Source organism: Pieris rapae, chromosome 8 (assembly GCF_905147795.1).
Source record: "Pieris rapae chromosome 8, ilPieRapa1.1, whole genome shotgun sequence".
Lineage (NCBI taxonomy): Eukaryota > Metazoa > Arthropoda > Insecta > Lepidoptera > Pieridae > Pieris > Pieris rapae.
This window is the reverse complement of record NC_059516.1, coordinates 3,830,597-3,974,775: the sequence shown is the minus strand read 5'-3', so window position 1 is coordinate 3,974,775 and position 144,179 is coordinate 3,830,597. Positions and strand designations below refer to the sequence as shown.

Here is a 144,179-nt window from a genome sequence, read left to right as displayed (position 1 = left end):
CATTAGGTAACGCTCAGTTAATTCCATCCATTCAATCCGTTAGCAAGCTTCAATTATTACCTCGCTGGGGTACATTTTACCAATCTCTATGGGAAAAATCTAATATGGGATAATCTTCCGGCTTAAGGTAATTTTTATATTGCAGACGTCTATTTGCTTAGCCATATATTATTGAAAATGAATTTTTGTACGCCTAACAATTTATTTATTTATTTTATTCACTCATTATAAGCAAAGAAAATATCGACATTCTTCTTTGTTTTTGTATTATATCTGAACTAATCACGCACATATTTAGAAAAGAAATATATATAAAAATAAGAGAAAGTGTTGCCGGTTGATTTGGAGACCATCAGCGTTACTGGTACCCAATCCTCCAGTAATTTACGCAATACACAGATCCAATTAAACTTAAAGTCAAAATCAAATTCAATATTGGTAACGCGATATACACTTATAGACCAGGGTCGATAATTTTGAAACCAAAAAAAATTATGGTACAATCAAAACAATTGGAAAAGCAGGAGAGTATTATAAAAAAATTAAAAAAAATCTAAATTTAAATTTACTTACTGCCAGTTCTCAAATCAAGGGTGAAGTGTGTAGAACGGAAGAGAAGGCAATAAACTCTCCGCCAGTTTAATAGTCAAGTTTTCTACATTTATCCGCTTATTCACCCGTCATAATTCGCGAGTGGCAAATTGTGGGGCTAGGCAATATGTGCCGTGCATCCAAGGTAGCTGATGTTCAGCGATCAGAAAATCGGGAGACTGAAGCTGCACTGTATTGATTAATCCTAGCAATAAAAATAGACAAAAATGTAACCGATAAAATATTATGGGTTTATTTATTATGTGGTAATATAATAAAAAATAACAATAGGAATTACTTCCGGCATATGCGAGCAATGGTCCTTGTTCCCGCGATTTATTTTACGATTATCGTCGTACGGGCGAATCATCTGCGCCTCGGCGAATGGGCGCATTTGCGCCCACTTTCCCGAATTACCGCCCTATAACAGTTTTGAGACTGGGCTGCGAAATTTTTCGCTTCTCGTATGTACTAAGGTATAAGTGATTTGTAAATTAGGATCTAAGTAGAAAGTCCATCAATTAAGATTTAAAAAAAATTATATATTTATATCTTCAATAAATTTAGAGCCAACTCCAACCAAGTAAATATGATTAAATCGTCATAACTCCTCAATAGAGCATTACAACAGTGTCAATTACGATTTCGTGGTGGAGTTATAAATATTAAATGCCGTTATTTCGAAATCGGTTCGTCAAGCTCTAGGTTTTATTCCGCACGATCCAAAAGTTGCAACATTTTCACACTGCTGTACACACTGGTGTAGCTGTACACACTGGTGTAGCTGTACACACTGGTGTAGCTGTAGACACTGGTGCAGCTGTATACACTGGTGTAGCTGTACACACTGGTGTAGCTGTATACACTGGTGTAGCTGTACACACTGGTGTAGCTGTACACTCTGTGGTACCTTTACAATCTGAGGTACCGTATACACAGGTTTACTATCAACTCATGACCGCTGAAGCCGATTCGATTTCTATTTGAATCCGCTTCAGATCATACCCTACACTTAACTCACGTTGCCTCGTTAGTGCGATAATGGGATTTTAACTTTCACCCGCGAATGATAAGAGCAATTCTCCCTATTACATGAGTTTGCAGACTAATTGTGCCACTTAGTGTAGTGTTGTGAAGTGTAGCCGAGTATTTGCTTGTTATCTGCTTGTTAAGTTTACTCTTTCATTTATTAAACAGTAGTTTTTTTTTCAATAAATAGGTAGCTAGGATTATTCAGCTTTTTCGCCGTGTTATTTATACTTTTTTTCAAGACCAATCGATAAGAATAGAGCCTTCTTACCCACGTTTTTTTACTCTTAAAAATAACTTAAAATAATAACTTATTGTATAATGCCTTAAAAATATTGTAATCGTCTTCTTATGCTGTATTCAAGTTATTTTTTTTATGGAATGTTCTGGCCTTAATATGAAATTCGGATTACTACGAATTAACTGATTCGTAAACATTACCTAACAAAACATCATTTGTTTTTTCCTCGCGTAACAAAGTGAATGTTTTCTAAACGAATATTTTACTGTTTCTTTAAAAGTCTGTTTATCATCATACACGAGATATCCATTTTTATCAATAAAGAAAATAACCTTTTCACGCCATATCATATCCTAGTCATACAAAATAGTTTAATATCTATGAAGCGACAATACTGGTTCAAGTAAAAAACAAAACAAGCCATAAACAATTTATATTTCACGTTATTTTTAAATAAAGAACTGAACGTTCTTCCCTTTCTTGTCGTTTGTAATTTAGATATTTACCAATCTATTACCGGCTCAAAAAGCACTTACCTGCATCCATTATCTTTGAAGGAAATTTCATAGAATTTCCAGGTAAGACAAAGAGCTTAATAGAGTAACATAAAACGTTTATCAAGTAGAGCAGTATAGTTCTGTTTCATAAATTCTTAGTAAAATTTCCACACATAAGACGATAAGTGTGAAGTGTGGTGGAAGAATGTTGTGCGTTTCATTCAACTTACAGGGAGGATCCAGATCAACCAGTCTAAGCAGTGACTGGCCCGAAGGTCCCAGTGGTTTTCTTAATGGCATCACGCTGTTGTCGAGGATGTTGTTGAAGGATTTTGGCAGCTCAGCTCGGACTGTTTCAACCAGTACATCTCTGCCGGGCTATAGTGCCCGTTAAAAGTTTATTTAGTCTAGACTAAATAAACTTTTCCGCGCCGGTGACGGTTAGCAATCGTGATGGGATTATCATGGTTGACATGTTGTATTAGTCCATTTCGTAGTATGACGTCATGACATTGAAGTGATCGTAGAATCCATGTAAGTAGAATCAATGTACTAAGCGTCGCTAGATAAATGTATTCTTTTAAAAGGTACACTAATGAATCACACATAAACACTTACAGAGAACACAATGTATGCAACATTTATTGGAAACATTACAATGATAAAAGTGAAATGAAATTATACAATTACAAGTGAAATACATGTATGCAATTTAAAAATTAAATATATTTCTACTATGCAATTGTTATTATTGGTGACGAATCAAAGTTAGTTCAATTAGTTAGTTTATTTAAGTAATTTAACGACTACACACCTTGATATTCTACCAAGGAGCGCAACGTTGCGGGAGCGTAAAGTCACTCTTAGTTAGTCTTACTCTTGTCTTCAACAACTCCCGCAACAAAAGCGGTATGCGGAATAATATGTTCGACTATGACGTCACTATAGTTCGCACGTTAAGTTTATGTCATAATCATTATTCAATTAGGGTACTCCACTTCTTTACTATTCCCATGAGTATTAAATTTAAGTATTATTAAATAGATATTATATTAGACTGGCGGATCTGACAGAAGTTTAGGAGTTTAATTGCGAACACAGAAGAACAATGCACAGAAGATTTATATATAAATATACCTGCTTTTTATTTGCTGTATAGATAAATAAATTACATAACGAATGCAACGCCGTTTGTCGGGGTGATTTGTGAATCTAAGCCATCGGTCAAGCCGTTTAAGAGGAGTTCATATACCCACGTACAGTAGAATTATACTTAAATGTTAAAATTACTTACTATTTAACGACATAGACTCCAATACAAGCCGTATTCGTAGCCGAATCACATAATTAGCAATTTCTCGTATAATATATATATATATATATATATATATATGTATATAAGAATAGGAATGAGAATATAAACAAAATATGTAAATTATTAATACGAGACATTGCTAATTATGTGAATTTTATGAATAATACATAAGGAATTGCACAAAAACGTTTTAAAATCATGAATATATAATAATCATATATCGGTTAGTTAAAAATACCACTACAGGTACTTGATAATATTATTAACTACGCAACAAACATAAATATATAAATTCACTATCTTGATCAACTATGTTCAAGGATAAAATATAGTTTTGTATTTTGATACATAGTTTAATTTCGAAACTCAATCATAATCCTCGGTAGTATAGTGGTCAGTATCCCCGCCTGTCACGCGGGAGACCGGGGTTCGATTCCCCGCCGTGGAGTTATCTTTTTTTATTTTTAAACATAGTTCTGATATTTTGTTTTATTTCCATATATGGGCTACAACAATTAATAAAGGTTTTGGTTGGGTTAACGTATTGCGTTATTCACAAATTAAAAAAAATCACCACGGCAAACATTTATAATACAGAATGTAATTAACAGTTAATTACAAAACATAATTCCCCATTCACAATGGTTGGTTTAAAACCCTTTAGTAATATTATTATTGTAAATCCGATTACAGAATTAGGTACATCGTTACCGGCTCTCAAAGGTTGCCATGGCAACGTGAAACTACTAGCGGTCAGACAAACTCCTCGAATTCTCTTCAGCTTGTAAGCTTGCCCATCTATACTAATATTATAAACAGGAAACAATTGTGTTTTTGTATGTATGTTTGTAATGTTTTTACTTGACCGATTTCACCATTAGAATACTGCATACTGACTAACATAGGTTATGTAACATTTAAAAAAAAATAGGAATCTCTAACAAAAATAGTGATAACATAAGCCTAGGTATAAAAACCTCCATAAAAAAATCTTTCATAACGTGCACTGTGGAAACTATTCATGATAAAACAATAAATGTTGAACAGTACTATAGAACGTATCAATATCTACAAAACGAATGTTTTACCCATGGGCAATTGTATGACCGCCTATCCCGAGTTGGAACTCCAGAACATCAAATTATTTGGCTGCCTCAAAACAAAAGTACGTCAAATGTTGTATAGGAAAGTGCTAAGACACTGCAGTTCTACAAATAAATATCTTCTCTAATATTACAGAAGAAAGTTTCGCATGTTGAGATTTTGTTTTTATTTTACAATTGATAAGTGAAAATTTCCTGAACTGATGAAAATATATAAGATATATATTTGTTGTAAAGCAAAATCTGTATATTGATTAGATAATTAATGCAAGCGTGTATCTAATAATCTAAAAGGAAGTAAAAACTAAGTCAAATAAATTTTTTATGATAACAAAAATAATCTATAGTCCGACTTAGTATACTTTCTATAATTACAAGTTATTGGAGTCTAATCGTCGTAGATAGAGTCGTTCTACGCAGAAAGATTCTGATTCAGTAATAAAAATAAAATATATTGTTTTGTGTTTCATATTAGCGTTGCCCCTCTCAAAACGCCTATTGAATAGGCGTGTTCAATAGGCATTTTGTGCAACGATAATTTAAATACATAAAAAAAATCCCATTAGTTTATATTTAATACACAGAGTTTAGTTAGTACTAAAGTATTTTTTTGACGTAATTGTTTTAACAAGAATAGTACCAATAATATATATATATATATTGTTACACATATATTTCAAACATACTGTTAAGACTAAGGTATATATCTTAGTCAATGTAACAGCTTGTACCGCAAGTAATTATTCAGAACTAGTCATGCATTCCCAGTTTCAACTTGTTCCAATCTAAATCTTAACAAATTTTTAATCCTTGTTTGCCAGTAGAATGAATTAAAGCATTAGACATCTAAAATAAAATTAGAATCTTTGCTAATGATTTGTGTGCGTGTTACTTTCTATTTTTATTCAGACTATAAAATTAACATGAAACAGATATAATAAATAAAACAGACAGAGAAAATTTATCAGTTCTGTGTACAATTGTATTATTTTTTCTTTTAACGTGTCATGCACATGCTACTTAATTGAAATAAAACCAACTAGGAGAGTACAGATTCACAGACAAGGCAAACATTTTTTCATAAAAGCAGGCGTTTTTTTGTCACAAATAGTCATTGTAAGCGAAATGACAACAGTTACAACAAAGAAGACCTAGTGCCGAAACAAAAGCTTAAAAACAATGTATAATTAATTCACTAACTGATTAAACAAGGAAAAACTAAATTATTAATGAGCTCATTATTAGTAGTAAGAATATTGTTAATTCAATTAATTTCAACAAACTTGTTTTTTTTACTTAGAGTACTGACGATTTACTCATTTCAGCATCGTAATACAATTGGTATTCTTTTATATTAAGTATCTTTCAAATCAAATAATCACAATAAATAATTTTGAATGCAAAAACTATACAGTGGTACGCGAAACAATAAAATGAACTTTTAAATTTATTATATTTGCATAACAAGGAAACAGTAAAATGCAAATTTAAAACCATTTACATTATTTATTCACGACTTTGATCCTACGAGAATAGAGACTTAGGGAGGCTTGACGCTACGCAAACCAACATAAAATGGATGCGGTAATTTGTTTTAATATATTAATGATGCTTTTTTGTTTAGGGTAGAAGTATAGACCCAAATCTATACTCTAAACGTGTAATATGATGTATAGATTAAGTTTTATCGTGTAACTTATATAAGTATTAATATATTAAAATAGGTTTAAGCAATAAAGGCTTTTAATGTAATAATAGATCCAAAGGGAAAGTTGAGTAAGAGGCCTTTATCCACAACCGGTCCATACTGCAGAATACAAAGAAACGGAAATAATAAATTAGTTAAAATAAATTAAATAAATTAATTAAATAACAATTACTAACGTAAACTAAGAGTATAATAACAAAACTGACACACATTAGATATGTAATTTTATTTTGTTAAGGTATAAAAGAAGAATAAGTAGCCATTAGTAGACCATTTTTAATAAAGGATAGGCATCACGCATACGTCCTAAATACACAATACCAAGAAAAAGTATTTATTTATTTTCTGGTTATGTCTGTATCTACGTCGTCATAATACGACATTAAAGCTGCTTAATGCGCGCAAAGGCGCCAAACATTTTTAATACAATACTACCCTTGAGTTGTACTTATAATAATGACACTCTATAGTATTTTTAAGAATATATATGGCTGTCACTGTAAGACTAGATACCCGTCTATATGATAAAAACATACCCTTTCAAAATGCATACTCAACATAAATTAAATATTCTAAGAAGCGCCATCTAGTGCAGAAATTTGTACTAATTAATACTAAAGATCATCCAAATTTCGTACCGCTGTCATCGCCACCGATCTGGAGCTAGATAATCAACTGAGCCATTCACAATTTACACTGAGCCATTGACGGGACACGCTCCGAACCCGCAATCTGCGATAATGATTTAATTCCCCGACTCTCCCTTTGTTTTACGTAATTAGAACCGTACCTTTTTTACGTTTAATTTTGATTTACGGCCCGTTTGTGGGTTTATACAGGGACGGTGATAGTTTTCGTACGATGTTTTGGTGAAATAAGAAAGAGTATTCATTCTAGACCCGCAAAAGTTCTTACGTAAAAAGCTTGCAAGACTTAAACTGTTAAATATAAACTTCCATTTTAAATGGAGCTTGAAATAAAGAGATTTATGATACTTAGCGCCCTCTACCGAGCAAAAAAGAAACTATTTTGTATCATAAATGGTCATAGTTCATTAATGCAATACGTCATATTAATTTTGGGTTCTTTAGAATTTTGTCGAAAATGTCTAAGAAAAAAAAAACTTATAAAAACTCTATATCAGCTTTATCACACACTGCTTTATGTATACCTATGAACCCCATTCATAAACATAAGAACTTACCAAGATGTATACTATTTAAATAAAAATACATAAGATAAAAAAGTTAATAATAAAAATAAATTGTGTAATATAATAAATTCCTAGGATATCGAAATGAACTTGTTTATTACTCGAGAGTCACAAGTTCAAGCACTTAGTAAAATTATTCGTACTGTTGATACTTTGAAGATAGTTTGAGAGGTTCTTCAGTACTTGAGAATATCTATGCAATCATTACCCAATCTTGATATAGGTAACTTTGGTATGAGTAAACAGTACTTGAACCAAAATAAAATAATATAAAATCCTTATTTCCAAATTTTACTTATCACTTAATTCGTGAAATTCGCTTGACTTATGGCTGCATAGTAACACGAGTCTCTCATAACCAGGGGATGACACTCTTCATGATTAGTCTCCAAACCGGAATATAATTTTTTCGAGCAGGGAACTATTTTTTCAAAATGTACTTTTTTTCTTAAATTATATATTAACACCAAAAGCACACCCAGTTCAAATTTTAAATTTCTTTCAACTAAAACAATACAATTAATATATTATTACAACTACTTTTTTAACTTTAAGTTTAAACACTCGTATTTAACGCATTATCAGAAAATATAATCGCCATTGCACAAAGTTGGTAATCCTACGACAAATCACATATACTAGATATAGATATCTAGAACTTTATGAAAATTATACCAAATTTTTGTATGAAATTAAGATGTCTACGGAAGAGCTGACAACCCTGACAAAACGATTTTTATAACTTAAAAGGGTTAGAAAATCTCACACATTGTAATGCATACTTATAATGAATAAACGTCTTTTTATTATTTATTAAAAATTATCATTGTACATTTGATATTACATTGATTGTTATGAGAATAACATTTAAGTGTTTAATAATCTATTTTAATTTCAAAGTCACCAACGCGTTCAGAGACGAGTTGATGGTAGACTCGTCTCGGTACATAAATCGGGGATTATTTTCGAGATAGAAGCATTTCAGTCACGTATCGTAGCTAAGCCCGAGATATAACTTACACTCAACTTCTTGACGTAGACGTCTAGCAAAATAATAGTTTCGGTGTTCTAAACTCAAATTTCTCTTCGCTACTTGCTGTTTAACTAAAAGCATATTTAAGGATATTTGTTGCAATTGTACTCACGGGCGTGTAATTTGAAATAAAGGCAAGGCAGTTTGGTAATGTATATATAGATACGGCAACATTAATAAAATCATCTTTAGTCCAAATAAAAAAAGCATCCAAAAAAAAGAATGTTGAATTACTAGACCGCTTGTAATTACCTCTCTCGGACTAGAACGTATTGATACATACATTCTAAACCTACACAGTCTCGTTTCTATAGTTCGATACCCACTGCGTACTAAAGAAATTCAACCGTGCCCACCATGTTTGGTTTAAGCACTTGCCAGATACCGTAGAACCCTACCAAAGTCTGGGGACAAATTTTAAATTAAATTAAAACTTGCCCTTAAACCGGGAATAGAACCCAGTATTCCTCACCTAGCTGCCACATTCCAAGACCGCTAGGCAGCGAAGGCCTAACCTAACCAAACTTTTATTAACAATTAGTAAAAGTTTTAATGTACTATTAACCCAATCGGAGATTGTTTGATTTTTTTTATCACTTATTTAGGTTTCTTTACGAAGAGTATAAGGCTGGATATGTATACGATGAAAGAAATATCTGCTACCTTTGTGGTAGCCACTTGAATTAGTTTTTCTTTTTGTGGGGTTAAAATAGATAAATGCTCTCTAGTCTTTTATTTACATAACTTTTACGCAGTCAGGGTCGGCGGAACTAAATACAGAGAAGATAACTTTTTCTACAGTTGTGATACTTTTTGACATTCAACACTTTTCGTCTTCAGTCCCCGTGACCACGAACGCTGTAAAGCACGCGAAACGTCAGAAATTTTAAATTTATCTAAAATAATAATAAGTTTATTATTACACTTAGCTTCAATCGGTTAAAAAAATGTTTTCTTTAAATAGTAATTGCTTTACGCATGCCTTCCCATGTGATCAGCGGTTGAAATCACCTCACCCACATTAACTGATGTAAAGCTGCAACTATGTTAATAATAGTACTCATATATTATGTCTAAGTCTGGACTCGAAAGTAAGTATTTATCAAGAGTATTTTGAAAATACATCAATCAATTAACATCATGATAACATTTTAATTTGTTTATCGAAGCTTAAGCCGAACAAAATATAATCCTGTTACAAGGCCTCATTAATTAGTTTCAATTATTTTTAAGCCAATAATTCAAGAGAGAATTTCTAGTAACAATCGTTAAATCTAATATAATTACGACTTTAAAATTAATGAGATTTAACCATGAATATATTGAAGTGACGATTTTTAAATTAATTGTAAATTGAACAGAGTAATTGGTTAATTCGAAGTCTAGACATCTTGATATTGACATTGTTGAGATCTAATAATACCTTAATATGATTTAAACCTCGTCTAGATTTACCGAATTCACTAGATGTTTTTTGAACTTTAGACTTTAATTCTTCTTTATATAAACTCTTTAATCATATCTAACAATAAACATTTAGATATCGGCAATGCTCGGATTATCAGGAAATCGAGTCAATTGGTCGTTTGATTATTATTGTTATTGGTAATTAATTGAAATTATTTTTATTACTTTTAAGAATACTAAGAAGAAACTATTGTTACGACAAATTAGAGACAAGGAAATGCCGCGAGTGGGATCGAGACGCGGATCTTGACATTGGACAGTTCTTTTAGGAAACGCAGGGTAGTTCTTTCGTTCGTTGATTGAGTATTCAGTGAAACATTTTGGTGATGAGACGTTAGACTTTTAGATTTGGCGTTAAGTAAATTGATTTAAAGTGAGATCGACGCCTTGAACCCGATACTTGTTATAATTTAAGCTGAAAGTGTTTAAAGGAATCGGCTAAATTAACGCCGGCTAATGACGCCCGCTAAACCCGCTAAAGACGATGCCCATATCGATGTAGTCGCGATATATTTATCTGACACATAATATTATGCGACGAATTTTTTTAAGGGATGGATGGTGCCCCCCACACGAGCGTTCGGGACGCGCTAAGGGCAGTCATCGCAGCCTATGGACACCCATTTTAGTGGGTGCGTTGCCAGCCTTTGAAAGAGGATTATGCTGTATAAATTAAATATGCATTTATATTATAAACAGAAAAGTTTTGATTTTTGTAACGTCAATGAATAAACAACAAGTTTAGTTTAAGTAACATTCCTTTGTTATTTCCGAAATATTAAAAACAATGTATGTCCTTATTAGCTACAAAGTTAAAAAGAGTTATTATTAAAAAGGGTGGCAGAGATTTTATTGCCAGTTCTTCTCTTCCGTTCTACGCCCTTGATAAGAGAACTGGCAGTAAATGTCAAATTTGAAGCATTTAATGTATGTTTATTTTTTTGACGTTCATAAGTGTATACTGTTAATATATGAATAAATGATTTTTGACATCGACTTTTGTGTGGACTTTGATTGTATGTTTCACATACTTCATTCTGAAATAAAAATGCTAGATAGTCCATCAATCGCGGTCGGCGTGAAGCGTAAAACTAATAATTAAACTGGTTCAATTCCGCGCCAGGTCAGCCCGGCTCAGGGGATTAAAACTAAATTGCGATCACTGTACATATATTAACTTACAGACTGAGTTTCTACAGAGGTCAAATGTCACATTTAATTACTAGTTTCAGTCTGCATTCCATATCTAGAGGCTCTACAGCCTTTTATGGGTCAAAGGTCGACACAATTGCTAATCGTGGTCTTTTCTCCTTATCTACAAGCAAGTAACAATAAATATTCAGCGATTTTTTTAGTGAATTAAAGTGGTAGATACAAATTTTGTAATTGTCTTTAACATTTATTGCATTTCCAAAAACACAACACAAAAAATAGTATTTTTACTTTTTTTTAAGAAAAATATATATTACATTACCCTATATTATTAAGAATGCATAAATAACATTATAAAGTTCTGTGTTTTATTGGTTCTATAGTGTAGGGTCAGGATACCATCTTGGGTTGGGTCTGGCCCATCTAGGCCATCATATAGGGCCTAGATTACAACGGCTGTGTGTGTGGCGGGTTGCGGACAAGGTTACTCTGTTACCGTGATCTGATTGCTGATGGGGTCGCGGCGTTTTAGTAGGTGTGCACAGCAGCGAGTCCATCATGACTGACGTGTTCAGACGTCCCGTTTTGAACGGGACTGTCCCTTTTTCCAATCACGAGTCCTGGTATCCCCGAAATTAACTGTGGGACGCAAAATTGTTCCGCTTTTAGAAACCACGCGAAAATTTATAGGATAAAAAAATCGTGCCAAGATTCTTATTTGTAATCCGTCAGTTATATTAAAACAAATGTGTTCTTCTGATAAATATAAATATTACTCAAAGTTTAGGTACCTACCTCCATTATGTAATTCGTTACTTTCAAGTCGACTAACTTTTTGGAAATAAATAACTTTTAAATAGTTTTTTTTATTGGCTACTATTTTTTTTACCTTCAATAAACCCATGTTATATTTTGAGTCAAATAATAAATGGTCACAACACATAAAACCTCACAGCCATGTCATGGGATGCGTAACACATTTTCCCACGAATGCATGGAACCTGTTTTTCGATACTTCTATACACTCCTTGCTAATACAATTATGATTTCGTTGTACTAGTGTTTTGTCTACCTATTCGTTTATTGTCAGAGCCGGGCTCTTCCGTCATACTATGCGTCTAGCTTTTGTCTGGATAACGTGCTAAATGTCTTGCCACTTTGGTGCTGAAGCGGAGATTTGTGGAAATTATTGAAATACACAATTTACATAACTCGTATTAACCAAAGATAAAATTAATTCTATATTTTGTCCATACAGCATAATGCTATTTTTAATCATTCTTCAAGAATTAAGGAGGTGCGAACTATGACTCCTGTATATAACATCCAATACATTTTTGACGTACGGGACTAAGGTTTAGTTCTGTTTCCTAACCTAAGAAAAGCACAGTATGAGTTCTCTATATATAATTGTCCTATGAGGAATCTATGCAAATACATTGTGGACTAAGTAAATAGGCTATTTTTATCGTCGCAGCTTGTTTATAGTCGCCTCATTTGGCATTCTTCCACCGGCCAGCGGCTTTTAACTCTCCTTTAATTATTGCAAGCTATCCAGCTTATAGGCTTAATTATTTTTACCATGTTGCTAATTTATATAATAACTAGCGGATCCGACAGACGTTGTCCTGTCTACACGTCTTTAATTTCAAAATTTCAATTTATAATAAGCCATTTTGATGAAAATTATTATTCAAATGTTATGACAATATCTAACGATCCAGCACATGGTCACAGACGATATAACACAATGATAACAAAACTTTTTTTAAATTTCGGGACAGACTAAAATTAAAATTCGAATATTATTTAAAATTTGACACTGCGATGGTAGCGCCGTCGGTCGGATCCAATGTAAAACATTCCAAAATCAACAACAACTAATAAATTGAAAATTAATTAAAAAACATTGTCCAGCGGACAAAATTGTGAATCTAAACCATTCCCAGATCCCCTTGAACACACACAAAAAATTTCGTCTAAATCGGTCCAGTCGTTTAGGAGGAGTTCAGTCACATACACACGCACACAAGAAATATATATATATTAAGATTTACAAAACGTTTTCTATGAGAGACACATCGCTTGTTGCAAGGAGCGAATGTTTTTATTAATTTATTACGAAATTAAATGAAATGAGTGTTACTTGAAGTTGTATTATTTCTTAACAACATCAGAAAAAAAGCTTAAGATAATTAATTTTTAAATAAAACCTTATTATATTGTATTTTTAAAATAATTTCGACATGCAGTTTTACATACACAAGAGCACATCCAATAAGTTATATAAAATCTCTTCAATATTTTAGTTCGCGTTTCATCGCGTCCAAACTGGCCAATTCCTGGTTAATATATGGAAATGGAATAATAAATAACCCATATCAAGAACAATATCTCTTGGAACGAGAAAATATGGCAAAAATACAATTACCCCAATCTATCAGTGAGAAATAAATTCGGGAAGTTGATATAGAGTCGTTTTAATGGCATTTAAAGAACAATGTAGTATAATTTACGTGGTTCCCTGGCAGCTACGAGTTTCATTCTGGATTGAGGCCAACATTTTACATAATAAAGCTTTTAATAGTTCGTATACGTATCACTGTTTAATATGCTTGATTGCGGCACTTAATTGCATTCCTAAGATGATATGAAATAGCTATTAGGTACCAATAATAATTCATGACAGATACTTGCCGTAAATAGGTATTCAATATCAAACAATAATTTTATAATTGAATGGAAATTAAAGTGTAAAGTATTTCATATTTTGTACACATAAATGAGACAACAGGCTGCATACGAAATAAACGTGTTTTAATATATACGAAGTCTTATGTTTAACTTCTGTTTTTGACATAGACAAAAAGTGGTCTTTAAATATATATACATATATATATAGATGAAGCAACGTTGCGCCATCTTGCAGAAAAAAGTGTACGTAATAAAGCAAAGAAGTATATTTAAAAAATATCGTACTTTTTACGTGTTGCAGTATATGTACAATTGTCATAGTTATATTTGTAGCTGTGGTCACATTTTTTTCTTTCATTGTTTTAAATGTATCATTTTATTTTAGACCTTTTGTCATGTATGGCTTTTATATAATGAACCAACCTTGAAGGCTGTGAATAGATTTTCCGAAACGAATCCAATAATATTGTCCACCGTTCCCATAGTTATAAAACATCACAAAGGAGCCAAATTAAACCTCTGCAGTTGTCTCAGTAAAATAATGGTGCATTAATAGCGGTGTCCATTTCCTCAAAGTCGATCGAGTCGCCCTGATTGAGTTCTTCCCTCTATAACGTTATTAGCTGGCTCTTTGATCCCAGCCAGGTTAGCAAAGGCTATATTAAAAGGATTTCTCGAGGTCTTAAAGAAATAGCGCTTTAATCAACTTTTCTAAGACAAAAAATACTAAAGGATTTTAATAGCCGACTACCAGTGTTGCTAGTGACAATGTATTTTTTCAATGGAGCCTTTCTTTTAGTTGGAGATCCAGCCTAAGATCGTCCTACACCGAGGTGATTAATGAACGAAACATATTTTAAATGAAATTTAAAATATTAAAAAATAAATAAACAATGGGTTCGCTGAAAAAATCCTGGACAGGCTGTATTTAATTATTAATTAAAAAATGTTTTTTTTTTGAAAATTGTACTGATAAGATTAATAAGAAAATCTTATACCAGCTGAAAGTATGAGACTTGCAGAATGTGCAATTGTTAGGTTCTTTATTTTTTTCCTGGACGGACACAAGGTTCACAGGTATACACAGGTATATTAATAGTAGGTTTTTACACTGAAATGATTAATCAATAAATTTTATATCAATGTGAGCGCTGTTTTATTGCAAACACGTTGATATAAGGTTCACTGCAAAAATGTTGGTCCTAAGTGAGGTTCGCGAATTTTGAAAATTTGAATTTTAGTCCGGCTGGGAACAGGCCGACAAAGAAGTCCGAGCTGAGTATCTCATGGGACAGAAAAAGATGCAACAATAATAATAATCAGCGAATAAGAAACAACCAAACCAACACCTTGATTGCATTAACTGCATTGACTTAGCACTAAAGTTGGGACCAAAATTGTGTAAAAGTCTACCTGCTTTCCACGCATTCACAGGGTCTGATTATACTGCTGCATTTTATAATAAAGGAAAAGTGAGACCATTTAATTTTTTTTTTATTTTTACATCACTAACTGATGAAGCTGATATTGTCATTAATGAAAAAATGGATATTGTTCAAGAGTTTACGGCAAAAATGTATGGCGTTAATTACTGCAAGAGTGTTAATGATGCAAGAAATCGTATTCTTATTAAAAACTACGGTGTAAAGGAAAACAGCGAACAATTAAAAAAAAACATTTGATTCAAACACTATACCACCATGCTGGATTTCACTACTACAAAATTTTTTTAGAACTATATATGTAAATTCTATGTGGCTTAATGCGACCAACTCTACCTGTGCAAAATCCAACCCTGAAAAATACGGGTGGCATTTTGATGATTATTTGAAACCAACGGGGTTTATTGGGGACCAAACTCCTTTGAAAATCCAGGACATTGTGGAAATGACGGAAAATGAAGAAGAATCTGCTGAATCTAATGAATTCGAAAATCAAGATTTTACTTCCGATGAGTCAGATGTTGAATAGAAAATATTAATTAAAACTTTTTTTTTTCATTTAAATTAAAAAAAATTTAAATTAAAAAAAAACAAACGAACACGCTTGATAACACCCGTGCATTATTGTTGCATCTTTTTCTGTCCCATGAGATACACAGCTCGGACTTCGTTCCCAGCCGGACTAAAATTCCAATTTTCAAAACTCGCGAACCGCACTTAGGACCAACATTTTTGCAGTGAACCTTATATCAACGTGTTTGCAATGAAACAGCGCTCACATTGATATAAAATTTATTGATTAATCATTTCAGTGTAAAAACCTACTATTAATATACCTGTGTATACCTGTGAACCTTGTGTCCGTCCAGGAAAAAAATAAAGAACCTAACAATTGCACATTCTGCAAGTCTCATACTTTCAGCTGGTATAAGATTTTCTTATTAATCTTATCAGTACAATTTTCAAAAAAAAAACATTTTTTAATTAATAATTTAATACAGCCTGTCCAGGATTTTTTCAGCGAACCCATTGTTTATTTATTTTTTAATATTTTAAATTTCATTTAAAATATGTTTCGTTCATTAATCACCCCGGTGCAGGACGATTTAGGGCTGGATCTTAGACCATTTCGATTTTCAAATAGCGCCTTTATCATTTTTATATTGTTCGATTAATGAAATCATTGACAATGGGTTCATTTATTGAGTATTATTTTGTATTGATAATTGAGTAATAGTATATATTAAAAATACAATTTTCTTTTACGTTATACAAATTAATTTCACAGGGATATAATATATACCCTGTGAAATTAATTTACGTTAAACTCTGTATTTTATTATATATATTTAATTTTTATCAAATCAGGATTAAAAAGTGTAACCACGTTCTTATTAATAGTCAAACAGACATTTGAAAATAAATATAAACCCCTTCGCAATTATTTGTTAATATTACTTATTGGATTTTTGTTCTTCTTAATCTTAACTTTTAAGTAATTGAAAATGTTCTGTGGTTTTGCCTTTGAAGCAGCAAGGTTACAGTTTTGCAGCAAGGTTAAACCCTTAGTGGTTTTATCAAAACAGTTTTGTATGACTTCATGAAGGTTACATATTATTAAATTTAATCAATATAATATGATATTGCAATATAAAAAAATAAATATAAACCGTAGGTCTATATAGTATAGTCTATATATATAGATAGGTAACCGTCTATGTTGCATTACATTAATAAAATTAATTGTTTTCGAAAACGTATGTAACTGAGAAATATTAAATATAATTTATAAGATTGCGTTTTCGCGATATCATGATATACTTATATATAATATATAAGACACTTAATATCTTTTTTCCGCCTGCACTGCGGCCGCCCCAGTTGCTTGCCCGAGGGAAGTGAGACACAAGTAGCATACCAAAGCCCGTAAATACATCAAATTAAAAAAACATTTTGCAGCAAAACACAAAAAAAGCACGCCGACACACTGGTGAAATCGTACGGTACAGCAAAATCGCAAATAGTTCCTATTTTAAAAACATATTACATTGTAAAACGTATTCTAAAACAAGGAAAGATTCACTGTAACAGGCCGTCAAGTCAGCGCGTGTTATTGAAAGTCCAATTAATGCCTCAATCGGGTCAGACCACCCACTTGCTCCGGATTTAACACTCAACTCTGATTTATACTTGCTGCCACGTTAATGAGATTAGCGACTGGCGAGTTATACAAGTAGTTTAAGTAGTTCTAGGCTAGGAATTTATTTTATATAAGTTTTCGATGTGATTTTGCTTTGTGTCTCAGGTGGACGGCTGAGCTAGGCACTTGTTCAACACTATTTTTGCATAATATTTCCTCGTGAATGTGGGCTATACATTCCTTAGCAAAGGGGGTAGTATTGACATTTCGAAAATACGCTCTGATGTTTTATTATATATGATTTTTTATTTATATGATATTTATCAATTTTTTTAATAAAACTTATTATACATACACATATTGTATTAGCTATCATTGAATCAGGTACATATAAACGTGGTTTTAATTTTTTTATTATATCTAGAAATACTTAGGATATATACGCCTTTTCTTCAAGGACATTACATGAAATATACATAGCTATATAGGTAGCTGGGTTCTAGTGCCACGTAGTGGTTCCTGCCGTAAATAACACTCAGTTGAGGAACAACGGACGTCGAGATCATTTTGAGAGTCAAAAATATCTCAGGTGGAATTTCGTATAATGCCTCGACGTCCGACAATGAATGCTTCCTTTATTACTAAACCGTAATCGCTCTCGCTGCGTCTATGAATGTGTTATAGGTAATATTGTCATTGATGCCTCTTCAGGCTCGTTGACGGTTTTTGTTGTACGTAATTGCAATCGATATCTATCAGTATATATCGCATTTTTATCGGAAATTACTTCACGTTGATTAAGATACAATTGTTATCATTTTATTTATTACACACGGATGCCCAGAATCCTCTTGAAGCTCTTTCCTATAGTATTACAATGATATATTTTTTAATCAACAATAGTATGATGTAATGAATGCAATTTTGGTATTTTCTAAAACAAAAGCCATAATATTAATAAGTATTAAAATGTGTTTAAATATTTTCTTTGTTATCTATCCTTTAATATGTTAAATGATAGCTAACTATAAGGCATATGTGCCTTATAGTTAGCTATCGATTTGTCACTTAACATTTGATAATTGCCACACAGATCTATAGATTGTTTAAACGCCACGCAATATATCGTTTTAGTAGACGATTAGATATTTACTTTTTACGATATTTGCTCGAACGGTGTAAATATATATTTTTTAATAACAAAATTATTTTCATAATACATGTATTTAAATGAATCTAGATGGCTTTTTTTTTTTTGGAAGTAGCATGTTGGAAGTTCATGTGTCCTTTTTTATTATATTCCCTTTCTCTGTTTACATATGTTTGAATTGCCTGGATTTGTTCCATTAGTTTTTCACTTCCTGCGCTTGCCTTATCTAATTATATGTTTTTTTTTTTAATTTTTGTTCTGTTTTTTAAATAAAGTACGAAACATAAATAAATAATGTGCATTCAATAAATATAATTTTAATTTCCGTACAAACATCTCTCATCTAAATTTCGGGGATTTTGTTAATTTGAAACATTCCTGCAATTATTGACGCCCTCAGATTTCCTTGTATAATTTGATTTTGTCATTTATCACTTGTAATTCTCCTTGATAGGTGTAATTTAAGGGTTTGGTTTGAGTACTCCGTTGTAGGGTTGGCAAAATAAACATTGCTTCAAATTTAAATACTTGAGTAGATACAGATAATTCATTTTATAATCGACCAGATTTCGCACTATACATTATATACATGTAATGAAAAATTAAATTAAGATTGTTTATTGTCATGCGATGAGACTGACGTTTTATTCCATTATAATATAGAGTGGTGTTAGTCTGTGGAAGAGGTCGATATTTGGATTTTTACAAAAAAATTGTCAGAAAAGTTTCAGGTTTTTTTTTGTCATGTCATTTATAGTTGTTTTATTATATCAGATAATTGATTAATTATTTATTTCGAATTTTTGGGTTTATTATTAGTTTTAAGAGTTTAAAACACCGTAGTTTTTCTTAATAATATTATAATCATTTCAGCAACACATTGAAATATCATTCGACATATTGATACAACTTTCTATTGTATCTTTTTATATAGTGGTGAAAAATCCTATGAAAATCCGTAAAGTATTTTTTGAGTTTATCACGAACATCATTAACCTATGTCGATAGGATTTTTTTGTTGTTGATAGATGTTAAGTTTGTATTATTAAATAAGATAATAAGAATGCTTATTAAGTAAAGGCAATAGTTGTTACGTAATAAACTTATTAATTTATGAATGAAATAATTGACTTAGTAATTATTCTTCTGTGATATGATATAGAAATCTCTTCACAATCAAGTTCAATTTGATTAAAGAATAGATTTTAAAGAATTTTATCAATCCATGTTCTCTCTATTTTTTTATATATTACGATGACATTATAAATGCCCCAGGGTTCCAAAAGTTATTCAATGGCTTTTTAATAGTCTACCTACTAAATGAATTTCTTTGGTAACCCTTCTATCTAATCTCGCATCTGAAGGGGTTTTCAACTTTTCGGCTGCTAATTGAGGCCCTTTATTCCGAATGCTTGTGAATAATGTCTTGACAAGAACAAATGACTGCGCCTATGTTTACGTACTAAGCCTTTTTGGGATAACGAGAAAAAATTTATTGTATGACAAATTAATTTACGTACGTAATAGTTTCTTGTATAAAATGAACCAGTGGCAGTACAATATTTTTAGATCTGGGTGTCAAATTTCTTTACCTGTTTCATGATCATTTGTCAATCTAATAGGCAAGTAGGTGATCAGCCTCCATTTGGGTTTCGACACAAGCTGGTTTCCTGACGATGCTTTCCTTCACCATTTGAGCGAATGTGAAATGCGCACATTACAACTTTGCTCAATGCAGTCCAAATGGTGATGTTTTCATAAATAATTAACTACAAAGATGGTTATTAACAGGATGGGCAAAGGCGATGATAATTTACTGAAATGTCATTAAGTACTGCCAGATAGGACCAGACGTTTATATCTGCGTTTGCTAACTATGACATCTATTTTCAACATAAATCCACTCAAAACAATTCCACTCGTTATCCCTCGAAATCCCTCACTAATGTTAATAATCGGATCTTCAATCCCCGAGGTATTATAGAAGTTTAATGCCATGTCTGTGTTCTCAAGTGTAAAAAGTTTATTCAGCAATGAATTAAAATTATGAATTTAGTATACCTAATTTTTGGAATTTAACTACACGGTTCATATGATTCTTTAAGGTCAAATAAATCTAGAGGTCAACCACTCAAAGTTAGAATTTCCATAAAAAAATCGTTGCGCACATATCTGTTTACCTGTTTACCACTGTTGCCATCATGAGACTGCGAAACAATCGCAGAATCACAACTGGAAATTTCTTTAACTAATTTATTCGATTCGCACCTATTTATACATGTTTCTGTTATATCGATCAAACACCGTGATTGGAAATGGGACTAACGTAAATAAACATTTGTATTCTTCAGACATTAATAAAACATCCATAGTGTATTGATCGTACTACTTGATTCCTAACGTACGTTGCGTTACTATTATTACAATTAATATACGCAAGGCATTGCCCATAGAGTTTTAAATAAGATTTGACGTATACGGTATGTGACACTACAAATCGTAATCATTATATTTTAATCGAGTAGAAAAGAACTATGAACAGTGTGGATAGTTACAAAACTACAAGCTACAATGAATATCCTAAAGGAAAATCATTCAAAGAAAATCAATCTTTGTTCAAATCTGGAAGGTTAATGAATTAAAATGACAATACTATTCCGCTACACTTAATGAGGCGTAACAGCAAATTACTCTGGTATAAACGATCTTCCAATCCATTAATCTGTTAAGAATTTAGCCGTTCACTGGAATCACGGATGTACTCCCGCCTCCCTACTGCGCGTCAATAAACAGGAGCGGATTAATTCCCATAACTGTTATATGAATTGGAATCAAGAGTCTGATACTAGAAGAACGCTTAGTGTTTGTTTTGCAAGATTTTCTATTCAGGGCTTGTTTGATTTCAGGATTTAGAATAGTTGTTTTTACTGCAATATTAATAAAAAATAAATTGTACAAAGACTTCTTATTGATGTTTTAAGCGGGTTACTTAGGGATACGGGTACATCCATCCCAAAGCTGTATTCAGCTACCCGTAATCCAATAGGATTTTGTCACGGATATTTATACACTCTAAAATATCAGATTTAACAATGTTTATGCAGCTTGAAAGCTTTCTTCAAGTTTAAGCTCAAATAATTAAGTCTAGACAATGTTATTAAAAATTAATTAAACTAGTCTTCAACGTATTCATCAAGAAAGTTAAAGGACAACTTTTCATTCCCTTTATAGATTCAGTATTGCTACCCGAAATTATATTTAAATGGCCAAAAATTTAAATTATATATATATATATAATTGGAATCTCGGAATCGGCTCCAACGATTTTCATGAAATTTAGTATTCGGAGGGTTTCGGGGGCGATGAATCGATTTAGCTAGGAATCATTTCTAGAAAATGTCATTTTATTTGTGTTTTATCAATATATAGAATTGCTCGTTTAAAGATGTCAGTCAAATAAAAACTTAAACATGAATATAATTCTCTTTGTTCGATAATTATATTCATATTTCATAATTTTATAAGTATGTAATTCGTACTTAAATAATATTTCCAAAAAACACGATTTATAAAAAAAAATACCGAGCTAAGCTCGGTCATCCAGGTCCTTATATTTAAAGACCAATGTGTACACCAATTATCCGCAACAATCAATTCAGTCGTACCCATATACGAAAAATATTTCACCAGTCCGAAATCAGCCCCAGAACGAACTGTGAACGGTACCTTTGATACCATCATACTTTGAAATGTTTCTAGGCACCTATGGAAAATATTAATTAAATCACTCGTTTGATGTGTCGTAATTAATCGAGCCCGGACACCATAGGTTTGATTTCCAACCACACAATTACTTTAAATAAATTAATTGAAATACCTAAGTAATTTTTAATATTCTTTGCTCCTCATTATTATATATGAAATAAATACGGCCCTGGTAAAGAAATATTTCTTAAAGCAAATGTTAAGAGCAACAAATCAATTCGGAACGTTATATGAGCAACAGCCCAGAAAGGGTCTTCGAAACAAAAGAAACAATGTTCGCTATACTTCAAGTGAAGTGGGCATGTATCGTTAATGCTCGCTTACATTGGTATAGTTACTCGCGGTGTGACTTAATGAATTGTATTGTTCTACCAAATTATAAATAGTGGAACAATAAACAAAAGAATGACAAATATAATAGAAAATAATTTTAGTCCCTACCTACATTTGAAATGCAATACAATTGTATGTCTATTGTCTATCTAGCAATAAGCACCAGAATAAGTCTGACGCCACAAATCTCAATACGATTAAATAATCGTGACTTCCCATTGCTGTTTTATACATTTTATTTAATAAAAACCAAATTAGTGTAATGACAAACATTGCTACATAAATAAAGTGTCTTTCTGTTATGAGAAAATTATAATGTACGATCTGAAATATGAGATCCACATTCAAAAACACGTTTATTATTCCTTAATCTTTAATATTTTGACACATTTATGAATATGACAAGTGACAGGTTTAAGATTGGGTGAGTATAGCAAAGTAATGCAAACACAGCACAGACAGGTTGTGCTCAGTAAAAGTAAATACCGCGTGAAATTGAAAGAGCGTCGGTCGAGTAGCACGTATCGTATCAGATGTTACACTTGACTAACACAACTACACAAGTACACAGCTACACTTCGATATCGGTGCGTAGACTCAATTACATGATTGAGTTTCCTTTCTTATGTGATTGTCATTTTCTCAACATATTTAATTCTTGATTTCTACCGTATACACTAAAACAGTGGCGCTAAAACCCTTCGGTTTATTTCTGTTTCGGTAACTTGGTGGTCTTGTCTGTATAAGCAAGTAGAAATTTACTGTATACGTCGTTAAATCGACACAACTTCTCGGACTCAGATATTTGTTTCTAAATAGGCAAAAAAAATATTCTAAAATAACTTATTATTTACAATTCTTTCAACACAAAATAATATATAAATATACAATTTAAAAGTTTAGTTTTCGTGCCAATGTGATTTAAGCTATCACTTCCAGAATTAAAACGTTAATTGTAAAAATCTAAATCAAAAATCATTTATTAATGTAGGTAACACAATGTACACTTATGAATGTCAAAGAAGAAATACTTATTAAAATCTGCTGCTGTTGCAGATAAGAACAGGCAATAAACAATAATAATCATATTATTAACGTAATTCAATGAACACTACTCCCTGATTATACATTATATACATTTCCAATTCGGCATTACCTTGGCTGTAATTAGTCCACTCGATCGTAATATATCTGTGGCACTGTTACAAAGGAGGCTTTAATGCACGGCCGGACTAGAACAAACATATATGTCATATTCACATAGTTAATAATAAGTAGATATCGGATTTTCGGTTTGTATTAATATCTAAGTTATTTTGAAATAATTACTTAATTTTGCATTAAAACAATCAGTCTCTCGTAGCTATAGCTCTTTTGTCTCTTTCTGTTAAGTTGTATTTACGTTGTGGTAAAAAGAGGCAAGGTGCTTTAGGTCATATTCTACAATTATGTATATTTATTTATAATGAATAAGGGGATAGGTGATCCCGTATTCCGTACTACACGGCTGCACATTGAAGTATTTTCAAACCAATTTGACTTAGGGTCCTTCAAGATAAGAGCGGGCTAATTTCTAAAAAACCTGCATTACACTTGCAAGACTTCTGGCAGTATAACTATAGGTGACGCCTATCTGACGAAAATCACTTAACACGAGATAATAACTTCTGTCCGTCTACCCCATGATCCATAAAATCCATCGGGAAATATTTTTCGTACATAATATGGTTTTGACTGCAACTTGACTGTTACGGATAATATGAATACACATATTTTTCATTTAAGAATATTTCACCACACAGAAATCGGACCGGGAACGAAAAGTTTATAGAATTATAGTTTTGATCCAGCCCTAAGGCCCTATTTCTGTCTCGGGATGGACTGCGGTGGGCAGTGAAGTGCTGGAGCACTGAGGTCCGCCGGCCCTTAATAAAAATTAGTTATGTTTAAACATTAATTTTCTCATTTTCTTTAAATGGATAACTAGGCTTGCGATAAAATATATCGTGTAAATTTCAAAATCATGATCTTTATAAATTATCGCAATAACATGAATTTAAAGTGTCAAAAATTGTCTGTGTTTGGATTTTTTTCTATCGAGTGAAGTTATTTAAATCGATCTTTCAAAATGGATACATAAAGTACTCAACTCCATATATTTTTTACATTTGCGCTGATTTAAGTACGATGACAAAAAATTCAAAGAAACAATGTACTTATGAGAGTTTTATATTGAATAAATTGCATAAATCATCTTCTTACGAATTAAAAATATTCTTTAGTAACTTATTCAACACAAATTAAATATTAAAGTCTAATCCGATTCAGTAATGATTGGATCTTGCACGATGCGACTTTAACCGAATGATACCGGATTTATCCGGTTCAGACGCCACTGCCCGGATTACCGTTTAATAAGTGTGAAATGAAAAGTTTCAAGTGAATATGTTTGCTATTTCTTATTGCTATACTATTTTCGAGGCGAAATGAGAACGATTTCATTGAGTAAGTTTGAACCCCGGTTGGGCATATCTATTTATCTGTGTAGGCATTTAATATTTACTCATAAGCTTATAAACACCTTTTTATTTATTGAAGCTTCGTTATATTAAAAGTACAACAAACGTAAACTAATAAAGATGCAAAGGGCGGATCGCTAATAAGCGATCTATTCCAGGCAACTTAAGGATAAAGTAAAAAAATATATGCAAGTGCATAACCAAATCAACCAGAAATAAAATTCCAAGTAACTAAAAAAATATAAAATTACCAAACCTGATCTCAAATAATACAAAACAATTTAAATCAAATATTATACAAAACTGTAACTCTCAGGGTTCAAAAATTACAATGCAATACAAAAGAATAATAATATGATTTAACTAACTCTTAAAATAGATTAATAAATAAACCTAATATAAACTATATTAATAATACCAATTATAACTGGATATCTGACACAAACTTGAGAGTTAAAATAAAACATGCAAGGAGCGTAACTTTCTTTTCGTATAAATACTATATATTTTCTCAAGTTTATAGAAATACAAATATCGCAAAATAGATATTCTAAAGGCATTGAAACTCTTGAACTCCGTAAACTCGAAGCATGAATTGAAATGCATGAAACAACAAAAATAATAATTATTTTAATGATGATCCTTCGGAATTGAAGATATTTCCTGATTAATTGGAGGCTTCGCATTATTTTCCGTAAAATCCGAATTCAATTATAATGTAGTAGCGAGGATATTTGTACATTTTTATTAATCTTTTACAATTATGGTTTTCTGTAGTTTTTAAACATTTAAGAGATTAAATTATATTTTCAATAGAATTTCAATGTTATAAATTTATACGCTGTTAGTTGCGATTGGTTTTAGAGTGCGAGTCTCATTTCTGTGGTCGTAGATTTGATCCCCGGCTGTTCACCAATAGACTTCCTTCCTGTGTCCTTACTTTCACATTCACTCGAACGGTGAAGGTAGATATCGTGAAGAAACCGGCTTAACTTAGACTCAAAGGCACAAAAGAGTGATGTTTGACAAATGATCATGAAACAGAAATCCCAAACCCAGAAAGGTTGTACGGCCATTGATTTAGTTTAATTGTAATTATTTATTATTAATCGCGTACAAATAGTGTTTGTTTAATGTACATCAAAATGCCGAGTTACATATATAAATTACATAGTAGTAGCGATTTTTGGAGTAATTCTAAATACAGTGTATATTCTATGTAACGACTCTGAGAGAAAGAGCATTTTATGGTGTTATAGAGAGGTTTCGTTAAATGGAGTAATGAAAAATCTGAATTAGAAAAGAAGAAAATATTTCAGTTATGTACAAATATTAAAAATAATAATATTTGAATACTATTGTAGTCTTTTAATTTTGTCTGACGTGTTTTGCTATACTGGTAATTTTATTATATATTTTACTTGTTTTTTCATATCATGTGGTATTGAAGGATCTTGGTAATAAAGTAATTTTTTTCGAACAATTTAGCTGGTACCAGAGCTTCTTTAATCGGCGGAGGCTCAGACTCATCCATCTCATCTTCTTCGTTTCCTTATCTATGCCATTATGTATGATAACGTTAAATAAGGCAATTGATTTCGACCCTATAGGGAGTTCTACCTTACTTCGCGGGACGTTACATGCACTTTACATTAAATGTCAAAACAGAAAACCCAAAGCGCATATCTTGTTAAAAATCAATAACATCTTGGATCGTAATGTTTAAAATTGTCTATTATTAGGAGTATAAAAGCTGTAATTCGATGTCGACGAATGTCCCGTTGAATAAATGTACAATATCATCAAGATAATATCACGTCAAGCACAACCGCAGCTAATACAATTCACTAAGTGGCATGGCTGAGGGCTAGGAAACGAACGATTTGTTGATTGAGCTAGGAGTGAGTAATCAGTGAAAGTAAAATTGACCCGTTCGTGATTAGTCAATAACATTTCTAGTTCAATACGCGTTGAAACGATACGACAATAAAGCCGCATTGGTTAAAACACAATTGGACGCAACGTTTTGGCATGTATTTTACATTCACACCTTTTGCATTGTATTATTTTATGCGCTGAATAAATTTAAGATATCGATTATAATAATGATAATTATTTTGTTACATGTAACCTCCTCAATTTTTAAGTGAAAACTAACTAAGCATAATTGAAAGTTGGTGAAACGAAAAGGCTAAACTGTATTATGCTTCCTATCTCATTTTCTCCCTTGTTAAATCTTATGAGTTTCGTCGACTTTCAAACTTTAATTAATTACTCATTTATCAAAATTGATTGATATTAAAATTAAAATTAAATTTAGAGAATAGTCTAATATTGCATTTAAATAGTGAATAACAGTATAAGTTACATATGTACGCATTAATTATAAAAACTTTTTTAATCATTTTATTTTTTATCAAAATAATAATTGTTTTAAACTTAAACATTAAGAAAACATATTTTGTCACACTAAGCAAAATTAGTAAAGGTTATACTTCTACCCCGTGTGAATTCCACACGTGTTTTTTTTTCTAAATAAATCTTACAAAAAAAACATAGTTGTGCATTTTCTTAAAGTAGCTTACATTTTTGTAAGACAGTTAAAATAAAGTAAGAAAAAGAACGCATTAATTTATATACCAAAGCCGTTTGCTTCAATTTTAATACCTAAATATATACCTGGAAAATAGCGAAAAAGTGAGACAAATAGAAGAATTTGGAGAAGGCCTGTCCTAATAAATATTAAATACAATAACATAAACTCAATGTAATCCTTATTATGTAGTACTCAAACACAGGTTCTATTTGCAAATGCAAAAGTACAAAAGTCATAAAAACTGTTTCAGCTATTCTTGAGTTATAAATGGTGTACACTACTTTGTTTTATATATCAGGCTCGAAGGATCAAAATGTCCCGGCTCTCTAGTCATGGGGACGTTTAATATAATGTACACTACAATTAATTATCACTCGCGCATAACAATATAATGAATGCTAATTGATTAAATGATTTGAAATGAAATGCTATGATAATTAACACAGGCAGCGTATACTCCAGGGGCGTAACTCCGACGATTAAGGAAATCGTCAAGATTGTAAAGCTAATAAAATCTGAATAAGCAAAATCATGATGGCTGATGGCATACGTTAGTATTTTATATTATTAGAGCGAGCGTTTATTTCTGACTTGTTTATCCTAGATAAATTGTTCGTTTAATGGCCTAACTTGACTAAGAGCTAATCTAGCTCAGTGTGGTGTAATTAGCGATCCAGCGAGCGCAAAACGTCTGATCGTTAGTCTTGAGGACTTACTTCAGCATGGACAAGAAAAATCTAAGATTGTATATCAATTTACTATTGCGAATAAGATTCTAAACCAATAGTTATATAGTATGGGTATTTTACAGTAAATTCCTAGCCTTTTTACGAGATCAAAATAATGTTAGTATATTATATATGCCCTAGTTTTCCAGTTGAATATTTACCATCTTGTTGATAAAAAAAATGATGATTAAATCATTCTAATACACAGTATCCAAAAGCACTCATCCGTCTCTTTTCAACATAGAATTTGATTTAAAGGAACAAAACACTGGTGTAATAACCACTGAAGTTTTTATGAATAAGAAATAAATACAAAACAGTATTCCTAAAGTAATATAATATTTAGACTAAATCTTTACAAAAGATCTATTGGCTAACCATTATTTATTTACAGCTTGTCTTTTACCTAAAATAGAGGCTAATAATAGTAACCTAGACTAGGTTATTCCGATCTTGGCGTTCTCTGGCGATGTGAATCCACATTGAACCTTTTTTTTTATAACGTGCTTCCGTCTTCTTATCTGTCTCGCTTTTGCTTCCCACCGTGGTTACGATTCTGTTCCATTTTTGCATTTTCTCTCTCATCACATGATCAAATTCGAAATATTTTAATTCATATCGGTAAACAAGTACACTTATGAACGCCAACAGAAAAGATGTTAAATTTATTCTATATTTACATTTTCTACCACTTCGCGAGTCAAGGGCGTAGAACGGGAGAGAAACTCTCCGCCACTCCTTTTAATCGCCAAGTTTTGAATCATACAAATTGTTTATTGGAACAAAGCAAAAACAAGGATTAAGATCATTTAAATATTCGTAAAATAAATACAAAAAACTTTATCGATTAATTTACGTTTAACTAAAGTTTAAAATTCAGTGATTCACTAATTACGGTTGAAAGTTTGATGTAAAACGAACACAATTTCCATATAAAGAGAGGTCCACCCATCCATGTCTTTTCAGATGTTGGTTTGATTTTTTTATATCATTTAATTTTGCCTTTCCTTTTTAGTCCTCTGACACTTTTCTCCAGTTGTTCTGTCATTGCCCAGATGTAACACCCGCATGGCAAACATGGCATTATACACATATTCTGAACCTTTCTCCTTTCCCTTCATAGGCTCTTAGGTACTAATGTAATTAATTTACTTTTCAGCTAATTGATATATCTCTTTCAATATTATTTTCATAGTAAATTACTGTTCCCTTGAATTATGTCTTAGATTAGATGATTAGATTAGATGGATTAGATCTGTTTTCTACCTTTTGTAAATGTTTTCAAAAATACGCGTACTTATGTACACGCGTTAGAAGTTATACTTCTTTGGCGTAACAAGATAAATACAACTAAAATGTTGACTATTGCTAACTTCAAGGTGTCGGTTTTTTGTGACGGTATGCGTGCTCATGGTAAAAATTTACACTCAGCATTTTTCCCTAAAGAAGTATAACTTCAAAAACCTAGATTGGAGTAAAACCATAGTTAAACTCAAGTTTATTTTAAGTAACAATTGAATAAGACGTTTTTCCAAGTAATATTGTAATCAAAATATATTAATTAATACCGAACAAGGAGAAAGTAAGAGGCTATTTAATAATATTCCAAGAAAACATCAGAATATCGTGGTTTCATAAGCACAATTTGTAATGACGAGGAGTAATGTGGAAATTTGATGAGGGAGTAATGGTGGGGGTAACGAAGTGTGACGTCATAACTGTGGCTGCATGATAAGTCTGGATGCGGTATTAAAAGACTGTTGTAAAGGTTTTTCACTATAAATATTTGCCATGCTACGTTTTCAATGTGTAGTTTTATTTTTGAGTTCAATAACATTAAAAACTAGATACAGGTACTACGTTTCTCCAATAAACCTAGTCTGCTACGTGCTAGCACAAAAGTATCCGCCACCTGCATCGGTAAATCTATTGCCGTCGTAGATCTTTTGATTTGATTCTTAACAATTATTTCAGGGAAACAATTTTGATAAAATAGCATAGCCCATTCAGGCCGGGCTACACTCGACAAAACATCCCAAGCTGAGCTGCAAATGCCATTAAGGCCAATAGCGAGATTCCATTAAAAAAAAGAAAATAGGATCATTCTAGTCTTGACTTCCGAACGTTTAATATTACTCTCACAAGGCTGTATCTATAGAAAGATTTTAATGAAGGTCCAGACAATAAATTTGTAAAGAAATACTTGTTAGATGTAACTGCTTAATACTGCATAAAAGAAATTCATTGTAATGTTTGATCATAAGTATAAGTATTATAAATAATATACCTCATCCAGTCTTCTCTAATCAGATCGAGAATTTTTCTTAAAGAAAGCGATCCCTCACTTTGCTTAAGCATCCATGTAATGTAAGTCCTGATCTCTTCTGTAGATTTCATTAGCGCCACAAAATGTTCCTCTTTTTCCTTTCCATTTTAATTATGATTCGTTAACGTGCACAATTCATGTTATTTTTATACTTTTACTTAATCTAAGGTTTAAACTTTTTTATAGATAAGATAAAAGACATTACAGCATTTGTGGAGGAATTTGTCTTTGATGTTTTAGGTGATTTTGTGTAAACCAAAATTCAAAAGAATACCATAGACTTTTTTGTAAAACAAATGACATAAATTTCTAACAAGTAGATTGGTCTGCATCCAGGGTTCGTTTAAAACAATTTTAATTTTAATCTTTTTTTTATATGACTCTGATTCATTCACCCACTTAGTCCTGGAATGCGAGGCTGTGGCGAAACTGCAGAAATTCACGGAGTAATGAGGTCGCTCCGTGAAGCCCGTGTAATGCCCACAAGACTTCTCCGCAAATGCATTTAATACATAATATTTTATTAATTATATTATTAAAATTTATTATTAAAGTCTCAGCAAAAATTAACAAAATATTCTATTCGAAATGGCTACCTTTGGCTTTTTTACAGGCCTTTAATCTGTTTGGCCACAAATTTATGGATTTACGCGATGTTTCCAAGGAAAATTTCGCCACTACTTTTTGTTTAATGTGTTTTTCCATTTATCGCTCAGTATCTGGATGACCGAGCTTTGCTCGGTATTTTAATTTTTTATTTTTATAAATTGTATTTTTTAGAAATTATATTTAAATACGAATTACATACTAATAAAATGATGAATTATGAATCTAATTATCGAATAAAGATAATTATAGATCGAATAAAGATATATTCATATTTAAGTTTTTATTTGACTGACATCTTTCAACGAGCAATTCTATGTTTAAGTTGATAAAACACGAATAAAATGAGATTTTCTCGGAATTATTCCTAGCTAGATTTATCACCCCCGAAACCCCCGTATACTATATTTCATGAAAATCGTTGGAGCTGATTCCGAGATTCCAATTATAGAAATATATACAAGAATTGCTCTTGCAATTTAGTTTTAAATAATGAATGAAGTAGTTTATTTATAACGTTAAAGCAATAGATTCATATAAATACATGTAAGTACTGCAATTGTGGTCAAATAATTTTAAAACCAGACAAAGATGTACAAAATGTTAACACGTAAAATAAGAAATGTATTGAAAACATAAGGGTTGGAGATGTATCCAACGATAATAATCCGTCCTTTTTATTATTTCTATCACAAAAGAAAACCGCGGGAAACTCGCCACATTCGGCAGATTATTGTTGCCCCCTACTAAAGGCTTTCGAAAATATGTAGAATATTTATTATATAAATTTATTATATAAATATACTTTATATTAATTCTCTCTTCTTGTACCCATCAGAATAAGAAATATAAAAACAAATATCTGTTTATTTGAATATTGTTCTGATGATAAATTTTAATATGATATATTCCATCCAGCTACGTTTCTTTAAATATACGTTTAATATTTGAAATATAATAATTAACATAGTGAAAAACAATGTTTCTTAATATTCAACCAATTATGCATACGTTGACGATGTGTAAAAAAGCAATCTACAGCATTGGGTAAAATAATACAGATTTAATAAAATAAAAGTTATACGTGACACAAAATTTTAAAAAATTAAAAAAGTAATCTCCACGGCGGGGAATCGAACCCCGGTCTCCCGCGTGACAGGCGGGGATACTTACCACTATACTACCGAGGATTGTGAATGAAATTGCCAAATTATAGATTAGAATTCGTTAATAGCCGAAATAGGACGTTATAATTTTAAATTGTTATTCTGATTCAAGGTAATTTTATAAACATATTTTTTTATAATCTATTTTTATATTAAGAAATCTTATATCATAACGATCTAACTTCAGACTAATTTATTTCTTACATCAAATGTCGCCCGGGGAAATCTGTAATTGGATTTGTCTATTATAATCAAAGTCTAGCTTAATTTACTTAAAAGCATATTTAACATAGTCCTTGTCCATCACAGTATCTATTAAGGAGAAGTCATTCTGTTCTTGTGAACTACTTTTTCCACTAATTCGAATAGATTCCAAATTTCAATCTTCTCACTAGGCCCGTGGTGACATAATTCAAAAAGCTGAATTACCTCGATATTCACGCGCTGGTGGAGTTTTTGTTCGTGGGCTCCAGCAATCTTTGTATTATTGTGACAACTTTCTCTACATTAACATTTACATCACAAATATAATAAATTCATTAAAGTTATTAGACAAAACTTCGCCTTAAATCATTACACAATAACAAATACTAGGTCATCGCTAAATCGAAATGTGACGCTGCGTCAGCGCACGTTTTAGATCGTAATAATAAAAAAATATCGTTGTAAAAATACTAAGTTTAAACTCTTTATATTATAATATGAAATAATCATGCATACGTACGTTGTATCTGTACAAATATAATCTAGTTGTTTGGTAAACATTGAATACATATAATTAAATATTAATTATTCTTGATAGAAAGAATTGTATAAAAAATAAAAAAAAGGAAATCTCCACGGCGGGGAATCGAACCCCGGTCTCCCGCGTGACAGGCGGGGATACTTACCACTATACTACCGAGGATTATGAGTAGGACTTGCAAATTATTGATTAGAACTCGTTTATAGCTAAAATAGATCGTGAGGTCATTCTATGTTATTGCTATCATATAAGAATTTTATTAATACAATTTAGATTGGTGAATAAATCATACGACTTTACAATGACAGATAACTAATTGATAACGCCCGAACACTAATTTTGTAAATTTAAGAGTGTCTGATATAACCATTAGAGTGCGTTGTTTTTATATACATATGTCGATAAATATGAATTTATTATATTTAAATCTCGAAACGGATGCTTTTAAGAAAAGTGAGAATGAGAATTGATAGTAATCATTCAAAAATGTCGCCCGGGGAAATCTGTAATCGGGTTTGTCTATTATACCCGGCCCAATCCTGCCCCATCCCGAGGCTATCCGGGATTTTTATCTTGGAATCGGATGACGCGCGGATGACTTTAGAACCGAATCTCCTAGATTGCGTTCCAAATTCGAATATCTGAACGTTGATTGGTCCTAGTTTTATCCTTATCTCGTTAACTACGTCGGACACTTGCCTAAGGGAGTATTATCTCAATATCTAGTTACTTTTTTATTATAGGAGATAGATAGTACAAAAACTAATCTTATTACGTAGGTTTATTCTTTATACCTAAGAAATTGCACAAACCCGTTTTGCCGTGGTTTTTTTATGAAAATCTTTTAGATAGCTTATAACATGACTTATGAATACAAATATAATGTCCTTGATAATGTAATTATTGTTTATAATTTTAATGATATCCGTTCTCATGAGGCAGAGACGGCTGATCATCTTCTTGGCTATTACAAAAGCGGACTCAAATAAACTAAGGAGGTTGTAGCTTTATTGGTTTGTTTTCTTCAAAATGATGGAAAAATAATAATTTGACGGTACAAAATTTTATGGATTTTATGGGATTTGATAGCAGGTAAACATAATATTATATTAAAAATGTGACAAATTCATAAATCTTTTCATGCTCCATACCTTCCCTTTTTCTGTCAACGTTAGATATTTTGTAGATAAAAACCATGTCATTATTTCCCATAAAAATGGAATGTAATAAAAATATACCTGTTATTCGAGGGTAGACCGCATCTTGACAGTCCTATACTAACAAGATGCTTTACATCTGACTTTTGTCGTCCCCTCAAATCCTATAGTCAAAGATTATAATACAGATACATCTTATAAAACTTTCTTTCTTTTTTTCTTATGTGTGGCCCAGTGTGGCTATAAATAAAAGCGTCCGTGAATGTTTTCTTAGTTACAACCAACATAATATGTAATATTTGTTGTATTAAAGTTGTAACAGAAAAGTAAATGAATGTATAGGGTTTTCTATACAATTTTTATTTATTAAAACGATCTTTAGAGTTCTGACTTCGAGTTTTGCAATTCATTTTTTTAAAGATCCTTTACTAATACAATTATCGAGCCATATATTAATTAGTGACGTCAACTATTTAGGTATTAGCTTTAAGCCCTGAATTCAGTTCAGCTTATCAATGTAATTACAAAGTTAATTAGTTATGAGCTAAATGCATCGGAAATTATAATTTATTGGACAGCTAATTCTCGCCTTTATATAAAATAAATAATATCACGAATATTGTGAATTAACTTTTACCCGTGGGAGTTGTAATGATTAAAAACAATATTAAGATATGTATTAGATTGAGTCTTCCACTTTCCATTTGTTAAAATGAACAATTTTTGTATAGTTACTTATTGAGTCGTACACGACTGAACTCGACTCTGAATCATAAATTTGTTGAAAAAAGAACCAACGAGATTATAGAGTATTATCTAATGATTTGTAAGAACAAAATATTGTTTACCAAGGATAAAGAATTATCAACTAGAAGTTCTTTTTCCACAGGTTTTAATGCAGGAAATTATAAATTCGATTTAATGTTATAAGAACTTTATTTCTCATTACAAAAATGTATTTTATTTACATGAGAAACTTAATATTTATATACGAGCGAGATGCACGTCGCCATTCGCCATCCCAATGTTCACTCTACTATGTTCACTCTATCGGGCATCTTTAATATAATGCCTTTTTTGAAATTTTTCAAACGCGCCAATATTGCGTATGCAAAATTTTAGACAGTAATTTATTAAATAATTGCACACCCTCATATCTAATATCTAATAGACTTCTTCAAATAATTTAGTTGTTAAAGCTTTTTGCTGGGACGTGATTCAGGAACCGTCAGTCACAATTGGTAGTATATAGTATTTTAAATAGAGGTGTAACAAACTTATTGCGCTGTGAAGATGTTTTTTTAAGTAAACGCTGTTTATGTGGCCTCTTTTAGAAATCATATCTTTATTTTTATCTATGTTAAATCGCTCATACTTCTGTTTTACGTTTCGCCTTAGGCGGTCTTCAAAGTTTGGGATTTTCAGGTCAAGAGGTTGGCAGATATGAGAGGCAAAGTGAGTATTGTTTGCATACCGAATATTTCTTTAGTCGCCCCGAGCGGGCTACGTTCTATTTGAGTGAATCTTTGTTTAGCGACCTTTGACTTAAGTTTGTCTTTAGATGACCGCCATCGAGTTAGAGTACTTTACCTAGTTAACTCCCTATGTAAGATTAATTAAAAGAAGAGAGATTTATTTATTCTGGTTTTAGCTTTGAACCTGGAAAGATTTCATACTCAAACATAGTTCTAGCAAATAACACTGACAGCTGTTAGACACTATATATACTGCTAAAATATATGGCCTTACAAATAGTCCGCTCTTTATATATATAGTTTTAAACAACAGTTAATAATTAATTCGCCCCCAAACAACACTTATAGCAAGTCTATCCTGTGTTAAATTATGATCGTACTTTTCATCAGAATACTTCAAACAACCACTAGGTCCTTTGATCTCATGCTGTAGTGTCCTCAATTTGCAAAGCCATTAACGCCTAGCCACAGGTGAGCCACTCAGACACAATGCAGAATATTTTTCAAAGCAAATGAATTGCAAAACTGTTTTGGTTAGAGCATGAATATGAATGGAAAACATGGCAACAATGATGCGTGCTTCTCTATTATTTTCGAATCCTACAGCGTATTTAGGTTTAAATCTTATTTCTCATTAAATTTTTATTATTTGTTAAAAGTTAATGCTCTCAAAATCAGGCGTTTATTGTTTGCGAAGTAGTTTTCTACTTTTTCTGCTACCATTTGTGAAATTTAATTTAAATAAATGTTTACTAAATGTGTTAAACAAAAAGAAAGCTTCACTTTAAAATATTATGAAAATGTTATATCGTAACTAGTACAGTGTTATTTCTTGGCTGAGATTTAAAAAACTGCTCCCTGTCGATCCATCTGTTGTATAAAACGGATATTGATTAATCTTTTTCGCGCGCTCCCAAGCGCGCCATCTGACAGATAATGAATGACCATAGCCACGTGACAGATTAAAAATGTTATTTCACAGATTAAAGTAGTGTTCTTTATAACAAAGTTAAATCAGAAATACATTTTTAAAATCTATCCGAATTTTACTGAAACAAACATATTTACATAATAATGACTCATAATTAAACTTGAAAGTAAATACAAATAATTAAAAACAAACTTCGCATAAGGTAAGTATTAATGCATATTAAACCGTCTATCATCAACAACACCAGCAGGCAGTGCGGTTTCGGCGGGAAATCAAGATGGCGACTAATTCCGTGCAACCGGCAACCGACAGTACGCAACTGTCAACGTGAACAGATGCTTATATTATGATCACTGAATTAATTATAACAAATTCAAAATTAAAATATACATACTAATTAAGAAGCTTCTATGCATTTGTGACGTATTTATGATACGAGTAGAGAATAAAGAACAACAGACGTTCTTTTGCCTCTGTAGTTTGATTTTATTTGGTTGGAATATTGATAAAAAATTGAAAAGCTTTTGTTTTACTGGAAACAGTGAATTAAACAGCCTGTATAAACTAGAATGTTAATCAGAAGATAAATATGGTAATTTCGTTCAACCATGCGGGTAACAATTGATTTATAGTTTCGGTGTTGCCCTGTAGAAAACTATCCCGATGACCGGGGAAAGGGTTAATTATATTTGCGGACTTTTGGATTAATTGCATTTGCGAGTGTAACAAATTGAGTTTATTGCTAAAGTTGCGAAAACTTTAACGCCTACCGTTTTACATGCTATAAATCTTGGCCTTTTTATATTATGCTTTGTTACTTTAACCATGAAAACCTCTTTGAATATAAAACATTTTTTATTCTTGATAAAATAACCCCTAATATATATAGTGAATAGTTTTGTCTTTTATTAGTAAAAAAGTGTTTTCTTTAAACAGCAATATCAATCTCAAGACTACTTTTGTAGTTACAAAAATGATTTTTGAGTATGACCAGCTGTTTTTGCAAGTGTGTAATTATCTGTAAACTTTGAGGTCGTGCGTTTAATACCCTGCCATACAATTAAAATTATTCCATTAAAGTACAAAGTTGATTCTTACTTGTATCAACTTACGAAGAAATTTGTTTGCTATGGCTTTATAGAATACCAACCTATTAGTATGTCTATTTTTTAATAATAACATACCGGGAACATTTAATACATTCAACTATTGTGATAATACTAAGCCTAACGTATAGCTCTCTCGGGTGTCATAGAATACCTTGTCAGTACTAAATTCTATGCCTATATCTGTATGCACAGAATACTAAAGTGATAGAATGAATAATTTCGTTTATTACGATTTACGTTCAATAGTCAAAGAACAATATGCCATTTAGCGTATAGCATAAAGCGTATTCCGGAAGGTATATCCTGTGGAAACTTTTGCATACATTGTGCGTGTAAAAAAAAACAAAACTGTCTTTACAGAATGTGTTTAATAAAATTGAAATGAATAAAGTACACAAAACAGTTCTTAAATCTACACTACCATGATTCTTATCAAAATGATTTAAAAATCAAGATCAAAAAGTGTCCAAAAAGCGGAAGATCTAAACTTTACATTTTCTATGTGAATACTTAGATCAAAGCACAAAGTTTTACAACTACCAGAACTCAGACTGCACCTCAGATTTCAAACCAAATTTACTTGAGAACTCCTTACCAACTTCGAAGAGATCTCGTTCTATTTGTATTGATTTGGTCGTGTAAGTTCCTTCTTTGGTACAAAGTATGACGTAGTGCCGACGCATAACACTCTGAGGTTGAATTTAGGCAGTGTAGGTAAAATCAGGAATCGTGTTACTTTTTAGATATAACTTGATTTCTATAGAATCTTTACAAGTGAAAAATTTATATCCCGCTATAAACATATAAGGTATTTTTTAAATAGATACTTATATTGTGATCACGCAAACCTCAGCAACAGTTTCGTTACACACAGCTGCAATAAATATTTGTGAAAGAAATTCTCTTTAACTACATAAATTGTGTTGTAATGGAAGTCTGGAAGAAATCGCTCTAAAGCGATAAGGCCCCCAGTTGCTTGTCATTAAATTATGTTTAATATTTTCCTTTTATGTAATGCAACGAAATGTTAATAAATAAATAAATTTTAAAAATATATATAATATGGTTCCTGTAAACTATGATATTGAAATCAAATAAATTTAACAATTAACAAATTTAAAATTGTCCCTATGGCAGTGTACCTTTAACGTTGGCATGTCAACCCTGTATTGCGATACTTATTCGTTGAGCGAGGAATACACCATCTGGGGTCATCGGTGCTATCTATCTATCTTACAAATAAATTTCACTTTCCAATAACTTTTTCTAGACCACATAATGCGCAAGATTACGAATTGTTTTATACTCGGTGTTGTCAAATATAATAATTATCATAAATACAGTTTTCACGGAAAACTTAAAAATATTCTAGAAGTCTTTCGAAGTATCCTTGAAATATCACATGTAATTTTAAAAGTTTTTAAATTACACAAATTATAGCTATGATTCTGGCTATAAAGGCACTTAAAGCTAATAAAACATAGACCGGGCAATGAAAAGTGATGGAAACAAAACGATCACTCCCCAATTGCCCGTGGGCCACTCGGCTGATTGACCCGACTGGGGATTATTGAAACTCCGGCCACAGACTACATTATCCACTAGTGCGTTGCACGTTTAAACGTCTAACTTACAAGTGACACAGTGTAGCATCGCACTTTCTACATAGAAGTTATTCCGGCCGCTAAGTATATATAAAACTTCTCGACCTCAGACACTGGGGCCTTCGGGCCAGCAACTAGTTAGGCCGGAGCAAGTCCTTCGCAAACTTTAAACTTTAATGCTCTGTGGTATCACGAGTTCTTTTATTGCAAAACCATCGCTGGTTTAACCTGCAGTCAAGTCGAAATGTAGTATACGGAAAGAACACAGGTATGGTGCCTTTTTACATTTGTGCATTCTACAGTAGTACAATTACTTAATGTGTGTTTTAGCACTGTATTCTAAATAATCGTGATCGTTTTTTAATGTCCACACTGTTTAAATAATTCTGCGATTCAACGCTGTATTTTATGGCTGCGTTCATCGTTATCTGTAACTGATGGATTTAAAATTCACTGTTCCCGATCGGATGCAGGCGGAAATTGACTTCCGTATTTTTGACTGTAAAATTTCAAATTTAGAATTTCGTCAAACAAGCAATTACTACCATTTAAGCCGCTTAACACCGCTTCAACGGTGCTCATACATATAAAATATATTTAGCGAAACGAATGAATAAAAACGTAACAGATAATTCATACGAAGATTTTAAAAGCAAGAGCGCTCAGCATTCAAAGGGAAATAACATGCAACGTTTTATGAGAGCCGTTTGATGGCAAATACGTTCATAAATTCCCGCGCCATCTATATATATTATTGCAACTGACCTGTCTGTACATAGAAAACTAAATATTATTTATTTAATATTTCAAATTACTCTCAATATAACTTAGAATTTATTCACTTGTAGTTTAGATACATTCAAGTAATTGTTTAATTACAATAACCTAAATATTAATTATAATATTATACATCAAGAATTAGGTATTAATTAGTAAAATGAATTTTATAATTTTTATTGCACTTTTCCTTATTAAGTTTCATAATGTTTGAAGTTTACTTAGTATATTTGTATTTAGTCATTTATAATTTATTTTAGTTGTAAGAATACTAAATAAATAAATAATTTTCTTTACTATACAACCAACTTTTTTTTATTGTTGTAAAGTCAATATACACGCCCCCGCGCTGGGACTACTTTTAATAGTAACGCGGTGAATTTAGGGGTCTACCGATACGACGTGTTTCAGTTACCCATAAAAACTCATTTAAAAGTTGTCAGAGTTTCACACAAACATTCTAAGATGAAGAGCATCTTGATCAAAAAGCAAAATCGCAGCCGGATGAGTTAGTAGCTATGCATAAATTTATGGATAGCGGTTGGCAAATGTCTTAGACTAAATCAAATCGTCCCAGTACAATTTCAGCCAATAGACATTGAACGGGACTGTCCTGGTATTTTATTACGTGAATAACTTAGATGTTAGTCTTTGTTGTCGAGACGTTTTGAAATTGGATTTTCATTGTACATTCAAATGTTTCAATTCTATGTGACGACGTTGATTTTCGTAGGGCCAAGAAAAATATCGTCAGGTAGGGAAAGACTAGTGTTACCCTTCGTGGGTCCCACGCCCACGTAACAATCAATTTGATAGCTAAGCCCTCTATTCTAAATTTTAATATTTTTTTTACATAATGTAATTTCAGTTTTTCATTATATCTTTTGAAATCTACTTATACTGTGTTTCATTAACAATTTTCAAGTAATTTCTTTCTAAAAACTATCATTTAAGCTAGTCTTGTAGTCTGAAGTGGGCAATTCATTTTTAGATATTAAGAATTATGTATATTTCTGGGGTGGCATATGAATTTTGTAAGGCAGTAAAAATCTACAGAAATCTAATCTATCAGAAAATTATTTGAACCTATGAGGATATATACAACTTCTCAGCCAGCCAGAAAGGTCATGGCGATCTCATGGGTCGAGGATTCTTCTCTTAGGTTGGAGGAAACGCACTATATATTTTATCCACTGCCGCATTGTGGATGGTGAATTTATAAAAATTACTATAATCTAATAATTATTAATAAAAATAATTTTCAATAAATTAATCTAATAATTGCTATAGTCAAGAGAGTAGTTTAAAATAATATACAGGCTGGTATTACTCTGTGCCTGATATATCGTATGTATCGAAAGGAGTGTAAAAGATTCAAATAGAAATGGACAGGAGACATTGCGACAGAAGACAATAAATGGACGGAATGACTTCCTCGCTATGACAAAAGAAAACAAGAAAGTCAAAGAAGGGGGAAGATGATATAAATAGAGCAGCTGGCCCTTTGTGACTACGTAAAGCTAGATACCGAGAAGAGGAAGCTCTTAAAGGCGGCCTATGTCCAACGACGTGCTGTAATACAGAAATTAGCAATTATTAGTGTTTATAGTACTTCACATTTTGATGTACTAGGAAGAGTATTTTACAGCAATAAGGGCTATTATTATTATACTTTAGAATAATAATTATTTTACCTTACTTTGGTCTTTCGGAAAATCTGCTTCTGATTGTAAACACATGTCAAGGTATGGAAACTTAATAAAACGATTATTAATTAAAACAAATGTAACACGAAAGTTTTGTAATTATATTTACGAAAATCGTATTCATGCACTCAAAACACGCAATAAATTAATGAAGTTATGTAATTAAAATTACGAAGACAAAGCGATGTCAAGTAATTCAAATGAGGGTAAAAGTTTGACGTAATTACGCTTTGAGTAACACCCTATACGTATTAACTTTATCCCAAATTCAGTGATTTCAAAGATCTAGAGAAGGGATACAAATATGTATCGATACTAAAAACTCGACACTTATAAGGTCCTTTTTGAAATTTGTGTTACAGAACTTGTCTTAATATTCTATGTTAAAAATAACTTACACCGCGAGTTATGTTAACATTCATTAAGTTACATATTTTGGTAAATAATTAGTAGCGTAAACCAAATATTAGCAAGAGCACACTTGAAGCCAAAATGAGACCTTTAGTTTTTCCCATACTAAATTGTAATATAACATTTTCGTTTCCGATAATGTTTAAGAGGTCGACTGTACTCTTAAAACGATCATTTAGATCTAAGAATTCACTAAGCCAAGTTTTTGTTAGCGTTGCAACTTGCAACCCCATCGCCCTAATTTTATGTAAGCTTGACACCCAGCTTCAAACAAAGAGTTTCATTTGAACATCCCTACAACAACCGTACTTCGCGATAATATGGAATTGTTATTGTGAGGTTGTTGAATTGAAATTTTATAATATACGCAATATTTATATTTCAATGCTGACTTAAATATTGTGAAGACTTCTGCTTGGATTTCCAATAACTAAGAGTCGTAACAGTTGTTCCACTGACTCCGATGCCGAGTGATGCATCTCATTATAGAATGTCCTGTATTTGGAGCCTCCAGCAATCTGGAACAACAAATAAAGGTGACTACCGAGCATTTACCCGAAAAAGTCTCAGATTTCTGCAATAAGATTGTGTAATGGCTCGCCTATAATAAATGTAGTATAGGAATGGAAATATATATATATATATATTAGGAATATATATATATATATATATTAGGAATATATGTATATATAAGGAAATTTCTTAATATATATGTATTTGTACTTAACTGATTTGGTGCAACATAAAATTGGCACAAGGTCAGTGTCCAAAGGTAAATTAGAAAAACAAAATTTGGTATAAATTACTACTACATTTTATCACTCCTTAGAAATTATTGCAATTTGTATGTACGCTGAAGATTACAGTACATAATTTATTGCATTATTAATATTAATAATTTGCATATTATTCGACTCGTGTCCTACCATTATAAAAGGATTCTCCTATATTAAACTTAATGAAAAAGTCACCTAATTGATTTTAAATTTAAACTAAAATTTTAATCGAAATAACAACACATCCCTGCGACAGTAATAACAAGAACACGAAGAGTACAAGATTAAGTTTAATTTATTTCGTCTTTTACTATGCCTGCGCTTAATATCCACTGATTTGGCGGCAAATTTAATTATGGCATGCTTTTGACGTCGATTGTGAAGTAATTTCGTTTGTGTGACTCTCATTGTCTTGTTTAAAGACATTTTCGAAGAAATATTGTTTCGCATTTTGACGCTGTGGCCTAAATTTAAGCTATGCTTTTGTTTTCGAAATTTAATCGTCAATCGTTTCAACTAATAGGTTTAAATTGTATTGTCTATTGATAACGCAAAGGTGTGGTGTGAACTAGTCTGAGCTGGCGAGGTTCCTGAAGTTGTAGATTCGAACCCCGGCTGTGCAATGGACTTTTTAAGTGCGCAGTCACTCGCTCGTATGATGAAGGATATCCCAAAAAAAAGTCGACAACGTGCACAAAAGGTTGATCATCTTCTTACCTACTAGAAGAAAAAGAATAGAGCATATTATAGTGAAATCTGAGGCTAGGACGAAACCAATCTATCTCTAGCACCCACCTAGTCTAGTGGCTTCCCTTCGAACAGAAATCCTCTGAGAATTTGGATCATTGAAACCTGTAAAGTGGCCAGGACACTTCTAATCTTCTGCAAGGAGCAAAGGAGCTAAGTAGCGTAGGAAATTGCGCACAACTGACTAAATGGAAGTGCGAAGACAGAATAAATACTTAATACATATTGTAGCGCCACTGCTTTCATTATTTTTATTTAAACGTAACATACATATCAAATATATATTTCTAAATATATAAACAACATAAGCGTATAAGAAAGTTACAAATACCGTTGTGTATATGTGCTACATAATATATAATGTTATATTAGACGATGTCCACGTAAGCGTTCAAGCTTATTTTCCAGTTTTAAAGTTAAATAAACAATACATATGAAATTTCACACATGCATTGTACTGTGACAATGGCATGTCAACGAGCATACACTAGCCAACGAGCCGTCCCATTGTCGTGGAAATACTTTTACATATTTTATTACCTCGTCGATATCGTTACTGTTTGTAAGAATATAATAGCGGGTGTTGCCACTGAGAAAGCTAATACAAAATGTTAAAATAAATACGTTGAAACTTTTTTAACTATAACTTTTTTTAGGAAATGTCGAGTGATATAAGTATAACTTGCGAATAAAGAATATAATTTTTAATATGAATAGTGCAACTATGAAATGTTGTCTGATTAATTAGCGACAGGTTTATTGTTTTCAACTTGGTGTTGCCATTATGTATTGTAAAAGTGGTAGAACAAAACGAATTAATACTCTTGACGAACGAGAAAACGATAAAAACAGGTATAGTCACTGAGTACTGAGTCGCCTTATAAAAATACCACTACAATGCGAAAACATACTTACATTATCCGGAGAACGTATCATATAAAAAAGTATTAGAAAACATAGACTGTGAAATACATCACACATATGTATAATGTATCTTTTCAAACGGTTTAAAATCTATTTGTTATTGTTCAATGTTGGTCGGACAAAGCACGCTCAACCCTTGTAAGCTTCAAAGTATAAGATCAAAAAATCAAAATCAAAAAGCGCGTTTGTCTGCCTGTTAGCTTAAAGCTACGAAATTACTTACCTTGTATTACACAGATAAAAATAAAAGTGGACAAGTAAAAATAAAAGTGGAGGGGGGTCATACTGCTAAGAGTAGTTTATACAGAAATTCAATACATTTTTACATGAGTCATACTTAACGCTATGGGTTGGCTTAGCATGAACTTTGACGAACGTCAGACTGCTTAACACTAAGTTCTGTGTCCGAATCTTACCCTAAATTTAGTTTCAAAATAGTCAAGTAGATTTGACACATACATTTAAACTGTTGTGAATTTAACCACAATTGCCTCTTTCCCATCTATTAACGCATTTAGGAATGAAAGGATATTTTATGAATGAACCATTGCTATTATGTAATGAAATAATGAAGGCATTGTTTAATAGTGTTCTCGTTACAACAAACTTCCGTTTTCCGTTAGCTGCGGGGTTTTCATTGTAAGGCTTTTTGTTTTTTCAATAATAGCTCGCCCGTGGCTACGGCCAGATTATAATAACATCTTTCAAAACGAAAGCTTTGAAGGAAATTTTGTATTTAAAATTTATTTTAAGATTAGCTAAGGACTTCGTCTCTGTGTGATGACTATTGTACCGATAAAGGCTACATTACCGTATTTGAATCTATGACTTGGCCTAAAATATAATTCAATTATTTTTTTATGGTACAGAAATAAAAGTGTATCGCAAAATATATTGCTCAGTGCAATGATTTAAAACGGCTGGTCGAATTCGAGTGTTTTTTTTATTAAATCCCTAAGTTGGAGGAAAGTTTTTACTTTTACGGTTAAAGATAAAATTTAATACTTTTACGGTTTATAGTGAGGGACAGTATGTAGCTACTAAAAAGATCTACTTAGACTATCTTAAACTTACTTTTTTACTTTAAAAAATCAATAGGTGTAACGGATTTTGCGGCGACAGCTATAATATAAAACTCAATGAATACATTTCTTGTATTAATCTCTATGGTTAGAATACTATGGTTAAAATACTATGCTTTGAAAATCCGATTAAAAGATCAACACACGAGTTTTTAAAATATTGAAATTCCTAACAAAAAATAATCCCGATGGAATTATAAAGTACACGCAGATACGTACCTAACTGATTTTCTATTCACAAACATATTTCCAAACGCGATAGCGCGTAAACTTCAAAAAATACGAAAACCCCGCTGTTGAAATTCAATCAACTGCCACAAAAAAATTCCCTCTGTTTATTTCTGTTTCAAATGAAACTGTCAATCGCTAACTGTTTCATACGTTTGGTGTGCCACGAGAGTTGATTGCAAATACCACTTCTTTCTAACCGGTTGTAACAAAAAAATCTTGAAAAACGCGATACCTTGATAAAAAACCTGCTTGATTTTTTTAAATAAAAATATATTTACGGTATGGTAAGAAAATTGATGGGCCTCAAACCCAAAATGTCGGCGGCGTGTGTCAGTCGTTTGAGAATGGTCACCTATATGAAATCAAAATTCATTTATTCAGTTTAGATCCGTCTTAGGGCATGCATATGAATATCAAAAACGTTTACCAAATTCGCGAAGGAGCAAAACTACGCCATCCGTTTGCAAAATAGAGAGAGTTATTAGAGAAACAAATGATCACGAAATACCTAGTCCTACTCCAGTCATAAGTTCTGTTACAAATAAAAAAGCATTTGAAATGGCCAACTTTGCCCTTTATAAAGGCCTTTAATCTGCTTGGCCACGAGTCTATGAATTTACGAACTGTTTCCAAGGGAAATTTCGTCACTGCTTGCACTTAAGATTTTTTAATAAACTCAATGACACTGCGCCGTTTAGAGACCATAATTTTATGTCTAAAGGCTGGAAATCTGGCTCTTATAAAGCCCGGAACATTGGTTTCCAGCCAGGATTGGATAATCCGTGCCTTGTGACCAGTTGCAATCACTGCATCCTATTTTCTTTAACACCCCTTTGATAATAATCACGAAAAATATGTCAATTTGCGCAAAAATTAAAGAACGTTTTAAAATAATAAAATATACATGTTCCAGATTCAAAATAAAAATAAAAAAATAAAAGAAAGAAAAGTTTTTATGTAAACGTAGGTATTTATGGCCAGACAAGTTAGTACAAAAATCTGACTAGGCAGACTAGACTAGGTTACAATGACGTAACATATAATATATAATTTAGCTCAGTCTTTAAATTTATTTAAGAATCTTCTTTTTAAGCTCTTTTGCCTTGTAAATACTTATAAATATACCTTAATTATGACTTATTAACCCTATGATTAACTTTTACATTTTAAGAAATATAGTTTTTTAGATTTCAGTTGAGTCTTAGTTGGTATGTTTCCTTTGTTGCTTGTAATTAATAAAATCGTAGTTTTATTAATTACAAGCAAGAAACACCAACTGAGAATAAAGTACTTTTTGTACTCTATCCATCGACGAAATCGCTTGTTAACGCCTAATAGGGCTAACCAGCCGTAGGGCCGCCCGCCAGTAAATCAAATGCGTGGGACACGAATAGTTCAAAGATATCCTCTACAGTATACTGTCATGAAAATAGTGCGCTTTCCATAATACTACTTTTATTATGAAACAAAGAGGCAAACAGGCAATAGGTTCACCTGATGTTAAGTGATAATGTTCGTGTTAGTGTCCACCGCCCATGGACGCTCACATAGCTAGAAGGCTCGCAACTGCGCTGGCCTTTTAAGAATTGGTACGATCTTTTCTTGAAGGACTCTAAACCGAATTGCTTCGGAAATACTTCAGCAGGTCGCTGGTTCCACATAGTGGTGGTCCAAAACTGCCTTTAGAAACGCACAATAAAGAAACAACGAACGTCGAGGTGATACAGAAAAGAATGATTTCGTTTTCTGCCACGATGTTCAATGATGAAACTCAACTGCATGTATTAATCCGAACAACGACTCTGAACACTCTCCATTGTAAACCATTTATTAAAGATTTACTTATTTATCAGTTGATTAGTATCAGGCTATAGTTAGTACTTATTGTCCACATTACAGCGACATTAATTAACCGACTAATTAGTGCTTGCATTAGCAGGTTTACCATTATTAACCATTAATTGGTACTGCTATAATATTATGTTTGTAGATACATTGAGTAATGAACTAAGAATAATAAGCTTATAACACGAATGTACAAATTTATAACATGCTCTACCGTTGCATACCTCCTACTTACAATTGACAAGAGGCGGGCGGATCTAGCACCCATAACAAATATTTTTTTGTAAATAGGACTGTATCCATAGCCAAAAGCAGATTTCTAATAGTAGTCCACGCTGTTTTGTATTAGTACTGCTAGACCTTGGTCCTTGGCTATATTTTTTCTTAATTAGGGAAAGACTGGGCCGGCAAATAAAACTCTTTAACTTCTTGTAAAAAATGTAATACATAATATTATCTCCATGACCATTCGCTAGTCAAATACAATTAGAAGTGGTGGCACACGTCGCCCTTACTTGCGCCTTGTAAAAAACTTGCGCAATAACGCAAAAATATTATATTTATATGCGTTATAAATAATATTATTATATCCTGTATGAATTACTAGATAAGAATTTATATTTAATTAATGAACTAAGTTTTTACGTATTAATTATAATTCTGAGCTGTTCATCATCATTACGTCATCTTTGATTTGACTGCGCCGTTTTAAATTTTATGAAAGATGCATGACACTTGTCTTTTCAGACGAGACAGCTATCGTCAAACGTCATATGTATCATTTTTTCAGCCAAAATTTTGGCGCTAAAAAGTAAATACAGGTTGTTTTATTTGATTGTCGTGAATTCGTGATAGGTTTACTAAAACCACATGAAGTAATTATATAAAATTAATATTATAACAAAAATATTCTTGAATATGTCAAACATAAAGAATATAACGACTGTGGCTCGTTCACTGAACAAACGCCCATTTCGAGTTTCTATTGAAGGTAATATAGGATCGGGAAAATCGACGTGTATAAAACATTTTGAGAAATACAGTATCGTGGAAACACACCCAGTAAGTTACCCTTTTCGTTCGACATTTATAATATTTTTAACTATTCAAACTAACTTCAGAACACTAGACACTTAGATGTACATAAGTTATTATTATGAATTATTCTAGGAGCCAATACAAGAATGGCGCAATGTTAGCGGTCACAACTTGCTCGGTTTGTTATATAGTGATCTAAACAAATGGAGCTTTGCATTTCAACACTATGTGCACCTCAGCCGTTTAAAAATTCAAACCAGTCCACCGTCTAACCCAAATGTTACTGTGAAGATGTTTGAAAGGTATTATGTAAATTAATAACTTTTAATTTCTTTTTTGTATTTATTAATGTCAAAGTAGCACATCTAAAGAGAAGATCCCTAATCACTAGGAACCTCTTTTTAGATGTTTAATTAAACATTAAGAATATTAAATTATTACTTTTCTAAATCTAAATTTATTACTATGTTATATGGAAGTTAACATTTGGTTTATTACAATATTGTTAGACTTCACTTAAATATACTCAATAAAACATGTGCTCTATTTATATGATACAGAAATTCTCCTAGTACATAACTAATTACCCTTTAAGGGTAGGGGTGTTTTACTGTAAGGCAATAATATATAATTGTGTTGTGTACTAAAATATGAGACCAGGCTGAGGCATTTACTTGTATAATGTATGCATTTGATGTGTAGGCATGACAAGACTAAATTTGTACATGTAAATATAACATAATATTTGTATTTAATCATTGTCTAGACTTCATTATTTTTAACTTATAATACAATTATATAATTGTATAATTTCAGGTCAGTACAAAACAGCAGGTACTGTTTTGTAGAAAATGCTAAAAAACAGAATTTTCTTCATGACCCACAATACCAAGTTCTTCTTACTTGGTTTGACTATACTGAAAAGAATTTAGACATTAGCTTGGATTTAATAGGTTGGTATGATTTTCTTAAACATTTCTATCCATACAATTTTAAATAAGAAATAATAAGCATCCCTACTAAAACTACAATAATATTACCCAAGGTAAAAAAAATGCCTCTAAAATATATTTCATTGCATGCACTGCGTAAACTATTGATGATAGAAAAAAAAATGTTCCTCAGTATTAAAGAACATCAATCTCAACAAAAAAAACAATGTCCACCCATGCAAAGCTGAGTCAGGCTGTTAGTATTAGTATATACTTGCTTTCACCTATTGGGCAAGTGATCATACATCAAAACCAAATCCATTGACACCTAAATAGTGTTTAAATACTCAATGTCTGGGTAGAGATTTGTATATTTGGCCATTAGACTAACACTTCTCTGCTATCCTTCATATAAATTTTTAACTTCAGTATATTTGCGGACAACACCTGAAGTGGTGTGGGAAAGAATGATGAACAGAGGCAGGGCTGAGGAATCTGAAGTACCTTTGGAATATTTACAACAAGTAAGTAATAAGGTTATATAACTAATAATTTTAAATAAACCATGTCCCACGGAAAATGTGTGTTATTAGCATCTACTTTTTTGAGTCTAGTTGTGAACCCTGCCTGAATGCCATAAGAAAAATATTTATTTATATAAAAAAATCTCAAAGAAAGCACACAACCAGCACTTAAAAATGTCTATACTAAAATAGAGGCCTATTACTAAATGTAGAATTCTATTCGTTACAGGTGCACGAATCATATGAGAATTGGTTAAGTTTCCCCGATGTAGGCTGTGAAGTGTTGACAATTGATGCTAATCGAGACATTCAATATGTGATTGAGGACTTACGAAGATATACATATAAGATATTGGGTGGTAACCATACTAACTAGAAAAATGTAGAAAACAATTGGGCTTTTTATTCAGGGTGTTTAGCGGAATGCTTTATGTGTTAACTGCATAGAAACAGATTTACTATTGTTTCATATTGTATTATTAGACTAAGATGCCACTGTTTGATTCTGTAAATGTCTTTTTTATCAATGATTACTGATTTATGTTTTGTTAAACGATTTTACATCCAGTAAATAATGTAAACAATTGAAAAATTATTAACATATATTAATAGGGTTGCCAGGTGTATCAGGAACATTTTTCTCAATTATTCAGTATTTAAATGTATTATTGAATAAAGTTTTAAAATGGTGCAGTAGGATCCTGTACTTACTGATATGATAATAATCACCCAGTCTAGTACAGGAAAAGTTATGACAAACAAAAGAAAGATTTTCATAGAATGTTCTCTATACTGACAGTTGCCGAGTGCTTTATAAGATACCAAAGTTATTTTAATTTCTGATCATTATTTAGATATGATGACAGAGTGGGAAGCTCTCAAAGTTCAGTATATATTTAAGAGAGGTTCAACAGTGATGTACCATGGAGTTTACACTGTATGAATAGTAAGATCTAGAAAAAATTCAACGAAGGCTTCTTTCAAGTGTGAAAACAAAAGAAGTTCTAATAAAGTATTTTTACTAATAGAAAAAAGATATTATATGTAAAAGTCTGACATTACTAAGAAACATATTCATCACAAAAGATATTTGTATACAGTTATTCAGATTATACTATCTAGGTTATTAAAACTGACTACAGCTTAAATTTTTTATGTAAGTTTTATTTTTGCATTGTATTTACTGATGGTCTGATTTATATTAAGTAGAAAGAATATCATTTGTGCCAAATAATATAATTTTATAAAATACCTATAAATGTTGTATTGGAATCAGGTTTTCTTAACATTTTACGTATTTAGGTAATTAGTATTTATTTAATATTTGTAAGTCTTCTTTAAAACCAATCTCCCGGGTTCGATTCCCAGCAAAATATTTTTTTTCTCTTTACTGCCTGATCTCAAGTTACCTATAAAGAATGATGAATAATAAATCGGACGCATGCCTCATGTTCTGTTGTAGGGTATTGCAAATTCACATTATTTTATATAAAACCGCCTCATTACGCTAAGCCACATTAAAAACTATTAAATTAAGTCTATGTTTATATTTTTACTACGGGTTAGCCACCAATGTTACTACATAGAATAAGAAACAAATTTAGTTAAAATAATAAATAATTTGGAACCGGTGTTTGTTTCTTAAGAAACCATTCTTTGGCCATAATAAGATTGTTTATCTATAGCACAGATTTTCGGCACAGACAAATCTCCGTTGAATGTGACTAACATAATTTAAAGACAACACTAGTCATAAAATATCGAAATAAGATTAAAAAATATACATGTAGACGTTATAAATCTCATCTAAGAACATACCTAGGTCGTCTAATTTACGACGCAATACCATTTTTTGTTTCCATTAGAATTTCTGACAATAAAAATCTTACTCGTGAGAGCACGAATATTGATGAGTCGAAACGGCACGAGTTACCATGTAGTCTAGATTTATTTCTAAAATACATGCATACTCAACATATGTTAATACTGGTATTTTATTGAAATAAAAATATCTGAAAAACTTAACGTGATTTCTGAAATCTGTAAACGGATGTGAGTTTTTTTAGGATTTGTGGCTAAGAGCGTTTTCACATTATCCGATCCGATATCGGTGTAGGACCCAATAACCGATATCCGATAAGCCGACACCATATGCTATTTTCACATATTTCCGACAAAATCGTTCCGATACGGCCATTTGCTCTTTAAGCTTAGTGCGCGCAGGTCATCATGGCAGACTATAATAGAAAACTTTATTTGCTGTATCTATTATATTTGAGACGCAAAAAAAGATCTGTTCACAGACAGTATTGGATACATCCCATCGTGGAAGCTACATATTCAGAGGGAGCTTTTTATACTCTTTTTAGCAAGCTGCAAAAAGCACCTAGCAAGTTTTTTAATTACTTTCGTATGAGTGAATCCACATTCAATTATTTGCTAATTCATCTCATTATATCGTATTTATATTATATATTATTTAAATGAAGACGACGCCATGATGACTACCAAACTGTAAACAATGGCCGCCACGCATCGGGGTCTACGCACACAGAGACAATTTAGATACACATATAGCACACATACAAACATTATCGCCCGACGGCTCACAGGTGTCCGATAGTGCCGCCAGCATATCGGTGTCGGCTCCGATATCGGGCCGGACAATATGAAAGACAGGTACATATTTCATACATTTTACTTACCCCGATATCGGATCGGCGTCCGACACCGATATCGGATCGGGTAATGTGAAAACGCTCTAACAGTTAGATTTATGTATAAACGAGCGCAATAGAAATCACACGAAACTTCCTTCATTTATCTTTTGTCGATAATAAAAAATAATAAATACATAATAAAAAGTTAGTTGACGTTTTCGTATTAAATTTTTTTAAATGAATTATCAAATGGCTAAAAACCAAATGTTTTATGTATATTAGGAGAATGTATATATATTTCAAATAATTTTGTGTGTTAATTCTTATCCAATTACGTACATGAGCACGTGCACGCAGCACGCAAAATAGATTATCACGCTTAAATATTATTCACCATATACCCCCTTTTTGAAGTCTGTTAAAACAGTTCATTATGATCAGGATTTAAATAAAATAACAATTTCATAACTATTTTATTATACATTATAATTTATGCTTATATAACATATCACATTTGAAATTATCTTCAAAATATGACATTTATCTACAAAGTCCAAGATCGTGAAAAAAGAAGCTTTTTTTAAGACATATTATGTACATCATAATTTTTCTTCTGAAAGGTAAAAGTTTAATTAAATACTTGTGTTAAGAATGTATGATTATTCCATTATTTTCACGATCCATGCTCAATTTAACGGTATAGGTGATCAGCTTTAATATTAGTGGCTATCTCGCTCTCCCATTTATCACCATTTGTTAGTAACTTTTCCTTATTGTAGAGAAGTTCTTCGTGAGTTTCTGTCGAGAACTCAAAGTTAGGACCTTCAACAATTGCGTCTACGGGACACGCTTCCTAAAAATTACAAATTTAAATATCAAAATAAGACATGTATAATTATTAATAAATAATACGATATAAGTATTCCAACTACATCACCTACTACATAAAAATATATCTAATAATAATATATATATATATTAATAATATATTTTTATGCAGAAACATTTGGCTAAATTAGAAGTTTAATGTGTAAAATATGTAATAATAATATGTTCTATCCATGTAAATAAGAAATGTTATTTATTAATAAAAGAGGCCTTTTAAGTATTACGTAAGCGGATTTACTACAATCCAATCCTAACCCTAGTCCTCTTGTCAACAAAAGTAAGCAAAACTCTGAAAAATAATAGTATATAAACGTAATATTTTTTTATTTTTCATTGTCTATGTTTTCAAGCATAGTGAGGGTAATATGAAAAGCTAAAAATAATTACTCTTGGCGTAGAAAATCAAAGAGCCCCCCAATCCCCTATAGTGCTTACGTTATATTTGAACGTCACCAAATCAGAGATACTTTTTGTTTTAACAAAGGATATCTTTATTTAACGAAGGAATATTTAAAATTCAGCAATCTCATATACTATTGAGAGTGTTGGTAACAACTGAATAAATTAGTAATGTTATAAATAAATATATGTATGTGTATACAATATAATAATATATTACCTGACAAAATCCACAGTAGATACACTTGGTCATGTCAATATCGTATCGCGTTGTTCGCCGAGAGCCATCGGCACGCTCTTCTGCTTCAATTGTGATTGCCTGAAATAACATATTAAAGTATATAACTCAGATACTATAGTACAATCTCGCAATAGGGCACCGTATCAGATACACTATTACTTCTGCTTCGTTTTAGTTCCTATCACAAACAATCAAACCTAATCTCAAATGCTGGCATTGCATTTCTTTCTAAACATGGCAATTTAAATATAATTCAATAAATTTATCTTACTTTTTTTAAAGTATTTATAAAACTGATAGACTTAAAAATGAGTATATTTTTATTTCTAAATAAAGTTTAACTTTATCTTTCATTTGCAATATATTCTACACCTATCTTTTGCACACAAATTTTCAAGCTATTGATTAGAAGCTTCATACAAAAGTGTCTTTTGTATTAAGTTCACATGCAAAGAGCCCATTACAATCTTTAGAATTTTCTATATGTGTACTATATTTAAAACAGTATTACCTGTGCAGGACAAATTGCTTCACATAGTTTACAAGCAATGCATCTCTCTTCTCCAGAAGGATAACGTCTAAGAGCATGTTCACCTCTAAACCTGGGAGAAAGGGGCCCTTTCTCAAATGGATAATTAATAGTTGCAGGCTCCTGAAATTAACAACATACAATACTTAAGTTTAATATTGTTATATACAGTGTAAACTTCATGTTATTAGTGATTTAATGTGAAACTCTAAAATGTTAACAAATACTTAACAATAACTCTCTATACTGTCAGAAAATATGATCATTTAAAACAAAAAGCACAACCTTAATAAAAAAAAAACAATGTTGTGACATTTTTAGGGCTGTGACACAGATTTTTAAATCTGTTTTATGACCTGTTAATCTATTAGATAAATAAGTGAGCCGTCTGCTGTGCCTGATGTACACCTTTGACTTTTTGGGTCTAAGGCAAGCTGGTTTCCTCACAAAGCTTTTCTTTCCCTATTCAGGCAAATGTTAAATCAAACAATGATTATTATTTTTACTATTCATTATATTGTATTATTAATTAAATAAAAAGAAAATCCATTGGTGCACAGCCAGGGATCAAACCCAGGGATGAGATTCGCACACTGTAGCCACTGGGCTACTGTACTGCACTGTAGCACTACTCTAAACTCTCTCCACAAAACGCTAGTGTTAAGAAATATCTAAACTGCACTGTCATTATTGTCTGGTCAAACATATAACTCTACAAGTAGTATATTATTTTGTTGTATATAAATTATACATAACAAGCATATATTATATTATAATCAATGAATAAATATATATATTAGAATCAATAACAAGGCAAAGCATGTCACATATACTCACAATTTGAGTGTCATTATTTAAACCTAATTATATAAAGAAAAGCTTACTTTGAAAATATGAGCAAAAGTAACAGCAAAACCTCTGATCAACTCTGTCCAGAACATTGTCTGTGCAGCTCTATCTGTCATAGCCTTAAAGCTCATATCTGGATCCTCAGCATTCACATATTTATATCCAGGTACTTCTGTTGGGTAGACTTTTTCAGGTTTCCCCTCACTTGGTGTACTATACTGAGCATGACGAAGCACAGAGCTACTGCTATTGATGGCTCGAACTAAAAAAATATAGTCATAAGTTACGTTTTAGTTAGTAATTTAAACTTTACTATATAACATTTGAATTAATTTTAGGTAACAATAACACAAATTTCTTGCATTCATAAGGTTAAAATTTACGAGGTATAAGTGAGAATAAAAAAATCTATTTGCCCAGACGAATTAATATTAAATAAACACCTAGTTACTTCTACCAGCTGATAACTTTAAATCATTAATATAAGGTTATAGAGAATTGCGTAACGTAATTATCACTATATTGGCAGCATTTAAAAATTTGGATAAAGAGCAATAAAGAGAGAATTAATATTACCTCTCGAAGTCACCGAAAATATCTTAGCAAGAGACATTATATTGTTTTTAAGTTTTGCGACTCGAATTTATTTTATTCAAGAACGCAGAACATTATTGGGCTCTGACAGTTGTCTTGTGTGCTATCGTCTATCCAGTATCAATGTCAGTGGTGAAAAAAATAAAAATGTGAAGTGACTTAACTTAAGCTTTTAACACAAATGTATTTTAAAGTTATTTTTTACCACCAACATCAATTGTTTAATTTAGATTAGTTTAAAATTTAAATGCTTAAAAAGCGTAATGGATATTGTTGACGTAAGCATGAGTTTTCCATCAAATAGTGACATATAGCTATTTGTCACACACAGTTTTCAACATTGACATCTTTTTGGAAAATCAAACGACGAAGCTCGTAGTTATCATCAGCTTCAAAACAAAAGTGACGTTTACAAAATCTTGTTGGTGTCTTTAATTTTGCGATAATTTTGCCACGCACCATGGGAGATACTCAAACTCCTAATGTTGATTCAACAAAACCCGGTCCAGGGGATGAATGCCAACCAGAGGAGGTAAGATCATCCCATTATTTATGAATGGCAAATCTTTAATATAGGCTCACTCAAAAATGTTCTGATTAGGACCGGCGGCTCTTTGGAGGCTTAGAATTTCAAGTTTCTGAAGTAGTCGGACGATTAGAAGCCGTAGTCAATTCTCAGGAATCCCAAGAAAGCATGGAAGAGGAAGAAAAGAAGCCAGAACCGCGAAAAATCAGCGGCAATTACTTTGAACCAGAAGAAATGGCAATGGATGAAATTTTGAAGGTTTTAGAAGATCTCGTATTGAAGACTGATCCTAGTTGTGAAAATACCGAGCCACCGCTACTTCCGACGGATGCTGTTACGCGTGCTGCTATATTGTCCCACAGTATTTCGGCTCTTTTTGGTAGGCTTGAAAGAAATCATGCGGCAAGGCTTGGAGCTCATATAGCTAGTGAAACTACACTTTGGATGTCGCATATGTTTAAGTAAGTACTAATGACTTTAAAAATATATTTGATAAAGAAATAACACTCCTATAAAAAAACTTCACTACAAACATTTTATTGTAATATTTATCAATTTTAATGGAATACTTAGATATATAGATACCACAGTTTATTAATCAGTGATCACTGATAACTGTAAATTTGAATTATAGCAGGAAATAGCGGACCAAGTCCTTGATAAGAATCTAATAAAATTGTTATCAGAGAAAACAATTAATTTAACTAGCCTTTTCAATTGGTAAATAAAGCTTTGTGTTTTCTAATGTAATAATAGATTTTCTTTTTGTACTACTACTACTACTGCTAGGTTTTTTTAATATAATATATAAAAACATACTCAAGTAATTAGTTTAAAATAATGAAAAGGATATTAAAAATGACAGCTAACTCATAATATTTTTACATTCCTATTTACATAGATCTAAAGATGTATAATTTTTACAAGGTTTATTAGTAAACATCAAACAACATTGTCCACTATGCCTTGGACTCTTTACAGATGATTAAACTGCAAACTGTAAACACTGACAGATATTTGCATTTCTTACGTATGTGGAACAATTCTTTGTTTTATACCAACAATATACATTTCCATGTATTTTGAAAGTTTAAGAACTATGTTTACAAATGTTTTTAAAATAAAATAACATTGGGTTTACTTGTTTGCTGGAAAGATAATTAATTTTTAATATACAAACTTAATCTTGCTGTTTAGAGATATTATCAGGTTTACAGACATGAGAAATGTGTCTGTGTTTTTTTATTCGTAAAGATGGGATATTAAAGTGAATATTGATACATTTCAGACTCACAGACTATAGTGCATACTACCACCAAGAACACATGGAAGGTTTAGTTAGAGTAACAAGAATGTTGCTGCATCACAGATACCCACGTTACTTAGAGGATGGGGGTTAGTTATTTGTATATATTGCTACACAAAATATTAATATAACCCTTCATTTGCTTTACTAAAATATTTTTATTTAATAATATTACTTATCAAAAAAATTTGCTGCTCCATGTACAATACAGGATCTTTTGAAATTTATTCTAGTATGCTTTGGTTTTCTGAACTTAGTCTATTATTATCTGTTTAATTTCAGCATTGGCATTTGCAAGCCGTCTACCGAGTATATACAGCTGTGTAGCAAGTCCATTGGGGGTTGTCCAACATTTGTGCAGACAGCTTGGGCTTCCACTTGCCTGTGTCAGACCAGTGCCTGTTGATGCTACTGGTAATTTAGTGACTATTAATTTTCTATACCAAAATGAAAGGATAATTTTTAACTTCATGTTGTTAATTAGTAATAAAAAATTTAGCTAAACATATCACACACTACTGTATTATTATAAGAGAGAGAAGTAGAAAAACATCAGGATATTTATAGCTTATTTACTTAATTACTTTTCAGGCCGCGGAATCGACATAGAAGCACTGGACAGGCTTTGTGAAGAGGATATTAATGGTAACCGAACCCCACTTTTAGTATTAGGTGAGGTGGGTGGACCTCCATTGGGCACTGGGTCGGCACTTCGACCCCTGGCTGAGATCTGTAAGAAACGGAACCTTCACCTTCACGTCAGAGGACATGCATTGGCTTTACCCGCTGCTTTGAATAGAGATCAGGTAATTTAATATAATCAAAGTCTTATTATATCTGGCTATTGTAAATAAATGGTTAAGCGTGTGTACTTTGAACATTTGAAATCTGGGTGTGTATTAATGAAGTTTTCTTTTATACGGAGAAATAAAATTGTGACGTCATATTGCTGAAATAGAATAACAACTCTTAAACTGATACCTGTCAGGCACAGAAGATCTTTGAAAAATAAAAATGATTAAAGACAATGCACAATGCTGTTCTGTTGATTGCAAAAAAAATTTGCTGATACAACGTCATTTCAACATGCATCCTCAGGATTGAGAGTCACACACTTAAGCCACTAGGAAAACACTGAAACACTTTTTTTTTTTGTTTTTTTACTTTATCTTGTCTCATAAGTAATGTATTTAAGAAATGTCTTGGCTATAGATTTGTTATAAAATTGTGTATCTTAATATGTTTTAATTAAATTTCAGACCTACAATATAGCCGATTCTCTTACACTTACTCCCGGTTCTTGGTTCGGCGTTCCCGGATTACCCACTGTCGTATCCTTTTTAGTCAAATCATATATAGGACTAACCTTCTGAAAAAGTCAAAAGTTCTATTAAGTTCTAAGATATATTTATGGCAGTTATTGAAGCGACCATACAAAATCGACTAGTGTCCATCCTAAGAAATGTAATGAAAATTTAATTAAATCGTTTATTTGCTAAGATAGAAAGAATTTGTTATAAATATATAAATAGGCACGCAAATTTCATATTAATTTATTTATAATGTCATATAATACACACTTTAACATTTCATAATAATAGTCATCTTTCTTAACCAGCTTCAGACATTTTATAGAATACCAGAACCTATTACAGCTAATGACCACTTGAAGGGAGTGAATGCGGTGAGTTTTATATTTATTAATTATGCGAAAATCGAATTGTTTCCATAAATTGAACCCAGAACTCTCTAGTTTATAAGCGTTGTGTTTAGAATAGTCTATATTCTAGGGATTTCTATATTTTTTTCAAGCAAATTTTATTTTATCTTTAACATATTTAGACTTGCCTTTAGTATTTGAAACTTTTTATAAGAACCCGAACAATGTTATTTTTATTGTATTTTTTTATATATGTAGGTATGACCAAATAATTATATATCTTAATATATATATTTCTTGTGTGCGTGTGTATGTGACTGAACTCCTCCTAAACGACTGGACCAATTTTGATGAAATTTTTTGTGTGTGTTCGTGGAGATTTGAGAATGGTTTAGATTCACAATTTTGTCCGCTGGACAATGTTTCTTTAAATTAATTAGTAGTTGTAGATTTTGGAATGTTTTACATTGGATCCGACAGACGGCGCTACCATCGCACTGTCAAATTTTAAATAATATTCGAATTCTAATTTTAGTCTGTCCCGACAGTTAGCGCTGCGATCAAATTAAAAAAAAGTTTAGTTATCATTGTGTTATTGTAGACCATGTGCTGGATCGTTAGATATTGTCATAACATTTGAATAATAATTTTCATCAAAATGGTCCAGAATGTTTTAGCTTATTAAAAAAAGTTTGACATTTTCAAATTAAAGACGTATAGACAGGACAACGTCTGTCGGATCCGCTAGTATTATATAGAAATACAATATATATATTAATTTCGTTCAAGGCGGGTAGTCGCGAAGGGACATTAGCGGTGTTAGCTGGCCTTTGTAGTGGGTCTGGTCGTCTCAGCGCACTTCCATTGTGGACCTGCGCACGCGCAGCTGGTGCTAAACGGCTGTCAAGGAGACTCGATGCGGCCTTTAGATCTGCGAGGGCAGCACGCGCGCTGGTTGCAAGTGCCGATTTAAGGGTTTTGGTTAGTTTTATGGTTTCTATAGAATAAGGTTTTTTTAACGGCCTGTTTCACAATGTATGGATAAAGTGCCAAATAGCTATGCAATACATAAATTAATCGAAAGATAAAAGTTCCAAATAAGATACTTCGCATTTCATGACGTATAGCGCTATCTGACAGTCGTGAAACGCAAAAATACTGTTTATCCTACCAATAAGTAACAAATAGCTTATTTGGAACTTATCCGGACATTGTGAAACAGGCCCTAAATGTCTCAATACAGAAACAATAAAACAGGTGTAGAAATTTGTCTCCAATTTTCGATTAGGTTATAAGATATTAATAACTCGTAATTGGGGTAAATTTTATGAGTTTATATACTCGGAATATTCTTTTTTTTCCGGAATTCGAACCTACCACTTCTTTTAAACTGTAATGACCAAATATTTTAATTACTCGAAATATTAATGTATTGTGTTATAATCGTTATTGAATTAATATAGTCACATTTTAAACGATGTATTTAACACATATTTATATTCTGTGATAACAATTTTCAGAGTGAACGACCGGGCGGCGATGAACCACCAAATCTTGATATTGTTGTAAGTAGTTTTTTTTAATTAATATTTATGATCAAAATAAATCTAATTGTTTTAGGTATTAAAATTAAATAATCGGTAATATTCCCTGAATTTAGATTAAATATTTCATAAATTTAAATTCTTTATATGTAATTAAGAACAAAAAACTTTGTTTTTAATTTATTATTATTTATTATTTTAGATATGGAGTAATGCAATATCCTACAAACATTGTTTAAAATAAAAAAAGTTGGCGATTAAAAAGAGTGGCGGAGAGTTTACTGCCAGTTCTTCTCTTCCGATCTACACTCTTGATTTGAGAACTGGCAGTAAATGTTAAATTAGAAGCATTTAATATGTATTTCCTTTTTTGATGTTCATAAGTGTACATTGTATTATCTATATGAATAAATGGTTTTGATTTATTGGTGTACATGTATTAGTATGTAAAGGCATTACCATTACTTACCTTTAAATGTGTTTTGAACTTTGCAGGATGCCCTGAGCCAGGCATCGGCCTGTGTGGCTTTTCAGTTCGCGCCTCCCGGAGTTGAAAGACCGCCGCCGTACTTCGACAAACTAAACTCTTGGCTGGGACAGGTGTTGCAGAGGGAATCTGATATGGTATGTACAGAAAAGACTAATAATACTGCGAAATCATTTTTTATTTTGTACTAAAATGATATTATCAGCAGAGCAGTGTTGGCCTAGTGGCTTCAGCATGCGATTCTCATACCTGAGGTCGTAGGTTCGATCCCCGGCTGTGCACCAATGGACTTTCTTTCTATGTGCGTATTTAACATTTGCTCGAACGGTGAAGGAAAGCATCGTGAGAAAACCGTCATGTCCTGGACCCAAAAAGTCGACGGCGTGTGTCAGGCACTGGAGGCTGATCACCTACTTGCCTATTAGATTTAAAAATGATCATGAAACAGATTTAGAAATCTCAGGCTAAGACCTAAAGAGGTTGTAGTGCCACTGATTATTATTATTAAAATGATATTATAGTTTATTTTTGTAACAAATAAACTTAACTAGTATAATCAAACTCAAAATATCTTTATTCATATAGGTAAAGAAGAATTGACTTTGACTAATAATGTAAAATGTATATTAGGATTTTTGAGTGTTGGCATTGTGTGTAGCAGAATATGCGAACGATTACATTTGAACCTTAATATTTTTTACAATATTCTTGCAATAAATAAATTATTATTATTAACAAGTAAACTTATGAATGTCATAAAGAAAATTAAATTAATTGTAAATAAGTATAGTAAGATAAACTATATTTATTTTAAATAATAATAATATAAAAAATAATAGTTGTAATAAATATAAAAGTAGATATAGTTATTAATAAAAATACTTAGATTATAGTAATTAAACTTTTTTACACATATTACCCACACATTGTCTATGCTTAAAAACGAAATGCATTTTTGAGGATTCTTACAAAAAATATTACGGTTTTGTACTCTTATTGTTGTGTTTTACTTACTTTTGCTGATAAGAGTGGGAGATAAATTGCAGAAAACTGCTTACCTAATACTCGAATGGCCCCTATATTTTTTTTTTTTTTTCAGCACCTAATATCTATGTATATAATTACGGATTCATAAAATATATTCTCAAAAGTATACCCTATCTTTATCTATCTTTATAGAATTATAGACAAATCAAATAAATACAGAGATATTTCAGATTCACATAGAAGTATGCGAAACAGAAAGTTATGGTGTGGTCCTGAGGTATTGTCCCCTCGAAGGGTCCCTCCTGGAAGAGGATTCAGTGGAAGCATGGGCCTCTGTTCTAGAAGCTCAGCTGCATGTCTTACACGCAACTGTGGCCTTGAGAGAACCGTTTCAGGAGAGAGTGGCTCAGCATCCGGCGTTACGGCTGATCCATGTACCGGGATGGGCTGGTACGTTTAAACGTTTAAGCCTGTGTTTTAATAATTAATTTAATTCAAGTTTTAACAGCTGTCAAACATGTCTTGAAGTTTGACATATTTGACAGTTTTCAGTATTGACACTTGATGGTAAGAAGATTTGACGTATTTTTTTATCTAGAGAAGGAAAGTTATGGATTTTCTTGGCTCCAATCAAGATTTTTTGTATGACAGAAATTAACTTTTTTTTTCAAATTATACAGAGGATTTTCGAGTTTTACGCCATATACATGTCTTATTTAAGAACCGAAGAAATATTAGGCTGGCAACGCATTCACGAGCCGTTTCCAATTACCATGATTTTAAGTATGGCTTCATAAGATATTGTTTCTAAATAATCCGATAAGAATAAAAAACAAATTGATTTACTGTCTGTTAAATTTGTGTGGTTTTTGTCAGGACTTGGTGGTGTCAGATACGTTCCAGCGGGCTGGGAAGACGCACCCCCAGAAGAGATAAACTCGTTAAATAGAAAATTAGTTCACACGTTGCGGGCAACAGATGGCGCTTTTTCATGTAGCGAAGGCGAGGATGGTATGTTTTGTGTAAGGTGAGAAAAAATGCTATTTTTTTTTCATAAATTGTATTAATTCAGATAATTTGACCCTACAATTATTGAATATTTGCAACTATTTCATGCTTTCGTTACTATTAGTCCGGTCAATTTAGACCTAAAAATGTGAGCGAAGGTACATAAATTCCCATCAAGCTGAAAATCAGTAAGATTGTTAAAAATATGATTAAAAATAAAATTTGAAAGTTCCTCACCTTTTCTCTGTATGGAATTTTTTTAATTCAATGTCAAGGTAAAAAAACGATATTCAGCAAAACGGTAATTGACCGGACTATATAGGTGCTCCAACCTTTAGCAGGCTTTAGCAGTATATAAACAATAAGAGAATCACTTACAGAGACTTCTCAAAAGAAGAATGACAATTATTTATTTACTATAAATAGTTGTAATTTATTATGTATGAAGTTTTGTGAGAAATAAAGAAAAATATATTTATTATGGTTTTAAAAAAGTAGTCTGCAAGGTTCTATGGGATTTCTTTTATATTTTCAGATTCGGAATGGTAACGGCAGATACTGATGTTGAAGAGTTGTTAGAATTGGTGCTTTCAGCTGGTAAAGAGGTTGAGGAGAGTTCAAAGGTGCTTACAGATATGACTGAAGTATTAAAAAAAGGTAAATGGCCTTAAAATTTTTGCTAATTTAATATAATGCATAAATGATAAATAAAAAACAGTATTTTAATATAAATAACACTGTCACCGGGAATCGAACCTAAGACTATTACTCTAAGCGAATTTGTCTGGAATTTTCATGTTATGAGCTGCCTGTGCTATTATTTTTAACTACACTTTTGTCTCTTTCTGACAAACTGTTTAACGCTATTATAAAAAGAGACAGATCTACTTAAAATAGTGCAATTTTAATTTATTTTATATAAGTGGATTTAAAATAATATTTAGAAATAATTTTACATAGGGTCGTAATGCCACCAATTAATTATTCCAGGTATAGAGGCTGCTCAAGAAGAGTTGGAGCGGGAAGCCTCCCAAGAAGGGTTATTACGTCGGGTTCCTGTTGTAGGAAGAGTGGTCTCGTGGTGGGCCCCCCCTCCCCCTGTTACCGGAAGACGGCTTCTCCTCACACACGGCGGCACACTGCAATCTACTAGTGATGTATATAGGTAACCTAGTGATCTATGTTATCCTAGTACTTTTTAATAACAGAAGAAACAAAAAATCTAAGATAGCTAATGCCCAAACCCAATAACCTATCTCAATACATTTTTGACCATCTGGTATTATAGATGTCACCGTAAGATTGTAAACATCGTTATATTACAATCTATCCAGTAAGATTGTAAACTATCGATAGATTGTGAACCGTATCATTATGATTGCAATTTAACGCATCATTTTTCGCTTGATTGTAATCTATCGATGGGAAGCGGTCAAATTGTGAACCGGCGTAGGACGGAATGCAACTCGCGCTCTGATTGGTTGAACGGTATGTGCCCCCGCCTCCCCGGCCACACGTCATATTTGTTTGTTATTTCTATTTTTTATAATTTGTGCTTAAAGACATAATAATTGTTGATTTTTTTGAAATTTTTAATTAGAATTTGTGTTTGTAGAATAAATATTTCGTTACAATTTGTTTCTAACATATGTCAGGATTTCTAATTTCCTATTAAATAATAAATTTATTTTATTTAAGTGACACGTCTATTGCATTTCTAAATGAAATGAGACCGACCAATCGGGAAGAACTTGCAGACAGCTGACAATTTGACGCGGGACAGAGTGTAATTTAACGGTTTCACTTCGGTAGATTACAATATAGCGAAAAATTATGCGTTAAATTGCAATAATAATGATACGGTTCACAATCTATCGATAGTTTACAATCTCACTAGATAGATTGTAATATAACGATGTTTACAATCTTACGGTGACATAGACACCTTAATCCTTATTGATAAGTGTGCCAATAACCAATCGAAGGATTGTAATAGCCATCTGTCGAAACGTTTTCCATAGTATTCCACTGGAATTTATGAAATAAAGTAATAGTCGGCGGTGGACTGTCTGACTATATTAAAATTCATCATAATCAATTCAACTTATCCATTGAAGTATTAACATTTAGAGTGCAGCTTCTGATTTCGTTTTAAAAGAAGGGTTATGTTTCACATTTGTTAACTTTTTTATTTATTGTTTACTTTACTGTTGTCATTAAATCTGATGTAATTTTCAGCTGCGTAAAGAGAGATAAAGATGAAGAACCTGCGCGTGCGCATTCGCCATCTCGCCGCGAAACGGTCGAGTAACATCACACACGCCAAAAGCAATTTACATGTCGTATTATAAGGCACGTATCTTGGCCAAATTCTTCAATAAATCGTAGATAACGATAAACGACGACACTGGCCAACTCATTTGTTGCACACTATACCGTACATACAGTCGACTTCATACATTGTCACACCAAAAATTGCTATACTGTGATATCAATATTTTTTTAATTGGCTGTGCCGTTATTTTTCGTCTTTGGTTTTTAATCTGTAGTAAGATAAGATTTACACTGTATATGAGTTACGCACACATATGAAATTTAAACGCTTGTACATTTAAATTTAGAATGTAGTCTATATTCTAAATTTGAACTTTTAATTGCCATAAACGTACTATTATTTACCTTAGCAATACCAGATAAAACCTTCAAAGGCTATAATGTTATAAGTATTTTGTCTCGTTCGTTTAAATTCTATTAACACTGAGATGGAAAGAGACGGTGCTTGTGCTTTATAATTGTTTATTTATGGCTATATAGTACGTTTATATATACATAGTATTTATTGATGTAAAAGTAGTTTTGTTTATATGCAGCCGACTGTATACAACTAGTTTTTATTAAGGTAATGTAATATACCATATTTATTATAAATCCAAAGTTTGATAAGTTCTTAAGTCGAAGTTAAGGATAAAATTTAGAGTTGACACTACTAAGGGCCTGTTTCACAATGTATGGATAAAGTGCCAAATAGCTATGCAACACATAAATTAATCGAAAGATAAAAGTTCCAAATAAGATACTTCGAATTTCATGACGTATAGCGCTATCTGACAGTCGTGAAACGTAAAAATACTATTTATCAGACCAATAAGTAACCAATAGCTTATTTGGAACTTATCCGGACATTGTGAAACAGGCCCTTAGTATGTTATTTTTGGTACTAACCAAAGGTGATTTTAAAATGGTTGTCAATTTGAGCCTCTGGGCCGTTGTCTAGATCGTCTATCAAACTTAAATCTAGTTTCTGGAGCTAATTTTTTTTTCTGTATAAAGACAAGATTGTGACTTATACTCTGATTTTTAATTCCGTAGAATTCTGACAAGTATAATTTTTTGACATGTCAGAGATTACAAACCTTTTTGTCCGGGCACATTTTAAAATTCCAATACGACTAAACATCAGTCTATGCATACATTTTATTTTTCAGTGAATGTATCCATTTTATTAAGTGCGGTGCTCCACATCAAAAGTAGTTTAACGGCGAGTGATAATTAAGTACATTTTCATCACAAACAGTAAAAACCACACAAGTATATATATAATTTTTTTTAAGTTTACTAAATCAGGAATTAATAGGCAGTGATGCCAGCCAAAGACTTTTCGCTTTATCTGTAAATCCACGTTGCTCAATGCACACTTATGAATGTCCGAAATGCTTCTAAATTTACATTTACTGCTGAGAGATTTCAGGTCCACTTCTTCTAAAATTTGTTAATTTTCAGCTTAATTTTACTTCCGCATTGTGGACACACAATTTTGTTTTATGACCTTTATTTGTCAAATTATGAGCTTATAAAGAATGTTCGATTTAAAAAAAAAATAGTTTTACAAAACGGTTACATAGAAACATAACATACATATACAAAACCGGATCTAAACTTTTCAAATCAGAGTTTTAGTAACTTCAATATATATATTTTTATAAATATAGCGTGACCAGAAGATTTAAAATGGGATCTGTAATAGGCAATAAATAAATTAATAAACATACACTTCACGTGAAATACCCATCAAATCAAGGGCTTAGATCGGACAAGATGAACTGGTAATACACAAAGTAGTACACCCTTTTTGCTAAGGTGTTTTACAAAATATTTGAAAGCTCCATCCTGCAAAAGATCATCTTACGCGAGAAATTTGTGTACAAACATACAAACGTATTTGCTGATATGAGTCTCTATTATTTCAAATTCGTACAGTTAAAACATAACTTTTTGAAGTCGGATTAAAATTTGTACTCGGGGCTATTTTAATCTTAGTTTAGACTTTCCTGTGCCCTTCGTAGAAACCACGCACATTAATTTAATTAGTGTAAAATGATATTCCATTATATTTGATACGAAATTTACGATAGTATTATTATTGTACTTAATACTTATCCTGGCATACTGTTAGTTTATAACAATGTACACTCTAATTAAGAGATTTTCCAGCATTTGAAGTCATTAAAATTAAGCAGTGTAGTTGGCCTCATCGTGCTACGTGCGCTATTGGCATTTGTTCCTACGGTGAAGGCAAATATCGTGACAACCGACACACTTAAAGCATCAGACATCAGTGATGCCAACTTGGGGGTTTCCCCAAAATTTTGGGGGAAACAAGATGTCCCCCCTGGATATCTTGTTTCCCCCTTTCTTTTTTAGGGAGTACTTTATTTAAGAAATTGACGAAATCGAAAAAAATTAAAAAAACAAGAATTATTTCATCACATTGTTTTCTCATTGTTCATTAATATTATTCGGTCACTAACAGATATTAAAACTGTTGTAATTATGTGAAATGTATTCACATAATTACAACAGCTAGTTTTTACTACTTCAACGTATTTTTAATTCATTCATTTAAAACTTTAGGGGTTTTTGATCGACATTTAATGGTATTTGAATATGGTTCTAGGGGGAACATTTAGTAGGAGTTGGCATCACTGACAGACATGTTTCAGACGCAGAAGACTGTTTACCTACTTGCAGAAATTCTCGAAGGATCTGTTCCTTATTATTTATTCGTTTCGATTTTGTTTTACTTTGCCTACCTTTTAGTAACTATATACTGACATATGGATTATTTATTGCCTTGAAGTTCCGTCAGAAATAATAAAAAAACTGGGTTTTTGTGCATTTTTCTAACTTCTCTTTCCATAAAAATTCAAGAGGCAAATTAAAAAAAAACTCGAGTTTTGAGCTGGCTTAGCTAAAATAAGTTATTTTTTGATTCATTTTTATTTATTTAGATTATTAGTGATAAAAATAAATAAGTCTGATTGCACCGTTTTAATTAAAGTACTCATTTGTCTCTTTTCATCACAGCGTAAACACAATTGGACATAGAGAGAAAAAAGAGCAGTTTTGATAATGGACTGCAATTAAAATAATTGAATTTTTATGAATAAAGACAGTCTGACCGCTTTTCACAATTCATCCATTTATGGGAGTTTTCCAAGTTTCTCCTAAATTGTAATATATTTTTGCTTTAGTTTACATGACGGTTATGGTAAAATTCATAACAGTATTTTGCTTCTCTTTAGGCGCAATTATAAATAACTATATATTATTTAAAGATAATTGTATTTTGTGATAGTTTATTATGCAGTATTTATTTTAGTACAAACATAATATACGTACGTTTTAGTGATTTCTCTTCCTTAAAGATACTATTAGAAAAGGAAAACATGTACTGCCACCTGTATTGAATGTAATTGACATCTTTCAATGTATATAATTAATATGTTCAAATTAGAAACGATAATTCTGCTTGCAATCTACCAATTAGCACCTTTGCATGTAATTTAATGAGGCAAATTTTATAATAGTCTGATTATTAGATATTTATTGTAAACCTAAGGATATAATAAAGTTATCCAACGTTATTGTTTCTTTTATTATCACCCAGAGTTTCCTTCCTTCCTTTACTTCTATGAGGGAAGCCATGATTATTTAAGTTCGAATTCACTTCTTTACAAAAAATAAGCTGAACAATATAATAATGTCTATGCCGAGTACCTATAAGGATTTAGTTGACGGCATAGAGTTGAAAACCAAAGATAATTAATTACTCTGCTGCTGTTGCACCTAAGTAAAATTTTGGTTTTAAAAACTGAACCCAGGACTGCGTAACCCATCAGCAAGAAAACCGTAACTCATAGCGACAGAGAAAAATAATTATAAAATAACTAGCTGACCCGGCAAACGTTGTTTTGCCATGTTTTTGTGCCAAAAAATTCGTTTATAATTAACAAAAAAAACATAAGGGATGATTGTAGAGCGGTGAAAATTAAGGGTTGCCTAAAAAATAAATAAAAAAATTTAGGGGTGGACCACTCTTAACATTTAGGGGGATGAAAAATAGATGTTGTTCGATTCTCAGACCTACCCAATACGCACACAAAATTTCATGACAATCGGTCGAGCCGTTTCGGAGGAGTTCGGTTACTAACCCCGTGACACAAGAATTTTATATATAAGAGATAATTCAAGGTCGCGATTATTAATTGCGCCGCTTAAAGCTTCGATCGTTAGAGGCTGTTTATAACTCGAGCCCAGATGCGTAGATGATTGATCAGGGAACAGGCTACAGCGCATGCGAGCTGTTTTCTTGCGCTGTGGTCCAAGGCAGGACTTATTAGCATAATTTAGTCCTCAAGGATTTAAATAAAAAAAAATCAAAATTAATTATTTGTGTCTATATCGTGTGATTGATTTAATGTTGTGTGTATATTAAAATACGACAATAAATAAAATTTAAAAATAATAAACATTTTTACAGTTTTAATTGAAATAGTAATATCAGATACAGATTTTTTTATTAAAAGATTTTGATAAACAAAATAATCTTACGTTAAATATCAACGGACAGCGTCATTGGTATCAAATACTCTCTGGTACGTGGTTCCCGTTTTAATCATACATCCTTAAGTTTGAAGAAGAAACATTTAATTACATCTTAATTGCGCCTTTAAATTGTACCAAGGGCGAATATATGTCCAATTTTACTTAGTTCTATGCAACCGTTGCCCGTGCAGGGTGCATTTTAAAAGATTGCATACTGATAAATCCCAAATTGTTTGAAGTCCAACAACCGGTGACAAAGACTTTTAAGTACCTGTTGCTGTGGTGTGCGCTGACTTTCAAACTTTTCGAATTGATTGTGAAGATGTCAAACATTATACTTAGAGCTGTTGTAGTAGACCGGCAGGTATTCGTAAGGCACAAACGAAAGTGTAACTACTTCACTTTATCTCTTTTTGCCCTAAGTTACATAGTATACCTTAAGTACACTTTAGGCCCAAATTTTTCACTCACAAAGTGGGATTGGAAGGATGATATAAGCTGTTACTTAGATACCAATGATAATTTATCTACTATCACAGCATTAAATCCGACCGGTCGATCGATATTCTTCAGTGATCCCTCGTGCAACGTTCGCATTTTTCATCCAAAGGATGCCTGCTCTATTGAATCCGCCGCGAGGGCGCACTGGAATTGGCCGATCTATGTTCTTTTCAACAGTCCCGTTACGAAGGAAGAACTAAAAAAGAATGACGTATTGAATGTCCTCATGAAGCTTCCAAACATAAAATTCGCTCGAGTAAACATTGAGGAATTTTCTATGGGCACACCTGCAGAAGGATTCGTATCAAGTGGAGCTTTAAATGATAGCGAATGCCCTATAGCCCTCACGGGAGGTCTGGTGAAATATCTAACGCTTTACAAATGGGGAGGGATTTTCATGGATAAAGACTTTATAGTGACGAAGTCGTTGAGCTCATTACCTCGGAATTGGGTTCCAAAGTCTGATGATCAATCCATAGGTTCTGGTATACTTGCAATCTCTAAAGAAGGGCGATCTATTGCTGAAGCCGCGCTAAGGTATAGTGCCAAGCTATAGGAGAATTTTGTACACTTGATCGTGAAATGATCGCTAAAATCATTAACCGTTTCCAGATTACTCATAAAACATCACAGAAATTTAGACTGTACAAATGGAGAAAATGTAATGGCCAAGATTGTAGAGCAAGAATGTTCTACGCCTAATCCTATCAGCAATGCTGCAATCTCCTGCAACGGTAATAATCGACAACATTTAAAACTTCCTCTAACTAAGATAACTCTTAATTCAAGTCAAATCATTATTTATTCCAATGAAATAACCTAAAGTGGCACTTTTGAATGTTAAATAAAATATAAAGACGATTCTAGTTGCCTCTTCCAAAAAGTAGTTTCGTGTGGGGAATAATGGACAAGAAACTCATTTTTTTAAAATAGCTTTTACAATGTTTTGTATACGTAAGTTGAATAACACCTAAAGACAATGTACTACTAGAATAAAACTACTGAGTCACCTGTTAATTTATGAGACTGCGCATTTCGTAAACCTCTCGCTTTTTTTAGGATTTGAAATCTACGGCCCGCAGTTCTTCTATCCAATAGAAAGCCAACGTGTAATAGAGTATAACGAGCCTGGCGAATTGCAGGGATACGAGACAGCTTACACATTTTATCTCTGGAGTAAGATGAGAATCGGCACAGGATTAAGAAAACGAATCGGATCGCGTTTCAGCAAGCTCACTAGGAAACACTGTCCCGCTATTTATCAAGCGTTTGCTTATAAATTTTAAGTGTTGTAATTAATTTTACAGATACATTGACTGGAAAATGTTTTAAGATAAGTTCGTGGCCTCTTTCGAGGAGACTTCGTTCGATTAAGCTTTAATTTAAGACAATTATTTTTGCTCAATTAGAATTCATCGTTTCATTGACGTTTCTAGTTTTTACTGATTAAACAAAAAAAGGGTTATATCTTAATAATAGGATTATTTATGTCGAGTGATATTTGTGAAGGTTAATATATGTATAAACAAATATATAGGTACTAACCACCATAAGTTACCTTCATTGACTGGTCGGCTATTTTAAGAGATATATACGTATGTATATGTATCATTAAATATTTTAGAACTATTTTTTACATTTATTACGAAACAATAAACTAGTAGAAGTTATAAGCGATATTTTTAATTATAAAATACAGAAAATCAATGTAAATTTGAACTTGTGGTGAATACACGATTGATAAAAAAGAACTAATATATTTTATTTATTACCTTACATTAACACGTAGATATTAGAGTAACAGCGTTTTTATTATAAAATCGATGACAATAATCACGTATTTATTTGTAATGTAGGTTTTTTGTCACGATTCACTGAAAACCAATTTTAAGAAATTAGACAATAATCAATATTATCTAATAAACCAATATTAGAAAATAATAATTTGAATGCAAGTTCTACGCGTATTGATCTATGTATCTCTTTTTCAGGAAGTTTAGTTTTTAGCCTACGTTAATAGGTTGAACCAAGTATGTCGAATTGGAAATCCTACATCTGATATACGCCCCATTTTTATAAGCCTATTCCTACACACTACATATCAAAATTACTCTATTGTTTCGTTACAATAGAAATACATTTATAAACACTATGAGAAACATCGTACTCACACAAAATAAACTAACACATCTGCGTGATATTATAATAAATATCATGTTTATTATACTAGTAACGACTTAAAATCCGAAACAGACTTTATTTTTTATTAAATGGTAGAGGTATTGCAGGTGCCGATACCCGTTCCAAAAACAGTGCAGTACAAAGTGTGTAGTGACAACGATAGCAAGACTATTATCAAAATCATTAATATGCTCAATAAAATTAAACCTCGAAGAAGAGTTTTACGAAACATTCAAATATTTGTATTTGTAAGTGTATTCGGCTTGAGCTTATATTCTCTTGCGCATACTACACATGAACTCACCATGTACGAGTTGATACATAACAACAAAAGTGATAACATATCCTGTCATTATGTTAATGGTGACGATCATCTCCCCACCGTCGATGGCAAGTTTTCCCCTACCCAATCTCCGATTTTTTTCCACGACACAAGCTGTAAAGGAAATTTAAACTCCCGCCAGATGTGTGCAATAGAATCAGCGGCAATTACTCACCCAAAAAGAAACATCTACGTCTTTTTCAGCGGTCCTATTTCAAAGTCGGCATTGCTAGGAAAAATGTCTATAATGTATAACTTCAGTAACGTGATGCTAGCTAGAGTACACATAGACGAATACTCTCCAAACACATCCATACAATTTTTTATAGAAAATGGCACGTTGAAAAACACTAGCTGGGGAATTGAAAATACATCGAATGTGTTAAGATTTCTCTCGCTGTATAAGTGGGGTGGGGTGTACCTAGACACAGATGTAGTTGTGGTAAAACCATTTGATGTTTTAGGAGAAAATTGGATAGCAAAGGAAGATATGATCGCATTAAACTCAGCAGCAATCTCTTTGGATAATTATTCATTGGGTCGAAAAGTTGCAAATGATTTTCTCGAGTAAGCATAGTTGAGAAAACTAAACTTTAAAATAATATATTTTTAATACACTGTTTGAATATCAAATAGTTGTACACACCATATTAATATACATATATATATATATATATACTATTTACTTTCAGTGAAATAGTAAAAAATTACAAAAGTGATAATTGGGCACATAATGGTCCAGGTGTTGTCACAAGGGTCTTATCCAGGTACTGTGGAACCGATGACTTATCAAAAATGACTAAATCAAAATGCCAAGGTACTTCAAAAGTCATATAAGATCACTAAGTTAATTTTAAAATTTTATTGAAAATGCACGTAAGGATAACATTATCATCAAATTAAGTGTGGTAACCAGATTAAACTCAAGGAAAAAGATCCTTTCATAGTTTCTGGGTCTAATTTCTAAAGATGAATTAATCATAATTTTACAATGTCTAAAAAAATACATGTCAACATACAAATGCTGCATGGATAATATATTTTATTTCATAAATATTAAATAATAGAAACTTCATTCATGACATAATATATTTGAATTGGTAATTTAAAAAGAAATATCTTGTTCACAGGATTTACTGTTTTAGAGCCAAAATACTTGTATCCAATTCATTATAATGACAGAAAGCAGTACTTTGATCATGGTAATCCCGAGAATTATCCCGATGCTTACATGCACCATATTTGGAACAGACTTACTCATCATTTAAAAGTTCCAAAACATTCCTTGTATTCTAAATTAGCACAGAAATATTGCCCCTCAGTATATCAATTGTTTAACGAGGAATTTGGTTTATAGTTCAAAGATTTTCAAAATGTGATATATGTATAACTTTATATTTCTCTGTCAATGCTTATAGCCAGTATTTAACAAAAACTGATAGGCCTCTAAGAAAGCAATTTAATACGCTTCTACTGATATTGTCCTCAAATCGAGAATTAAATAATTTTTAACAATTTAGTTAATTTCTTATTAGAATCTAAAATTGTACTATAAAATTCTATTTGTATTTATACAAAATCTAGATGTTGTATACTTTATAGAGCAAATATCTATATACTTGAAATATAAGGTATAATAGTAGAAGAAACATTTGTTTGAAATGCAATTTCATATACAAGAAATTGCACATTTTTACTACAATCAGCCAAAAATTTGTGTTACAGGGGCTCTCTGATAATTTAACGTATTGGGACCTATATAAAACAACACTTAGGTATTTATTAGGATGTATAAATGTAAACACAAAATGCAGTTTTTTTGGGTATTTTATTACTTACAGTAAAAACCGTCACATCACTTTTTAGCGGCCGCACCTACTTTAGATTTCTTTGTACCACGCACCTTCTTCATTCTGTTCTTACGTTCTTTACGCTGTTTGCGCGTGGGTCTCTTCTTTTCGTACAATCCATGGCGCGCTAACCTATGTTTGGGCTCAAACTTCTTAGCGAAATCTAAGGTGTCATAGATTAGACCAAATCCTGTGGATTTGCCACCTCCAAAGTTTGTCTTGAAACCGAACACGAAAACAACATCGGGTGTCACTTTGTACATCTTCGCCAGCTTCTCACGGATTTCAGTTTTGCTGACGGTGGGCTTGCCTGGATGGAGGACATCGCATACCATCTGCTTTCTGGCCAACAATCTGAAACCACAAGCATAGTCACATAACCTGTCTCAATGATATCTCTTGAAAGTCGACATCAATTGACGACTTTTTCATGAAATATCACTATTACCTGTTGGTCATGAATTTGCGAGTACGAATAGTCGCAGTTCCTTCACTCATTTTGTATTATTTTTGAGATTTCGGCGTAATTTACGCACGTGTCTCCCGACAACTTGACAAGAAAAAGAACGTGTTTGTGTTGCCACTTCCCGGATGCAACGCTTTTGTCATTAAAATAACAATTGACATATAATGTCACACAGTGTTTAGATAGTGAATCTGTGCTATGAGTATTCTGTGGCAAAAGTATATTAAGTATTTTTCATAACTTGCATTATAGTAATAGGAATGATAGTCAATACTGATAAAACATGCTGAGATTTTAATAATAATGAAACGATTTGTAGCGATCGTAGATACGCACTAAAAATGTACATACTATATGGTGTAGTATTTTGTATACAATTTCGATGTATGTGGCAACTTAAATACACAGTACACTAAGAAAAGAAGAAAACAGACGTCACTCAGAACAGACGAGTGAGCATGTATTTTTTCTCTTTAGCGTTTGAATAAGTATATTAATTACTGTTGAGAAGAAATATGTATACCAATTTAACGAAGATAAAAATGGGTTGTGATTTATAAAAATATAGAACATCCATAGATTCATATTCATATAAATACTCTTGAAATCTTAATAGTACAAGTTAAAAATTTAACTGAAAAAGTATAGTAGCATTTTTAGCTGCTTGTTACTTTACGAATACGGCAATAATACGGCATACGGCAAGCCTCATTTAGTGCTACAATAGGTAAAATAAGCCATTTGTTCAATTCCCTTAAATATACTACTGTCGGTTTTTTTTAGATTGTGGTTCACGCATCACCAAATATTCTCGATGCATTATAGGGTATTGTCAATCTCAAAAATATTTTAAAGGCATTGTTATAAAGAGTACGAAGAGTGATAATTTAATAATCAGTATTTTATTAATAATGATCACTATTCATAATAGTGATTTTATTTGAATATATCACAGTTATATGACTAAGCAAGGTTAGGTTAGGCTAGGTAAGAAACTAAAGGTAATCAAAAAAGGTAGTGGTAAATTTGCCACCACCAGCATCATTGGTGGCAAGCGAATGTGGTATTGAGAAACATGTATTATTTAATAAGGACTGAAAACCACGCTATTGTTATAAAAATAAACATGTATGGTCTGTAAGTCCTGTCAGCAATTTATATAATTATAGCATTAACTGATGTGCCACACGAAATAAATAGGTAAACTGCAGTCGTCTGCGCTCTATAGCTGAGCACTTTAGTATAATACTAAACAATCTTAGGGTTTAGTTGTTTAATTACAGGAGGTTCAGATTATGTCAGAACGAAAACACAAAACACTCACTTTCATCTATGATTTCGTATAAGTTTCAATAAAGTTTAACTCCTAATAGAAAAATTAAGTCCAAGCCTCAAAGTGAAGCTTAATCGCTGTTCGATATTTTATTTTTAGATTATTCCATTTAATCTAAATCATGTTATGGCATTTTCCACCCTCACGGGACATTGTTATTATAACTAGCACGTTTTTTACTTACGTTAAAATAAAGATTAACGAATAAAACAGACGTGCTTAAAAATAATACTACTTAGAATTTAGACAAAAAATTCCCTTTTTTATTAATTCCTTTTATTAATTTAATAAACAATATTTAAAATCCATTATAAAATAGATAATTTCTTACACAACAGAGTAATTGCATTAATAAATAGTAAGGCGCTCTAGTAGCTAAATACCAATATTAATATAACTAATAAAGAAGAGCTTTTCTAAACCTAATAATTAATTTCTATTTAATAATGGTCTGTAAGATATTACAGTTAAAAGATATTTAAACTATCTTCCTTGAATTTACTGAAAACCTTGCCATATACAAGTACTTTTTCAGATTTAATAGTTCTATCTATTTGGTGTTTTAAATATAAAAAATATACGCGTCGAATTCACAGTTGACTCAAGACATGAATAAAGATGCCACACTCACCGTCGTATCTACGTTATTTTTCACGTTGAATCTTTAATACGTCATAGCCGACTGACCATTTAGGTAAGACCCCTTGAACTCAATACTACGCCATCGATTATAGTTGAAAATACATGCGTTAAGAGGGGAGGGGAAGCTCTTCATGATGGTTCTTTCTACGTTATATCGATTTTTAGGAGCCTGCATGGCCTGTACAAGTCGCGACTCTGTGGCTGGCGGTATTGTATATTCGAACTTCTTACATAATTTCGGTATGTATTTTTTTATTAAACAGTTTTATCTATTATTTAATATTTTGAATACTTGAAGTACAGCACAGCAAATATTAATAATGTGCTTTATTTGTGTACTTACAACTTTTTACCGTACCTTCTTTTAACTATCTATTATTTATGTCCTTTATAATTAGTTACTTAAATATTACAATGGGTCTGTAATTAGTTTTGCTAAATCATTACATAGGCACATAAAAAATGTAGTTATAATTATTTTTTCTAGAACTGTGTATCTATTTATTTAAGAAGTTTTTAAATGAAATAATTATAAAATCAAATACTTACGAAAACAGACATGGATTTTAAATCAGACCACTTTTTAAGAAATATAATTTACTTTGGAGAATATTTATAATTTTACAGATACAACATCTACATAATATTATTTAAATGAAATCCCCTACATGTATTCTTATTATTTTATTGTATTCACCACAAATTGTTTAGACAAATATGCAATTCATTTCTTCATCATGCCTGTGTCAGAGGATATTATATAGAAAATGTAAACTATATTTCGCAATAAATATATTTTTAAGGATATAATCTCTAATTCCTAATATAGTATGTAGTTCTAAGACTTATTAATACCTATATATACACACGGCATTTTATAAAAATTACATATATAGATATATTATTAATTTATCTATACTTTACTTTTCTATAAAAACTTTTATTTAATAAAATGATTTTCTAAAAAACACCAAATCGTGGGTTTAATATATTAAGTTTATAAACATGCCAAACTTTAATTTATTTTTAAGGATTACTTAAGCCATTGAGTAAATATTTATAGATTACCTTCTATCATTAGATCAGTTGCTAAAAAGAGCCTTGTCAATACTTAAATCAGTCGTTAAATTATGGATTTAAAATTACGACTAATATTATAAAGCTAAAAAGATTGTTTGGTTGCATGTGCTAATCTTAGATGCGCTACTGATTTCTTCTCGTTGTATATTATTTACTCTAGATGGACGACTCAGCACCGTTGTAAACGTGATATATTTATTGACTACTATTCAATCGATACAAATAAAGTTTAAGAGTTCTTGTACGATGAGGTATAGTAGGTAACTTTTTATGTTGCTCGCTCAAGGTTAGCGAAACAGCTTAAATTTATCATGTTTATTCTACGGGACTAGTTCACCTCAATTTCTATTAGAGATAGGAAGAACACTATGTTAGCTTTTAAACGCTTTTTACGACCACTTGTATTACAGAATTTTGTTTAAATTTTCAGGTGCACCGTCATATACATGCCATCGACAAGCAAAAAAAGCTGTAAGATTTTTGTTCCGATTCGACAGTGACTACCTTGCATGGGTCACTTTAAAACTGCAGACTTCAGCCCTTGGATAAAGATCTTGATGGTTCTTGTTGAAAACAAGCCAAACTCGCTTAAACTTAACAGCGTGGCGAGACAATCTAGTCGATACTCTGCCAGGGACCCTAGATTAAGACGATAAATCGGACTAATCAACTTTCTCACTGCCAGTATTAACTTAAATTGTAGCAATGGAATTAGATGAAAAAACTATAGTACTAAGAAATCGCACACCTCGTGATAAAACAAAGCCTTTAGATGCGGTTCGTGAATCTCTTTTAACTGAATCAACGTCGGGAATTGTGAAAGGCGAAGATGATACAACGAGTATTGGCACGACATTTTCCAGCCCCGATGTAGAGAGTGGTAATGATTTCCTTTCTACAAATGGTAAAACAACGCAAGTGTGTAATGAAAATTGTCAGATAACTAATAATACGACACAAGAAAAGACTAACCACACCAAGAGCGTAAGTTATGATAAAGAACTCAAAGAGGAGCAGAAACTTATAAATATTGCACCGCCTAAAGCGACAATTCCAGACGGTGGATGGGGATGGGTTGTGGTCTCTTCATCTTTTGTTATCTCGGTGATAGCTGACGGAATAAGTTTTTCATTTGGTTTATTATACATGGAATTTCTGGACGAGTTTAAAGCTAGTAAGGCTACTACTGCTTGGATAGGAAGCTTATTCATTGCAGTGCCGTTACTTGCTGGACCAGTGATGAGTGCTCTAGTGGACAGATATGGCTGTCGTAGTATGACAATATTGGGGGGACTTATTTCTACCCTTGGCTTTGTATTGGCATCTGTTTCAAACTCAATAGAATTGATTATGTTGACATTTGGAGTCATCGCTGGATTAGGCCTTGGACTTGTTTATGTTACTGCAGTAGTTTCTATTGCTTACTGGTTTGAAAAGAAAAGAAATCTCGCTGTTGGCTTGGGCGCGTGTGGAACAGGCGTTGGCACTTTTATTTATGCACCGATGACACAATATTTGATAAAAGAATTTGGATGGAGAGGAACCATTTTGATTTTAGCTGGTACTCTTCTAAATTTGTGCGTTTGCGGTTGCGTTATGAGAGATCCAGAATGGTGGATATTGGAACAAAGAAAGGAAAAATCTGAAAAAGAAGACTTGAAATCTGGTAGAGATGATGCCAAATCTAAAAATTCTAGTTCTGCCTCTATAGCCAATTCTTTTACTTTTGACGATGAATTTACCCGTGGTAAAAACATGAAACGTTTAATTTCTAAGGGAGTGCTAGCAGAGAAAGTTATTAAAGATGAAGTTGCGGCAATACGCCGTCGAGAGATCATGTTGCTAATGAGAAAGAAGAATAGTGAAAAGAAGACAAGTTCTCTTATTGACTTGCCCTCTCATTTGATGAGCATTAATAAGGTAATGAACTAAATATATTAAAAATATTAATTAGACTTTAAAATTTAGTTAAGGACCATGTGCAGATGCCATGTTATATATTTTACTTCATATTTCAGATCCCTAATGCATTCACAAATACGAGTAAGGAATGTGACGACAGTATGAAATTCGTTTCGTTTTCAAACAACATTAATGACGGTGATCTTAAACCAAGAAAAAACTCGTCTCAAACCATTCAACTATATACCAACGAAACAAAACCTAATGAAGATAAAATAAATAATGAAAAGCCTGAAATTAAAAGATCAATGTCAGAAGCAAAAGATTTACGACCCTTGCTAAAACAAGATAGTAAGGATAACAAGAGGGATTGGTTCAAAAAACAATTGTCGATAAACCATCATTATCTAAGGGACTTGAAGATGCCATTAAACTCAATAAGCCATAGGAACGCGTTATTAAATATAAAACGGTATAAATTGAAGGCGTCATCTTGCCCTGATATTTTTAAGAACTCGATGGTAACAGTGAACGAGGATGAAGAGGTAAGAAACCTTTAAAATTAGCCTAATTGAATTAGTTATAAAACGTGTTCATAGACGATACTTCCTAAATTGCTCAATATATTTATATTAGTCACGATACTAAGATTTTAAGTGTGGGTGAAAGTTCGCGGACTTAAGTTTGGTCGGATGAAACCTGATTCGGTGCGTGGGGAAAGTTTTCGCATGTACGTTAGGATGGTAAAAACTGTGACTAGCAATTTGCTTTTGTATAATGAAATTAATATCGTATTTTAGAGGAAAATCATGGGACATAATTTTTTTATTAGTATTATTAATTTGTCACATCCCATTCCTGTAGCATGGCGTATAAACATTTATAGTATATTCAGAAAATATTTTGTGTAGTGAAACAATATAATTTAAATTCAAACTCATCAGTCATCATTAATACCTATTATAATTTTCCTTCTTCAAGGTAATAAGTATTATACATATTCTATTTCAATTATTATTCTAATATGTCCATATTTTTATGTCTTTATCTCCATTGTAACGTTAATAGTTAAAGGTTTAGTACAAGGTTTATAAATTAAACAACTATTCAATCTAAAAAGTAACTTTTATCTTGAATTTTCGACAAAATCGTTTTAACATTTGAAGCCATGTTCACTAACTTATTACGCTAGATTTATTTAATGTCATTTAACATAGGACCTTATTAATATAGTACTAAGCTTTAATTTTCTATGGAGTTGAGTTGATAAACAGAAAACTAAATTTCGACTCGTATTGGTACCCAGCGAGTGGCTGATAACGTGTAATTGACCAATCTGGGAAGTATGTTTAAGGTAAAAAAACAATCGAGATTTAGAGAAAAGGTATTGGGTCGGATATTAGTTTAATTTAAAATACAACATCGTTAGAAAACCGGCTTGCCATAGACCCAAAGTCGACGGCGTGTGTCAGGCACAGGAGGCTGATCACCTACAGACATTGACATTGACAAGTGATCAAGAAACAGATTCAGAAATCTGAGGCATAGACCTAAAGAGGTTGTAGCGTCAGTGATTAATTTAATTTATTATTAAGCAACAACAAAAAACACAAGAACAAAATATGAATTAAAAATAAATCCTATTTACAACTAAGTCGTTTTGTAATATAAAAACCTTTCTTCAACAGAAATGGTACGATGACTGCGTCAGTGTTCTCGCCGATATGTTTAACGTAGACCTTTTCAAGAAAGTCACATTCGACCTTTTATGTATTGGCACGATTATAATATTTGTATGGTTCATTGTACCATACTTCTACCTCGCTGAGCACATGGTACACAGGGGATATGGGGAAGATGAAGGAGCAGTTTTGTTGAGTCTGATTGGAATCACAAATACGATTGGGATGGTAAGCTTAATTAATTGTATTGGTACATAGTACAAGTATTGTTGACGCTATATAAAAGCCGAATTAAAGAAGTAATATATATTTTATTTATTAACTCTTTAAATCATATTTATTTCTTAATATATACATATAAGTCTTAGGACGTACTAGAGATGTCTATTCTTCATTTAAAGTACCGAAGACAATACATGGTGATAGTCATGAAAGTAAAAGATGCAAGAGAGGTATGTGACAGGAGGAAATATGTAAATAAATAAAAAAATATATCTAATACATATATAAAATTCTTGTCACGGTGTTTGTAATTAAACTCCTTCGAAATAGCTTGACTGATGTTCGTGAAGTTTAGTGTGCATTTCGTTTAAGTCTGCGAATCGGACATTTATTTTTTATTCCATTTAATGTTAATGGTGGTTCAGTACTAATTTTTTTTATGATATAGAATACAAAAATACAAGCAACCCTTAATTCTCAACCCTTTACGATTAACCCCTATTTTTATTTGTCAATTTAAAATTGTTTTGACTTGTACTTGATCTCAGAGATTTATATAGAGAAAAATTTACAGAAATACCTTAAAAGTTTTTATTTCTGAAAACTGAACAGTCTCTGGGGTAGAATAGCAAAATGTTCAACATTAAGGAGAAAGTAGAAACATTCCCGGGGCCAGCTACTACTAATTCTTACGATAATGTTTGTAATAAAACGTGCTGATGTCGTTTACTTAAGAATCTGGCGATGACTTGCCAACAGTAATCTAATCAGAAACGTGCTTTTTACGACACATTTTTGCTAATTGGGTAAAATGTGTGATATAATCAAAGTATTTTTTTTTTATTCATGACAATCGATTTATTACTTTTTTTTACAAATACGCATTGAAGCGGTTTGAGAATGAATTGAGATTTTATGTAAATTTGTCCCACCAGTTTACCTGGGGCATATTCGGAACTTACTTTGGAATTGATCTTATAATTCGTATAAAGAGAATATTTATAGTTTTACATACCACATATACGCCGTAATGTATATGTAGAATTTATTTTAAACAACTGCTCTCAAACCAGAATCCAGAAAACATGTCACCTGATTTACGTAAAACCGTGCCAAATTCTCGCTTTTAACATTTACTAAATATATCTGTAGTTTTAACCTTCAGATATAATTTATTTTTGATTTATTGATGTTAGGATAAACCGAAATGTTAATTTAATTGTTTGTATTATTATTTATGTAGTAGATATATCCCATTTCCACATTACCTCTCATAGCATCCGTATTATATAAATAATGTACATATATAAAAAACAAATGACAAATATATTTTATTAAGCGTAATCCTCGAAGACGACTGAAGAGGAATTAAAGTATATTTTATTCTTTGGATGCTGAGATTTGTATTGAGAGAAATATTTTAATTTTGTGTACGCAACCGTTTTGGTATGTATATAATTTTTCGGTTGCCAAGACGGGAACGCTTATTTTTAAATCCTTCTCAACTATTTGTTTGCCATAAGGCAACATGTAAAACATTTGTCACGGCTACTGATGTACTAAGAACTGTATTTTCAAAGTTATAATCACACATAGTTATTGTGTAAAACATTAACAAAATAAAAATTCAATATAAGAAAAAAATAAGAATTAAACAGTAAAAACATAAATACACCTAATACGTATTTAACTAAATAGGGCATAATAACGGCAAAATTGCTTAATTATGCCCTATCGCTTGAATTTAGTTTACTTTCGTTACGCACTGATTACCTATTTCCATCGACAAACAATGAAAATAATTTTGTTTTTACGACAGAGAAAGGTTCTTTTCACAAGTATTATGTGCCTTAACCTTGTAACCTTGACCTTCTAACCCCAGTCGATTCTATGTATACAAGGGAAATACTGACGGTACAAAACAATACTTAAAAACGTAAATCTGTATAAAAACGTGCACGTTTATACAATATCACATAAGCATTTATCCTTTTTTTTTGTAGGTGGGACTTGGCTGGATAGGAGACCTTCCAGGTGTGTCAATTGGCAACCTGTATGCCATTTGTCTTGTAATCTGTGGGGCATCTGTCCTTGCGATACCCCTGGTTATTTACAACTATTGGTTGCTGGCCTTTTTCTGTGGCCTTTTTGGACTGATGTTTGCAGCGGCCTTTACTTTTGTACCTAGTCTTTTGGTGAAATTGGTGTCTTTGGATGACTTTACCTCAGCATATGGATTAGTTTTACTAGCGGAGGGGATAGGACATTTAATTGGACCACCGTTATCTGGTGAGTTCTAGTGTGTATATTTTGTATATCTGATATTTATCGAAACCCTTTTAACACAACGCGCTAAGTATCCCGTACATGTGTTAAAAGCGTAAATATTCGATTTTGAAACAAATCTTTATCGAAAAGCATTCTCGGATACAGAATAATTATGTGTCCTTTTCCAGGTCTGATCTACGATTTGACGTTTTCCTGGGAGCTGTCTTTCTATCTGGCTGGAGGTTGGATTATTGTAGCTGGTATCTTAACTTCTTTCATACAGCCTATAAGATCTTACCAGCAACGTAGGCAGGCTGAAAGAGAAAGCAATATTATATAAACTTAAGTAATAGAGAGACACAATACTATTAGAATATTTACATACACATATAAATATATAACTATTCCATTTGGAACCAAACCAACATTGTTATTGAAAAGGAACCGAGTGAGATAATCGTAAAATACGTTTATGTAATTTCAGCGCAGTTCTTGACGTATTTAAAAAAACTTTTTTACAGTTACAATTTTTAAAATATTTTGCTATATTGACGTTTAAAGTATTAGCTTCAACGTAAATTAGCTATAACAACTTTATCTTATCGAGAATCTATTTTTATTAAAAAGACAAAATATTCCTTATAGTTTTACTAAAATGCATTAAAAATATTTGAAATTCACTTATGACTAAAAATACGATAGAATCCAAGGGCGGATTGAGCGTCGATGTCAAGTTTTTTTTTAAGATCGTATTTATATACGTAAAGAGACCGATTTCGATTGTTTTATATAGATTCCTAAGTATACATAGAGATCGTAACAGATCGTCCTGTGTATACTTATAGTTAACTAAAACTGACTGAATATTGAGTCTATTGTAGAGTGAAAACAATCTGTTTCGAAGTATTTTATTAATCGGCTTTTCATAACCAATAACTATCTAGTATTAATCACTCCTTTGGAATCTCTGTTGTAGTAGTAATCTATGGTACTAAAATTTATACCAATCTACAAATATTATACTAAGCACAAATTAATTAATGCTTTCTAGTCAAATTATAGTATTAAATATGTAATTAAAATTGAAAAAGTTTACTATTATTGTTATGACACGTTATTATGTAATAAGAAATAATTAACAGTAAATGTTGTTTTATTTAATAGTAGCGTCATTCATTTAATTTATGAACGTCTTTATCTTTCTTGATGAAAATGGTTTTTTTATGAAATTTGACGTGTGATCGATAAAAACTACAGTAGAACGCGTATGAATATCAAAAAAATTAATTTGATATTTATTATGAAGTCATAGATGAAGCTAAGCTGACTAAGTATTAAGTATATATTTTATACCAGAATCTTAGTTATGATAATTTTTCTGCTTAAAAAGATTTACACTTCTCTATAATTATCATCGTAGGAATTCGAACAGTATTTCAATAAAGATGTTTTATTTTTTTTAATTTCATATAATTTGTAGTTAGAGATGGTCCTCGCAAAATTTGCCTTTACAGTATTTGGCATTTGGCATTTAATCAGAAACCGCGTTAGTTAACTAGCTAAGTACGTAAATAACATCATTTTTGTTTGAACATAGGCGAAAACGACCGCTTTCGTTAATTAAAACAATTGTTTGGAGAAAATTGTATTTATGTGCCAAAAGATAGCAAAATTCCACTTCATCTTGGATCACAATAAAATAAAGTCATAAGTAAACATCGTTATCAAGAGATAATTAACATTTGTCGAGAGGAATTCTGCGTAACGGACGTTTATGAATAGATTTAAAAATGGGGATTTTATGTTTGAGGCGCGACGCGGGTCTCGCCTCATAAATAAATTCTCAGATCCCAGAGTGTTTTGTAAGCTAACGCACGTTTGTGAACTGTTTCTGTGTATCCGCTGTTTTATTTCAGTTTTACTGTGGTTACTACGTATCCAGGTATGTACTTTGTTTAATATTTGTATAGTTTGCAATGTTCATCGCTTCCTGTTGCTAGTTTTTGTCAATGTTTTGTTTAATACAAAACTCTCAAGGATACGGTGCATTGTAAAAGTTGCTTTGTTGAATGTTGAAGAGATAAACAAGTATAGTCACAAACATAACCATTTATCTTTTAACTGTGTTAGAATTTAATTTTTATCCATAGTAACGTACGTATGTAGTATAAAAAGGTTTTAAAACAAATATATCGGCGAGATTTTTTATTCAACGTTTCATTAATTTTTTATGGCCTGTTAGTAGGTACGAATCTCGTTTATACAAGTTTATTGCATTATAAACGTTATCTTTTCACTGATAAAGTAAATCTAGGTAATGATCCTGAGTATCAGGGTTTTCTCCTCACTTGTAGATTCTAGATTTCCATCGGTTGGCATTCGTTAATAATATATATGACTAGTGCACCATTTATGTTTTGTATATTAAAATATCAATACGATAGTCTTTCTGAATTCCAAAGTAACTTGAGATATGAATCACATAAGCACAAAGGATTTTAGTTTAATCTTGTCTCGGGTAAGCATTGTTGTCTGAAGTCCCCTATGGCGTGACACATTTCTGTTTCATCGATAAATAAAGCAAATTTTTTTATCAGCATTATGTGTCTTCACGAATTTATTAAAGTATTACCGGCCGCTAACCTGGGGCTTTCGGTTCTATGCTTTAACAATAGGGACATATATTTTACTCCTTTAAAGTTACAAAAGGTAACCCTTTAAATATTAATTTTTACAGATTTTTATAATTATTCATATTAAATACAATATATTACGGCATCGACGTCAAGAGGCCTTTTCTCTTGCGAATTACTTTCTCTTAATGAACATGAAACGAAGTGACATAATATGATATATCCCTACCGATAAAAATCAATAAATACTTACTAGCTAAAATCAGTTATTTATTCTAGTTATCTTTATTAGGATTATAGCACATTTTTTGTTATTTGATTCTTATCACAATTTACAATCTCGAGACACTGTCAAATAAGATAAACGTGGATAAGAAATAGTTTGACAGGCCTTTTAAGAAATGAGGCATACAAAAAGCCTCTTTTGTATATTGTTTATTGATCTATTAATATGGAATTTTAAATAAATTAACCAAGATGTTAAAGAGGATTGCACGCAGCAGGCTGTTATCCCTGGTCAAAGAGTGGTTATAATATGATCGTTTCTTGGATGTTTCCAAGTCTTCTGTAGTATTATAAATAGGTTTAGTCTCGTAATCCGTGTCTAATGCTTTTATGATAGTTTACCAGTGACATTTACAACGTACAAGAATGAAACGCTTCATTTATAATTAAAAATTCGTCCATGACCTTGTATCCGTCATATAGGATCTTTTGCCATTAGCAAGTAGGTAAGTAGGTAGAATTTTAATTGTAAGTCAGAAAATATTAGTAATTGGTTTTGAATCATATGCGTTAATAGTATGAAAACATTAAGTAGCTGTCTATAAAATTATGATGTATTTACAAGATTTACGGCAGTCCTTAAACGTTAAATCGTCAAGATATCCAAAAGGAGGAACTGTATCTCGAATATCAACATTATTAATATTCAAAAATTGTATTATTGGTGACTCTTTAGTATAAAGATTAATTTGGTTAGTCATATGCAATACTTTTATCGGCGCTTGTGCCAGCTTAAGGAATAAGCCTCAGGAATAAGGTACTAATTCAGTAATACAAAATCATTTAACAACAAAATTAAATATCCAACAACTAGCATTTTTTTGTTAAAAGATTAGGCGTATACGCGCCGCCAAACTAAAATAATAGTTTTGGAAACTTAAAACATAAGTATTTGCAATTTCTTAAATGAAACCATACTTTATGTTTGTAAATATTACATCCGATTATCGGCATGCAATTTGCATCATGTTTCGTCCGGTACATATGACCTTAAAGTACGAAAGGTGAATGACCCTAAACAGGTACTGTACCTGGCGCCTAAGTCTATGTGACAAGTTACCTAAGATGGAGTTGGCTCATTACGAAAAATATTACGGTGGCAATTACTTATACGATATCATATGTGGGTAATGTACTTTAAAAACTAGTACATCATGAGACACTGGAACAATAAATTCTGTATTAATCGAGGACATATACAACGCCGAACTTATGACTCTAATAAAAAATTGACGAATGGTTGTTTTACACGAATATTTCATTTTCGTCATATTTCGAGCAGCCAGGAAATTGAATTACGAATGTGTGTTAAAAAAACATTGCAACGATGTATAAATGCTGCTGTCTCACAGAAATTAGATTTTTTAGACTTATAAAAATTCCTTGTGAGTTATAGGAATCATTGCGTGCCTACAGTCCATAGAGTAATACAATATGACTACATTGTGGTAAACATTCAATTAGACTAGCATGTGTTCTATTTGTAGTGAGTATTTTATTACCAGTAAAAGGTCTCTTGTGGCCAGTATTGTAATTGGAACAATTGGCGGAATATAGTTTATCTTATAAATACAATAGCAATATTAGTAAAGCCTTTTATCCTTCAAATAATTCTGCCTTTTGTAGGGGCTTTGGCTTTGGGCAAGGATTAAAACTAAAATATTTAAGACACTGTCTACACATGATAGAAATAATAAAGTAAAATATTATAGAATCGCTACGAATTCTAGTACATAAAGTTGTAAGACGAATCTACTTAGTATTCAATATCACAAGCTATTATAACCTTCTCTACAGTGTTTTTTGTTTAATTTCAAGAAAACCACGGGTATTTTTCATTTATAACCTACCTTATGATATCATAAATATGTATTTTATTTTTAAAAAAGTTGCTGAATAAATATGAATGGGGAAATATTCCACACATTTTTTCATAAAAAGATTTCTTTACCTACTACAATATTATCATTGGTTTACACCAGTACCAGTACTGCACACAAATAAGATGCGCTATGGTCTCGAGATGACCAATATTGCTAAAAAACATGCGAAACTTCGGGTAACGTTACGAGTGATATATATATATATATATATAAATATATTTATTGACTGCAGTCGTCTCTCAAGAATGGCTGGATCGATTTGGCTGATTATGAATCTTGGAATGTGTGAAAATGTATAGGGTAGATTTAAACGATGGCAGACATAAAGTAAAGAAGAATACTAGAAACGACAATGATTGTCAGATGTATTATATTTTGACTTTACAGAAATGTAAAACTGTCGCTTGATTGTCATAAATTTATAGATGCCTTCAGACGTTTGTATCTTACACGCATAGCATAGTGTTAGGTCCGATATCTTTTGTCTGTTTAATAAAATATATATTAAATTCGACACTAAGTAGGTGATACAAAGTTCACCATGTCATCTAGATAATGTAATAAATACGCGTTTGTACCCGTCAAAGATGTTTTAATTTAGTATACTACTATTTTAGCTTTGAACGGAGTATGTTCTATATGAACAAAGGGTAAGAATAAAGTTATTTGTACCACTTATACCAGTGGTACAAGTAACTTCATCAGTATTCTAATAATTTTCTGTCATAAACTCGCGCCTTGTAATTGAAATAGTTGAATGACTCCATCTTATTTGATTAAGGTAAATGCTTTATCATTTATTGCACTTAGAAGTGATAACAACTGCTTTATTGTTCCGACCCTGAGTCTGTCGTCAAACCCTAATCCAATTCGGTACAGAGCGGTTATAACAACTCTATGAATACTAATAAGGGACATAAAAAATAGAATGTTTTTTTTAAATTTGAATTCAGAGACTATAAAGCACTTCCGTAGTCTTATTTTTTAATTGAATTATTAGATTTTACTGTTCCTTTTTTGAATATAATAAAATTAATAGGGACGCCATGTTTATTTTGTTAAAATTGTGTAAAATTTACTAACGATGGCTCAAATATAATCTATTCAATTCCATTGATATAACATTTCAATTATTTTTGTCGCGTTTAGACAGTTTTAAAGTGACATTATAATGATAAGTACAAAACATTAATAGCTCTCTGTCGTTTCCCTCAGCGTTTATATCTTAAGCTAACACATAAACCACAAATAAGTTTTATAAGGCCGTTTGGAAAATACCTATTAGTTTATCTAATTATTATATATGTAAGACAGCGTAGTGGGTTAAGCGTACGACCTTCGGTAAAGGTCGTGCTTATTTATGTAAGGAATCTCGCTGTTGCCCTTAAGGGCCTTTACAGCTCAGCTCGGGCTGTTTTGGCGAGCTTAGCTCGGCCTGAATTGGGTTTACCGAGAATCTGAACCTCGGCTGGCGCCGTCGCGGGTTGTTGGGGTGGTAGTAAGGTCGTGCCTTCGAATTACGGCTATATATTAATGGCAATATCTTTCCTATTCTGCACAGTTAGTACTTGCCACCACGGTAAAAGCAAACAACGTAAGAAAACCGGATATCTCAAATTCAAAAATCGAAATGTGTGAGACACAGCTGTCTATAAAATAAAAATGATGATTGTAATAAGAGGTCAATGTCCGTATAGCGTTATTGCATTATTATTATTTCTCTAACAAACAAGATCTACAATAATTTAGTAGAATGAAGTTAATGTTATATGCACGGTCAAATTAGCTACGCTACGAATTAGTCGACAGAATTTGCCAACAGACAGTTGGCATTGTCGGAAGTCTATTGTAGAATTAGGCAAAAGGAACCGCTGTAATTTGACAATTCAAAGCACTAAAGTCGAAAAAGTATTGATGAATGGTACCGCTCTAGCCATAGACAATTAGTCTTTGGTTCTCTTTAAAAATCATTAGTGGTTGATGATTGCGTTAAGTTGTTTTTAAAGAAAACGGAAGTCGTATAAAATACTGTGTCTGTGTAAATATTTGTTTTACAGAAACGCAATATATCAATGTGTTAAAATAATATTTTGTTTGCTCACACATATATTATTAATCCACTTTGAACGTTCAAAGAACATAATCTAAAAATAATATATACAAAGTAAAACGTTTGTATAAAATAATATTTTTATTTTTAAAATTGTTATAAATCATAGAGTTGTATTGCGTCGATTATTGTTTCATTCACTAAAACTGTTTCATTCATAGATCGACTTGATAATTAATCATTTATGAAGCGCATAACGACACAAGCGGTATTATGGCACATTTTCGTGAATATCCTGAACACTCCACGGAATAGCAACAAAGTTACATGGAATAAAGTCCTAGAAAATCAAAGTACTTAAGTCTATAATAAAGTTCGTGTGAGGTACAATTAACTTCTACGAAGGAATTATCCATGAAGAGACAAAAGATCTTTTAAGACGTGAATCTTTAAAGAGATAATCCTTCCTTGCAAAGGAAAGTTAGTAAAATTTGTATACATATGTTTATAAATAGCAAATCTTTACCACACTATTAAATTTTAAGACAGACGTATAAACATAGTATTAAACCAACCCTATAAAATAAATCGTACACATTGGTAAACTGAATTCAAAAAATCTACTCTCTATTTGATTCCAAACATTTTAACGTTTGTATGTAAGTTCTCCTAAAATAGAATTATAGCTTCCATCTGAACTGTGAATCATACCCTGACAGTATTTGTCGTAATTTGATCTAAATCTCTGTTTGCAAACTGGAGCCTGCCAAATGACGTCAGAGATCGTCTGCCTTGGTACCTTCTATTTTAGGGCTGCCTTGAAATGAACCTTCAGTTGATGTAAATTTCTCATTTCACGCGTGTAATTTTTTCGCGATAACTTTGCAATGACGTTGACTTTAAGAATATTTAGTTGACTTATTTGCTTATTTATTACAATGATTATTAGGAGTTTTATAACAAAGAAGAGTTGACCGAATTATAGTAATAAAGGCACACAAAAGTCGTTAAATTTCATTATATATACACAATAATATTTGAAAGCGCTTACCAATGTCAAACGTCAATATTGACAGATCTAATTTGTAGAATCTGTGGTCGTCAATAAGGTTTACAAATTAGTACTATTGGATTACCCTACTTGTTCAAGTCTAGGCTTGGCCTAGCAACTGCAATAGTTCTTGAACAAAAAACTGGTTACAATCAAAGGCCACTGCAGTTAGCTTCTAGCCCTATGCTGCATTTAAACCGGTTCGCAGCGGATTGTTCACCGTTCAAGGCGTCTACGTGGAAATAGCTTATTTAAATTACAGGCGCGAGTCAATACTTACCTATATTAAAGACAATTGACTTTGTGTTGGTATGCAAACTTACAGATTTGCACTTAGCAAGAAATCAAAACTTACGATTCTGTAAGAATTTATTAGATTTGTATACCTACTATGTTTAAACTAAAATATTTAAGTTGGCGCCTGGTAGATAGTACCGGTGGACCCAGAGCTGGTGATTTTAGCGAGGATATGCCAACATCAAAGGTAGTGTCACAGGGAGATTTTAAATTTGTTTTAATTTTCTATATATCCGATATAAATTATTAAAATATATCTAACCTACATAGGTTAGAAATTGTAAATATGTATTATAAAATAGAAATTAGACTTAAAATCTTCTCTCTGTTCTGACATATCAGATTTGAATGGAACCTATTGAACAAACAGCCTTTTCATGTTTTTCTGTGTTACAATAATAAAACAAATGAATGAAGGATACGTAGTCATAATTCTAAAGCAAACCTGGTCCATTATCACACTAGTGCTAGGATATAAACCAATATAAAGCCCCATCTAGTATTATTCTGACCTTCCAGCACTTGTATGATTTCTTCGGTTTCCAACTGATGACCGACTTCTCAGTGGAAAATTATCATCATTTACTTGTCAACCTTATCGTTTCGTTATTGATGTTTTTCTATGTAAGGTAAATAGATAAGAGACAAAACACCACTGATTTTCTTATAATTTCCTGTAGTGGATATGAGTACAATATTTATACCAGAAATTAATGACGTTTTTTGGAACCAATACAAATTCTTATAATTAATTCAGTTAAGTTATTTACAAGCACACGTAATTTTATTTGGCCAATCTGTGACCTACTTATAAATAAATAAAACTATATTTTGCATTTTTGATAATGATTATTTATTACGATTTTATACAGATTTCTGTCAACATCATATTTGTTACATTTTCAATGACGCCGGCGCCTGAAAGACTGTTTTGACATTAACGATTGATTCAATGAGAAGTTAATCAACCTCTCATTAGGAATGTGTGTCAAATGCGTTCGGTCCACTTATGCGTTATCTAGAACCAATAAATCACATAATTACCGGCACAGTCGGCCAATACTACTTTAGTATAAGGTCATCGTGACTTTTTCCCAAAACACGACGGCGTGGCCCACAGACTACGCCTACTAATTAGAACAAACAAATGACGACACAGATGCAGACATCTGTGGCCCTAAGAAGGCTGTAGGACCATTGTTTGTTTACTTCCTAGCAATTAATGAAATTATTTCTGCTCCTCAGATTTCTGTTTCATGGTCATTTGCCAATGTAAAAGGCTAGTAGGTGATTAGTTTGGTGCTTGTGACACGCCGTTCATTCTGGTTCTAAAGCAAGGTTTCCCCAGGATGTTTCGTAGTAAAAGCGCACATAGAAAGAGAGTCCATTGGTGCACAGCCGGAGATCGAACCTTCGTCATCAGGGATAAGGGTCGCAAGCTGAACCCACTAAGACAACACTGCTCTTAATTGCTACTAAATATTCAATAATATTATTTATCAACTCATAGTTCAAGTACTAATTTTCTCCTTCTGTAGTCTGTAGACATTCTAAATGTGAATACAATAAAGATTATCAATTGTTGAAACCTAATACCTAACCGCATGTGTAATAATAAAAGCATTGTTCCTATCTTAGCAACGGTGATATTTTCATAATACGGTTTCTATTCTCAATATTATTCCGAGAATCTAATGAACTTTTTTTTCTTGATTTGAATTTTAAACTAGTATTTGTATTTATTTATTTATCAATTTCCTAACATGACACGTCACAAATAAAAACATTTACTTGTATTATAGTTATACATAATTATCATTACTGAAGTGTCTATAATTTGTTTCACATATATATAATAGACAAGAAACTGTAATTTTTTAAAGGTTGGCAACGCACTCGCGCTCCCTATGGATTTGCGATTTGTCCATAAGCTAGGGTAACATTTAACATCAGGTGAGCCTCCTGCATGTGAGCCCCCTGTTTTATAAAAAAGAACTATTTTAAAAGGAGCTTGAAAGAAGCACATTAGAGAAACACGAAAACATACAGGCATAAGTGAGTTCCTTATTCTATATTTAATTATTTATAATATTACATACGGTTCCTTATTCAGTGGTTGTTTGACTGCACAGACCGTTATATCTGATTTGTATCCAGTTAGACAATTTTGTTCGTTATGCAATGGGTTAATATTTAGTACTAACTATGATTATATTTTGTGAAGCGTCTCCAGTGACGTGTCTGGAGAGTAGCCAATGTCTCGCTTTACGCAAAACTAGACATTTCATGTGCAACATATTATATTTGTCCCACCTTCAGTTGGAATATATTTTCGACGGTTATTTCATAATTATCTGTCTAGTCTGGGGCTTTTGTAGTCGATATGATACTTCTAAAATAATTTATTTTAGATGTATCATTAAATAATTAATCTCCAATACAGTATGAGGTCATCGTTATATTCTTGCTACTCTTAATATTATACTACATATTTGTAATAATTACAAGACAAGTGTGACACCTAATGACCACAGATAACAATTTCAACTATCCATAAAAAAACATGAACATATCTGTCTATGCAACTCATAAATTACCGTGATTTAGTTTAAGGAATAAGAAAGTTGCGTTTTTATTAAGAGATAAGTTTCTCAATTGTTCAATAGATGCATATAATATGTTGTGTATTTCATTTTAAGAATTGGACGATTTTATCGACGCGCGACGCTATGTAAGTTATAAAGTTCTTCATTGAAGCGAATACGCAAACAGGGCTAATAATTATACGAATAATAGTTTTTAAAATATAGGTACTTAATTTTATGTTTGTTTTAGTATCATATATTGCATTTACAATTACCCGCATTTACATTATGATTATTATTAGTATTACTAAGCGTTTGATAGTTTACAACGACATTTTATTTCAATGTTATTTGAAGCATGGCGTAATAGTTGCAATTCCTTATAATTTCCTTGTACAAACTTAGTGATTCAATTCAAAAGTGACGGAAAGTTTTTGCTAGTTCTCCTCGCCCTTGATTTGGAAACAGGTTGTAAAATTAGAATTAATTTTTATAAATAATAACATTTATTGTTACCAATACGATTAAATACTTTTTGTTTATAAAGTTAGTGATAAAAACCATAAATTCTAAATGAAGGTTTTGCTCCCTTTCTTTTCCTCTTATCTCGCTTTCTCTCGTTTGATATGCCAGACGCAAACGTGTGGGTTTAGGTGCGTAGTCAGTACTGACTTTAGCTTCGATAGTTGTGTTTATCGGTGCCTTTAGCGAATGAGTGACGTCATCTACGCATACTTATATTTAATTGAACGCTCTCTAGTTCAGTAATCGGACAACTGTGAGCGATAACTGTTGCGAATATTCAAGGGACTGCCTGCACTCAACGTATAACTTGTTCTGAAATCGCAGAAATCACTATAAAATTCCAATCTGTGATTATATTATTGGTATGTAATATAAATTATAGACTATACTACTACTGATATCTGTACACTCGATACTAAAGATAACACGACGTATATAAAAATGTTTTATTTGTTTTTATTTTCGGTATTCGCTTTAGGAACAGATTTATTTCGCTGTTTATGAACTAGGCACGTCATGTGATGACACATGGGGTGACCATATTTAAAATTAACTGAATCACAGTGTAAATATTTAAACATTATCTATGTATATTTTAACTGAGTAGACAGTAGTTATAGACTAAATGCGTTGTGCATAATTATTTATTACTAGCCACATAACATGTTATGTTTCAGCGCTTCCAAGGCCATACTAAATAATTTATTAAGGTCCTGAGACTGTCGTATTTAAAATTGTATTAATTAATGAGATAGGCGTCGTCCTCAGAATGATTACGTATAGTATCTTATACATGCGATATCAATAATGGAGCGATAAATGCTCTCAATTCATGTTGAGCAGTGACACTGCAGAGAAGCACAGCACCCTTACTCTGTAACTTCCAATAGCAATAGTCATAGTCATAATATCTTTATTCATTTAGGTAAACATGTACACTTATGAACGTCAAGAAAACAAATTAAATTAATCGTAAATTTACATTTACCACTAGTTCGCAAGTCAAGGGCGTAGAGCGGGTAAGATCAATCCCGTTTGTGTATGTAAATTCTATTTAGTTTTCTTTGGATATTATTAGGAACAGTATTGCAAGTACGAGAGTTACATTTGGAAACTAGCCCTTTTATAAAAATTTAATCTGCGTAAGTATCTTCGTCTCTTTCGGTCTGTTGTGTTACTGCTGTTATGAAAAGTGAGATGAGTTGATAATCGATAGACGTGTTGTGATAGCAGCCGATCGTTCAGCTGCTGATTAGCTCCCCTTTTATCTGATTATAAACATTGGTTATTGCTAAAATATTTTTAACATTAAGGCGTTTTGAAGGTCATACAATTTTTAGTTCGTATCGATTAATTATTTTTTGTTACAAATACTATTATATAAATAAAAAAATCTTTAATTTTATATAATTTTATATTTATTATATAATTAAAAAGAGAGAGAAAGAAATTAAACGGAAGAACTGATAGAAATTTAGGAAGTTAAACGATATATTATGTCTATAACGACATTATATTTTTTTATAGAAATGCAATGTGATTTATTTATTGTTATTAATAAATTAAGAAAGACAACAATACGGGTAATGTTGCGGTAAATCTTTACATTTTCAGTATAAGACTGGCTAAATTCCCAAGAATAGCTTTGTCCATTACTTAGTAAGGGAAGGATTGGAATTAATGTGAAACTGTGATACTAATAAATAAGTTTAAAATAAATAAATAAACGGAATGATTAAAAAGTACAATACATATTACATTTTTCCTTTGACACTAGCTTTTCTATTCTCTTTGGTCTATCCAAACCTATGCTTGTCGAACTCTAGAATGATCAAAAATGTTAACTAGTAGATACGCTATATTCTATTACTTTCTGTATTTTATTAATGTACGACCCGTTTTGTCCGCGTTAATTTAAAATATATTTTTTATGAAATTCTGCTCGGAGAAGCCATACAGGTTCATTAACCTCAACACGGCCATGATTTAGTAGCACTTTTAATGGTTCCTAATATTATTAAATATCGCTTGTTAGCGGCCGCCCCTTATAATTTTTATGTATTGTGTTATTTGTATTTTTATTTAATGCAACGAGGTGTGAATAAATAAATAAATTTATAAAAAAAATATTAAAAAATATTGACAAAGAAGGTCGTCGGGTCAGTTGTTACGCTAAAATCTTTTAAATAATATTTGTTATATACTAGAGATTTAAATGCTAAATATGTCTCCCGTAAGTTAAAATTGTTAGGAATTTGTCTCTGATATTACCGAAAACTGATTGATAATGAACAAGGTCGCGCGGTCAGTAGGTATCTAGTTAGTATGTATATCATTCTTCTGACGGGAATTCTTCTGAATAAAGCAAGGAAAGTATTATAGTGCAGTACAAACGAGACGTCTGTGTTGCTAGTCAAAAGATAACCAAAAATACTATCATCTGATGACCTTGACTTGAGATTAATTCTTACAATGAACATTGTATTCGATGTTATGCATTGAACGTTGTAGTAATATTATTTAGTTTATGAAAGAAAAATGGTTAGACTGATATATTTACATCTCTCTTTAATGTCATTTAAAAACTTGTGAACATACAAAAGCGGGGTCAAAAGAAGCCAAATCTTTGTAAGCATTTGTCGTCAGAGTAAATAAAGTTGCATATAAAAGTTAGTCAGTACATAAACATTATATATAAACTAAATAATTCATTAATTATTTAGTTACCTATATAATAGCCGAAACAAATTTATTTATGTAGGTAACAACACTTATGAACGTAAAAAAATCTAAATTTTATTTGCTGCCGAACATGGGAACACAACTGACTATAAACTCTTCACCACAGTTATAAATAACAATTCTGTCAGCCGACTTAAAAGTAGAATTTATTTACGAGAATGTCTTCGATCTTCGCATATGATATAATGACGTAATCATTCAACTGACGCATTCAATAATAAGGCTAAAGTAGATTGTTTTATTTTTAGTTCACTTTATTCAAGTTAATTACAGTTCAGTGACGATCTGTCTAACCACGCAGAATCATTCAATTGGTTAGTTAATCACGGCCTTGTTAGTAAGACCTTAAAACTACACTCTATATGTTCACAATTTTATCCTTATATCTCCTTCATATATATATATATGCTTAATATGTCGAACCTTTATCTTGATGTAGATAAATTAACAAAAATGCAATAGATAAGAAATCTATAATATACATCGAGAGATTCTATAAGCGTTATCTTGGGTCATTGACCTTAGTATTTTGGTTTGAAACTTCCTCCATTAATTAGATCATACAATGATTAATAGGCATTTTTTATCTATCTATACTAATATTATAAAGAGGAAAGGTTTGATTTTTTGTTTGTTTGTATGAATTGAATTAAGGCTCCGAAACTACTTGGCAGATTTGAAAAATTCTTTCACTGTTGGAAAGCTACATCATTCCTGAGTGACATAGGCTATATTTCATTTTCAAAAAAAATAGGCATCCTTACTAAAATTACGATAACATTAACATTTGTTTATTATTTGATACAATTCTAACAGATGGCGCTGAGTTAAAGGTAGTTTAGTTTAGGTCCGTGTAGTGGTACCAACGTTTCACATAAGTTCTCCTACGGTTTCCCTTGATTAATTTACTACTATGTAATATATCAAAAACCTTAGCCACAGCAACGCTTGGCCGAGTCTGCTATGTTTGATAAAGTAAGATCAAAAAAGTATTATCATGTTATAAGTAGGTGTTTGGTTTGTTATATATTGAATATGAAATATAATTTCGTCGTATTAGAATACTGTCTTCGTGAAAAACTTTAACATTGAAACGGCTATTGTTAGTAAAAGTCAACGAAATATTAATTTTTAAATTATTTGTTTCAGATTGTTTCTGCACTGAAATGTTTGAAGCAGAAAGACTTTAATGTCAAAAAGAGAGAAGACGTTTATTAGACAAACGCGCCACAATTTTGAAAGTGTATTTTTTAATATATTGATATCGAGGACTAGCCGGTCCTTGATGAACTCGTCAAGCAACAAACCCAGCACTCTCACTCTTTGTATATCGAAGAGCCCCTGCCGGTATTCCGCTAGAGATCCGAGATTAAGAAATTGGTCAAGAGAACTAATCGTCTCTTCAACGTAGACAAACTTAACTCGCTCATTGAAAGCGACTTAACTCTTCTATAAGAAGATCACACGGTACCAAGTACGTACTTAAAACCGTACTTAAAACGCGTGGAATGGAAACGGAAAGACAGTACGCAAATGGAATACCAGGTAAAGATAAAGTTAAACATGAACAAAGCGTACCGTCTGAAGAGGAGAAGACTACGTCTCCGCTGTTAATCAAGAGTGACATCAAGTACATCGATTCCGTTCATGACAGCAAGGGTGATATCAGAAACTCGGAAAACAATGACCTAAATACAGTGAATGCGATGAAAACGGACGAAAAGAAGGATACACTAAGTGTTGCCTATAACAAAGACGATGACGATGCAAAGTCAACTAATGAAAGAGTTAAATTTTTGGGCGTTGGTGATGCAGATAGTATATGTTCTAGCAAAGACAATGAAGAAGTACCACAGATACCGGATGGGGGATGGGGCTGGGTGGTCGTAGCCGCCTCTTTTCTTATCGCCACGGTGGCTGATGGCTCGGCTTTTTCTTACGGTTTACTGCAGATAAAATTTGTGGACTTCTTCGAAACAAGCGAAGCAAAGACTTCATTGATTGGCAGTCTTTTTATATCGGTTCCATTGATAGCTGGACCCATAATGAGCGCTCTTGTCGATCGATACGGCTGTAAGAGGATGACTATGGTCGGTGGAGTTTTTTCCACTGTTGGATTTGTTGCTGCCTCCTACAGTAACACAGTTGAAGCGTTGTACGTTACGTATGGTATAATTGCTGGATTAGGAATGGGGTTACTTTATGTAACTGCCGTGGTATCTATAGCATACTGGTTTGAAAAACGCCGTAACCTAGCAGTAGGTTTAGGATCATGTGGTGTTGGATTTGGTACATTTGTGTACTCACCCCTGACCACGTATTTGTTGGATGAGTACGGTTGGAGAGGAACTTTGCTTCTTTTGGCTGGCACAGTACTTAATGTGTGCGTTTGCGGAGCGGTAATGAGGGATCCAGAGTGGCTGATCATAGAACAAAAAAAACAAAGGAAACTTAGTAAAGCTAAGAGAGCGTGTAGTTATACTTCGATATCAGGAAGGTCTGCGAAATCATGTGGCGGAGAGTCTATATACCCTGGAGTTGATGAGTTGAAGTCACTGATGAATAGTGGTGATACACCCGAAGACATTCTTATGGCCTTAATTTCTTCTATAGCAGAAGCAGAAAACGTAGAAGAGGCTACAAAAAGAAATGCGGATTCGTCACAACTACATAAGGGCAGTTCTGTCATAAATTTGCCTACATTCTTGCGACAAAATGAAAGGGTATGCTTTTTACGTATGTAATCCCCACGTTCTTATAAGTGTTGAAGTATGTACCTTTTTAAATCTGAGATTTCTGTATCTGTTTCACGATCATTTGTCAATCTAATTGGCAACTAGGTGATCAGCCTCCTGAGATTTACACGCATTTACTCCTTTGACTTTTTGGTTATAGTGGGTCTAGCCTGTTTTCTGACGATGTTATTCTTGACCGTGCGAGCGATGTCATCTATACTATATATATAATATTATAAAGAGGAAAGGTTTGATTTTTTGTTTGTTTGTATGAATTGAATAGGCTCCGAAACTACTTGGCAGATTTGAAAAATTCTTTCACTGTTGGAAAGCTACATCATTCCTGAGTGACATAGGCTATATTTCATTTTCAAAAAAAATAGGCATCCTTACTAAAATTACGATAACATTAACATTTGTTTATTATTTGATACAATTCTAACAGATGGCGCTGAGTTAAAGGTAGTTTAGTTTAGGTCCGTGTCGTGGTACCAACGTTTCACATAAGTTCTCCTACGGTTTCCCTTGATTAATTTACTACTATGTAATATAACAAAAACCTTAGCCACAGCAACGCTTGGCCGAGTCTGCTAGTTTATTAATAAACAGCAAGTCCATTGGTGCACGGGCACGGCATGCTGAAGCCATTAAGCCAATACTGATATTATTACTACAATTTGAAAATATACCTACATTTTTGATACTTTTATTTTCTTTCAGGTACCAATTGAAGTATTGGAGCAACTAAAGACTAACGAACGCCTATACAGCATCGTTTTGCAAAACTATCCTTCACTACTTGCTCTGAGGACATCCTCGGAGACTAAATTACCAATCGAGTCTCCAAAGAAGGATGGGAAAACAAAAATAACCAAAAAGGAAAAGAAAGAATTTGAAAAGAAAATGGAAAATGTTAAAGATAAATTGCTCCAACCGATACCTGAAAATAACGTCATTACTCCAAAAGCGGGTCAGGATTGGTTTACCAGGAATATTCAAGCCGATCACAACTATTTAAGGGGTATTAGAGTACATCGTAACTCGATTATGCACAGGGGTGCTATGATGAACATTGCTAAATATAAATTGAGAGCATCTTCCTGCCCAGATATTTATAGAAATTCAATGTGGTCAGTGAAGGAGGAGGAAGATAAGGTAAGCGACGCTGATTCAAAATTAAGATTGTTCAAATCGGCGGTCGAAGAGTAATAACGCTATCTAATTGTACATAATATATAATTTAAAAATTTGTCACAGCTGCAACGCCCCCTATTAAAACTTACTGTACAACTTTACAGTTGTTGCCAGTATCTAAACAATTATTTAAAAAAAAACACCTTCAAAAATTTGATTACTTTCGTATAAAAAAGTTAAAGTATGTATAAGTATGTAGTAGTAAAACTATTTCCTTATTTCAGACATGGGGAAGGCGTCTACTGGACATTATCAACAAAACGTTCGATTTCAATATGTTCACGGAATTTCATTTTCTAATGATGAATCTGTCTACTTTGGTTCTATTCATATGGTTCATCGTACCTTACTTCTACATTTCGACTTTCATGGAAGAGAGCGGTTATACTGAGACGCAAGGTGCACTGATGCTCAGTACTTTCGGAGTTGCTACCATTATTGGAATTGTAAGTATTTTCGAAACATCAGGTCGATTTATAATTGAAATAAAAAAAAGGAACACAATAAAAAAATATACAACCTTCTTGGGTTCAGCTATGGCATGCCCTTTTTCTCATGAAGTTCTTCCTTTAAGCGACTGTCAATGTGCACATAGAAAAACGCATTGATGCCTAATCCAGCCAATATTTTATATTTAATATTATATTATATATATATATAGTTAATATACATTAAAAATAAAATGACTTTAATCAGAATGCAGCCTTATACGGTTGTCTATCTCCACTAGAAAGATTTTCTGAATATTTTTTGCTCCACAGATTAAGGTATAATCTTTATACCTTGCTATAAAACTTGTATATATCTCTAAGCGATTAGGTACAAAGTATTCTTTGATAAACTTGTATATAATATGTAATCTGTATGAAAACAAGCCTTTTAAGTAACTCTTTGTATCTTATCTTTAATGAGCATATAATTGTTTACGTTGACTATTTAAACACTATAAGCATTCTTTTATATGATTAAGTGTCAAGGACGGACAAAGAAATAGCCTGAACACTTTGAAGGTATACTTCTTTTTTACTTCTTTTTCTTCTTCGTTAGGGAAAAATGATGTGAGTGAATTTTTATGATGCGCGCGCACACCGTCACAAAGAACCCTGAAGTTAGCTATATTCAACATTTTAGTTTTTTTGTTTAACTAGATAATGCGTTATAATAAAACTTTCAATGTTTTAAATACCTTTTTTCTATTGTTAGTCGCCTTTTCTACAAACATAGAATAAATTATTTGAAAAGATTTTAATCTTGTTACGCCAAACAAGTATAACTTCTAACGCGTGTACATAAGTACACACAGGTATTTTTCCGACAGTATCTCGAAAAGGAATTAATTAATGTTACTAACAACCCTAGGAAAAGAAAAATTGTTTTTCTGTAAAAAAACTATTGCAACAGATTGCCGATATGGAATTAATTAAATTTTCGATAACCAATCCGACAGTAGAAACTTATATATAAACTAGCTGACCTGGCAAACGTCGTCTTGCCAAACTACTACCTTTAACTCAGCGCCATCTGTTAGAATTGTATCAAATAATAAACAAATGTTAATGTTATCGTAATTTTAGTAAGGATGCCTATTTTTTTGAAAATGAAATATAGCCTATGTCACTCAGGAATGATGTAGCTTTCCAACAGTGAAAGAATTTTTCAAATCTGCCAAGTAGTTTCGGAGCCTATTCAATTCATACAAACAAACAAACAAAAAATCAAACCTTTCCTCTTTATAATATTAGTATAGATATAAAAACACTTTTTTAAGAATATCTATAGATTTTAAAAAACTTTTTCAGGTTGGGCTTGGATGGATGGGTGACCTCCCATGGGTGAACATCACCAAAACATACGGCCTTTGCCTCGTACTGTGTGGCGGTACAATCGTTCTCTTCCCAGTTCTTATCCGCCTGATGGATCCAAAGGAGACATATAGCTTCTATATTCTCACTTTGAACGCTTTCATCTTTGGTCTCACCTTCTCAAGTTCGTACTCCTATACACCGAGCATTTTGGTTGAGCTGATAGCGTTGGAGAGATTTACAATGGCATATGGCTTGGTACTACTTAGTCAAGGTGTAGGCCATTTGATCGGACCACCCATGGCTGGTAAGTTGAGAAATATTTTTCTTTAGAAATGCCGACTAGCAACTCTAAACACCTTCATACAAAATAGCCCACTTAAATAAGAACAGTTTAAATACTGGTAAAACTTTTTTAAATGTAAGCGAGATTAATACAAACTGAGCCACTATATATTTTATATAATATTTGTTATAAATATGAGATGTTTAATCGTTCTCAAATGTTGTAGGTGCTCTTCGTGACAGGACCGGATATTGGGATGCAGCCTTCTACGTGGCGGGAATATGGGTCGTTGTCTCTGGTCTATTGGTAGCTGTAATACCATACACAAAAAACTTTAGGATTGTTGGAGACGCACCGCTTGCTAAGGATGCTGCGGGAGAACCCGATCCCAATGTTAAAATAATAATTGCCCATTAGAGCAGTTTACTTTTGTATTAGTTTTTTTTATATTAAACCTACTTAAAACGAAGACAATTATATTACTGGAAAAATGTTAAAAAACGAGCTATTTTGAAAAATGACGGTAATGAGTGAAATTAGATTTTAGCAGGCTTAATTTTACATATTTTTATATAGGTAATCATACTCACTTTTTATTGTTTAAATATTTTGTGTATTGACGCGCGAAGGGCATGTTTTAAGTTTTGTGTGTATATTTATCGTGTGTACCTTTTTTATTCATAATCACTTAATTGTATAGTTTTTTTAACGTCATATCTACCCTGGCACCATACATTTACCATAGTGTACTTATTGTTGTGTTCTCGAGCAGTTTACATTTATTGTCTACATAATTTTAGTTCCATAAAAATTAGTACATCCCAGTTATAAACAAATCTGAAATGATTTATTGTGACTTAAGACAGTTTTTTGAATTATATTTTGTTATTTAAATACTTTTTGATCTTTGATTTGATTTACATTTAAACATTATGTCTAGAAATATATTTAAGAAAGTATTGTGTAAAATATTGAAAAATAAAAGCATGATTTAAATTGTTTTTTTGTCTATATCGTCGAATTTGGAAAGATCTGTCGTTATTTCGCTAGTACAAAATGTATGTGCCCAAAGAGTATAGGTACATATTGTGACGTAACTAGAGCAACACATTATTTCAAGAATACCCCACGTCAATACGACCCATTATTATTTTTTCGATATAAAATACTCTTTTCACTTTTCTTAGCATCGTATGTTCGCGGGTGACAGATATTATGTAGGTAACCAAATTTACTAGATCTCAATAGGCTAGAAATATTTTACAGACAAAAAACTTATAATTGTAGGTACAAAATGTTCTCGTTTGCATATCTCAGAAGTGTGCTAGAGTATAGAAGTGTCGTTTTGTCTCCATGCTCCAAAATTACTTACGTAAAATGTATAGAAAATATACCAACAAAGTTTATAAAATGCCTTAGTTTCAAACAGTACCAATATTTCAACAGTTATGCAGATTCTTGCAAATATTAAAATTTAGATTCATTAGAATGTCGGTGGTGTCACCAGGATTTATTATTTGTGCACGCTATTCTTTATGGACGGATAGGCAGGCCCTATTTGCTGTAAATATTTTATTTAAGAATCCCCCCTATTCGACAAGATATTTGCAATTGTTCCAGATTCCTACGAACATGAATGATATGTGCATAATTCGCCAATGTTACTCGTTTTAGCTTATTATAATACAATTTCTGAAGATGTTGACATTTTCCCCCTTACCATGAAGGTTAGGTACAAGGTGCTTAATTGTATGTGAAACCTAATTTAATCTGTTACCATTTTCTGTGTTTCATTTTCTCAAAGTATAAACGGTTGTAGTCTGTACTATGGGTACAGACTACAGACCCATCGGTTAAGACAGCTTAATTTTGAAAGATTGGATGTATAATGTAATATAGACTGTCAAGTATAAGTTGGCGTTCCAGTGGCGGCGCCTCCTACAACCCTCTGTGTTGCCACTTTTTTTGTTTAGTTTGGATTGATGGATATTCTTAGATATTACATTAAAGGTAAATAAAAAACTCAATAACAAAAAATGATTTTTTATAGTAATTATGGTCTGTTAGAGGCATTATTCCTTCCATGAATTCTTCAGAGTCATCTGTGTCAGAAGAATCTGAGTCGCTGCTATTCAAATCAATTAAAAATGGTTCCATTACTGTTTCAAGGCGGTTGTCTGTCATACGATAATTATTTTCAACATTCTCTTCTGACTTCAGTTCTCGCTGTAAAATTACTTTCCATGATTTTTCCCTCTGAAACTATACGGTTCACGGTTCTTTCAGAAACACCTTAAATAAAACAAAAAATATTTTAAGTTATCCATCAATCACATTTACTTTCAAAAGCAATTATTATTTTTCCCTAAATTTGGGGATATAAATATCACTTTTAACTGGCAATACTTTACCTGTCAAAGCCGCTGTTCGAGCATTCACTTGTTGAAATGGAATAATCGGCCCATTGTTACATTTCTCCTCTTCACAAAAACGTTTTACAGCTAGAATAATTTCTCTAGCTGCACTCCGCACTACTTTTGGCATGTTTCGTAATGATTTTTACACTTTAAAACACAAATTATTAGCACCGACACACGTGAGGCTACCAAGCTGTTAGAACTGTCAACACAACTGTCAAAATTAGTACCTTTTTCTGCCACACGCCAACTTACACATGACAACCTATATGTATATTGTAATGTTTTAATTAGGTATAGTAAGTAGTAACTAAGACTAAGTAGTAATGTTCGAAAACTGAAAATAAAAGACCAAAATAGCTCAAAGCAGACATGAGCTATAATATTACAGAACATTCAGCCTATTTAAATAAAATGTTGCCGATTTGAAACAAAGTAGTAGAGAAATGTTAAATTAACAAGTATATCATGCTCAGATAATTGCTTTTTGATTATAACTTGATTCAGATTGCAATACTAATACGTTATCACCTAACAATTAGATTGGTTTTGCAAGTTGTAATTAAAATGGAGAAGTAAGTAGCACCTAAAGATTTATGTTTCGTTACAATTCTTTAAAAATCAGTACAGGCAATGGTATATTTTTTTTATTGTTACAGGATAGTTCATTTGGACTTTAAAGGCGCACCTTTGAAAGTCTCTTATTTAGAGAAGGTAAGTATTCTGCAGATTTAGTCTACTATAAAACAATTCTTGAATTTTTAAAATAAAACTCGTTTCAAATTTGTCGTTGAAAAAATTAGAAAACTTGTCAAACAACATACATATCAATTAAATTTGTAATTGTTTATTTTTCAGCTGTTTCACAGTATCAAAGAATGGGGTGGAACAGGGTTACTTATAGAGTGGGAGGATACATTTCCTTTTACAGCAGATTTGGAGTGCGTTGGCAGTTTAAATAATTCTGGGGGAGATGGAATGTACTCTCATGAAGAAGTGAAAGATATAATGCTTTGTGCAAAGGCAAATGGATTAGAAGTTGTAAGCATTGTCATGGAAAAAGTGGTCTAAGCAAATATTTTTAGAACAATTTAGACACTCCATAATTATCAAATATTTTCAACAGATTCAACTAATTCAAACCATAGCTCACATGGAATATGTGCTAAAGCATCCAAAGTATTGTCATCTAAAAGAATCATTGCCATCACCAGCTGTTTTATGCCCAACAAAACCTGATTCTTTACAACTGGTTTGTAACATGATTGACAATATATTAAATGCACAGCCGGAAGCTAAGTATATCCATATTGGTGCTGATGAGGTAAGAAACCTTTGCTAAAAATTTGTAATACTTGAAGATATACAAGAGCGGTGTCTATATAGTTCAACATGTGCTTTAATCCTTCCCCAACTGTTCACCAATAGACTTTCTGTCTATGCGTGTGCTTAACACTAACTCATGCAGTGAACTAGCCAGAGTTTTTAATCTTTTTGGAGGCTGAGCTACTTAATTATGAATTATAAATAATAAATGTAAGGTCATCATCCCAGATAGGGTTGTAATGCCACTCAATCATATTGATTATTAAAGAGATAAAACCTGGCTATTGACCTGTTTAAAATTTGAACATCAAAATAAAGCTATAATGGAAATAAATGCAACTATATCATATTATTAACATTTCTCAATCTTTATTTTAAAGAAGTTTTTCTAAGTGAGGAAACCATTATTAAAATAAATAACTGTATACCTTCAAAATAGGTTATAAGACTGTATCATGATTGATTATCACAAATATTTTTACCAAACCTTTTGATAACTTATATTTTTATCCTGTGTTTATTTTTTATTTTCTGATATGTAACTTAGCAATATCTTCCACGTAACCGTTAGATACCCAAAAAGTATTCTATTCTGTAATATCTGTATTAAGAGGCAGTTTCTTTTAGGTTTGGCACACAGCAGTCTGTCATTCGTGTCAACAAAAAGCGGCAACACATAAATACAAAGTGGCGTCACTGTTTTTAGATCATATACAAGCTGTGATATTGTATGTGAAGCAACGCAGGCCCAATATCACAATATTAATGTGGGATGATATGCTGCGGCCTATGACTGTTGAGACGTTACAAGGTAAATATAAATTAAATTCATCTGATCTTTTAAAATTGGGACAGTTGATAAAATGTGTTATCCCGAAGGTTCTTTGTAATATATATATATATATATTACAAATAAATTGAGCCTGTAGAGTACTTAAAGTTTTGTGTTAAATTAATTTAGAAACTATCTTTTTTTCCTTCATATTGTGAGATAACATTCTAATTCTATTCTTCTAATGACAGTGAAATTATTTAGGAGCTTAAAATTACAAATAATTGTTAAAACATTGTTGCGTGTTTCAGCATACAACTTGCGGGATTTGGTTCAACCAGTTATATGGAACTATAGTTCTGTAGAGCATTTTCAAATAGACCGGACTTTGTGGGAGAAATATGATAACTTATTTTCTAATGTATGGGTCGGCTCCGCGTTTAAAGGAGCCAATGGGAGTAGTCAGGTGAGTTTGATATTAAAATCAAAACAAATAGAACATACATCTTTCCGTTCACGATATCGCTTTTCCGACTTTGATAATGAACTATAAAATTTATATAAATTTACTTAATTCCGTTCAAGTAATACGTAAAAACTATACGGTGGGGGGTAACTATAACTTTTACGTCAACACGGATTAACAGTTACGGATTCCTACAAAAAACTTTGTGTACTATTATTTTTGAGAGCATAGCTTACAAGAGAAGGGGGGGGGGGGGATAAATTGCAGTAAATCTGCTTTGTAATACTTGAAGGGCCCTTATATAGTTAATATGCATTATTTTGTTTACTTTGTACTGATTTTTAACTTACGCGTAATAACTCTTTACCAAAGTTACAAATATCTATCATTCGAGTCGGTCATTGTTATTATTTATTACGTCATTAGTTAGTGGGTCTATATAAAGAAAATGCTTGATTGTGGTTGGTCACTTGGTAAATTTAACGAAATATTAATTTATATTATAATAAATATAATTTAATTAAAATTATAGATGGCACATTTTGAAAATTTATTTTGAATTTTGGAAATACGGATCCTCTCACGTGTCCGTGATTGGACTAGATTTTGACCAATAACAAGTAAACAAAATTCTTCAACGTTACATGCACATTTCTATACTTCAGATGCTATCACGAGTTGCGCGGTATGTCAGTAATCAAGAGGCATGGCAAAGGGAGATCAGTAAGAGACCAACTGGAATTCATTTCAATGGAGTCATACTAACTGGCTGGTCAAGGTAAAATGCTAAATTGTAATAAAATTACAATATCGAAAAAAAGTTTTCTAAATAAAATCTGTGGAACCAGCTGCCCACGAAAGTATTTTTTGGAACCTAATCGATATACGGTTCTTCAAGAAAGCGAACCAATTCTTAAAAAGCCGACAACGTACTGGCGCGTCTTCTGTCAATGTGAGTGTCACTTGGCATCAGATGAGCCTACTGCCTTTAAAAGATATCTAAGGTCTGTGGTAAAGTTTACCTTTGTTACCATTTCTTTCTCACATTGGCCGCCATTTGACCTCCTTTTTGAAGTTATACTTCTTTTGGTGTGTTAGGCAATAATGATGAGAGTAAATTTTTACTATGCGCGCGCACACTGTCACAAAACACCGACACCCTGACGTTAGCTATAGTCAACATTTTAGTTTTTTTTTATATTTAAATAAACTTTATTTAACTAAATAATATAGTAAATCTTTAAATGTATTAAATACCTTATTTCTTAGTGTCGTTTTTTTCTACAAACGTAGAATAATTTTTTTGACTAGATTTATTTTTATCTTGTGAAGCCAAAGAAGTATAACTTCTGACGTATAAACATAAGTACACACCTGTTTTTTTTTGTATTATGCCAATTGTCAATTGTCAATTGTCAACGAAGTGTTAGTAAATAAATTAAAATATTTTCAGATACGACCATTACGCGACATTGTGTGAATTGCTTCCGGTTGCTCTTCCCAGTTTGTTTAGCTGTCTTAGAATTTGGACTCAACCTATGGACACTAATGGTAAAATCCAATTTTTGATGTTGCATTTTAGCCATATTTTGATTGTATGGAACAATTTACTTAATTACCTTCTTTTATATTTGAATCTTTTATCTTTAAACGAGCAATTCTTGTATATATATATATAATTGGAATCTCGGAATCGGTTCCAACGATTTTCATGAAATTTAGCCAACGGGGGGTTTAGGGGCGATAAATCGTTCTAGCTAGGAATCATTTCTAGAAAATGTCATTTTATTCGTGTTTTATCACACTTATGATTTTTTTCTTTAAATAAATAGTTAATATTTTTTTATTATTCTGTCGGTAAGATCGAAAAATATTATTCATATTTCATCATTTTATAAGTATACTAGCGACGCCCCAGCTTCGCACGGGTGCAATGCTGATACTAAATACACCACAGAAAATCTGTGAACGTTGTATATAAAAATGTGGGTTATCCATAAGAGATAGACATATAATACCATTACGGACTTTTCTGTAGACCTTTTCAATGTGTACAATACTTAGTACATTATTTTGCTAAAACTCGTAGGGTTCAGCCTGCGATTGCAATGTAAGCGGAAAAAATGTAATTATTTACGACATCACATTAGAAACCTCAAAAATAACCTTTCTCCACTATTAAATGGATGTTATTATACATATAAACCTTCCTCTTGAATCACTATCTATTAAAAAACCACATCAAAATCCGTTGCGTAGTTTCAAAGATTTAAGCATACAAAGGGACATAAGGACAGACAAAGCGACTTTGTTTTATAATATGTAGTGAAGTGTTATTCGTACTGAAATATAATTTCCAAAAAAAACCCTTTATAAAAAAGAAATACCGATCAAAGCTCGGTCATCCAGGTACTTTTAATAAAGAGAGTCGGTTTCAATGTCGTAGGGGTAATCTCTGGGTCAATGCAACTGATTTAAAGTTATTTAAATTATAGTGTTGTTATTTGAGTTTCATAGGCTTTTAGCCCGTAACATTGAAAGACATTTTTGTAGTCGGAGTAAAAAACGGTCAAACGAAAACTTTTTTGCGTACACTGCCTTAACGATGGGATATATGTGATTAATTCAATTCAAATTCTATGGAAAACTTGTTGTTTGCCTTCAGAAAATCAGTGACAGCTAACTTTCACATCCTCCATTTGTTTATCTGTCTGTCTGTTCGCGATAAAATCAAAAACTGCATGCAACCCTTTTTGCAGTTCTTTTCTTTTAATCTTTAACTCACTATTAGCATTATATTTCAATTATCTTAGTTTAAGATTCTATATTTTGGATTCCAAGAAAATGTTCACTATCAGATTTTCAAGCAAGCTTTAAAACCTTTATTTATAAGGGAAATCGGGCCTTACCAAAAACGGTTGGATGAGTCTGATCGAATTTATAGAAATATTTTTTTTTTCTTCACATGACCATCAGAAACGGCCCGGGAAGTTTTGCCAGAGGAAGAATGGCCTGGCATAGAAGTAGCGAGATGTATTCACTCGTTCGTTATGTTGAGAGAGCGAAGTTATTCATTACTGCACGGAGACTTGTAAGTATATTTTTCAAAGCTGTGTATCATTGCGATATTTTCATACTCCTCAGCATTGACAAGTATTACGAAAAAAAAACGCATTTTTTTCATGACATCTTCCGGATTGTTGACACCATCTCGGGATTTTCTATGTCTGCTTTATTTATTTTAACTTATTAGCAATATATTTAAGACAAATTATTCTTTCAGAGTAGCGACGTGGCTAAATCCCTGGCAAATCAAAATGTCATATACAAGCCCGGTACAAGTTGAAAGCGTGGCAAATGCTTCGAAAACGTAAGTATTTTTATTTATTTTAAACAAGCATTCAATTGAACGATGAACTTTTCGTGGATAGTTTTCTCGCATAAGATTTTTCTTACAGGGTTGATTCTCTCCAAACACAGACTGTATTAGCAAATTAATACAATCTGTGCTTGGAATAGAATGTTATATTGAGAAAACTGACGAACTATTTTCTTGTTACGGAAACTCATAACACTTACGTTCAATTAATATTATTGTAGTATTGAACTATAATTCACAGTATTATAGTTCAATACTTCAATACTAATTTTGATACTTAATTTATTCAATATCTAATTTTATGTACATACATTCCGTAAACATTAAAATCCCCGGCAACGCACTCGCGAGCCCTCTGGCATTGGGTCTCTCCATGGCAGACGGTATCACTTATCATCAGGTGAGACTCCTGCCCTTTTGCCCCCTGTTCTATAAAAAAATGAAGTAGGAAATTGGATTTATTTTCTATAATCGACACGCCGCTTCTTACTGCACAGATTACTACAGCCTATGCACAGACTATTATTGCTGTCTAACAAAAAAAAAAAAACTTGATTCACAGACGTTTGTCAGCACAGCTAGCCAGTACTATATTGATAATAAAATTTCAGGATTTTAACTGATCTCAAAGGACTGTATGCGGAAACGAAGAAACAATTGGAACAAATTACAGGAAAAAGGAGTACAGAGGAATGGATTGTAGCGTTTTTTGATACCATATTGAAGAATATCGAGGAATTGAACAGGGTTGCCAGCTTAAGGCGGCAAGTCGCTGCTAGTGTTGGGCCATCTTATTCATAGTACATTTTTTTAATACATGCATAAAATAATGAGATTTAGCGCGTATTATAACTTTTTATCATTTATCGTACAGATGACGCTGTTTTCAAAATACGATTGAAGTCTGTAGTTGGTAAAATCGATTTGTAATGTAAATGGACTGTGCCAATGTAACTAATTTAGAGGATCGATTATAAGAAAAAATAATAGATGAATATGAAAAATCGGTTATTTTTCTCATCCCTACATTAAGCTAGCGTATTTTGCAACTTCCGATAGTAATCACTTATATATTAAGCCAAAGTTTGACATCATCATCTATGGAGATTAAAAAAAATTAATAACGTCCGGGTTATCTTGGTGAATACTGGAGGTAACCTTAACCTTGCCTATGTAATTAACTGTCTCCAAAGCGTCGTTTTAAATAATTAAGTTATACATACTTATGTAAATGCACAATGTTAAATTTGTTATTGCGATACTAATGTATTTTGTAAATATTAGGAAAATAAAGAATCTAGAAATTATTTGTCTTTGTTTCCCCTTATAAGTGAATTCATTTGTTTTTCTAAGATCATTCCTAATAATATTTAATGCAAAATTACTCTTATCTAAAACGCTCTCGCCTAAACCACAGTTCCCATTGTTTCCAAATAAGTGAATAAAGATTTATGGAAGTTCGGTATAGTCTAAGACTAGCATGATTGGCCGCCATTATTTTGAATCAATTTATTTTGAATTGAATTTTTGGTAAAAAATTACGTTCATTTAATGTTTAAATAAAAGTACCTGGATGGCCGAGCTTTGCTCGGTATTTTTATTTTTTTTTAAATCGTGTTTTTTGGAAATTATATTAAAGTACGAATTACATACTAATAAAATGATGAAATATGAACCATATAGAATATATCCTATGCTGGAATAGCTTTAGTGTTGTTGTCTCGTTAAAATAATTTTAAAAAATAGTATTATTATTCGCCGATGGATGTCAGGAAAATTCATTTTTCAGTTTAAATTGGGACTACTCAAACACCACCTTTTTGTTATTTTCTATCATTTATTCCTAGCTAGATCGATTTATCGCCCCCGAAACCCCCCGTATACTAAATTTCATGAAAATCGTTGGAGCCGATCCCGAGATTCCAATTATATATCTGTGCCTCTAGTGAAAAGGGGTACAAGTCTGATTTTGGCCAAATTGAGTTATATATACCAAAATTTTTAGATTAAAAAGTTGCGTCTTTTGGTGTAAACTGATTCAAGTTAGCTCTTAAAATAACGAAGTTAGATTTGTACCAAATGGTATAACTGGCATTAAATTATCATGACATGGTGGGTACATGTCAACATGTATTCTTATCAACAAAAACTTCGTTCTTTTTTTTTGTGAAATAAGATCTTAATAAAGTTGTATTTTGCATTTTCACATTTTCTGTGTGTATAACGAGATAAATTTATTTACTTCCTTTGAAAATGCATGGTGTTTAAAGATAAACGTTTATTTAAATCGGTTTACACCAGTAAAATTAAAAAGTTCGGAGATTAAATGGACTTGAATTGTTATTCACGACTAAAAATTAAATACAATCTAATACAAGTCGACTTATACCGCGTGAATTGCACAAGACTTACGTGAAAATAGCTACAAGTCATAACGTTTGAGGTGCAAGGGGACTGTGCGGGCGGGTGGTGGCCCCGCGCATGCCCGCGATGTTCCGCAGTCGCCTGCGCATAGCCGAGGGATTGGCGCGTTTTCTAGCCTTGCAGAGCGATAGTTTTACATGTGAGTTGTATCCCTTTTCACCTAATATTTTTTTAATATAATGTGCTATTATTATCTTTAAATTGGAGATTTAAATAAAGATGTACCCCTTTACACCTCACTTAAGACTTAATACGAGCTATTTTTACACTTATATCAAACTATTTTGGACAGGTTTTATCGAGTTTAATTACGTAAATGACTAAAAAAATATACTTATCAACATAACAAACATTTTTAATGCATTAGAATATAAATATTAATTATGAATCCTTATAGACGCAGCGTTTATTCGTTTATCTGCCCCTGTATTCATATGTTTGTCTCTCCGTTTGTCTATATTAGTAACAGAAGCTTTATTTATCCTTAAACGCGTAATTGCGTAAATCTAAGATCCAATTTGACAATTAATATGAATACTTTTGTAAAGGAAAACACTGTTTTTTGTTTAGGATGGCAGGTAGAAATCGAATAAGTCGAATGTTCAGTCTACTTGACAAGAAAGATGGTAATACAAGTACCGACAGTTTTTCTGACCAAACGCAGCTTAGTCTTGATGAACTGCTCGTAAATTCTCCGAAGACTGGTTGCTCAAAAGACGGATATTCACATGAAGAAACTGTACATGATTATTTGGAAATTTCACCGGAGCCTGACAATTTCACGGATGCGGATGTAACGTTTCTGATCTGCTGTGATATAATGTCAACCCTAATAGACTCTTTGCCGTGCTTCGATAAAGACTACAGTTCAGGAAGCAGCGACGACTATATTCCTGACTCTGAAGAATGTGCAGAATCAGAAGATGACATGGTTACATCTCGCCGCCAAATTTCTAGCAATAGACAGAATGTAGTTATTGTTGAATCAGAATCCGAGGATAATTTATCTTTTTGGGAAAAGGAAGGTGTGAAAGAAGGGCGAAAACGTAAGCCTAGAAAAAGTGAAAAAGAAAGAAGAAAGGACAGAGAGAACAGAAAGAAAAAGAGAAATTTGGGGAAAAGTTACGAAACTAAAAAAGGTAAAATTGTGAAAGAAAGAGAGTTTAAGAAGCTAGTAAATTGTAGACTAAAATGTGCTGTAAATATACCGGAAGAATTCAGAAAAGAAATGTTTGAAGCTTATTGGAAATTGGGGGACTATAATCATAGGGTTCAATATATTAGTAACTTAATTGAATTAAAAAATAAAAAAACGGGGAAACTGATAGTAAAAAAGAATATTCGTCAATATGCTAACAATTATTATTTAAAAAAGACCACAGAATCCTATCGCATTTGTAAGGGTTGTTTTCTAAAAACATTCGACGAAACTCCGAAGTTTGTACAATTGGTAACTGACAAACTAAAAGTCAGTGAAGGACTAGTGCCCAATTCACCAAGAGGAAATAATCCGAGTGCTATTAAAATTAGTGATGAAAGACTCGAAGGCGTGAAACAACACATTTTATCGTTTCCTGCATACGAAAGTCACTATGGCCGATCTAAGACCACAAAAAAGTTTTTACCACCTCATTTATGTCTCACAGACATGTATAATGCATATCGGGATGTCACCGAAAATCCAGTGTCACAAACCATATATAACTGGGTTTTTAAAGGACAAAATCTTTCCTTTAAAAAGCCATACGTAGACACTTGTGTTAAGTGCGACACCCTTGAAATGCAAATTAAATTTAGTGAAGGTGAACAAAAGCTGGCTAATGAAAGTCTCAAAGCAGAACATTTAAAAAGAGCAGAAACTATTTATGACAGGAAAGCAATGGACAGAGCACTTTCACTTGAGAAATCTGACACATTTGTTGCTTCATTCGATTTGCAGCAATGTTTACCTACACCATATCTAAAGTCAGGTGCTGCGTTTTATAAGCGACAACTCTGGACTTTTAATCTGACAATAAGGAACTGTACCACCAATAAACCGTATTGTTTTATGTGGCATGAGGGTATTGGTGGCAGAGGAGCTAATCAAATAGCATCCTGTGTATACAATTACATACTTAATTACGTTCCTGATGGAATAAAGCATTTAATTTTTTATTCGGATTCGTGTTCCGGACAAAACAAGAACATTCATATGGTGTGCATGTTTTTACTTGCTGTCCGCAACCATCCCAGTGTTGAAACTATAACACATAACTTTTTTGTGCCTGGCCATACCCATATGGACTGTGATGTAGACCATGCACTAATAGAAAAAGCAAAAAAGAAAACGCAAATGGACATACATCACCCACGAGATTGGTACCAACTCGTTCGGACATGCGGAAAAAAACAATATTTTACTGTTATTGAAATGGAAACTGAACAGTTTTTAGATTTTGCAAGTCTCCTTAAAGGTCCGCTGATACAAAAAAAAGTCGATGAAGATAAAAACAAATTCAGCATTTCAGAGACTGCCATCTTTAGATACAATCGAGAAGAATTTCCTAAATTCCAATACCAGGGTTATGAAAGCGAACACTGGAATACTGTAAGCCTTCTTAGAAGACGGGGGAAGTCTCCAATGCCATGTAGTGTTTTTGAGACTGGAAACATTGCGCGTTGTTATGACGGCCCGATACCAATATCGAAAGAGAAGAAGAGCGACTTAATGTCTCTGCTACCACTCATTAACCCAAGCGTGAGATCCTTTTACGTAAATTTATTGACTTCTGATGATGTAATTGACTCTCATCCTTTGGAACCTGTTGACAATACCTTGGAATAGACACAATTTCCGGAGCTTTGTGTCGTTCGTTTTGTTTTTTTCGAATTTAAATGATAGCTGAAGGAAGCTCTTTTGTAATTTTTAATTTTTGTAATAAAACTTAAATAAATATGGATTTTTTATTTCAAAAACTTGTCATACATTTTGGATACAACTACAAAAAGAGTTTTGCATAAGTCTTTTTATATCAGGTAACACATAGGTTACATTTTGTGGAAAAGGCTACACGTCGTGTTTTTTATTAATAGAGTGGAAATGTGGATACTGAAGAAAAGATATGCATTGGGTAAGTAGTTTTCATTTCAAGTGTTTATTTATATCTTGATAATTAAAAAAGTTACATTAAAATCAATTCAAATGCATATCCTTTTTCACTTGAAGAAAACTACGTGAAACGAGGTACAATTTAAGTTATATCCACTAAAGGTTTTTTTTTGGTCTGGGTACAAGTCATTATCTTTTAAAATATTAAGTTTAGGTAAAAATAAATATTATTATATGAAAGAGCGTATATTTTATACTCTAAATGCATATAACAGTAATTCATCTATCAACTACTTAAAGTACAGCGAACGATAATGTGGGTTAATTTGGGCGCGCCAACAGTTTTTCTCGTCTCCTGTAAAGTTGCGTTTTTCAACTTATACCCCTTTTCACTAGAGGCACAGATATATATAAGTGTAAACAGGTATGACTTCGATATATTTATATGTTTATAACGGTTATCTATTAATTATATGTCAAATTAAAGCTATTTTTTTCTATTAATTTTCATATAAGGTTGGCTAATTAATTCTGGCCGCAAATAAGGGTTGCTGGCGGTTAAAGATGATAAATATTTCAGGTAGAGTGAAAGAGAGTTAGCGCGTGCGACTGTGCGACTGTAATTTTTTACCAGAAATCAATTCAAAATATTTAAATTAAAAATAATGGCGGCCAAATTTTGATAGCACCCTAGTAAATATATATTCTCCTAATTATAAATCAACATAAAAATTTGGATTGAAACAAAAACTCGATGAACGCACCAATCCTGCAGCGGGATCTTAGACCATTATAACGTATTCAACAAAATTAATAAAATCAGGACCTGGAAGACCGAGCTTAGCTCGGTATTTTTTTTTTTATAAATCGTGTTTTTTGGAAATTTTATTTAAGTACGAATTACATACTAATAAAATTATGAAATATGAATATAATTATCGAATAAAGATTACTATATTCATATTTAAGTTTTTATTTGACTGACATTTTTAAACGAGCAATTCTATGTTTAAGTTTATAAAACACGAATAATATGACATTTTCTACTAGAAATGATTCCTAGCTAAATCGATTTATCGCCCCCGAAACCCTCCGTATACTAAATTTCATGAAAATCATTGGAGCCGATTCCGAGATTCCAATTATATATATATATATATACAAGAATTGCTCGTTTAAAGATATTAAGCTGTGTTCAGAGCAGTGTTGGCCTAACGCCTTCAGGCGACTCTCATCGTGGTCGTAGCTCAATCCCCGGTCGACAATCGACTTGCTGTCCATATCCGAATTTAACATTCGCTGTAGGTATGAAGGAAAATCGAAAGGCAGACATACCGTAGACCCAAAAAGTGAGTATCTCAGGCACAGACGTGCGTCTCCTACGTGCCTATGTTAAAAAGTAAATGATCCCGATACGGATACAGAAATCTTCGTTTTTCTTTGAAAGATAATAAGCTGTCATTAAATTAGTTGACTTATGTGATGTTCAGTGAAACCGCAACCATGGACACTCACTCCACAGGGCTTGCGTATGCTGCCGGTCTGTAAATTACTATACGTAAAGTAGGTATTAAGGAAACAAAAGGAGGAAAGGATTTTTTATTGTCACACCTTACTGTTATGCAACACTACTATAAATGTGTGCGTGTACTTCTGTAGGACCTATTTGAAAAAAAAAGATCTACTATATGCAACTTTATAGATATTGGTTAAATAAGGTTAAATTAGATAAAGTTTAATAAAGGCTTTTATTATCATAGACTTGAATACAAATAATACAATTATTTTATTTTACATTATTACAAAGTAGGTACTAAGATTATTACAGAATTTCATTAGCCCAAATAGAATTATTACTATCATTGTTATCGTTATTATAAATTTTTGTTATTATGGCTTGTGGTAACTGAAATATGAAATATATTGTTTAGGATGGCACGTAATGGAAATATGTGACGCGTAACCGAAAAATGTGACGGTAAATTTTCTTTCAACGCCGATAAAGAAGTTTTACTTCAATAATCTAAAACTTTAAATAAAGCCTTTCGACCGGAATTTGACTTAACAAAAGTTAATTGGATATAGAAACGCGTCTTGGTGAGAGAAGGGCAGATGTTATTTCTCTCTACGTAATTCACTTAACACTTGGATAAAAAAATAGTGAGAAAGCCATTATCGGCTTGCGTTAGGGCTGGCAATGCTTAAAAAGTTATTTATTTAATTACAATTATATAACATACCTTTAATTAAACGACATCAGTTAATAATAAAATAAATAACTTTGACGTAACTCACATACTGGGTTTGACTGTATCTCAATTATGTTTTTATTTAGAATGAATAATGTAACATTTATAGTTATATATAGTTAGTGTAATCTACATAATAATTTAGTTATGTGCTGCATTATTTTTTACAACATTTTTATATTTTATTACCTACCTATAGTAGTTTCTAAATACATAGTCTTCACATATAATTATCAATGTATACAAAATATTTTAAAGTATGGAGTTTCTTGCCCATTCTATCTTTTAGAAAGGGCAACTAGACTGTTTTTTTTAATTATTTTACTCTACTAAAAATATATGATTTGTCTTTGACTTTAAATATTGCTTAATTGCACAATACAAAAATCCATAATTAATATGAGGATCGCTATGTGCAACACTATTGAAAGTTACAGCGTACCTATCCTTCTCTCAGGAGTTAGATCGTCCATATACATGTTATATTTAATTTTTGTAACATATTATTGTTAAAGTGTTATCATTTAGTAGCTAGTCCCGGCTCCGTAATAATTACGTATGTATCCATACGTAATTATTAATATGTAGCATTCTAATGCTGAAGATAAAGGACCTACGAATAAACAAAAGCACTGATTCTTCACTTGTTCCATTAATTTCTGTTGCTAACCCTATACGTTACTAAGATCAAGATTAACGAAGGTGTCGGGGAGGGCGAAAAGTCAATTAAAAACTTTTATCGGCTGTCCGGCGATTAAGCCAGTTAATTACTAGTTGGAAGGACTACGGATTTCCATTTTATTGTGTTTATTTGAAAGCGTTAGGATTAAGATAAAGAAAGTCTTTTCTTTTAATTACAGTTGTTCATACAATTGTGTATTCAATTTAATTAAAGAAGAGACATCTTTAAGAGATGTCAGATCGACAGATCGACAAGACATATCTACCCGCTCACCGCCTACAACCAAAAACCCTAATAAAGGACTGGCTTATGAACACGCCCTATGCAGTGTTAGAGCTGCTTTTGAGAGCCACGATGTAAATACACTTTACTCATTCACTCACTCACACATTTACACCCACATACTTACTCATGCACTCAGGCGTGATGATAACGGTATAGAAAAATAAAAAGGAAACGATTAAAAAAATAGGTTAAATAATGTGATTATTTTAAGTAATTAAGTTTGTTGTTGAAGAGCTGGGAACCCTGACACTGGTATTTTTTACTTAAAAGGGTTTCCAAATCTTACACTTAGGAAGGAAAATGTACTTAAAATGAATAAAGACTTTTTATTATTATATTATTATTATATTATTATTATAGACATATTCAATAGATAGCCTGGTAATATAAACTTTATGGAAATAGGTATTGCTACCGTTATAAAACATATACAGTGATCAAAAATCATAACACACAATATATAATATAATATTGAACTTTAGGATTCTTATTAAAACATCTTGAATTAGATTATCATGATTCATGTGCACTTTTTACTTTTTGTCTTTTTTTTATGTATCCTATATCAGTTTAGTTTTTTTTTGTTTCTGTTAAGTATGTTTTGTATTTCTTATTGTATTTATAATATGTATTTTTGCACTTCTTGCCTACCTTATGTAATTTAATTCATGTTTCTTTTTTCCTTTACCTACTCACAGTGGTTGTCTGGGAGAAATCGCTCGAAAGCGATAAGGCCGCTAGTTACTTTTCATTAAATTATGTTTTAAATATTTTTTCCTTTTATGTAATGCAATGAAATGTTAATAAATAAAATAAATATATAAAAAAAACGTTTTAAAGAAACTAAGAAAGACAATTGAGCTACCCAGACCATACTGACATAATAACATATTTGAAACAAACAGGAAAACGCATAAGCAAATAATTAGGATGCCGATATGAAATACGTAAGAGCAGTATGTTCACTTATCGTTTGACCATTGACACGAATACATCAGATGGAAATATTAATATTTTTATTTTGCACGTGCATTGTTGGTAGTTACGCAAACTGGCAGACTGAATATGGACCATTCAAGAATTTGTTGTACTCACATTGGATTAACTGTAAGTGTTTTATAGTGTCGTAAAAACCCAAATTCCAATCTAAAGCATAGGGCGTTCCTTGGCCTTGGCTTGGGGTGCGCAGTGGAGAGTTGAGCACTGAGGCGCGCCGGCCTTTAATAACAATTGGTTATGTAAAACATTAAATTAATGGCATTTTGTCAATTTTTTGTCTGATTGGCTTGCGATAAAATATTTCGTGTCAATATCAAAATCATGTTCTATGTAAATTTTTGTCATAAAATGAATTCAAAGTGTCAAATATTGGCTGTTTGGATTTTTTATCTATCGAGCGAAGTTATTTAAATCGTTGATCGATCTTTCAAATTAGATACATAAAGTACTCTACTCCACTATATATATTTTTTTCATGCGCCTATGCTGCTTTATCAAACGATCTCAAAAAATGGAAAGAAACAACGTACTTTTGGGAATTGGCGACCGGTTAGGTCCTTAAGTATTTCAGTTAGTCATCTATTGCTGTAAATTTTATATAAATAAATCGCCTGCGCGTAATAATAATTAAAATCAATGGCGCCTTTGTATCTGTTTTATGATCATTTGTTAATCTAATAGGCACGTCTTCTGTGCCTGACGCACGCTCTCGATTTTTTGGGTTTAGGGCAAGCCGGTGAAGGAAAACATCGTGATTTCCAGACGATGCGCAAATTCCAGCGAATTTTAAATGCGCATTTAGAAAGAAAGTCCATTGGTGCACCAACCACTTTCTTTCTAAAGCCGGAGATCGAACCTATGACCTCAGGGATGAGAGTCACACGCTGATACCACTAGGGCAAACTGCTCATAATAACACATAATTTTATTTAACTAAGACGCCAAATATAAAGTTTAAAATTTATTGATATTTTAAATAATGCGTATGTTAGCACAGAGGGTGGAATCAACTAAAAATCAAATAGAAATGTATATATCTAGTGTCTCATTGAGCGGAAGAAAATTTGTTGATTGTATACCTATTTTATTGTAGTATTATTTGCACACAGGTAACCATAGTAAAACAGCAAATTTAGATGTCAGTGAAACGGAAGTATACTTCTACGACTTCGCAAACAACTTTAATGTAAGCTATGAAATTAATAATGCTGCCGGTGCAATCACAAACTTTTACAACTTAGACACAACACGAGAAATTAAATTATTCGTGCCCGGATATAAGTCTCACATCAGCAAGAACGCGCCAGAATTAATTCGGCAGGTTTTCAAGGACATCCCAAACATTTACCTTATAATTATTGACCACTCCTTCTATACCTCATCGAGAGGAGGCAACAGAAAAAGCTACGAACGCTCTGTGAACTATTCGTACTATCTTGGCAAAGAGGTTGGAAAACTCCTTGCAGAACTTCGTCAACTCGGTTTTCCCTCTCAAAATATTCACTGTATTGGACATAGTCTAGGCAGTCACATCTTAGGATACGCAGGAACCGCTTATTTTGAAAGGACTGCAGAAAGAGTTCGAAGAATTACGGGTATCGATCCAGCTGGTCCTTGCTTCTCAAATAGCTTGATAGAGGAGCAGCTGCATTCAGGTGCGGCAGATTACGTCGAAGTGTTTCATTGTAATGCAGGTGGCTTAGGGACAACGAGTGTTCTAGCTGATGTAGATTTCTTTTTGAATGATGGGAGGGTTCAACCACATTGTACTGTCGGTCTGATACCTGGATACGGTGAGTCTGATGCAGCAAGATGTAGTCATAAAGCATGTGTCAGGTATTGGACGTATACGGTTAACCATCCCGGTTCATTTTTGTCTTGGGCCTGTAATTCCTATAAGGATTTTAAGAATGGTAAATGTTCGGGTAACGAGGTAGCGATTGCTGGTTATTCGAATCCGGGAAACACCTCTGGCGTTTTTTATGCTTCGACAGAGAGTTATGGTGTAGTGTAAATAAAGGATTAATGAACTGTCATCATACCTCTATAAAAATGTATCAAATTAAATTTCATTTATTCATATTGGTAACTCTCTTAAGTCTACTTATGAATGTCAATAAAAAGAAACCTGCAACTGCCACATTTTATTTTTTTATTTTTTTAAGGCAACCCGTGTTTCCTCACGATATTCTCCTTCACCGTTCAAGCATTTTTGTTACACAGCCGGGGTATCAAACCTATGACCTATGAGATGAGATTCGCTTTCCTTACACTACTATCATCTGAGACTAAACCTCACGTAATCTAGTTCTATGGAAAATAGAAAAATACAAATTGAATCACATTCATAATATACCTCAGCATACAAACCACTTATCATTGAGTGCGTTTTCTAGCATTTCTTACTCCATAGGAAATAAAATAGCAATATTCGAAAATCTTAAGAACACTTTTAACCACCACCAAGTTTATGTCACTTTGAATCATTGCTCGCATTACGCAACTCCATAACGCAAAGTGAGTAGAAACGATGGGGTGATTTGTCAACAGGGACTTGTGAAAAATTTTATATGCCCGGGAAATGTTAAAAGCATTACGGAATTGATTTAAACCCTATGTGACCCTTCAAGTTGTACTAAAAATAGAATAGGTATTTTTTATGTCAGAAAATTGTTAAAATAAAATCTGAGGACAATTTTAAAATGCATTTAAGATCATATTCACTTCATGTATACGCTGGCAACGCAAACTAAAACTTTTTGAATAAAAATTTAGCTTCTGTTTTGTTCTTTTACGCAAAATATTGCTCGGAAAATTAAATACAAATAAACATACGTCCGGTAGTATGGGTCTAATATAGAACCTTTTTGTTCCAGTAGTATTATAAAACATCTGCAAATCCGAACAGTCTAATTCAATATTACAAATAAAAATAAAGTAATTCGCTCTATTTTTCCACACATATATTTAGTCTCAAATTAACAACAGTACCTGGATGACCTATACCTGTACCTTTTTTTATAAATTGTGTTTTTTGGAAATTATATTTAAGTACGAATTACATACTAATGAAATGATGGAGCTGAAGCCTCTAGCTTAAGGTCCGTGAAGTGTGAGGACTACCCGGAAGGAAGACGTCGGCGTAGTTCCCAGGAGATGTGAAAGTGGGCCAGACGAGTGAGGTGTCACCGGATGAAGACGGTTGATCTGAAGGTCACGGGAAAATCGTCGAGAACCGATAAAATTCTTCCTAATACAAATAAACGAATTCCAGTTCCTTCGTCTTTTTTCTCATCCCGATCCAAGCTCATACCCAAATATAAGTAGCTAATGATTTGAATGAATATGACAGCTCATGACCAGAATATGATATCCTAATTGTCTTTTGGTTTTACCGATGTCATATTTTGCACAAGTGTTATAAAGAGCTTATACATTAAAAAAGTAAAGGTACATACTTTTTTATTGTAAGGGAATGTGCAATGTATCATTAGGCAAAAGTTTCGTAATCAAGACAATCTCTGGTTTTACCCCTAGTTAGGAGGGATCATTGAAGTATTTGTACCTCGAAAATGCCATTTATTCATTCAATTTGAGTTCGGGACGTCCACTAATGAGGTCGATCCTTACTCTAGGAATGTTAGGTTACCCCTACTACTTTAAATTCAGTACTATTCATTAAAACTTCGGAAATAATTCCGAAACCTCATATCATCTGTAGTGAAGCTATGAAGCATTTTAAATTGATGTTGTCACACTTTTATAAACAAATACTTCTATAGTTCAGTGTTTGGTTATTTAAGATGTTGTTTAAAATTATAGGTTACCCAAACGGGACGCCTAAAAAAAAGCAGTCAACGCAGCCGCATTTTTAGTTCGAGGTACACTCTAACTTTGGAAATTGTATCATTTCGTTTAATGTGCTTAATCGAAAACCCATAGTAATCTAAGAAGTGAGCACAAGCCGCAAACGGACAGACGAGTTCGTTATTCAGTTTAGATATTGATACGTTAAATTACACGCCTTCGTGTTTTGGTTCAAATATATTGGTTTGATTAAATCTATGTCTGCGAAATAAATTTATCCTGCAACTTGAATCTTCTGTTAAAATAAGCCAGTATTAAACTCACAAAGAAGTATTATTTAGACAGTTATACTTCAGTAATGATACTAGTAGCGTATTTTTCAGTTATGCTTTTTGTTATAATAGATTACCTACAACGATTTTATATTTCGCGAATAAAGTACACATATTCGGAATAAAGGTAAGTTCCCGGTAAATATGACTTCAATAAAAGTATTATATTTGACATACAGAAGTAATATTTAGCGTTAAGTCTCATTGAATTGATTCAAACCCGTCCATGCTTGTTGTAAATAAGCCGAAACTGTAAAGGTCGCGACAGTATTTTAAATTTATAGATTCAAGCCTTTTTCCCGAAGGGGAAAGCAGAGACCACGGCTTATTTTGACCTGTCCCTTCTTTGGTATGTTCTGGTCCTGGATTTGGTCCAGGTATGTACGACAAAGCCTCACCAACCAAACTTCACCATCCACAGTTGGAAATGAAATATATATACTCATGGCATCTAAGAAATAATTATGCTAAAATTTATTTTCGTTATTTTGTTTTTATTTAAACAGTTTACCGCTACCATGCTACCAGCAAAAGGTGAAGCTGATTTTGCCTCTGAGCTTTAAGTGTTTGAATAATGCCTTACTATTTAATTTCTAATAAGGCTTGCAGTAAGAATGCGGTAGAATAATAACATAAATTATAAGGTATACTAATGTGCACATATATTCCATCCTCGATAGGGGTGCTTTAATGCGCCACCTACCGCCCGTTATTGTAGACATTCTATAAATTATCTAGTGTTGGGATTATATAAAAGGTAGAGTAATACGCAGAATAGTTTCAACACTTTTTATTCTAAATTTAAATTTGTTCGCTACATAGGTACCTATAGACAACAGTGGTTACAACCTTTAAGCTCTGAACCTCAGATTTGTGTTTTGCCTAATAGACAAGTAGATATTCAGTCTTCTGCGCTTGACAAACGCCGTCGGCTTTTTTCTTCTATGTCATAACGGTTTCCACCCGATGTTTTCCTTTACCGTATGAGCGATAAATGCGATATAGACAGAAAGTCTATACAAAATAATATAACCTAAACTTCATAATAGCATATAATTAGTGAATTAATTTAAATCTTAATGGCAGGAGGATATACTGCCCCGTATTCGAGTACATTTTCAAATTTTGTATTAAATTACTTAATCCTTAAAGTTATAAAGCTTTCTTTACTATTTTCTTTAAGTAAAAAATTGCGAAAAAAAAATAGTTTCAGTCTAAGTTGCTTTAAGAATTATCTTTGATTTATAACTTGAATAAGCCAAGAGCGAAGTCCAAAAAATTAAGTGTACTGTCGAATAAAATTTATCGACATCCCATACATCCCTATTATGTGTGAAATCGAGTGCAGTTTTGAACAACATCTAGGCCGAGGCTAATGATACCACTGGCGCAAGTTAAGCAAGCACTAAACAATTAATGTTCTTGCCACTAAAAATTAACGACTGCTTAATGGGTTTCTTCAGTTGTGCTGCAGATGCTGTTTCTCACATTACAGATCGAAGTGGTTTTGAAGATAGTTTAGTCCATAGGCTAAATAATAATCGAGCTAATAAAAAAAACTTCGATGATTTTTACTACTATACTAAATTCCCAATAGAAGATTTTACTAAAGAAAAATGGGGCAGGCCACTTTTATTACTTGGGGGCATGGGGGCAGATATACAATTATTCACACCTACCAAATATAGACAAAAGGCATGAAATTCGGCCAAGCGAAAACGCTCGAAAGGAACCGAATGAGTTTCGTTACAAACGGAATTTAAAATTTGTATTACAGAAGGAGAATAAAAAAATGCAAAGGCAAACTTATATTTATTATTTTTTAAGGTTTTCTTATTTATTTTTCTTAGGTTAAGGGGGGAAAGATACCTAAGGGACGGCCGCAGTCATCAAAACCCATGGACACCCATTTTAGTCAGTATGGCAACGTTGTATGCAGAAAAGAGATACATAGTTTCAAAGTCACGAAAAATAACATAATATCACTAAAATAAATGTTAATAACATTCAATATCATTTATATTAAAAAATACCAGTGGACTAAGGTTTCAGGTAATCATTGCAACGTCTAGTAAAGTTACTGCAGTAAAAACCACAGTCGGTCACACCGCGTATTGGGGCCGGATAGACCGGATAATGACCGGATAACCGCAAATCGATTAGACTCGTATCCGGATTCGTTAAAACCGTGTGTGACTATCAGCGGTTTGCTAATTATGGCGACCATTGATATAAATTTAGCACTTAGGTAATTAATTTAAAGATACGTTTATTAACTCAAAAGTTTTGAAGTTTATTTGGTGGGCTGAAACATTCGTAGGCTAACTTAGAAAAATTATCTTTTTTTATAGAATTTGATTTTAAACTGCACTTTCTTCTTCAAATGTGGCTGTTTTTAAGCGATTTTGTTCTACAAATATTTGGCGTAACCGATTACGGTATGATTATTTTACCTACTGCATTTGGGCGAAAGTAAACTTTCTTTAAATATCCATGATTCTATTAACAATATAAGTAACCAGAACGTTATAACATATAACCGTTGAAGCGGTCCTAAAGGAAACAAAAGAAGGTCACAAATTCACGACCAACCGACGTTTTTCGTAACGACTTACGGTAGATTTAATTCATTCGGCGCGAAATATTTTCTACGCTATGATGGGAACAGTGGACCGGCAAATTGAACCGCGCGCCGCCAGCGACGCGTGTGCAAATGGTACGAGTATAGGATGATTATACGTGAACGACTTTAGGATATTTAATGCATAGATCAAATCAATTTAGGCTTTTCAATCAAGCTTTATTTGCAACGCCTCAAAGTTGGAAAGTACAGTTAACTCTAATAATCATAATTATGATAATGGTCTAGCAAAAAATAAAATATGAAATATCCTTTATTTTGAGTAAGTTCCTTCTCCACACACAATACATTGAAACAATTATAAAATAAGAATTCTATTCTAAAGACATTCTAGAATCTACATAGGGACAAAGCACAACCATGCAGCATGCATGTGACCCGACAAAATTTTTTATTCAAAATGCTTATAAAAATTGCTAGTGAATCAAATAAAAACGCCTGTTAAAGATATTATTGCAAACGCCTTTAAGAGTAATAAACAATAGCTAACATTATGTAAATATACAAGATTTAGTGTTAGTAATATAATGTATTTGTATTACCTGGTTATTGATTTGTCTAATTGGGTCAAAATTCCAAAACCCGTATAGTTCACGTCGCATTAAGATAAAATGCTTAAATTTTGGAATAAAATCACGCCCGTTAGGAGCACTTATTGTTTTTTACATTTACATGGGATTAACATCTTTGTTCAATCAGTGTTACCCTTTTTCCATGTATTTAAAACGTTTCATTTTTCTTTTTTGAAAGTCTGATACCATAGACAGTGATGGCATTGGGACGTGCGAATCTTTGCATGAGGTCGTAGGATTGAACCACAGTACAAATGGACTTTATGTTTACGCGTTAAAAACTCACTCGCGGATACGGATGAGGCTGGGATCAAAGATTATAGAGCCAATGGTATTTTGTCCTTCTAGTAAATAATTTGAAAATTTGTTCGATATTCTAGTAGACGTTTATGTTTCCACACATTATATAATTTAAGTACGTTTTATTTAAATGGAGTAAAGTAAAGGAGGAAAATAAAACCATGGAGTTCGGATTAATCCCTGTAGCAGAGATTGTTAACGGATGTCGTTTCACAACTGACCGTTATATAAGGCAGTTTTTGCCCCGCACCACATCTATATGAACAAGCTGCACACTGGAGTATTTCTGAACCAATTTGACTTAGGGTCTAGGGTAATAAAAGAGTACTAATTCTTACAAGCAAAACAGTTGCGAGCCGTTTGGAAATGTGAGTGTCTATGAGCTTCGGTATATAGACTAACCAAAAAAAAGTACAATATGACAATTGACACTGCATTGTGCTCAACTCTATGAATAATATCGTAACGTAAAATTAAAAAAAAAAACAATACACCATAAAAACAAAAGACAATGATTTAATTGCACCGTTTTTACTATTGTCTCTTCCTAGCGTAAATAATATTTGAGATAAGATGAGCCTCCTGCGGCTTGCCCGTTAGCCCCCTGTTATATAAAATCTTATATAATAGCCTAACGACTTTTGGAACCAACAACTCTGAATGGGAGCTAGGAGGGTGTTAAGGTATATTATAGTTACTTGTTTAATACTATTATATACTTCGTTTTTAAATAAAACCGCATTATCACGGGTTTATTACATAATTTTCATAACTCAACGTGAGAAGTGGTGGTCAAAAATTATTACTGGAATAAGTTTTTTTTTAACCTTGCCAACGATCAGCATGATAAAAGAACCAAAGAAGCAAAATATACAATCTTTAATGGAACATGCATACGCAAACATGTCATACACGAAGAGATAATACAATTACAGAAATTTAACAAAAATCGATTTTAAAGTGAGATAAGTAACTATGGATATCCAGACCTATTTATCAGAATTAATCTGAACATCGGTGAGTTTTGACCAAAACGAGTTCTTACGTTAAGACTGTGTACACTATGTAAAATATGTATAAATAATAAAAACATGCATTTTGAAATTTTACCAGAATATTGCAGCGAGCGAGAACCGTAACATATTATATTCAAAACATAAAATTCACGTATTATAACGGTGCAAAAGCGACGTTTTACATTTAAAATTTTCAAAAATGTCTCCATACTGTCGCCTCTGATAAAAATTTCTATCACGCGCTTCAGAAATCTCGCTAGTGTCTACGGCGATTCTTGACGCTGTTGTGCTCCTCGTCGTGACTCAAGTTATAGGATTATAATGTAAAGTTAGTTTCTCTTTAGCAAAATAGCTTTGTTCATGTTTTGTTTAATTTGCGGTCAGTATTCAGTAACTCGCCTCGAGTTATGTTCTAATTTTAAAATCGTGTTCGTTTGTGATTAATATCTTTCGTCTTTCTCCGTCAAGTTTTGTTTACGCTGAGATGAAAAGAGATAGGTTTTTATTTATTAACAATTAAATGATTTTCTTTTGAAGTGAAACTTCTTTAGAATCGTTGTGATTTCAAACCGGATGCAACGAAAAAGCGACAGTAAAAAGAGACAGAAACATTAATTCATATGATTTAACGTGGGACAAAATGAGATAGATAAACTTCTTTCGAATCGTCGTGATTTCAAACCGGATGCAGCGGTAAAGAGAGACAGAAACATCAATTCATCATATGATTTAACGTGGGAGAAAATGAGATAGCAGGCATTATACAGCCTCTTTTAGTTTTTCCCAAATTAAAAATTTATATTAAACTTATAAATTAAAATTTATCATTAAAATATACTGTTTTAAAAGAACACACACATTTAGATAATGGAAAATGATTAATTTATATATGATTAATAATAAAAAAAATGTTTTTGAAGGTTTCACTTCTACCATGTGTGAATTGCACATATGTTTTTTTTTTATTTCACTGTTTTGTGTTAATTTTATATTACGATGCTATCCATAAAATTACCAACAATGGAGTGTCATATAATATTATGTTTTTGTTTCTCTATAACATCTATGCCTAGTGATATAAACTGATCATATAATTCGAACACACAAAACAAAGGATTAAGGTCAATATTTCTGTACGTTATTGTTATTAACAAGCTCCATACATTTTAAGTTCCAACCAATCCTGGGCGCCTGCATGGAGTATAGGACTCTAAAGTTTTCATGTCCTAGTCCATGGTCCATTGTCTTTGGTCCTACATTTGAATATCGAATTCATCTTCCAAGTTTTCACTCGCCGCCATTTTGTGAAATATGCTAGCTTGTGTCTTATTCACATTACTAACTTGGAATCTCCAGCAGCTATAAAACAAATTATTATGACTATTGTCAATAAAGTATAAGAATCAGTGAAATGTATATAGAACCACATTAAAGCCGCTGAGTTTACATTATACGATAAACAAGGATCTGCAATTTCTTTATACCATACAAAAGCTCTGTTTATGTTGAAGCTGGGAGCGCTTGATCGCGTAATACCTAAAGAACGTCGTTTACATGTTTAATAACCTAGCCTTTACGAGGAAATGAAGACGGATAGAATAGATGGAATTTTAAACCTTCTTATGTTAAATATATGAGAAAAATTTAATATAATGCTATGAATTTTGTAAATTTTTCGTCTGAAAAATTATTTAAAGAAGCAGTTGAGTATGGTTTGGTAAGTTTAAATTTTTACTTCACTAGTTACTCATGTAACGTAGAGATAAATTGTTCGAACACTGGCTTTCGTCTTGATCCGACCGTATGTCGTACGCGCGTAGAAAATATTAACGAAGATACATAAATGTTTTCGCTCTTTATTTGTAATATACGTTCAATTTAATGAACTTCTGCCTGAGTTTCACATTGTTTGTTGTAAAATAAATCGAATATATAAAATAAATAGTATAGAAAAAACATTGTAATATGTGAACTCAACACGAGAATACAACATGGTCTCTTTTTCTTAGTATTCACCTTCGGAAAGAGTATGTCTACTATATAAATACTTTACAAACATATTCCTAAACCTTTTAATACCGTAAATTAACTTAAAACATTTTAATATCGTAAATCATAATCATAAAAGATATATTGTCAAAGTTACGAAATCAAATAATATCTCTTTTGTATCAACTTTAAAGATACTTTTTATTAAAAAAAACAATCAGTGAACAGCTACAGAAATGCATCTGCCCCTTTAAGAATATTGCATAGGTTCTTCACACATAATCAACGACCACTCAACAATTTGAGATATAAAATAATTTAACATTTAAAGTGAATAATAAACTGCAACTTCTTCCGTAATAACCCACTTTAAACAAAACAGAGGTAATATTCAGTAAACAAAAACACTTGTATTCGTATTTCAAAGAACATAAAATATCCTTAAACCACGGAATCTTCCTGTTCCTGAAACATCCGTAATTATAATGATTTACTCGCATACAACATCAAAATAAATAAAAGCCAACAGTGCGTTCGTAATTTTATGAAGTTTTTAATATTTTGAGACCTTTAAACTGAATTAAACGAATTGTATTTACAAATTACTTTAACGGACGAAATAATGATACTCATACAGCAGTGTTGGCTTAGTGGCTTCAGCGTAAAACTGGATCCCTCGTAGGTTCGATAACCGGCTGTGCACTAATGGACTTTATTTCTATGTGCGCATTTAACATTCGCTCGAGCAGTTTGAGGAATCCAACATGTTTTGGACCCAAAAAACAAATTTCTTTAACGCAGGATTCTGAATAATTTAATTTAGGACTCGAACCCTAGGTTTATAACCTAACATTAGTTAATTTACATATTTTAGTAAATATTTAAAAGCGTAAACCAAATGTTAGCAGTTATCTTACACTTGAAGCCACCATTTTGGCTTCATTTTACAACATCATTTTACTATAAAAAAATCCCAGGATGTCTATTTGAATACGAAGAATAAATTTTACGGAAATTATTATATTTTTATATACTCTTCAAAAAGTAGATTTTGCTTTTACGACTTTGTACCCCGGGGCAAGCAACATGATTGTTACATAAATACAATAAGTTATATACAAACGATGCTCTATCAGTTAGTTACTGGTACTCAAGGATTTTGTGATACGATAAATTCAAAACAGGGGCTTCACCTCCCTACTTATGTTTGTTTTCCTTATTAAACAAAATAAAGTATAATACTGTTTTATAAGGAAAACTTATTGAACAGTATTAATTATTATTATAAACGTCAAATTAGTATAGAGGAGGCATTTATTTACGGGTATTTGAAACAAGAATATTACAAATAATTGAAAAAAAAATTTTTTTTTTATCTAGACCTAGGCAATTAACTTGACAAGAAACTAGGCCGCCTTTTTATGTCTGACCAAGAGATACAACACTTATAAATAAAGAATATCATTTTGTAAATATATTTAATTAATATCATAGCCATCTGTAGAGAAATAAAACACTCCTGTCGCATTACCAGGATTCCAGAAACCGGCTATAGTTACTTCATTGGCTGCACAAGAACCATGCTTGAACAATTTGTAAGAGTCACATTTCCACGCCAAAAACCAATTCGGATTACTGACAGTGGATGTCCAAATATCAATACAAGCTCTATGATTACATTTAGCTGCTTTTGAGGAGTCAAATATCCCAGGAATCAAGGGCGTACTGCAGTGAGGTTGTGTGGAACCTTTTTTATTAATAAAGAAGTCTATATCACCCAAAACACTTGTTGTTCCTAATCCTCCAGCATTGCAATGGTATACCTCTACGTATTCAGCTACTCCAGATCGTATTTGTTCTTCAATTAAGCTGTTTGAGAAGCACGGTCCAGCGGGATCTAATGCTGTAATTCTTGCTATTTTATTCCCTGTATTTTTGAAAAATGTATCACCGGTGTGCGCCAAGGCTTGAGCTCCTAAACTATGTCCTATACAGTGTATGTTGTTGGCTGATATACCATTATTAGCCAATTCAGTCAACATATCTCCTACAGCTTTACCGATATAGTAAAGGTATTTAACAGATCGTTCGTAACTCTTAATGTTACCCTGTCTGTTATTAGTGTATGGAGAATGATCTAGAATGATTAAGTAACTGTTCGGATAGTTTCTGAACGTGTCTCTTACACGTTCTTCGGTCTTCTTGTTTATGTTTGACTTGTAACCGGCAACGAAGACAATGAATTTCTTTGTTTTATCCAGTTCTTTGTAGGCCAGGATTCCTTTGGCTGCATCGTTTATGTGGAATGTTTCGACCTCATTTCTTGGCAAGTCGTAGAAGTACACGTCGATTTCGCTGACGTCAAGATTCAGAGTTTTGTCGTGATCACCTGCAATGAACAATTTCGTTTATTGGACTAGATTAACTACGATAGGATAATGACAGTCTTGAATTACTTGAAGGCGTATTTTAAATAGGGTAATTGAAGGTGCTCTTAAATATTGGTATCAGTTTGGTTACAAAAGGCTGATTACCTACTTACAAAATAGTCTGACACCTATGCAGTCCTATAGTGACGACACGAGACTTGAAAGCAAAACTGAGAGCTAATACTTGTTATAAAACGATTTAATTCTTCCCTATTTCTAAATGTATTTTACCATAAGACAGACTCGGGCCAGTACCTTATGTTATTTCTATGTACAATACAATGTTTGAATACATTGAATAGAAAGTGAACCGTGACATAAAGTGTTGGTATATTTCTATATAAATAATATATTCCTTTGTTGCACTGAATATATTATGTAGTGTCTTGCATGTAGTTATATATTTACCGCATCTATATTACTAAATCTGACGTTATACTAGTTATTCATTATTCAAATTGTGGTATGGCTTTGAAGGACATAACAATGAGTCTATTACGTCATGTCAGAAAAGGCTTAATGTTGATTTTATTTATACTCTGAAACATCACAAATTTATAACGAGGACAATTTAACACTTATAAAATATTAAAAAAACTAGCTGTACCCAGCCACGATGTGTAGGTACATTGTGATTGAATGATTAAGAAATGAGAAACCAATCAAAGAATACATTTCATATAAGTTTAATTTTATAATGTTTTTGGTTTTTTCACTGTCTGCGAAGATTTAAAGACTATCTGGTTTGCCGACTTGGGAACACGCAACATGCTTAATTTTTTGTATATAAACAATGTAATTGGGAACGAATATTGTTTCTCATATATATGACTGCGCTATTCCTATTGCGGTTGTCAGTTTTTTCCTCGCTTCCGGCAGATGGCGCGGTCACTGGTACGCTGATCGTTAAAGAAAGTGAATATTCGCGGTCGCAAATATGTGACTGATGTAAGAAATAAAAACAATCCTTGCTGCGGATTATATATCATGCTAAAATTTCATCTCGACGCAGCGCAGAACTTTTTGTGTTTTTGAAGCGTACATAACAATTATATATGTAACAACTAACATAATCATTTTTATATGTATATATATATAGACACAGTTAGAAGTCAAATTATGCCTAATGAATCAGGCGCAGCGCTAGCCCTATACATGCGACTTCCTCGTAATCGAGTAGCGATCGAGAGGACCTTTTCTATCGAAGAAGTCACAGGGGTAAAGTGACCATTTATTTTTTGACTCAAAATGGGACATTGGTTTAATTAAGGTAAAATAATAGTAGTCAATGAAAAAAAACACGGTTTTTTGAAGTTATTTATTTTGAAAAAGTCAGTTGGCTTAAGGGTTACGAATCAAAAGTAGGTAGCTACGCAAAATGTTTAGTTATATTTATCAAAAGAACAAATTTGTATTAATATATTAGAAGTTTTAAATAAGAATAAAACTCTTGGCACGTTTTTTTTTATTTTGTTGCTCAAATTTTTACCTGTTTTTTTAAAACCAGGGTAGGTACTTTAATAATAGAGGATTAAATTTTTGCTATTTATTAACCACTCGCGTACAATAAAATATAAGCGAAATAGTGAAATGTTAATTGCTATGTAACAAATGAATGCAATTTAACAGTTGAGGAGAGTGCCTGCGTCTGGCTATACTGTCGGGGCGTAACTCCTATGATTTAGTTAATTGCTATGAAAATAATGAAGGCAATATTTTTGTTGAAGAGAGTGCCCATGTTTGGCTGCACTATCAAAGCGGAACTCACCACGCTTATCAAATTAAGAAAGCCTGAGTGAGCAAAATATACAGCCTTGGCTCGTACTAATCATGCGTTTTTTTAATCAAATCAAATCAAATATCTTTATTCATATAGGTAAACATGTACACTTATGAACGTCAAGAAAAAGAAATTAAATTAATTGTAAATTTACATTTACAACCAGTTCGCAAGTCAAGGGCGTAGAGTAGGTGAGAAGAACTGGCAAGAAACTTTTCGCCACTCTTTTCAATCGCCAAGTTTTTATTACAAATTGTTTGAACTGAACTTTAGAAATCTTTTACAATAATTAACGATTTTCCAATACTAAAATAGTTGAGTTATTTAAAACTATTTATAGTAATTTATAGTTACACGCGTAACTGTTCTACTTACTATTATATTGATTTTAATTTATAGTATACTTTGTTTTGGACTATTTTTAGACAATAAATCAATAGTTAAAAGTATATCCCCGAAATAAGTGAAATTGAAGTTTGTGACAGTATGCTTAGTTGCGATACAAGTTGAGCAGTGATAGTCTAGACTCTGAACTACGTGCGGTCGTGTGCCAATCGAGTTTTCATTCTATGTGCGCTGACACTTGCTCGCAGTGATGTTTAACATTGGACGGAAAATTGTCGGCTTTTCCTATAAACTGACTATACAGAACTACTATAAAAATGTTCATAGAAACAAATACGATGCGGCCTAAGTATACGTACGATCGAAGTACGGTTAGATGATTGTATTAGTTCAACCTTACGATTTCTTAAATACAAAGAGCTGTGTCCTGCGATATTGTGGGCTACTCGATTGTGATGAAGTTGTATGAATCTGGTTGACAGTACACAGTTGACTAAAATTTAGACGGCTTATCGCGACGTGTATCTTGCTCGTATATATACATATTAATATTAAGTTTCTCATGTAAATATTTTTTTTTGTTATGAGAAATAAAGTTCTTTAAACATTATCTGGTTGCGCCGTCTAAAGTTCTCATGTCAATTGTCAATTTCACACATATATAACCTTTTTAAAACATCTGTTCGTCCTCTTTGATGTCAGAGAAAAAAATAAATGTTTGTTTTCATTTATAAAATGGCGTCATAACCTTTACAAGGAAATTTAAATATCATATTGAGGTAAAAGAATATTGGCCCATTTATCTTAGTCAGACATTGATAAGATAACGAAAAAATAAAATTTACGGTACGGGTTAAAATGCGATTCGAGATCAATTCTATGCTTCGTATAATTTATCTGCCTATATTTAATTTTAACCGACTTCAAAATAACCGAATTATAGCTTTAATTTTACAATATTCTACTGACAGACATTTGTTTTCTTCTAGAACGAACATTAAAGTTGGCTATTTAAGAAAACCAAAACACGAGCAAGCAGTTATAATCCAAATTGTAATAATTAAACGCGTTTGAAACGTAAACACTGTAGATTTAAATTGTGGAAATGGTGGGAGAAAATTTAAAACTAGTTATTTAAGTAAGCCTTATAAGTTGTCACAAGGTTCCCACAAGGTAACTGCGATCGTAATGGGATCAATAATTGTAATCTCTTTACGGAAATATCCGGCTAATTTCTTACGCTCCTGCTTTACAATGATCAACGGGCGGCCTTATCGCTAACAAGCGATTTTTTCCAGGCAACACTAATTTGGAACTATAAAAAAAGAAACAACTAAACAAAGAGACAAAGACGTACAAGAAAGTGCATGTATAATTAATTTAAAAAAACAATATATAAAAAAACAATATTTAAAAAAACAATATAAAGTAAAATCTAAAGAAATAATAAATTATGCTATATATATGTAGTAGCTAATCATTTTATGGAAGAAGACACTCTTAAATGAAAAAAATACCTTTTTTTTTCAATTTTTGTGAAACGATTAATTTCTCTAGAATAGGTTAAAACTGGTTGGGTTTATCACGATCGAAATAAATGACCTAGCTTTAATTTTTATTATATATATTTATTCATTAAATGATTATAGGCATACTTTATACACAGTACATAGAAAACTTCAGTATTTCATACGAAGCACAGTACTTACATTTTATCAAATTAGAATGTAACGCGATTTGAAATGGTCCATACTTCTCCAAGTCACCACGACCCCACGAGTACGCATATGAAAATAAACACATAAACAAACACGCAAACTTAAACATTATAACACAAGTATTCGCTACTCAGAATAGAACCGAACTGAGATCGCGAAGGAGTGTAGGTCATTCACAGATCATGATTCATTCAGTTAGTATCACGTCACCAATAAAGGTACTTCACTCAGGTAAACAAAGGCGGTAAATAATGAAGTAACTCTAATTAATTATTTCATTTATTTAAGAATTGGTCCCATATGCGTATATTGTATTAATTGCGTTTAATTATGTTATTAATGTACGATAATTCTATAATTATTAAGCCTGATTTATTCGTTGAAACATTCTTCCATCATTCTTTACAAAACATGCACACTTAGAAATTACTCTTATAAGCCTCCGCCAACTGGCTCTATCGTGAGGATTTTTCTTCCAATCTTGCGAAATATTTTTAGCTGCTCAGCCCACCATCCCAGGGGGCGACGTCACTTCTCTGGTGATCTTTTCCACCTTGTTACGATGTTTGTCCATGCCGTTGTTGGTGTGGTCCACCCATTTCGCTTAAGTCTTTTTCAATGGAACTGTGGATCAATAGTTTTTGTTTTATTTACTTATTTCTGTACTTATTACGAACGATAATGTCATATCATCACTTTATTTAATCACAACCCGAACCATAGTGAAGACGAAGATAAATTTACACAGATCAAGATAAATATTTTGTCACATGACATAGGACGGAAGCTGTGCTGGAGTGAAGTGTTGGCTGAGTGCCATCAACGTGTGACTCTCATCATTGAGGTCGCAGATTTGATCTCCGGCTCCTATAGATTAATCTAGGCAAACACAGTTATACCGTATTACAAGGATATATGATATACTATGTATGATGTCCTAAAAAAACATGAGCAAAATTTATATTAAGTAATATGTTAGTGATATTATAAATAAAAATAATAAATCCTATTAACGGATAATAAAGTATTTACAATATTATTATTATTTAATAATATTATATATAACTCCAGCTCCACGCGAGTGGGTAATAACTTTATAATAATCTTAGCAACTGATCTAATATTAGCAGTGATAAACAGTGTACATACATAACTCAAGACGCTTGACGCGATATATTGTGTTATTATTTACTGTATGTACCAATTATCTGACGTAATACTACGTTAAGTTTATACATATGAAATGGCGTTTAGTAAAGCAAAAAAAAATGAAAAATTTGACGACAAAACGTCAATTTGATATGAAATCTCCTAATATTATCTAATATCAATTTTGGAGGCACTCAGCCTAGTACAGTAGGTTTAGGTCAAGCTATGAAGTCGGACTTCCGTTAAAATAAACCGGTCAAGGATTTGCGTGTGTTCAAGATCATTAGAACATGCGAAATGAATAATTTATTAAGATTTATTTAATAACCGACTTTATAAAAAGGAAGTTAGCATTTGGTGTATGTATATTGTTGGATTGAAATATGATGACTATTTAGGTTTTAGATGTTTTAAATAAAATATTTTAAAATCGAAGTATGAAATGACTTTTGAAGATGGCTATTATATCGGGTATATTCCAACGTAGGGAACAGGTAGTTTGACCATTTCCGGATATATATTCTATTTACATATTTTTTCTCTTTCGTTTATCTTTTTAAACACTACGGTTAGTGTTGACTTTGAACGTAATTTTGAACACTTAAATGTAAAATAAAGCATTAGATAGTAGTTGTGCAAGTTCGATTATTTTGAAAACACTCCTAGATTATAAAAAAATGAATTCTTGCCTGGTACAGTAATAAGAAATGAGACTGAGACTTATCATATTTTTTCAGTAAGGTAATAAGGTATGATACATACTTACAATGGTAGAAATCGTCCTAAGGTAGACCTTTTAGAAACATGACCTACAATAAAGATGGCAAGAAATTTTTGATAGTTAGAATTTTTTACATTCAATTTACTAAATGCTAAAGATTTTATTCTGCATGATGTATTCATTTTAGAAATATTTTAATTTTAAGTACAAAAAAAAAACAAATCACAGTTGTAGTACGTACGATCCATTCTAACTTTCGCTTTGGTGCTTCAGTGATTTTTGAACTAAATTTTCCTATTTTAATACTAAATTATTACGAAACATTTTATATGAAACAAGTCAAAGGATGTATTGACAAGTTTTGTAGAAGGCTCTCGTCTCGTCACCCGAGTTTGGGAAACTTTTAATTAATATCGTATTTCATTACTTGATACCTATCATAGGAGCTTTGTGTTAATCCTACTTGTGAACCGTTTGACATAAATTCAGAAGGTCGGTGGGGTTGTTCGGTATAAGAAACATATACGACAATATTTTTGTTGTTGTCGCTTCTTTGTGTTTATTACACAATAGATTAATTTCTTCGTGTATGTCATGTTTGCCTATAAGTGCTTGTCACATTTAAAATTTTATTTAGTGATATTTTTTAACGATGTAACAGTGCCAAGCGTTGGCAAGCATTTCGCAATGCATGTGCTAGTTAATTGATACATTTTAATTAGGTAACGAAGAGCCTCTGAGATCTCTCTGTTTCAGGTATACCATTGACAAGGAAACTTGACGCGCAATCTACACGTGCGGTCATCGATATAGGTTTCCGACCTGACAGAGACATATGCATCCTGGGATTAGTATATTATTTAATATCATTTGATTATCATTACAAACTAAGAAGAAATTATTCAATTATAATAGTTGGAATTTACAATAAATAGTTTTTTAAGTACCGACCATGAGTGGAATCACCAAAAACCGTGTCTTGGCGTCTTAAATGTTTTATGGGTTTATTATCTATTAATAATATAACATTATATTAATAGATAATAAACCATATAACATAATATAATAATATATATAATATAAATAGTACGAAATATTATTAGTGTTAATATAACACCTAAAATATTTTCTCTATTGCAGCAGTTTTTGTAAAATTCCTATTAGTGTTGCCCAAAATCGGTCTTGGTCTTGCAGTCTTGGTCTTGTTCTTGCATTTTTGCAAGACCAATACCAATACCAAGACCGCCTTATCGTAGCAAGACCAATACCAAGACTGAAGCCTGCAAGACTTGAGCAAGACAATACTTAAGCCTGCAATACTCTTGCGTCTTGCAGTTAGGACAAACTGAGATTTGGGCGTTATCAAATTTTCAACTTTATCA

At 32.2% G+C, this 144,179-nt stretch overlaps 12 protein-coding genes, 1 long non-coding RNA gene and 3 other non-coding genes across 18 annotated transcripts; 10 read left to right on the top strand and 6 right to left on the bottom strand.

The window, feature by feature from the left end:
- Positions 1–4,049: 4,049 nt before the first annotated feature.
- Trnad-guc lies at positions 4,050–4,121 on the top strand. Its single transcript has one exon. It is a non-coding gene; the product is annotated as a tRNA-Asp (tRNA).
- A 28,645-nt stretch (positions 4,122–32,766) lies between these two features.
- On the bottom strand, positions 32,767–32,838 carry Trnad-guc. The gene has a single exon. It is a non-coding gene; the product is annotated as a tRNA-Asp (tRNA).
- Positions 32,839–33,649: 811 nt separating this feature from the next.
- Positions 33,650–33,721, bottom strand: Trnad-guc. The gene has a single exon. It is a non-coding gene; the product is annotated as a tRNA-Asp (tRNA).
- Positions 33,722–49,129: 15,408 nt separating this feature from the next.
- On the top strand, positions 49,130–52,459 carry LOC111002863 (deoxynucleoside kinase). Its single transcript, XM_022273129.2, has 5 exons — positions 49,130–49,396; positions 49,505–49,674; positions 50,189–50,325; positions 50,734–50,828; positions 51,058–52,459. Exons 1-5 carry the CDS (start codon positions 49,253–49,255, stop codon positions 51,202–51,204), a joined length of 693 nt encoding a protein of 230 aa, XP_022128821.2. The 5' UTR covers positions 49,130–49,252; the 3' UTR covers positions 51,205–52,459.
- Positions 52,460–54,102: 1,643 nt separating this feature from the next.
- Positions 54,103–57,129, bottom strand: LOC111002821 (NADH-ubiquinone oxidoreductase subunit 8). Its single transcript, XM_022273071.2, has 5 exons — positions 56,971–57,129; positions 56,430–56,656; positions 55,528–55,668; positions 54,996–55,094; positions 54,103–54,341 (listed from the first exon to the last, which is right to left on the bottom strand). The coding sequence occupies exons 1-5, from the start codon at positions 57,005–57,007 to the stop codon at positions 54,180–54,182; spliced, it is 666 nt and encodes a 221-aa protein (XP_022128763.1). The 5' UTR covers positions 57,008–57,129; the 3' UTR covers positions 54,103–54,179.
- Positions 57,130–57,295: 166 nt separating this feature from the next.
- On the top strand, positions 57,296–68,728 carry LOC111002819 (pyridoxal-dependent decarboxylase domain-containing protein 1). The gene is made up of 15 exons (XM_022273067.2): positions 57,296–57,520; positions 57,590–57,975; positions 58,803–58,909; positions 59,103–59,234; positions 59,412–59,626; positions 60,080–60,151; positions 60,445–60,504; positions 61,270–61,461; positions 62,001–62,045; positions 62,520–62,648; positions 63,729–63,948; positions 64,375–64,525; positions 65,042–65,163; positions 65,497–65,671; positions 66,745–68,728. The coding sequence occupies exons 1-15, from the start codon at positions 57,449–57,451 to the stop codon at positions 66,815–66,817; spliced, it is 2,151 nt and encodes a 716-aa protein (XP_022128759.2). The 5' UTR covers positions 57,296–57,448; the 3' UTR covers positions 66,818–68,728.
- A 2,586-nt stretch (positions 68,729–71,314) lies between these two features.
- Positions 71,315–73,446, top strand: LOC111002820 (lactosylceramide 4-alpha-galactosyltransferase-like). Its single transcript, XM_045629272.1, has 3 exons — positions 71,315–72,429; positions 72,505–72,626; positions 72,952–73,446. Exons 1-3 carry the CDS (start codon positions 71,714–71,716, stop codon positions 73,176–73,178), a joined length of 1,065 nt encoding a protein of 354 aa, XP_045485228.1. The 5' UTR covers positions 71,315–71,713; the 3' UTR covers positions 73,179–73,446.
- LOC123689407 lies at positions 71,946–73,622 on the bottom strand. Its single transcript, XR_006750385.1, has 3 exons — positions 73,438–73,622; positions 72,333–72,481; positions 71,946–72,088 (listed from the first exon to the last, which is right to left on the bottom strand). It is a non-coding gene; the product is annotated as an uncharacterized LOC123689407 (long non-coding RNA).
- Positions 73,623–74,194: 572 nt separating this feature from the next.
- On the top strand, positions 74,195–75,978 carry LOC123689406 (lactosylceramide 4-alpha-galactosyltransferase-like). The gene is made up of 3 exons (XM_045629273.1): positions 74,195–74,962; positions 75,088–75,212; positions 75,526–75,978. The coding sequence occupies exons 1-3, from the start codon at positions 74,262–74,264 to the stop codon at positions 75,750–75,752; spliced, it is 1,053 nt and encodes a 350-aa protein (XP_045485229.1). The 5' UTR covers positions 74,195–74,261; the 3' UTR covers positions 75,753–75,978.
- Positions 75,979–76,204: 226 nt separating this feature from the next.
- On the bottom strand, positions 76,205–76,855 carry LOC111002822 (40S ribosomal protein S24). Its single transcript, XM_022273072.2, has 2 exons — positions 76,694–76,855; positions 76,205–76,599 (listed from the first exon to the last, which is right to left on the bottom strand). The coding sequence occupies exons 1-2, from the start codon at positions 76,741–76,743 to the stop codon at positions 76,251–76,253; spliced, it is 399 nt and encodes a 132-aa protein (XP_022128764.1). The 5' UTR covers positions 76,744–76,855; the 3' UTR covers positions 76,205–76,250.
- A 1,867-nt stretch (positions 76,856–78,722) lies between these two features.
- LOC111002844 (monocarboxylate transporter 14) lies at positions 78,723–86,729 on the top strand. Its single transcript, XM_022273102.2, has 7 exons — positions 78,723–78,738; positions 78,852–78,926; positions 80,197–81,686; positions 81,785–82,213; positions 83,357–83,578; positions 85,576–85,861; positions 86,029–86,729. Exons 3-7 carry the CDS (start codon positions 80,472–80,474, stop codon positions 86,178–86,180), a joined length of 2,304 nt encoding a protein of 767 aa, XP_022128794.2. The 5' UTR covers positions 78,723–78,738; positions 78,852–78,926; positions 80,197–80,471; the 3' UTR covers positions 86,181–86,729.
- A 746-nt stretch (positions 86,730–87,475) lies between these two features.
- On the top strand, positions 87,476–106,807 carry LOC111002842 (monocarboxylate transporter 14). Of its 2 annotated transcripts, none has more exons than XM_022273100.2 (6): positions 87,476–87,782; positions 101,041–102,614; positions 103,347–103,781; positions 104,045–104,266; positions 105,620–105,929; positions 106,135–106,807. In XM_022273100.2, exons 2-6 carry the CDS (start codon positions 101,400–101,402, stop codon positions 106,323–106,325), a joined length of 2,373 nt encoding a protein of 790 aa, XP_022128792.2. In that variant the 5' UTR covers positions 87,476–87,782; positions 101,041–101,399; the 3' UTR covers positions 106,326–106,807. The 2 variants fall into 2 exon arrangements, with proteins under 2 accessions (XP_022128792.2, XP_022128793.2); XM_022273101.2 differs by lacking the exon at positions 87,476–87,782 and adding an exon at positions 97,372–97,511.
- A 1,794-nt stretch (positions 106,808–108,601) lies between these two features.
- On the top strand, positions 108,602–115,575 carry LOC111002845 (hexosaminidase D). Of its 2 annotated transcripts, none has more exons than XM_045629075.1 (11): positions 108,602–108,900; positions 108,985–109,039; positions 109,184–109,366; positions 109,452–109,649; positions 110,279–110,462; positions 110,735–110,889; positions 111,555–111,667; positions 112,343–112,440; positions 113,866–113,980; positions 114,173–114,259; positions 114,880–115,575. In XM_045629075.1, exons 1-11 carry the CDS (start codon positions 108,893–108,895, stop codon positions 115,067–115,069), a joined length of 1,386 nt encoding a protein of 461 aa, XP_045485031.1. In that variant the 5' UTR covers positions 108,602–108,892; the 3' UTR covers positions 115,070–115,575. The 2 variants fall into 2 exon arrangements, with proteins under 2 accessions (XP_045485031.1, XP_045485030.1); XM_045629074.1 differs by having other exon boundaries at positions 113,860–113,980.
- Positions 115,576–116,776: 1,201 nt separating this feature from the next.
- Positions 116,777–119,580, top strand: LOC123689423. The gene is made up of 2 exons (XM_045629329.1): positions 116,777–116,831; positions 117,263–119,580. Coding segments are annotated over exons 1-2 (2,259 nt in total). The 5' UTR covers positions 116,777–116,829; the 3' UTR covers positions 119,520–119,580.
- Positions 119,581–123,957: 4,377 nt separating this feature from the next.
- Positions 123,958–126,136, top strand: LOC111001542 (pancreatic triacylglycerol lipase-like). Its single transcript, XM_045629311.1, has 2 exons — positions 123,958–124,106; positions 125,108–126,136. The coding sequence occupies exons 1-2, from the start codon at positions 123,998–124,000 to the stop codon at positions 126,010–126,012; spliced, it is 1,014 nt and encodes a 337-aa protein (XP_045485267.1). The 5' UTR covers positions 123,958–123,997; the 3' UTR covers positions 126,013–126,136.
- A 9,980-nt stretch (positions 126,137–136,116) lies between these two features.
- Positions 136,117–141,096, bottom strand: LOC111001537 (lipase member H-like). The gene is made up of 2 exons (XM_022271467.2): positions 140,919–141,096; positions 136,117–137,044 (listed from the first exon to the last, which is right to left on the bottom strand). Exons 1-2 carry the CDS (start codon positions 141,034–141,036, stop codon positions 136,134–136,136), a joined length of 1,029 nt encoding a protein of 342 aa, XP_022127159.2. The 5' UTR covers positions 141,037–141,096; the 3' UTR covers positions 136,117–136,133.
- Between the last annotated feature and the right edge of the window lie 3,083 nt (positions 141,097–144,179).

Excerpts from the sequence above, each read along its gene's own strand:
- LOC111002863 (XM_022273129.2), top strand. The coding sequence starts at position 49,253 with ATGTCAAACATAAAGAATATAACGACTGTGGCTCGTTCACTGAACAAA. Across the intron at positions 49,397-49,504 it reads GTATCGTGGAAACACACCCA|GAGCCAATACAAGAATGGCG; the intron begins GTAAGTTACCCT and ends GAATTATTCTAG. Across the intron at positions 50,326-50,733 it reads CATTAGCTTGGATTTAATAG|TATATTTGCGGACAACACCT; the intron begins GTTGGTATGATT and ends TTTTAACTTCAG.
- LOC111002821 (XM_022273071.2), bottom strand. The coding sequence starts at position 57,007 with ATGTCTCTTGCTAAGATATTTTCGGTGACTTCGAGAG. Across the intron at positions 56,657-56,970 it reads ATTTTCGGTGACTTCGAGAG|TTCGAGCCATCAATAGCAGT; the intron begins GTAATATTAATT and ends ATATTTTTTTAG. Across the intron at positions 55,095-55,527 it reads AAGCAATTTGTCCTGCACAG|GCAATCACAATTGAAGCAGA; the intron begins GTAATACTGTTT and ends ATGTTATTTCAG.
- LOC111002819 (XM_022273067.2), top strand. The coding sequence starts at position 57,449 with ATGGGAGATACTCAAACTCCTAATGTTGATTCAACAAAACCCGGTCCA. Across the intron at positions 57,976-58,802 it reads TGGATGTCGCATATGTTTAA|ACTCACAGACTATAGTGCAT; the intron begins GTAAGTACTAAT and ends GATACATTTCAG. Across the intron at positions 64,526-65,041 it reads GATGGTATGTTTTGTGTAAG|ATTCGGAATGGTAACGGCAG; the intron begins GTGAGAAAAAAT and ends TTATATTTTCAG.
- LOC111002820 (XM_045629272.1), top strand. The coding sequence starts at position 71,714 with ATGTCAAACATTATACTTAGAGCTGTTGTAGTAGACCGGCAGGTATTC. Across the intron at positions 72,430-72,504 it reads ATTGCTGAAGCCGCGCTAAG|ATTACTCATAAAACATCACA; the intron begins GTATAGTGCCAA and ends AACCGTTTCCAG. Across the intron at positions 72,627-72,951 it reads TGCTGCAATCTCCTGCAACG|GATTTGAAATCTACGGCCCG; the intron begins GTAATAATCGAC and ends CGCTTTTTTTAG.
- LOC123689406 (XM_045629273.1), top strand. The coding sequence starts at position 74,262 with ATGCTCAATAAAATTAAACCTCGAAGAAGAGTTTTACGAAACATTCAA. Across the intron at positions 74,963-75,087 it reads GTTGCAAATGATTTTCTCGA|TGAAATAGTAAAAAATTACA; the intron begins GTAAGCATAGTT and ends ATTTACTTTCAG. Across the intron at positions 75,213-75,525 it reads GACTAAATCAAAATGCCAAG|GATTTACTGTTTTAGAGCCA; the intron begins GTACTTCAAAAG and ends TCTTGTTCACAG.
- LOC111002822 (XM_022273072.2), bottom strand. The coding sequence starts at position 76,743 with ATGAGTGAAGGAACTGCGACTATTCGTACTCGCAAATTCATGACCAAC. Across the intron at positions 76,600-76,693 it reads CGCAAATTCATGACCAACAG|ATTGTTGGCCAGAAAGCAGA; the intron begins GTAATAGTGATA and ends TTGTGGTTTCAG.
- LOC111002844 (XM_022273102.2), top strand. The coding sequence starts at position 80,472 with ATGGAATTAGATGAAAAAACTATAGTACTAAGAAATCGCACACCTCGT. Across the intron at positions 81,687-81,784 it reads ATTTGATGAGCATTAATAAG|ATCCCTAATGCATTCACAAA; the intron begins GTAATGAACTAA and ends TTCATATTTCAG. Across the intron at positions 83,579-85,575 it reads TCACAAATACGATTGGGATG|GTGGGACTTGGCTGGATAGG; the intron begins GTAAGCTTAATT and ends TTTTTTTTGTAG.
- LOC111002842 (XM_022273100.2), top strand. The coding sequence starts at position 101,400 with ATGGAAACGGAAAGACAGTACGCAAATGGAATACCAGGTAAAGATAAA. Across the intron at positions 102,615-103,346 it reads TCTTGCGACAAAATGAAAGG|GTACCAATTGAAGTATTGGA; the intron begins GTATGCTTTTTA and ends ATTTTCTTTCAG. Across the intron at positions 103,782-104,044 it reads TGAAGGAGGAGGAAGATAAG|ACATGGGGAAGGCGTCTACT; the intron begins GTAAGCGACGCT and ends TCCTTATTTCAG.
- LOC111002845 (XM_045629074.1), top strand. Across the intron at positions 109,040-109,183 it reads AAGTCTCTTATTTAGAGAAG|CTGTTTCACAGTATCAAAGA; the intron begins GTAAGTATTCTG and ends TTTATTTTTCAG. Across the intron at positions 109,367-109,451 it reads AGGCAAATGGATTAGAAGTT|ATTCAACTAATTCAAACCAT; the intron begins GTAAGCATTGTC and ends TATTTTCAACAG.
- LOC111001542 (XM_045629311.1), top strand. The coding sequence starts at position 123,998 with ATGGAAATATTAATATTTTTATTTTGCACGTGCATTGTTGGTAGTTAC. Across the intron at positions 124,107-125,107 it reads GTACTCACATTGGATTAACT|GTAACCATAGTAAAACAGCA; the intron begins GTAAGTGTTTTA and ends ATTTGCACACAG.
- LOC111001537 (XM_022271467.2), bottom strand. The coding sequence starts at position 141,036 with ATGTTTAAGTTTGCGTGTTTGTTTATGTGTTTATTTTCATATGCGTAC. Across the intron at positions 137,045-140,918 it reads ACATTCTAATTTGATAAAAT|GTGATCACGACAAAACTCTG; the intron begins GTAAGTACTGTG and ends TGTTCATTGCAG.